Consider the following 144179-nt stretch of genomic DNA (forward strand, 5'->3'; position numbering starts at 1 on the left):
GCTGAGCGTGATTTTTTCCCTTAAGTGCTTTATAAACTCAATCGTATTTCGTATCGTCGCGTTTAAACGTCGCTGTAAAGAGAATGCATAAATATAATAAAAAGGAAAAGAGAAGAAGCTGACGAATGCGTGGGAATTTCGGATACTCGGACATGCCAACGTTTACACTCCTCGAAATAAGGAACGAAATGGAAGATCGTTCTAACACTTCCGCTTTCGTTTTTCTTATCGAAGAAGATGTTTATCCCTGCTTATTTTCTTTTTGCTTTATTTATTGCGTTCAAAAATTCTGCTTTACTTTTCTTTATCCGTCACCATTGTTTTTATATTTATCTGCTTCATTATAAATATTAAATATTTCATTTTCGTCATACCTTATGGAAGCCTTATTATTTTTATTTTATAATTTATACGTTATTGCAAGTTATCGAAGAAGCATTGAATTTCATGTTTGCATGCTTCACGGATACGAAAGTGTTAGAAAACGTATCCCAATACGTGCGAGTGAAGTAAAATGGGATATTATTAAAACTGTTTTTCTGTGATAAATCCAAGGAATCTAGCCAGATCGACGATGGCGTTGCGTCGATAAACAATTTTCTAGCCCCAAAATACGTTTGTACCAATGTCGAGTAAGAAAGCGCGAGGAAGTGTAACGAACGAAAGGTAGAGTATCTGAGCGAATGAATGGAAGATTGCGAAAGAAAGAGGGAATGGCGTGCGAGGAGATGAAAAAAGTGCTAAAAAGATCGACTGCCGAGGGTTGGATAGAGAGAGAGAGAGAGAGAGAGAGAGAGAGAGAGAAGACGAAAAATAAGATCAACTTTCGCGTGCGCGTGAGCGATACAAGTCGAAATCTTCAAACTTACAAAACTCTTTTAGCATCGTAAAGGCAAAGCATACGACCAAGCTCTTAACGATGACTTAGCATAAACGACAAACAAGTAAATATAAATATAAATAAAATATGAATATAAGTATAAATTAAGATATAAATATATACTGCACACACGCGCGCGCACACATACGTACGTGTGTGTGTGTGGGGGCGGGGGGTTAGTTCTAATTCGAGAATGTACGTATAAATATACATAATAAGTATAAATATATACATACATACATACATATAAATAACTACGATGCAAGCTAAGTTAATGAACGGTTAATAACGATAATAACATAGTAATAACGATAACGTTGATAATATTGATCACGATGCTTGAGAACGATATTTGTAACGATAAGTGACACACGATTCGAACAACTTTCTCGATCCCTGTCCCGCAATGTACGAAGCAGTGTACAAAGCAGTGTACGAAGCAGTGTACGAAGCAGTGTACGAAGCAGTGTACAAGAACAGCAGAACGCTGCGAGATGCGATAATAAGTGGTCGGTAATGGAACGAGAATAGTAGGCGCGAACAACGACGTTGATCAGCGTAGTGGAATGAAAGCAGAGATATTTGTACGGAGAGGAAAGACGACGGAACGTCTTGAAAACGGGGATCTGGAAAATGGCATTTGAACGTTTTACGAAAGAACGATGGAACATTTGGATGGAGTGGATGCTGCTAACAAGTCCAAGTAGACGTTAAAATCGGTCAAATTATCAATTTTTCCAATTTATTACATCTTTCTATTTGCATTTCGTGAGATTCAGCTACGCGTGGTTCAGTTTTACGAAACGAGAGTACACGAGGGTGTTAGCGAGCGTTACGAGTTGGGATTAATCGTAAAACGTTTGCTGTTTGCCAGCTATCTAGCTCGGTCAAAGTCAAACATCCATTGGTACTATAAACGCACGAATCCCTGTCCAAAGATCCAAAGATCGAGTTCAATTCGAGGCATGGATTAGCACGAGCTTGCTCCGTCAATCGTTAAAAGCGGTGCTCGAGAATCGTGATTATCCGATAACGACGGGTACAGCTATATTCGACGAGGCGCGTGTAAAATGGTCCGATCGTTATTGGATGAGCATGAAGAGAAGAAAAGAGGGAAAGTGGAAGGAAGAAAAGCGAGTGCGAGTAAAAGAGATGAAACGACGAATGCTAACGAACAAAAGGGACAAAGGAGACAGAAGGAGATAGGAGGAGGATAGAAGGAGATAGAAGGAAAAGGTGAAAAGGGAAAGGCCAAAGACAGCCGTTGAACGGGCAGACGGGTATGACGATGAGACGCGCGAACACGTTGCACGTTAGAGAATATACGAGGCCCGTGATCTCGTTCGGGCTCAATTTGTAATAAACGCGAGACACGTAAAGACACTTCTCGGCTCGTTCGTAGAAACCGCGTTAGCGATTAAAGAAACTACGCAGAGTAACGTGAACTCGCGATCGGATTGTGTATTTCCATCGGTTTTCAGGCAGCAGACACTTGGAAGCGTCATTTATTTGGTCGATCGTGAAAACCAGAGAATCTATATATGATTTCATTATTTGTGTTTATTTGTAATAACGCTAAGCGAACAAAGGATATAACAAACGACGATGATAGGAGGGCGTCGAACGAGATAACACGTAAATACTACGATTAAGAGTTTTTCTACTTATCTATGCATATTATGCATGTGTGTGTGGGTGTGCGTTGTATATATATATATACATATGTATGTATATATACACACATATGTTGTGTCGTGTATATACACATATACATACATATACATATACATATAAACAATATACATGTATAAATATGTACACGTAAAAGATAACGCGTATATGCATTTTACATATATATATATATTTATACGTAAGTACACGGATACGTATATATGTATAAATATATACATACTAAGCGAGTACGAACGAATAATGAAAGCGTATATCGATACTAAATGCCCCGTTGATAATAAATAATCACGAGAAAGAAAAGATATAAAAGAAATAAAAGTTCGTCACTAGACCTCTCGGCTGTTGGACGAGCTGACGAGCTCCGTAGAGTTTCATACTTTTGCAAATAATCGAAATCTCGTCGATACACTATTACACACCGATCTCTCTATGTATAAAATAGACGTATAAATATATTTGAACGGTTTAAGAAGAGAACATTGATGTCGATCCGAGTCTGAATCTTCGTCTGATCAGGCGCCTTTTGCAGCCCACACGGTTCGAACGAATCGAGCGACCATTTAACGCGACGGATGTACGTGCATGTCGATATATTTGTTCGGGTTTGACCAGTCGACGCATTTTCCAGCATCGGTTTCGCGCTGCGAATCGAAACAGCGTGGCGCGGACCGACGTCCGCTCCGTCAAGTCGAGCGATCGACCCTTCCGATTTTTGACTCTTTGAGAAGCACAGGGATTGTTTCGCCAACGCCATACTCGTAGCATATAGTAGGAAAGAAAATGACAAAAAAGAAAGCTGATCGTTTCTCGATTTAAACCTCGTTTCTTCGCTGTAGAATCGCTGCTAAGCATCTCGACACTCCGATTTCCTCTCAAAGGGTTAAACGATCGCGCGACCGTCGCAGTATCGCGTTTGTTCGTCGACGTTATTTCGCTGAAACTTTGTATCCACATGTCGCTCGACTAGACGGTTTCGCGTCACGAGAATACTAAAACATACTATGTACAGAAAAGAGCGTAAATGTATTTTCGAGAGAGAGAGAGAGAGAGAGAGAGAGAGAGAGAGAGAGAGAGAAAGTTTTGCGTAGCTCGTGTCAAGACAAAGGCTGGTATCCTTTCGGAATATCGAGAAGGAGGAGGAGGGTGAACGGTAGTAAAAGAAAGAGCGATAGGAAAGGGGAAAAATCGCGATAAATCATTAAATAGTAACAAGAGTTGCCTTAATATTACACGTTCACAAAACTAGGATACGCGAACGAACAAAAAAAAAAAAGAAAAAAAAAAAAGAAACAAAACAGAGGAGCGGAGATTATAACAGAAGAAATTCGAACAGTCGTATCTTCTGGTCGAACGTCACGACGAACACGCGACGGATACACGGCCGGTCACGAGTGGCGTTTCCTTTCTTTCGACGACATCCGTATTCCATCGATGATTTTCCATACGAACCTCGTCGCCAACGCCTCTCAATTTTCGTCGATTTAACGATAGCGTAGCGTATTTCAACCTGTTCGTCAATCAACTGTAATTTTCTTCCGAATTGACGTTGATCCGTGTACGAAGCAACCGTTTCCGTGTAAACGTTTGGAAACGCGATCGCGACCGGTTCCAATATCGCTTGTAAAGAAAACTTACTGTACGCTGTTGTTCGCGAACGATGTACTTCACGGGAAACATCGAATTACGAAAATCGAAATACTATTTATTCCTCTTGCACGTTCGTTCGATCCACGCTTGTCCATCCATCGTTCGTCCGTTCTACGTCGCGAACCATCATCCTTTATATATCGCGTCAACGTCGCTGGCGAACAATAGCGTATCGACTCGGTGTTGTACGCACGTAAGAAATCAAAAAGGATGTGACAGTGAAAGAGAGGGAGTGAGAGAGAGAGAGAGAGAGAGAACGAGAGAGAGAGAGAGAGCACCATGGGAGGAAACTCGAACAAGAGAATGAAGGAGGAACGAATCGAGAAGAAATTGATGCGGAAAGCGAAGCGAACAATGGCTGGCTGTGTATAATGCGGCGCGCAATGAATCTCGAATGCGTCTATGAAAAAAATGAGTGCGTGAGAGTGGACAGCGTACGATAGCGACGAAAACCTGGCAATGAACGACAGGCTGCGCGACAGCCGGTGCCTGCTCCAACGAACGACAGAACGAACGAACGAACGAACGAACGAACGAAAGTGCGTGCGTGTGTGCCTGCGTGCAAGTGAAAGAGCAAGAATATACGCGAGATCAGAAAAATCTAGCGAGCTCGAGCGACAGAGTACGAAATCTGTAAACGTTTAATAGTCGCGTGTACCATTGTTATAAAAAAACAGACGTTATGTAAAAGAGGAGAGAAAATAAGTAAAAAAAAAAAAAAAACCATTGAAAGCTTTAACTTTGACTAAACTAACTTTAAAAGGGTATATAGCGATATAACGCAGTAATTGTTGCTGCCAGTTGTGTGAATGGCGGACGATTGGCGGATGATTCTGCGCGAAATTATTACCGGCGATCGATAAAAAAAATACGTTCATATATGGTAATATAAAAATATATATATAAATACATGCATATATATGTATATATATATATGTATATATATATGTATATATGTATAGTTTAATCTACCTCGATGTACTACATTCATGTTGACGCACGTGCGAGCGCGCGCGCGCGAGCATCGAAATTCAATTCTTTCTTTCATATTCTTACAATCTCGCGAGTTACATCTCGTTCGCGCAATATCCTGCCAATCTCTGCGTTATTGTAAACTTACTGTATATTACTTATACGTATATACATATACATACACATAAGCGCACGCGCGCGTGTATGTGTGTGTGTATATATATATATACATAGATGTATGCATATGTGAAAATGTAAAGAAACACTTGTTTTTCTCAGAGAATGCAGTCGAGTGCAGATTGTACCTTTATACGTATTTCATTGTTCGCGCGCACCGTTCGCGTCGCGTCGAGAACACGGGCGACGATTAGCCAAAACGAAGAAGCCGTATCACCAATGTTTGTCGACCGGGAACGAGTTCTTTTTTTTCACGATCGAAACGACCCATTTTTATCGATGAGAAAATCGAGCTGACACGTATTTCTTAAGAAGCGCATCCACGACAACGTTCTCACCGTTCACGACTGACGAACGATTTATTCTCGTAGTTTAAAAGAAGCACGCATCAGTTTCGCGTGTTCGTCGTGACGCGAACATTCGTTTGTATCATTTCTCTTCTTTAAATGAAAAATAAGTATTCTATATGTGTGTGAACGTATCTGCCAGTGAGGAACTCTCGTATGTTCGAAAGAAACAAGGAGGAAAAATGAGGAAACAAAAGAGAAAACTAACGAAAGGATAAACTCGATTATTCTTTGAAATTGCGAAAACGAGCGGTTCGGTGTCGGGCATGAATGTGTGAGTGAAAGTGCAAAGAAAGAAAGCGAGCGCAAGAGGAAGAATGAAAACGAAGATGTAAGCATGCATTATTACTTATGTATTATGCAGTAAATGAGGAAAAAGATACCTACCTTATACATACATATATATATATATATATATATATGTATACAAATATATATATATATATATATATATATATAAATATTATATATATATATATATACATAGCTAGTTCAATTTGCAAATTAGTGTGTATCGTCGCTTCGAAATGCCCAATCATTACTCGCCAGAATCCAACAACCCAACAACCAATTTCAAGTTCATTCTTTTTTTAAGGAAAAAACCAATAAAATAATGTGTTAAAATATTTCAAGATACTCGTGTTTTTCACTTAAGCTTAAGACATTACGAAGGCTAATTAAAATTTTCAAAGTTTTTCCACTTTTAACAAGATACGCGATCTCTGCGTTTCCGATGTTTCGAAATTAGCGCAGGTACTTCAGAGAGGGCGCATTCGATTGTTTTTCTCGATCATCTTCTTGTATATTATCTCAGGCTCGACAGATGGCAGCACCAAACGCCTCGTGAAATTCTTTTATACGAAATATAAAGATAAACGCATAGAAACAACAAGATACCTTCCGAACTCGCAGCTTTCGCTTAGTAAAAATGTTTATTTTTTATGAAAACTAAGTAGTATATACTTGTAACCTTCCAAATATAAATTTTTATTCCATTCGTATTTCATTCAACCCTAATCAATTCCCCCGTTAACAAATACTTTTCTCTATAAAAGTTGACGTAAATAATACAAAAAAAGAAAAAAGAACGTAGGGAACTCGTGATAATTCGAAGCATTAAGGAACTAAAAGAATATATAAAAGGTAATATTTTATACGAATAACGTGAAACAGTTGTACAAATCGAACCGATATTACTTTTGAGCGTTTTATTATGTTTACCATGATTTTAATCGATACAATGATTTCTGTGGTATACTGTTGTACATATCGAGACTCGATTTCAACTTCCTTTCCGTTTTTGAAACTTTTAAAAATATTTATTTATTTTCCGAATATATTTAAGAAAGTTGGCGAGAAAAGAAAAAGGAGGAATATCGGTTTCGAAAAAGCGCGACGTTTAAAATGTTCATATTACGAAATTTTAGTAGCTTTATAAAATTGTAAATTCGTTATCGAAATGATCGAGATTTCTTCCCCTTTTATTAATAGAAAACGATTCTCTTCGAAAGTGCTTCGAGAGGAAAGTAAGTTGAAATTTCATCCGACAACGAGAAACATAAATGCAATAACCAGCGTTGGCGTGTGATTCGGTAAATTTTACAGATGACCTTTTCTTTCTCTGGTTATCTTGAACGAAAGTTAGACGATTGAAGGAAAGGATCGAGCGGAGGGGGAGCGGGGAATATGAATATATAGTATCTTATATCGTGTATCCATAAATGTTAAACGTTATTTCTTATTCTTTTTTTTTTTCTTTTACTTCGTCTTATCGATCTCGTATTCGTGACTCGTTTTCATTTCGTTTTATTAAATGTTAGGTAGAGTTTATAAGGAACGCTTGAAGCCGGTCTCGCGGCGAACTTCAGGCGCTCTTTTGTCGTATACTAGCTGTGCCAAACGCACTTGTACTGGTCGCATGATTGGTGAAAAAATTGGCTGAAGATCGACTTTTGAGACGAGGATGTGAAATTTCCTTTTTCCTTACAACTGTCTTGTCTGTGAGTTCTTTGAATAAACAAAGTAACATACTCTAAATTTTAATATATATAATTTTAATAAATAAATAAATAGCAAATCGACGAATCGCGTTAGGTGTAGGAAAGGATATAAATTAAAGGGGAATATTTCTCAATGTTCGATCTTCAGTCGATAGTTTCACCAGCGACATATTATTTAACAACAGAATTTAACCACCTAATCTTCTGCAGGATACTCGTAATTCTCATCTTCGCCTCATCTTCGTTTATACAATAAATGGATATCTTTTTTTCTTCTTTCCTACGTGCTAAGTAATAAATCGTCGGGCCGCAATTCATCACGACAATCAATAGTTAATAAATCCATAAAAATTATCTAGCTGTTGATCGACTTTCTTCTGTCTTCAAAAGGTACGTCCAACGCGTTTTGGGCATAATAATAAATTTCAATAATAATAATAATAATAATAATAATAATAATAATAATAATAATAATAATAATAAAAATCCATGAACCTAATAATAAAATTGAAACGTGATCACCACAATGAGAAGATCACAAATATCAATAATATCAGTAATAATAATAATAACGGCGATAGTAATAGTAATAGTAGCAGTAGAAGTAGTAGTAGTAGTAGTAGTAGTAGTAGTAGTAGTAGTAGTAGTGGTGGTGGTAGTAGTAGTAATAGTGGTAGCACTAGTAATAGTAGCGGTGGTAGTAGCAGCATCAAACGGCTGCGGCAACAGCAGCAACAAAAGCAACGGCGGCAGCAGTAGGAGCAACAGTGATAGTGGTAACACTAATAGTGATAGTAGTAGTAGTAGCAGCAGGAATAGTCGTAGTAGTGGTCATAGTAGCACCAGCAGGATCAGTAGTAATAGTAGTAGTAGTCATGGTAGTAGTAGTAATAGCAGTAACAGGGATAGTCGCAGTGGTAGTACTAGTAATAGTTGTTGTTGTTGTTGTATTACTAGTAGTAGTACTATTAGTAATAGCAGTAGTAGAGTAATAGTAGTACTAGTAGTAGTAGTAGTAGCAGGAGCAGGAACAGTCGTAGTAGTAGTAGTAGCAGGAGCAGGAACAGTCGTAGTAGTAGTAGCAGCAGCAGCAGCAGGGACAGTCATAGTAGTAGTAGTAGCAGCAGGAACAGTCGTAGTAGTAGTAACAGCAGCAGGAACAGTCGTAGTAATAGTAGCAGCAGCAGGAACAGTCGTAGTAGTGGTAGTAGTAGCAGGAACAGTCGTAGTAGTGCTAGTAGTAGCAGCAGCAGGAACAGTCGTAGTAATAGTAGTAGCAGCAGCAGCAGCAGCAGCAGGAACAGTCGTAGGAGTGGTAGTAGCAACAGGAAGAGTCGTGGTAGCAGCAGCAGCAGCAGGAACAGTCGTAGTAGTAGTAGTAGTAGTAGTAGCAGCAGCAGGAATAGTCGTAGTAGCAGTAGGAATAGTCGTAGTAACAGTAGGAATAGTCGTAGTAGCAGTAGGAATAGTCAAAGTAGTAGTAGTATTAGTAGTAGTAGTAGTAATAGTAATAGTAGTAGTAGTAGTAATAATAGTAGTAGTAGTAGTAGTAATAGTAGTAGTAGTAGTAGTAGTAGTAGTAGTAGTAGTAGTAGTAGTAGCTTTGATAGTAATAACAGTAGTGGTGGTGATAATAGTACCAGCAGGATTGGTGGTAGTAGTAGTAGTAGTAGTAGTAGTAGTAGTAGTAGTAGTAGTCATGATGGTGGTGGTAGCAGCAGTAGTAGTAGAATAGTAGTAGTTGTAGTACTTGTAGTAGTTGTACTAGCGGTAGTAGTTGAAATAGTAGTAAGTGTTAGTCGTAGTAGTGATGATTAATTAGAATAATAATAATAATAATAATAATAATAATAATAATAATAATAATAATAATAATAATAATAATAATTATAATAATAATAGTAATAAACAACAGCGACCATGATAATAATAAAATAAATCTCGTTTTACTAATTAGCATCGTCGTTACAATGATGTACTTAGCTATTACACTTTTGCCTATGGACTATTCTCTTTTATATACCTCTATATGTATAGCTACAATATATAATATTTTCATGTTGAAAAATCGTATACATTAGTGTTGTGTCGCGGGACCATTGCTTCGTTTCTATTCTGTTTCCCGATCGTACTTTTTTATCTGCTTGCTCATCACGTTTCTATATGTTCATCCCTTTTTCCGTTCATTGTCTTTTCATTTCGACCATCTTCACTCGATGAGTCTCGCTGAGAGGGAGAAAGGTGGCATCGATGCATAGAAGCGTTCACGCTTGATCTTCGCGAAACAGCGTGGAACAAAAAGACGAAACGATGGAGTGGAAGAAAAAGAGGAGGAGGAAGCAGTTGTCATACAAGTCGAAGAAGTGAGAAAGGTAAAGGACGATAAACCGACTAGGAACGGGTATCTGCCGTTTCTGGCCGCTTCTTTCTTTCTCAAGCACAAACAACCAACCCTTTTGCTTAATCCTATGACGTATATTGCGAATGTTAGGTGAACTTCTCGTAACGCGGTGGTGTGTTGTTCGTTAGCTTTCGATCGTAAACCAAAGCTCGACAACGTATCGTTCGTTGGTCGAATTCTGGTGCGACTTTCTTTTTGCGCGTCGCTTAGGAACGTGAACGCTTCTCGCTTAGAGAATCTGTATTACATAACATTAATAGCTTAATATCGATTTTTAGTTCGTATTACTCGCCGTGTTAACGACGAGCCTCGGATCACAGATAGTGAGGTGATCGGATTGCGCGAGCATTTTCACGATACATCTTATTCATATGCGTTTCTACATCTTAATTTCATTCTCGTAATTGTCTGTTTCGCGCATCTTCTTGCGATTCCTCTAAGTATTTCAAGGCGACAGCTCCTGAAAGCAAACAGTACCGGCCGTGTACGCGAGCGTGATCACACAGTCGCGTGAAAAAGCACTATTAACAATTCCTCGCGATTCGTTTTTCTAGCGTCAAGAAATATCCGATAGTGTCCACTTTTCGAAAGAATTGGAGAAATAAAGCGACAAAGATGATTTCTAACGTTATTGCACCAACTATAATTTATCCGAAATATCTTTTTCCGGCGACTATTCAGATTCATGCACGCATACGGTCGAAGGAAAACTTGGTCGGAACGCAATCTTTACGTTTCTGCCCAGTTCATCGTAGGAATTTACCATCGCAATGATGACATACGGAGTTATTACAGATACGAAAGTATAGAATATATATTTTTATACACATGTATACGTATACACAATACATATGTACCTACGTACGTACGACCAACTAAGGATAGACAGGCGCAATCGTATATTTTAAATGTCGAATCCAGTTGAATAGCGTTTTCTCGCGCCGCTTTCAAAACCTATATTTCCGTTCGACCGGAAGAAGCGCAGTACTACCAATAAAAATCCGACTTCGATTCGTTTCTCTACGCTCCGACGGATTAGCCGATTAGCCGATTAGCAACCATGTAAACGGCCACGTTTTACTTCGCTAGAAAATATACTTTGATTTGCAAAAAGTTGCCTGATCGAAGCCGAATGAACAAGTTTGGTCGAGAAGGGTGGCCGAAAGTTTGGCGCTTCGCGACTACCAATCAAATGGCGAAGTTCGAATTCTGGATTCGACACCTGTGTCTCTGTACGTGTGTCGGCTGTTGAAATCAACGAAACAGAACAAAAGAGATAAAGGAAACAAATTTTAATAAGATCTCGTGCTGAATCGTTGTTTTACAGAGAGAGAGAAAAAAAAAAAAGAAAAAAGAAATGTAGGAAACGGATCGAGTTTTTCGGCTCGCTCATAGATACAATCATGCACACAATTTTTCAACGTAACAAAGTGTACGATACTAAGCTTTGTACAGCGAGGACACCGACAAATCGTCTTCTTATATACTTATGAAACACATGCGCGTACTCAAATTTCAGTAAATAAATAATAATGCTGGAAAATTATTACAATTATCGTGATCTGTTTCTTAAGACAGAAACAGCAAATAGTGTCCTCGCATTCGAACGAAATTGAACAAATCAGCACGCAAACATCGTCAACGTATCGCTATAAAAGTATAATTCGAAGCTAAACTTAAGACTCGGAACTTAAACCATAATCGAACGTAAGAAACATTCGCTAGCATTACACGATACTCGGGATACTGCTGGGATTAGATTTAAAAAGAATTACATCAAAAATCTAGCTGGAAGCTGCTTCACGACGGATCACAAATTTCTATAAATGTCTGTCTCGTCGAGAAATGAAGAAGAAAAGAAAAAAAAGAAAGAAACGATATATATATATTTCTTTGTATACGTCCAAAATATTATTCCCCTAAATCCTTACCCAGCAAAAAATTACGCTACGTATTATAGTGGGAGATATACATAACATGAGGGTAAAAATGATTACAAAGACGAAGTTAAATATTTAAAATCAAATCGTCCGATCAATCGTAGGGTATCGGGATAGGGACGATCATAAGAATAAAAATATCTGTACAAGCTACGTTTATGTACGTATGCGTGTATGTAACGTACGTAAAAAATAAAACAATTAGTTGATTGTATACGCTCTCTCCCTCTCTCTCCTTAGCTAGACGCCTGTACGCTACCGTATTGTCTTAATAGAAGCGAACCTACGTTTTTCTTAAGAGCACATTGCCCTACGGATTCTTATCGTTCGCCGTCCTTTCCACTCTCTCACACTCTCGCACTCTCTCTCTCTCTCTCGCGCTCGCTCGCTCGCTCGCTCTCTCTCTCTCTCTCTCTCTTTCTTTCTTTCTTTCTACCCGCTTTTTCTTTTTTAATTCCTCTTACACGTTTCGCTCTTTAAATCCTCTGTAAATAGGTGACGTGGATGCCCGTGCACAGTCACTCGATAAGGCAAGATTAAGGTATCAAGATCGAAGGGCAGAAGCAAAGAAGTTGCGAACGCGCGTATGAAATTGTTCTTGTTCGATGCCGCGAATCATCGAATAACTAACATTCTCCCATGGTCGTATTTATCTCGAGAAATTGCTAAAAGTTAACTACGGATTAATTCGCGATAGACTAATTAATATCGTCGCATCCTTCGGTGCGTTTGGCCTTCTCTCTTGACGGAAAAAGAGAAAAATGTTTCAAAACCGGAAACTAATGTTATTATTAATCGTAGGAACACCAACGAACATTAATTCCTTGTGTGTGGCTCGGAGGTGCGCGTTATCGCAAATGTGTATACGTATGTTGGTGTATGTGGTTGTGTGCCGACGAGAGCGTGTGCGTGTCGGTAGTGGGTGACGACGTGGTTCCTGGTTGTCCGGTAGCGGTACGTCTGCTCTTTTTTTTTCCTCTTTCTCTGACATACACTCTACTCTATGCTTTTTTCTCTTTTTTCTCTCTCAATTTTGTCGCTGCGTTTTTTTGCATGTATTTTGTTTTATTAGTTTCGTTACCATGCTAGGTCGCTCATCCCAAAAGTAATTTTAGACGCGCGGTCGTTTTTCATTTTCTCGGTCGGAATCAGAATCTGCTGAATCGTGGAGTGGCGGAAATTCCGGCACCGCCTCGCGTTGTTGCATCCATCCGGCCGCGCCAGGCCCACCGGTCAGTGCTTTGCCCTGCGTCATTTTTTTTCGATTTTTTTTTCAATTGATTTTTAGCTCTCTGTCTTTATCCCCTGCAGGTGGCGACAAAATTGCGTGTCATTGGTCACTAAGCATCGCCTTCGTTTCACAACTTTACGCATTTTTTTGTCAGCACAGACAGACGTTTCTCGAATAACCATGATATACAAATTATATGGAATTTTACGAAAGCGCGGGCTATTTGAATTGGCTGCTCGTATCAGGATATCGATTTATCTTCTTGCTTCGCAACATCCTTCTTTTTTTCTTCTCTTTTTTCTCTTTTTTTTTTAACAACTGTAGTTTCTCTTTTCTTTCCTTATTTATTTATTTATTTATTTATTTTTTTATAAAAAGAATACGTTCGACTCCCGTTACGAGCACGAAAGGATTTGCTACATAACACGAAAGATTCTAATGATCGAGATGATGATTGCAGAACAAAGGAACAAACAGCAAAACTAGGAAATCCTTTCACTCTAATTTGCCAATGCAACAAACCGGCGCCTATTCTACTATCTACGCGAAAAATGTATAACTCTGCAAATGAACTAAATATGAAATCTTTGACATCCGCCCTCTTTCACGCTCTCTCATCTCCTTTCGCCTTTTATCTATTCACCCAGAAAACCCCAGCCAATCGTCCCGCAAAAACAAAAAAAAAAAAAAAAGAAGAAAAACAACAACAAAAAAATAATAATAGAATATGTAGAAGTAATGATAAACGCACACACGTACTACTGTGTAAGACCAGTATAAACGTATAAACTGTAATTCTACATGCAGCCATGCATGCCACGAAGATGTCTCTCGAGGAATTATCCATCCGTAAAGAATTCTCTGATCTGCGTAATTCTTTGTATATCGCTTTGTAAGTCAGCGTATGTGTGTCGTGTATTCTTAAACGTGTATGTGTATATGTAACGAATACATTGCAGTGCGATGCGAAACTCTGTAGAAGATATTCTAATTGTAAGATTAAGTATCGAAAGCCATACGAGAGCGACAAGAAACCGCATGGTGCGTTCTTCGAGGATGTATCTGCATAGCACAGATAGTCTATAAGTAGCTGTAGCACGGACAGAGATCGTACTCGTTCGCCTGATCTCGTGCTATTATGCGCAACAAACAGGCGTGGTTGATCGCGTACGAAAAACTGCTAGGGGACGATTCGTTTCGAAAGTAACGCGACAATACGCGTTTACGATATACTTGCAGTCTACCCCGTATTTCTGGGATATCATAAGCTGCCTAGTTTCAAACATCGATTCGTTAATCCCTTCGGAACCATCGTTATCGGTTAAATACAGCGAACTGTTAGCGAAATAAAAAGTAAAAGGCGCGACGAAACGTTCGTTCTTTGATCGACCGTGTTCCACCGATACGATTGGCTCGGATTAATTTACTACTTGCTGCCACCAATTCGGTAACCTACCTATAAACGAGCTACCTCGTGCTTTTCTCGCTCAAACAAGGCCTGCTACAGAAGTTTTATTGCACATTCGGCAAAGTCTAAATCTAGAAACGAGCTCGAAGGCGAGAACGTCGCTGTGAAAACGTCTCAGGCAGAACAACGAACGAACAAAGTTCGATAAAAATTCGTCGCTTTAAAGATATCTCATTTCCAGTTGATTCGTTGATCGTCAGTTCCCGGCTTCGAGCGAGACGACAAAAACGACACGATACGTGAGAAAGGCTCGAAAAATCAAGCGCCAAGAATAATATCAACAAAAAAAAAAAAAAAAAAAAAAAAAAGAGAAAGAAAGAACGCGTATAAATGTATTTATATAATAATTATGAGTATATTGCACTATCTACGAGTCGATGTCTCGATTCTATGCGAATCAGTTTGTTCGAAATTTCGTCTGTCTCTCTTCGAAACTCGTCGTTTCGACCGTTCAAGGGAAAGAGACCTGTGCTTGTTGCAACGAAGGATGATACATCCTGAACGGCTCGTCGATTTCTAATCTCGAACATCGTTCGCGAATCTCTCTCAGACATACTTCACGCATTCCTCCAATCTCTCGTGAAACGCAAGCGGATTCACGCGTTCGCGTAAAGCCAGCACACGTCGAGCTCGATGACGAATCTACGATCGCAATTGGATTTTTCGTTGGCACGGCGCGTCACTGTGAACACAACAGAAAGCACATAAGGCTGAGATCAGTGGACACGCACCAGCCGTGTGGCTTTTTTTTCTTTTAATCTCTCGTTTAATTTAACCAGGTCGCGCGATTCTCGTCTTTTCCTTTCTTTCCGCGATGCTCCTTACTTGCTCTCGCAATTTTTTTTTTTTCTTTCACTCTCTAATTGCGTACTCTTTTTGCGTGAAGTCTGATTCGATGTCTCTCTCACTCTCTGTCGCCTTCTATGAATTTCGTTTCATCTGCGTCAAGAGAGAAAGAAAAAAGATCTAAGTGAATTTAAACGGGACGAATTTGGATTCAGCTTGTGTTCGAGAGCAAACAGCCGACCACCCTAGCAGTCCACCGAACCGTACATCTTCCTCGGAGCAACGAAATTCACTAGTGAAATCGAATAGAGAAACGTATTTCTCGGGGGACTGTAGCAAAATCGCATAAACTGAACTCTAATTCTAGTCAATCGCGAATTGCGTTCCGCGAAGATGGACGGTTCGTCGACGAAATTCGTGTATCAGCCAACTCGTTAGGTGATGGAGAGTAGAAGAGACCAAGGAACAGACGACTGATCAATCGTAACGATATTATTACAGGTGCAAGACCGTGCGAACTGTGCTTGTAACAATGCGCTTGAAAGCGCGCGGCCGTCGGTGCATTTTTGCCAATCGATCCCCCTTTCCGGGTCGCCTTACCTTCTCTCGAGATACAAACTCGCGCCATATCTCGCTGAAATGAAATTTCCCTTTCCGCTATCCCGCGTAAATATACCGCGGATATATATCGTACGATATGTGATCGCGAAATTTACGAACGAATCGCCCAATTAATAAATCGAGTTACGTATGTTCCAAGTTACTTTCTATATAGGAAAAATCGTGAAACGAGTCCGAATATCGAGAGAAGTAAGTTGGTATCTACTGAAACTTTAGATTTCTTTCGAGAGTTCTCCGACACGCTATAGGTGTATAGCGTAAATTATATTTAGCGAGTCTACGTTTAAAATTATCCGTTATCAGTAGATATCTTTCCGACAAGCATACGAAAAGCAGGTGCGATTATCCGACAGTCGATATTACTTGAAAAATACAAAGAAAAAAAAAAGAAAAAAAAAGAAGACAGAGATGTATCAAGCTCGTGATCTTGAAGATTTGTTCCTTTTTTGTCGTTGAGCCAAGAAAATACAGTTGGAAATCGTGCGAACACACGTTAGACACTCCGCACCCCAATTTCTTGTTGCAACAAACACAGTTCTTTGCTTCGTTTTGTTAGATTCGGGGTACCAACCAACAGCGATTAAAAATCGGGGTTATGAAAAAGATCAAATGAAACCACAGATAAAAGTGTAGCAACGGGAAAACGGATTATAGATCGGCCAAACGGGCGTTATGTTAGACAGATCCGACACGATGTGTAAAAAATAGTCTTGGTGCTGATACATTATACATATAATCGTGTGCAAGCAATTGCCTTTTTGTTATGTATGCGATTATGGAAACGTTAGTGCCAGTTGCAGCAGCAAGGGCGTTTTTATCATTGCTACGAGGTCTTTTTTTAGTGTCAATTGCCGGTGAAAGCGCAATTCGAAGCACGTTTATTCTGTACTCTAAACTCTTTGGGTGGATATAACACGTGGGGGGAAAAAAAGAAAATTCAAAGTTGATTTGGATGGATATCGAGTTGGTGGAGAATTCAAAGCGAGATAGAAGAAGCACGAGTGTTCGACTCGAGAAAATTCTTGGACGTTCACGGTAACGAGAAAGAAGTGAAGAATAGGCAAGTTCAGACGTAGCCGAACCAGACGAAGGTAGAAAACGAAACGAGAAGCAGAGGTGATTTGAAAACGCGGCAGCTAGGAGAAAGCATGCATTTTAGTCGCTTCATTTCGAGCGGGTTCTCGCCCCTGGGACTGGAACCATGGCCGAACCGGATGAACCGCGAAATTAATTTTCCTGCGAACTTCTCCGGTTTTCCTGGTCGATTCGAATTTCTGGAAATGCAACGGTAATGAGAAAAATACGAACGGAGAAGATAACGTAAGAGCAGAATAGCTCTCAGTGCGGATCACTTTAAAGACGATACACGTTAACCAAACGATTCCTTTTGCTTTTTCGATTCTCCCTTTTCGATTTATATATATAAATATATATAAATCGATAGAGGAGAGCAACTCTTAAGAGCAGCGCGAATAAACGAGCTATCGCGGGTATTCTCGATATAGGTAATACAGCATAGAATAAAGATGCACTTTTCATTCGATACAGATTTGAACGTCCGGCATCAGAACGTATTTTGAAGCGAGTGAACGATGACGCGGTGCAACATTTGTAACGAAGTACGCACAGACAAACGGCTGGCGTATCGACAAGGGGGATATTTAATCTAGCAATTGAGAATATCTACAAATTTCCGAGCTAGTCGAGCAACCGGCTCGCTCGTTTGTATATGTGCATGAATTTAATTCAACGTCACTCTTTATCACGTGACACCGTCGAAATTGCATGTCAGAAAGATTTACTGGATTCGAAGAACCGGACACAAGCTGTACGATACATTTTGTTCCTTTGTTTTGAAACAACGCGAATACAAGGGGAAACCATAAGGACAGAAATTGCTAACGCATAGTTACTATTTCAAACATCGATCCTTTTATCCTTTGACGCGACTTTATCTTTTTCACTACTGTCCTTCTAAAGGCTGTCACTGGAAACCTAATAAAAGGAGAAACAACAAACGAGATTTAGCGAAATCATGACACTGCCGTTCGTTTACGTGTCAGATACAGAGGAATTTTGGATCTCGGAAGATACAGTCCCGTTGCGTTTCATCGGTCGAATAGAGGCAGCTCGTTAGAAGCAGGGACGCGCACCTACCAAGTCTATTAATATGTGAGGGAGCAACCCTACCTAAAAAGTGACTTAGCAACTCCAATGCATACTAAGCAACCCTTATGCTACTGGCTACTGCTGGCTCCGTGTGCACTCCCTGATACTCTTTCTCCTCCAACCTTCCGCTCCTGCCACCACTATCGGCTTCCTCTAAGACCATCTTTATGGGCCAGCAACAGCATATCCAATCCAGTCCTATATATTCTAACAACACGCACCTACTTGCACCTACAGACGCACGCGCGGTTCTTTACAAGCTATCATAACACGACATTCACGCGCGCTCAACTCCATACAGAGTGTTCGATCGATAATAAAAATCACCAGCCTGTAATTACACTTAATGCGTGTATATATTTAACGTTTACACCTTTTTTATGTTTTTGATTTGCTTGAAACCGAATCACCCTGTATATAAGCACGAGCTCAAATTTTCTTTCACCATCACCAATACCACATTCGCTGCGTTTCCTTTCCGCCTCCTTGCTCTTTCTTTCGTTCCCTCGTTCTCTTCCCCATCCAAACGTCCTTTCTCACAATATGTGTGAATATGCGGTGAGATGCGCATGCGTTTATGAAAGCACAATGCTATGGCTTGAAAATGGATGGAAATCGAGAGCGGTGTTCCGACGTTATTACATCCAAATACGATGATTATTCGTTTAAGATGAAACAAAACGAAACGAAATGGAAACGATAGGAAAAGAAACATTTTGTCGTCTCTTTCCATTCATTCGAGCCACACAGAAGATCCCTCGATATCAGGGTTAAGCGTTATCAAGACTTATCTAACATGCTCAAAGAATGCAAGAGGGCATTGATGAAAGCGAGGCAATGATTGCTGACTACGAGGTAGAAATGAATTTACTTAGAAAGAGAAGTTCTGACGGTTACCTGATGCATAGGATCGTAGCCCATGGAGCCGTCGTTGTACGGCTGCGAGCCGTAGTCGCTACCGTTTATGCCCATCCCGTATCCGGCCATGTCTTGTGGCCCACCGGGTGGCGCCGGCGACATCATCGGCGTCGGGGTGCCTTGACTGGCACCACCCATACTGTACGGCGACGCTCCTGCAAAAGCTGCTGTAGAAACAATCGCGGTGCATACAAAATTCGAGGGTGCGTCTTTTAAGTTCTTCCGCCTCACTGATTAACATCTTCGTTTATCGCAAAAAAAAAGCGTGAGCTCGTTTCTAATTTTGTATCTCGTGTAATCGGTGGCGTCGTCGATGATCATCTTTCCCTCGAATTTCCATTGACTTCTTAATACGACATATATATAACTGCCAATAGGACTAGTTATAGACGCCACCGATTAATTCAATCGACATACGTATCGTGAAATCGTCTTCGACGATTCCGCATCGAACGAACGAATTATCGGATGAAAGCGAAATTTCAACGAATTTCCTATTATTCAGACTACATGTAAAGTATCGATAGGAATATTTGAACGACAACAGAATAACTTGGAAATTAGCTTGGTTACTTCACGATGTAACAGAAGTAATTTTTCCTTCGAAACGCGAAAACATTTCCGCTATCCGAGACGAAGTACTGGGTTCCGCAGTGCTGGCGCCAGTATCGCTGGAATTCCGTTTCTTTAATTACGAGAAGACTGCGGCCCGTTTACCAGGAGCGTGGCTGAGGAAAGACAAATGCATGGAGGGTGTCGAAAGAAACGCGAGAACGCCGGCATCTCATCGCCCTCCTGCACTCGTGTATTCTCCTACGCTCTTCTCATCTTTCGTTCCCTCTTTCTCCGTATAATTGGTAAGTTAAAAATATCTCGCCTTGCCCTCTAAAATAAAGAAACGTCTCGGTTGTTAAGAAAAGTACGCGTAATCGCGACCAGCAAGTTGTGCGAATGCGAAGAATTTCCAGAAGAAACACCCTCGGAATTTTTATTCTAATTTCCTGGAGAATGCGAAAAAGTAAATACGAATGAACCGAGATGACGTGTCGTTATTGGAGGAAATCGTGTCGTGTCGTGTTTGCGAGAGATACGTTAAGACAGTTGCATAATTTAAGATGGTTATACAGCTCCAAGTCGAACGTGTCTTTTTATATAGCGAAGAGAAAAAAAAAGAAAAAGGCTACGAACCCTAGTCGATAATTTCGTTTCCTCCTGAAAGATTTATTAGTCAGCCGGAACAATAACGGTGGCAGAGCCAAGTCGAACAATGAGTAACGAGTAACTGAATCTCACGATAATTTACTCGTGATAATGATGAAACCGCTATGCTACGTAAACTTTTCCTCTACACCAATATCGAGTTTGATATAAAAATGATCGCGACGATGAAAAGAAGATGATGCGAAGAAGTGTTACTGGTGTTGAGTGGAAATCTCACTAAATAATAATCTATCCGTGTATGTAAAAGGAGTTTGCTCTCGAGCAGTTGTCGTTTTCTCAGCAACACTCCGCCAGTATCAACCGTGGCTATTAAAAAGAATCGAATTTTTCAACCGTTTAACTTTCATATTGTAATTTATTGCTCATTTTTATCGATATCCTTAATACGAGCAAGCTATCGAAACGAACTCTTCAAGGAACACCCGTCGCTCTTTTGCGAAGGACGGAACTTACCAGCTGCCTTTTTGGCTGCGTACAAGTTCGCCTCCTCCTGTGCTTTACCTATGTTTTTCTTGTAGCGTATCCTCTTGTTGCCAAACCAATTGGAAACCTACAAATACGACAGAACAACTGTATCAAGGTCGCTAAGCAATCGTATTATTTTAAAAATACCTTAAACTAGTCGGTTATCGTATTTAATAAATCTTCGGCCGATGTTGAAAAATGTTCAATCGGGAATAGTTGTTTCAGTAATTTCCGTTATTTCAAAATAATTATTGACACGCGTGAATTATCGTTACGCGATAGCAACGAGTCGAGGTTACAAGAAATATTTTGATTTACTTTACCTGACTCACGGTGATTCCACACTTTCGTGCGAGCTCTTCTTTCGCTTCTTCACTCGGATACGGATTACTGAGGTGCGAATAAAAGTATTCGTTTAGAATTTCCGACGCTTGTTTGCTGAAATTCCGTCTCTTACGCCTGTAACGTAACAATTGATTTCCTTTTCACAACGGATAACACTCGCCTTTCACCAACTGTACATTACTACACAACATCAGTCCTAATCCATATGATTCGAATCGACGATGGTTTTATTTGACAATAATTAATTCAATCTTAATTATCTCAAAATTTGTGTCTTTATTTTCGGAAAATCTACCGATAGATGAACATTTGTATTTTACGTTCCTTTATAAAAATATTTCTTTCCACTCTTCGTTCTTCTTTCGAACGTACCTATCTGCTACTAAATCGCTTATCGTTATACGTTATTGATGATGTATATAATTCACAGAGAATATATATCGTTGAAAACTGTTGCCGATAACCTCTTGTCCTACACGCTAACAGCCGATTGGTCGAGCCACAATAAACAAGAAGGTCGATCACACGTCGAGCCATTTAGCTGTTCAGTCGTGCGTTCGAGCTGGCGCAAAGTGTACGCGTCTCCTAACACGTATATTTCGGTGCAACGAAAAGAATTGTGAAATAATAAACACGTTTGTGCACAACTAATACTTTTAAGATGTCTGGTAAGTAATTACGATCGATTCGTTAGCGAAGAAAAATGATTTATTATTTGAAAGTGAATAACGTATAAGCAGCAAGTTGTAAATTAATAATTAGTTCAAATTAATAATATTTTGAGAAAACTCGTAGAAAATTAGTAATCTTCAACTGTGTGATATTTTTCGAAATAATGAAACAATAATAGGAAACACAATATCGTTACCATACATTATTACGAGAATCTATCGAATCACTACTTGCAATAGTAACATATTTCTCACTACTTTTTACTGTAATGATAGGTATAAGAGTTGTTTAATTCTTTTACTGAATTGTAACCTAAATGTGTGAACGTAAAAAGAATTACGCGAAAATAAAGCAACAAAACATCGAGGACAGTTGAACCACGAGTCTGACTCGTGTTGTTTACGTTTGTCCCGGCGAATCACGTACCACGAATCAGGCTCGTGCTTATTGTTTTTGACTAAAATATCTTATCACGAATCTCGCTCGTTGTGGTAGGACAAAGAATTAAGACAGTGCCGATGCGTTTAATCAATTCATCGGTGAAAACTGCGACGGAGATTTTAACGTAATAAAAATAAACGAACAACGTTTATGTGACAAACACTCGCCTTGCGTCGAGGAATCGACTCCTCAGAATCATCACCGCCTCGCAGGTAGACTGTTTAAGCTGCATTTGGATGCTGGAGAACTTCTTGTGAATAATCTGAACCATCCTCTCGATCTCCTTCGGCGTGATTGGCCTGGTACGACTTTGTTCCCTCAGTAGATTCATTACGTGGGTTGTGAACTCGTTACACGCCTGGGACAAAATCAAAAAATCATCTCGTTATTAACAAACGCTCAAGGATCGTGTTTCCGCGCTTCAAAACCTAAAATGGATAAAAAAAACGAGGGCAAACGCTCGGTTCAGGTAAGAAGAAACACGCTATGTATCGTCTAAAGGACTTCACGAGTTTTCTTTGGATACAGGAAAAGAAGAAAGAAAGATCGTTTCAACGTCAAAAGTTGGCTTGGAAGATCGCTGACGTTTCGAGGTAAGGACGAAATCGCAAAGGGAAGCGGAGGAAAGCCTTGGAAGAAGCAGGACGAAAGACCGAAAAATGGGAGAGAAGGAGCGAGGATCGAGGGTAAAAAAAAAGCGAGAAGAAAGGCGCGTACGTATAATGCATTATTCCTGGTGGCTGCTCGGTTTAAGGGAAAAAGGACTTTGCTCGATATCAGTATTCGAGACGAGCACGCTACCTTCGGGAGGGAGCGAAGAAAGGACACGGGCGCCTGGTGGAAAGAAAGAGAGAAGGTAAGGTGGTGGGAAAAGGAAAGAGGCAAGGGGAGCGAGCCAGGAGGGGGCGAAGGGTACCGGAGGAGGGTGGATTTTCCTGAGGGAAGGCGTTAGAAGGAAGAGGTTGGCAGGGGAGAAGTCGGACAGGGTGGCTCGCAATTTCGAAATGGATTCCACTCTGCCGCCATACCCTGGTACTCTCCTCGTCTTTCTTCCATCCACCGCGTTTCTCTTCGTTCTCTTCTCTTCCTTTCTGCTCTTCTCTCTTTGCACGAGCGTACCACCACGAGCGACTTGGTGGGGTGGATCAGCTTCGTTCCTGCCTCGCTGTTCACCTAGGACGAGGGGTTTGGGACGATCTCGAGTAGGTGGATTGGATGGAAAACCCACTGAGAATTATGCTCTTCTCTACGTATTTGTGTTTCCTTCAATTTTCAAATTATCGGAACGACGGACCAAAAAGTAATATTTTCTTAAGTAATTTAGCGGGAATTTTTAAATTGACCAGCGAACCGTCAGGTGTTGTTACAGCGCTCTATCGAACAAAGGGCAATTGCGGGGCAAATACCAGTTTCTCTTTAAAGCGAAATATTTGTCGTCCGCTAAGGTAAAATACCACGTGCATATAATTAAAGATCGTAATGAAAACTTGTGCCACAAGTACTATAGATGGCTTATAAAAGGCGAGGTAACGGGCGAAGATGAAGGGAGAAACGAGGTCGTGGGTTCTTGTACAACCGTATCTTGTACAATCAAGACGTGGTAGATAGTTTGAGGGAGGTAAGGGAATCGCGAAACGTCGATATTCATCTCCTGAAATGGCAAAGCCAACAAGTGTCCCGATGACGATCGTTAATTCGTCTCCGTGCAAAATGAGATTTCTCATGGTGGCTCTAATTTTACTGTAGTTCGCTCTATTAATATGCGTGTAATATTTCGCGGATATAGCATCGTGAGGGTTTTGGCTCGCGAACGTTATCGAAATTCCAACCTGCATGCTGCTAAATATACCTGATCGTGGTTACGTCTGCCGCGGTTGTTGTGCGGCTACCGCAATATACGATAGCCTTCCTTTCTTATGTAATCGAATTTAGCAAAGTTTGCAGCAATTTTCATGAACGAATTGCCGCACAAATTGCCCATTATCCTGAATTATGATAACGAAACAAGATGAGAAGAAGAAAAAAAAAGGAAAGAGGAAGAAGAAACGGAAAAACAAAATGGATTGAATTTTACGATATGTTAGAAGAAAACAGTGTGTACGACTTTGCGTAAATTTTGTTCACCGAAGAAAAGACGATGGTTTTAACGCGCAGAAAGCTCGCAGAGAAAAGGTTAAAATCTGTAGGAAGAATCGGGCAAAACAAAGGAGGGCATGCACCAGTAAGATTCATGCCAGACGGTATTTGTTGGCCGTGATCACGCGATCTCGTAAAACTCGATGCGGTTCTATTCTCGTACTTGTCACGCCATTTTGCATAGTCAGGCAGACGTTCACCCTAATGCAGTGACTCGGGCAGCGAGTTTGAATAGTAAATTTCGGTTATGATAAAACTTTTGGCCACGACGATATCAACCGGTAATAACGTTACTTTTAATCGCGGCAATATATTCTACGGCAGAACTCGATACATTGTATTATCCAAGCTCACCAAACTGCACGGCTATCCGAATACCGTTCGGAACAAGGGTATACGTTGTTCCTTTAAATAACAATCGCGAGCTTGCAGGCGATACGAATAGAGCGGCGTGAAAAAAGAGAGAAGTTCTCCCAGAAGTGGATTTTATTTTGCAGCGAATCTCGCTTGACGTTATTCCGAAAAAGGAACGAAAACCGAATTTAACGTCGGACAAAGAGATAAAGGATCGTCTATGTGGTTAAAGCTAATCGCTGGAAGAAAGGCGAAAAACGGAAGTAAAACGAAACCATCGGACTCGATAACGTTTGACTCTTAGAAGAAGGGAGAAAGCAGGATGGGGTTTGAACTTGTTAATGACCAGGCTTATCGATAGAGCGTCAACTACCCCCGGTAACTGCAGTTGCACCGGCGTGTGTGCACGCGAGCGCATACATCTCGAAACGAACCGCGTCCATATTGTTGCGTCTACAAAGAATTTCACACGCGTCCATATACAGGCCGGTGGACCTCGAAGCAAGGGTGTGCGTATTTACTGCGGGGAGACATCAAGACCGCTGACACACGGTGAAATATGGGGTCGAAACGGGTGTGGCAATTAAAGCACGCTCTCACCCCCCCCCTCTCTCTCTCTCTCTCTCTCTCTCTCTCTCTCTGTCTATCTTATTCTCTTTCTCTTCCACACTGAACTCGAGCACGAGTTATTTGGTATTTATGTACGCGCGAATACACGAGCCGAGCCAGTACGAATGACGGGCCACGGTTATTTGCAAAGTATGCAAAAGGGAGAGAAAACACGAGAGGCGTTAAAAAGAATTATGCTTTTATCGTTGATAAGTGAGTGGTGGCGAGAGGGAGAGAGATCATGCGCGTTGCACGCCACCGATGCTTTTCGTTTCAATCGCGCGCATATTAATGAGCTGGAATTGAATGCGTTACAACGAACGTTCCGTGGTACGGTGCTAGCAAATAACGTTGGATTTTCACGATAGAAATAACGAAACTGGAAACCGGATACGAAATAGCTTGGATGAAAAACCAAATCGATATCCCGGTTGATATACGCGGTGATTGAATATTCGTGCGGGCGAATTTAAGGATCTTCGAACGGTCTAATCGATCTCGCAAAGGAATCGAACGTTAACAGGTTATCAGAAAGCTAGAACGTTTTACAAAAGTATTAGGACAGGCTGGTGGTAAAGTTTTACAAGTTCGTCGAATTTCGAGCACGAAACACAATAGCCTGTAGGGAATTTCCTGACATTATAGAGATCCGCAGTTCGTGATACAGCCGTTAACCTGGCCGACACGCGAGATTTTACTTAACACGAGTGAGTCGGTTCATTAGCACGCAAATCGTCGAACAGAGACGAGTCTCGTACTCCGCCGCTACCCTTAAACTGGCCTCTTATCGCTTAGCCCGAAGGTAGAAAAAAATCCCGCGGAAAAACTACACAGTGACCCCTTATATTCGATTACATCGAGCATTCGGAAACACTTTACTTTTTCGAGAATTTAACGACGAGCACAGAAAAAAGAATACCTGAAATTCCAGTAACAGTCTGCGATGTATGGAAGATAAGAGAATGACCATTTACGAACCTGTTCGTACTTCTCCAGCTCCTGGTGGTAAATCTGTCTAATTTGGGCAAGTTTGGCTCTGTAATCCGAATGTTCGATGGCGTTGTCAGGTTGTCCAGGTGGTCCAGCCGCCGCTGCCGCCGCGGCAGAGGCCGCAGCTCCCGCGCCACCACCCTTTTCCGGTCCTGCGACACCCTCCGCGATCAACATATTGTCCAACCTCATTAGCTGCGGATCAGGTGGTTCCTCTTCCTGAGTATTTCGTAAAGATAGAACTGAAACAGTAAAAAATCACCAAAGCTTTGATATAAAATGTATCATACTTGCGTCGATTATGAACGATCGAACGAGCAAAGTTCGATATGAACGTAGAAAGATCGCAGTGGATCTAATTATCAAAATCTTTGACTAGTCCAGAAATATATTAAAAACATCCCCGTGGTTGCAAGCACATCGAAGCGGTGACAATTTTCCTCGACGGACGAGAAGCAACGGCGAACCCCCAGCGCGAGATCGTGTTTCCACGAGAAAAGAGACAGAGCAGGTTGGGAAAAGTCGCGTGCGTTTATCGATCATAAAAGAATCAATTTTACTTCGATGTTCGCTCGTATCTTCATCCCGGTCTCTCGATCCTTTCGTTCCTTTTGTCTTAAGGGCCGATGCACGCAGTGCTTTAAAACGGGGGTGGTTTTCCACGATATAACAGTGGTTTTATCGTACTTTTACGGCGCATGATGGAGCTGGACGACCCATAAAACCACAGAGAGCGAGGCACTTTCTCTTTCCTTTTCTTTCCTTCCGTTGTTCGCCTCGTGTGACAGTTCTTCCAGAAAGATGCATCTTTCGACAGTTTTCACCCCCTTCTTGCTACATAAACCAACACGTGCACGCACGAGTAAGCACGCCGAGGGGATGAACGACAGGCCAGGAAACTCGTGCAAACTGCCGCGAGATATACACTTCCCTACGGAACCGATTATTCTTCCTGTGATTTTAAAAAGTGACGAGTACGTTGTTTGTCGAGCAGGAAAGTTAGCCAAAACAAAGACTCAGGCGTGAAAGTAGCTGTTTCGAGAGAAACTCGCGGGACTAAAAAGGCATGCGAACGTAAACGAAAGGATGAATGTCACTGAACGATTGTGACTAGAATAAACGTCTGTGATAGAAGAAACGAAAGAATTAAAAATATAAAAAGCTATTCAAATAGCTTAACTAAAGTAGGAGTTAAGTAAAATACTACGTTGCGTTTTTGAACGAACGACGCGATGTTTCAACCCTACGTATCCCTCGACTGAGATTTGAAGATTGAATTAATTACATTTGCGGTTATTTGAGCGGCATTTAAATTCGTTAGGACCTTTCTCTCTCTCCCTCTTCCTCTCCTGACTCTATACAGTTCCTGGCTACTGGAAAAAAAGTCTCCAGAGACGAAAGAGAAACGAAGAAGGGTGTGAAAGTTCGCCGGGATTCGTGGGACCGTGAAACGAATGCGCGGAACTAATGCATTTATACGAAGTGTAACAATTAGGTGTGCAGCGCCGGCGAAGGGGTTGAAGTTTCAAATTCCTCCAGGGACTTGACTGAAAGGGCGAAGACACAAAGTCGATCACTGGGGAACCGTTTCTTTGAGAAAGATGTTACTACGGTTACGCGCTGACTCTGTCAGTGCCTTCCCGTTCGTTAATGAATCTCCCTTACACAAGGGAGAATCGTCCTCAAACTTTCCGTTGATTCTCGAGAAAGCTGAATTTGGAATCCATTGGTTTAGCGGTGGCGAGCTAACTTTTTAAGATCGTTACGAAAACTTCTATATATTCGATAACTAAAAAGAACGTTTGCAACGCGATACGGAAGATGTTGCGAACAAGTAGTTGCCAGTTTTCGAGGACGAGTTAGGGGGAGGTTACCAGCAGTCAGCAGGATATCGTTAAAACTTTGCTGCCCGTGGTACGGCGGCCGAGAACTTTTCACGCTACTGTTGGTAATTAAAAATGAAAAACCTTCACCCGCGTCGTTCGCTCAGGTAGCAAAGAAATAAAACGTACGTTTACGGTGATGCTGTAAGGAGGAAGTTGTTCCATTGAAAGTTAAACGATCGTCAGCTATCGGCGGTACTTTCGTTTATTTCATGGGAGGAGAGGTTATCTACCCGGGGTCTATCGAAACTTGCAAAATTTTTCTGATCGAACGCATCTTAGAAAATTTAAATGACTCGTAAAATATGGAAATTATCTCAAGTTACAAAAATAAATACCACGGGAAAGCGTCTTAGAAACGTGGGGCTATATTTTACAGAGCGGAACAAGAGTTTGCGCATCCGTGAAAGAGAAACATGTGCCGAGGCATGCAAAATTAAGCGTTCGACCGAAATTATTTTCGGGTATCGAGCGGGAAGAAAGTAATCGGGGGTGGCTTACGGGCAATAATCTGGCTATTAAGGGGTGTAAGGGGAGGCCCTTGGTACCGAGTCGGCAAGGCGCAGAGACTGCTAACCTCCAGCGGGGGTCCTTACAAGCACGTAAACTCAGTTTTACTAGCAGTTAACATTTTACGACTCAAACGGTCTGCCTGACTCTGTACTCCCTGTTTCTTTCCCAGTCCCGCTCACGCGAGTACGCGTACTTTCCTGTTCCCCTCCTTCTCTGGCTTCCCGTCGGCCGTAGCACACGGATTCGTCACACGGGTTCGGGTGAAACACCGGCTATACAAAGCCGCGACGACGTAACGCTCGTCGTTTTCGAGGGTCGTTAGCGAGCGAACTACATTAATATGACACCCCGTTGAAGATCGAGCTAATTGTCCGACTAATTCGCGTCCTGTTACGCGTCACCACGACCAGGACAAAGTTTGCCTCGTTGAAAAAATCGTCTAGGCTCTGCCTGCTTCGTTCATCAGTCCCGTGACAACGATAACCATGGAATTTTTATGGATTTTCTCTACGTAATAAATCGAACCAACTAACGTTCTTCGTATTGCTCGATCAAAGATAGAGGAACGATCGTATTTTGGTAATTATCTCGCAACGGAATCACGTGGATATATTTGTAGAATAAACGTGTCCGGCCAACGCGATAAATCAGATTGAGCGAACGAGCTGAACGGGGCAGGAGATTCAAGCGAACGGTCCTAAAATATGCAAGGGCTGCGTACACAGGGGCGGAAGAACGAAAGAAGGGAGAAAAGAGAAAATCGAAAATCCCTCGTCGAAACAACCCTTGGGATAATTTAGATTCGCGAAGCGGAGCCGAGTGGTGCGGAGGTATGGCAACAGCCAGAGCTGGCGGTGGAACGCCGCTGGTGTGTATTGATCTAAACGGGAACCCGTGAAAGCAATTAAGATAAGGCACGGTAACAAAGGGTTGTCGGCTGCTACCCGCTTTTCACCGTAGGAAAACAGAAAGAGAGAGGAAAGAGGGAAAGGAAATAGAAAGAGCCCCGCTAGCTTGGTGGAAATAGATACGCGATAGAGAAAGAACACAGGTCGAATCACCAGAGGGTCAAAAAGCATTTCGAACGCGCGTATCGTTCTCGTACCGAGTGAGATTTCCTTTGCTGCCACGGCAACAGGAATATTTCAATTCGTTAAATAATTGTTCGATTCGTTGCCTTTGTCAAAAACACGCGGTGTATCGTGTACAGCGAGTAAAACGGTATCGGCGGGTGTAAACAAACAAAGAAGAAAATCAGTTATGATTAGTTGACGCTAATTTGTATCGTGGCAAAATACATGAACCAAACTCGCAAATTTTACCTTTGCAAACATGGAAGTAATTGTAATTAATAAAGCATGACTGGTGGTGGGAGTATAATCGGAACTTGAATAACGACCCTATCGATTCTATCAGGGTTGGTAACGTGACACGGGGACCGGCGTTTATTTGAAATATGAATTCGTTAGAAAATCTAGGTGGCCAAACAAATACTACCGCAACGCTAATCCGTTCGTCGGTTTTATAGGTTTTGCGTCATACAGGCCGTTAGCATACCCTTGGTATGATGTTTCATATCGTATTATACGCAAAACATACATTTTTTAAAGAATATCCCGTAATCAAACGAATAAAGAATGTGAAGAAATACCGGAAACTGTAAATAAACAGAACCGGTCGTGTAAACCAACAAACTAAAACGCGTACAAAAAATTTACCTACGACGATCGATATATTTTATCGACAGAGCGTTCAGTTTAAAATTTAGCAGACAATTGCGTACCACCGCCGTAGACGATATTTTGGAGCAACATGAAATTATATTCGGAGGGGAGCATTAATACCAAGTAGATTCCACAATCCTGACCCAGTTCAACGGTGCTTCCAGACGTCTGCTCGCATCCGTTGGAATCGATTCCCAAAATCCATTCAATTTTTTCCTCCATCTCTTTTTCTCACCCTCGACCTTCTCGTAGTTCTTATACACAGCATCGCGCGCGAACGATCCCAAATGTAAGACATAGCAGACCGGAAAAAGGTAGAAGAGGAGAAAAGTAAGAAGAGGAAAAGAGAAAAAGGGGCTGGAATGGCTGCTCTTTTAATTCGAGGGTGAATCCGGCCGGCAGGGCTGAGCTTCTACAGGGGTGCGAAGGGAAAAATCCTAGAAGAAGACGACTGCGCGTTACCCCAGAGATCTGATATCGACACCGAACTGTAAGAATATCCGGCCCTCTTCTGATTTACGAAAGAAATCGAGCCAAGAGGTATTCTACCTTGTTGATATCGTGTTTCGCTTCGTTACGGACGCTAGTTCTGCTCGAGTGCTTTCAGAAAGGTAGCATCGTCGCGTGTCAAGCATTATCGTATTGTCAGATCCTGAGAAAGACGATCGTTGCTACAAGTCCTTGAGCCATTTCCTTTGCGTTCTCAAAGGTAGAATCCTCCTTCTTTCCTTACCGTTTACTCTTACTTGCACAAAATATCAAATCGACGCGTCGTCTAGTTATTTCGTATTTTATTTAACGTACTACGATCGCGTGAAAACACATTGAAAAAAAAAAAGATATATATATAATAGTGAAAGGAAAAAAAAGTTAATGCAACGAGGCGTCCAGACGAAACCGGTTTTTAAAAATTGCATACCACCGGCTATATCGCGCGCGATGTTAATATAACGTAGCGCATCCCGCGATACGCAATCTCGAATTCCTCCACGTAATTCGACGACAGAAGAAATGAGGGGAAAAAATAAAAATAAAAAAAGAAAACAGCAACAACGACGAAGAAGTAAGTAAAATATTAATTTTAATCCAGTGTTGTTATAATACTGGGCGTAAACCGAGGAGTGTGTTTCCCAGCATGGAAAAAGCGAACACAGCGACCAAAGTTCCTGACCACATTCTAAATTTCTTTTCACGGATAATAATAACGTTTTGGATAGACGACAGGGTGCGCCGCGTTTCCGGCTGGGACGCGCGTCCGCTCCTCGTTTCCCGTTCCTCGTGAGGCAGAACTTTTCTACGATTTCTTTCGCGCTTTGGCAATTTCGTGCTTCCGTTTCCCAAAAAGAATCCTGTGCGAACGATTTCTCGCGCACGCTCGTTCGTGGCGATGTTTTTCCATCGCCGTCACGGCTCCGTTTCCGCCTCGCTCCGCTTCGTCCCTCTACTCCCCTTTTACCTTCTCCCTTCGTCCCTTTTCCGTCTTTTTCTCATCCAGGCGTCGTTTCCTTTCCGAGTTCCGCGCGTCGAATTCGCTCGACCATATCTTCGATGTGTTCCACTCGTTCTCTCCCTTTGCTGCTTTTATTATTTTCTTCCTTTCTCGCGCCACTTCCGCCGCGGGAACGGGTACTCGTCTCTTTTCCGCTCGCCGCCGCGGCTTTTCCAACCGCCGTAAATCAAATCACTCCGAGAGAAAACGCGGCCAAACCTACAATACGCGCGAAATCCCAGGGTGTACCGGGTGTCCCGAACGACCCTCAATCCCACCTCGGCTTCGTGCCATACTGCGAGTCGAACGATGATCAAGAAATATCTCTAGAATTTCGCTTTTCGATGACCTTTCCACGTAACACGAAGCGTAAAATAGAATATCCGATTGCACATCACGGCTACCTAATTATATTCTACGAACTGGTGAGAAAACAAAAATATCCGAAGAAAACGATCAAAAGTATAAATCTTTGTCGGGACACTGTGAGTTTCTTATTACATGGTATCCTGTAAAATCATGGGGAATATCGTATTACAGCGGAGGTTGACAGTAAACAGAAGGAAAAGCATACAAGAAGCGCGAAACATCCCCTCCAGCGATTGCGAAAGAAAAGAGGGTGGAATCGCCGACGGAGACTGTGGGATCGAATAAAATTTTACGGCCGCGAAATCGTCCAATAATTGTTACGGCTCGCTTTGATCGCGTAAAACACGTCGTAAATGTCGAAAGGGACGACCCCCTGGCCGACAGGAATTACTCTTAACCCCCTTACGGGGGTATTATGCCGCATTACTGGCGATGTTGCGTTTGCGTTTGCACGCTTCCTCGCTTTCTCTCCCACCGTCGTCCGTCGTATCCTTTCGAAAATCTTATCCGTCGGTTCAGGCTCACGGTTCGATTACATCAACACTCCATAAAGTAGCCGAAAGGAGCAATAACCTTCGAGTATTCCGTGGTGCGGCTCGTCTAATGTCAGCGAATCTTACTCGGTCGTTAATTAACTACCGGTGGAAACGACGCATTTACTCGGGCCATTTCGATCTCCGCGATCCTGCACGACCTTTGGCTCCCAGGCATCCAGGATATATTTAGATTTGAATTTCAAAAATGATTTACTCTACGTTACTGTATTATATCTTGACGAATAAATAGATTCGAGAGTTTGTCGTAAAATATACATATATAAAATATATATATATATAATCGAGACTGGGTCCAACTTCAACTTTCCACAGATCGGACTAACGACAGTTACTCTGTCTCTACGAAATCTTATCATCGAAAGTCAACGTCCAAACTTTCTAAACGAAGAACCAGCGGTTCTTTCACCGTTGCGAATAAAGCCGTTCGCGGAGAATGTAGCCGCGAAACGAGCATTGGAAGCGTCGCTTCGCAGAAGTTGAGGCGATGAACTTCGAACTCGACGCTTGCCACATGTTTCTTTTCAGCTAGACTAGGAGTAATCTGCTGGATTTAAAAAAAAACACCGTTAATATATTCAAGCAAAATGATTACACGGTGTAGAAATATCTCAAGCGGGAGTCCGCGGCGCGCTTACGTGGCCTCTGCTCCGCTCGGTTGTCCGTTTCTCTCTCTTATTTCTAGATAGTAGACGCGGCGACTCGAGCAAACATCTCTCGGTGTGTTAGGCCGTAGGGCGTGCGTCTGTGTGCAAGTACACCAAGAGGTCGGGCAAGATCTTTTAATGAAACGCGGATGTTAGAATGGCAGGAATGCTGCAAAATGGTCTAGGCGTGCTATGTACTCTACGTGGAACGTACACAAGCGCGGGATCCGGCTGAGCACGCTCGAGTACGCGTAGACGGCTCGCTCGCGTGTATAGGTACACGCGTGCACACAAAGGTGGCAGAAACATCCACGTAAAGATATATGTATACGTATACGACGAGCGAGCGCTCGGTAGAACGTACATGGCGGCGTCTCGAGGCAAATTAAGCCCCTCGACTCCTCCGCTTCGGCTTCGTTATTGAAGTGGCATTCCTGCTTGGGAACCCTCGACGACTCGTCTCCTGTATACGCCACGACAACGATAACTAGACTTTTTAATAGCTTAATAACGACCGAAGATATTCGCTACGGGTTAACGAGGAACGAGAGAGCCGCGGATCGCGCACGATTCCACCCTGTCTCTTGTTACCACACGACGAAATTTACTTTCTCCGTCGACCATCATCGAACAATGAGCTAAATAATCTTTCTGCCATACGATCTTCTTCCTTTACGACACGAATACATCCGAATCTCCTGTGTCGTCCCACTGGTCTTCTTTCCGACAAAGCTGGTCGCAATTTGCCAATAGCGACGCCTGATGAACGACGACCGAGTCCCCCGCGTCGTCCCGCTGGTCTTCTTTCTAGCTCAGCTACCGATCTTCTCAGCAGCTCCGTGTCATTCTGACCTTTTCAAACGATCTTTTTACTTTCGTACCTTCCACTATTGTTCGCGAGGAATTTCATTAAAAAGACGCGAGTTTCCTTTCGGTACTTAGGCGACGGAAGATTTTCCGTCGAACGAACTGCGATCGAGCGTTGTAGCAGCGACGACGTTAACACAGCTATAACAAACGACAGGAGAATGAAAAGCCAGTTCATTACGCAACGAAGACGAAACAAAGATATAGCGTAACGGAGTAACGGACGAGAAAGATGGCGGGTACGACAAGAACGAATACGCGAGAAAAGAGAAAGAAGAAGTATTAAGAAAATGTTACAAGATTAAAGGAGAACGGGATGCGGGAGAAAAAGGCGGGGAAAGAAGGAACGCGCTAGCGGATCGAGAAAGAAATTCTTATTGCCTGGCAAGTCCGGCTTTTCCGCAATATACAGCACAGGTGTACCGAATGTGTACACCCCATCCCACCGTACGTCGTACACGCTCTCGTCCGTAAGGGTGGAAACAGCTCCGTGCACGCATGGTCAGGACCGTATTCTGTCTAGTGAAACCCATTACTCTTTGCTCTTGTTTCGTTTCTCTCGACCATAATATCCAGCCTTTTTTTTCTTCTTCCTTCTTTTTTTCAATGCGATACAGTAGACGTATCGTTTATAAAAAGAAAAGGTACAAGTTATCGTTTTCCCGGTCGTTATTGCGCTCTTTCTTCGCCAGGTGACTGAAACACGTAATTCACAACGGAAGCTACGTCGAACGTTTACTTCTTTATCCGTATCGATATGATCGAGCAAATGTCCAGTAACGAGGAACCGAGCTTCTAACCTGATGAAATTATAGCCCCGACGACGGAAATAGTTGCGATAGAATAAAAGAGTGAAATTACCAAGAGAATGGCACACGCTTCGTAAGTGGAACGTACAAAAATAGCAATCAATTTATATATTTAAAGCCGTTGTAAAATTCAACGCAAGTCGTAATCGATGAAGCGAAGTTGACAAGAGGCGGCCGTATATACCGGCGAACCTAAAGTCTACGAACCGCGTGATCTATAGTGCCTAATGACTTTATAACCTGGTTTATTTCAACGGCGAGGCAAGCATTCGCGAGAAACCGGTAAACCAGTTTTCGCGGACACCGTTCCACGCTGTGTAAATCATTTGGTCTCGGTAACCTAACTGGAAGACCGAGCACGGGACAGGGGACTACCGACTTCTATCGAAGGGTCACCAAAGCGTAATCTGCTTCCAACGATCAGAAATAGGAAACGAGGGAATAACTTCCGATAGCGATCGTGTAAGTACTCTTCGATAAATTTCGAATCGCCGCGAAACGAAACGAAGACCGTTCTCCTCCGATGACGTTTCCTTCGAAGAGACGGAGACAAAGAGAAAATTTATATTTTCGCGCCGATCTTTCCCAAGAAGAAGAGGAACTAAGGGTTTAATTAGATCGAATAGACGTCCGTCGATTGTAGTAGATACGCGTATCCACCCACAACTGGTTTCTGTCTCGATACCGAATCGTTCGCGACGTCCCATGAATTTCGCATTAAAATCTGCTCGTTTCTCCTAGAAGCGTATATTTGTTATTTCCTGGCTGGAAAAATCCTGCTGAGCCGCGGAGTATTTCCTTTCGAGTTCTCGTTCGGAGACCGGAGAAAGAGAGGGAGAGAATGTTTTCTCCGTCGTTCCTTTTTCAAAGGGTGGGGGCGAACAGCACATCGAGCAGAAGGAGAGAGAGGGCTAGCTGGCTGGTACGCGAGAGGAGGGCGAGAGGCGACAGGGGTAGACCGACGTTCCTGGGGGTGGAGGCGCAAGAGGCAACGTGGCGTATTGATCGAGTGGCTCTCGCGTCGACCACCACCGCTTTCGAGCCACCCGGTATAGGCGAGCGTCTGCGTTCGTGTTCCTAGACGAGGATTCGTGCGTGTGTCGCAACGTCGTTCAAATGCATGCTCGTGCACCACACTGTCGAGCTATTGTTTATGTAGCCACCATAGTCACAGGGTGATTCAAAAATTAGATTTTATCGGATCTCGATTCCCAGACATTTTCACGTACAGCGAGCAAAAGATGTTTGAATCGTACGCGTTGCGAATGTGAAATAACTTATCAACGAAATATATTTACGCTCTGCATCGTGTTTTTATTTGAACAAAGTCGACGATGATATCTTCGAGATTCCGTTTAATCACCGATACGATATCTGTTCTTGTTGTTAACGCATATTTAGTCCCTATCTTTATTCTCAATATCCAAGACGAAATAACCCTTTGGTATTTTAATTACGAAAGATCAACTCGAGAATCGCGACTCTGGCAAAACGTTATTCTGCGAGGCCCCCCATCAACTTCATTCCCAGTACAATCGATCGCGCCTTCGGGAATCGACGATACCTCTCTGAACGTATCTTTGACGTTTGTCAACTCCAGAATCAGCATATACGCTGCTGTATACACGGATATACGTGGATTCAGGCGCGTAACCGCGGTGCACCAAACTATACACCAGCGTGCTTCGTGTGGGGAGGACAAGAGGCAATGGTCAGAAAATAACTCAGTCGCGGCGTTCCCATGTACACGGCCGTACGTGTGCGTATCGAGGTTGCGAACGTTGAAAACACCATGATCTATGGTGTGTGCATCCTACGAATAACGCGGTGATACTTGGCCTGGAAAATCTGCGAAGCGCATTCGCACGATCGAGCAGAGTTTTGCAAATACATCGGCTCGCAAAGTCGCCTTAGCAACGGTGTAACGCGTTTCGATTTAAAGATTTTTAATTATCGAAAGAATCAGTCTCTAGCATTATGATACACGACATACAGAGCGAGGCTCAATTTTGTAATGGAAATGTTATTAGCGATAAAACGTTGACGTTGTAGCGTCTGTAAACTTTATTTGTCTGTAATCGGAGGATCGATTCTATCGAACAGATCGAACACTCTGCAGAGAGGGCTGGAATTTAACGTTGCGCGAAAGTTATCCTAATCGTTGAAAAATTCAAAGATGAATTCAACGAACCAGTTTAGATTCTAACGCATTTCGTTCATTCCCATACGCGTTCTCTCGTTAACTCGAGCAAATAGAGAAATCGGATTACACAGGCAGAACGGTGTGCACGATTTTTACGATAAGTTTTATAACTGGTAAAATCGTAAAATCTGAACTCTTCGGTAGGTTCTGAAATTTTCCACGTAGACGACCAGTATCTGTTTTCGCGGATGGACAGGATACGGAGACTTTGGCGTTTCATTTTCATGCCGGTGGCTCCCGTGGGCGTCATAAACGCACGCCTCGCGTCTGTGCATCACCATTGGAAAAACTACCCTCACCTTTTCGACTCTCGCACCGATTCGGTTTCCAACTAACGAGACGAAACCTCGCCTCTTACGCGTCAAACACCGAAGACCCACGCTAAACGTATCGATGATAAAAACTTTGCCCCGAGGGACAATCTCGTTATCCTCGCCATCTATAAACTATCGCGAAACTTTCCTCTCGAAACTCGTTTCATCCGGCAAGAATTAAAAAGCGACCAAAAGATTGTTGGCTACGAGAGCCCGTCTCGTAACTTTCGCTCAGTTACCAAAGCACATGACGGAAGACCGCTTGAAAAATGTTATCGTAAACGTACATTGTTAACGTTTTATGAAACAAGGTTGCTGGAGGCGGTACACGTCTCTCTTTGCGAATACTTTCCGATTATTGTACGAGTAGGAAGGAAAAACTCGGATAATACGGTCCTTCGTGGAAGCTCTAATGGAGCCATAGAGATCAGGCATGGCTTCTAGAGGGACTAGAGAGGGTAATCCGTCCCTGAGGAAGGGTGGACCGACGCCACTGTCGGCTCAGCTTCATCCCCGCCAGCCGTTCATCGAAGGGGAGGGCAAGGCGCTCGATATCAAATCGTCGAAAAACCATTGTGAAGGTATCGAGGTCGAAACCATTGCTACGAAATACGTTAATCCATGGAATCTCACAGCCGAACAATTTTTCAATTTACCTTGCCCATACCGATTAACCGCGATGGAAACGATAACCTTACCGTCGTTGGTCGGTAGCAACGATCAATTTAATTCTTATCCAATTACTTCCGAACGGTTACCTCGTTGAACAAACCTTTTGCAATTGCGGCCGAAAGGGGCGTGATTACGGCAAAGAGGAAAAATTCGCGTTCGTTGCGAGAAGCGCGTACAGCTACGATATTAAAAATTCGTGTGCTAAGCGAAAAGACGTAGACGAGGATACGTGTCTACACGCACGCAGGTAGAAGCGTCGCGCACGTAAACGCAACCCTCTTTTGCGGTTGCAGAGACATTTTTCTCGTGGCATCCCTGTACATGCATAATGCATGCAGCCAGGATGCCGCAGACTCTTTACGCGTCGAGAATTCGAAATCGTTCGTCGCGAAAATTCTCGCTGTGGGAGAGAGTTCCCGTTGACTCCTGTAACGACTGGCTTTGCCGTCGGATCAACGAAACAACGTATTCGTCGTATCTTTGAATTACCTACGAAACATACTTTTGATACAGATAATAAAACGAAATACATTGCCTTTGACTAAAATTACATGAAATTTTCTACGTTCACGATACTAACGTTCTTCGTCGTTTATCGAAGATTTGTACCGCGCTCGGCGCATTAACCGATATCAAATATTTTCACTTTCTTTTCGCGCAATTTTTATGGAACGTCTATCCTGGCAGATAAAATCAGTGTCTCCTACGATCCTACGTTATGCTATTGTGGTTTTCGCGCGTCGCGATACAAATAGAAAATCAGTCCCGATAGGAGCGAGGAATTAAAGCAGGGCCGTGATATGAGAACGGGGAGCCCCGTACGCTGGAAACGTCATATTCGCGGCTGCCGTTCCTGTACCAGACACACGGGACCTGTTGCTGTCGAGTTTACGGTGTTTTTACGAGCGACGTTACAGCCACCCCTGAGTACGGGGGCTGAACACACCCTCCCCGCAGAAACGATATCCCTCTTCTCATTGCTAGTACCTCTATGTGAAAGCTAGAACTGGAGAAAGGGAGGAATAGAAACCGAAACGACTATCCGTTTATCTCTTCCCTTACGACTTTCTCTCTCCTATTCGATCGAAACGAACGACTGGACGAATAATCACTCAGACGAATCCTCGCTCGACGATGAAGTCAAAATCGCGTGTTAATCAAAGATCGTGCGTAGATTACCAAATACGATACACAATATGCTTCGTATATGGTATATTCTTCGAGTCAACAGCGATATGCAAATTCCGGGGGTACTTTTAGCCTAAATTCGTCTGGTCTCGGGCGATTTGTCGAAGGAGATCAAACTCGCGAGCAATTGAGTCACGTCGACGCGACTCGACGCGACTCGACGGCACGAAATTTCGTTGCGACGGTCTTCTCAAGGCGAGAAAAGTCGAAGGGGAGAGATTCGGTGCGGCTGACTTCCGACGAGACAGTGCCGCGTATATGGAGGGTCGGTAGAAACAAGCGATAAGTTTAGCGAGAGTTGAGAAAGTTTCTGGTCGTTGCCGGCACTGGCTACGAAACTTTCCAACTACCGAGTTTTGTCTCGCGCAATTAGAAGTTCCCTGTATTATTCATAGCTAACGTTGCTCTTCCTCGTTCCACGGTTACTCCTCCTTCCTCTGTCTAAGCTTCTTCTTGCCGTTCCGCTTTCGCCCGATTCTCTTTCGGCATGGCAGCTCGGCACTGGATGTCCCGACCGCTTCTTCGTAACGCGCAAAACTCAAAGACAACCACGAAGAGGCGCAAGTCGCGCACGGTTCATGAATTTTAATGAAATCTCCGGCCAGAGATGGAAGCTCTTTCGTGTTTCTCCCTGTCCTCTCTTCTACACTCCTCTCTCTTTTTCTCTTTTATTCGCGCGAATACACGCGCGCCTGGTGGTGCTTTTCGTCCTGATCTATGCTCTTTACGTGCTGCTCGATATTCGCCGCAACATAGCGCCAGCCCGCCTCCTTTCGCAACTATTCCGCGAGCGTGCGGCTCACAAGCGAACTCGCGAGCTCGTATCCGCTTGTATTCCCATCTCGGGCATTAGTGGAATTCGAAGCATCGAAATTCTAATCGCATCCGCGAACCGCGTATTACCAAAACCTATCAGATATCCATAACGTTAACGAGATAACGTAGGCTCGGCTTACGTCGCAAAACAACCGCGAATATTCGAGAATTAGCGAACCGCAGCGCCAAATATTCTCGATAGGGCGACGGTGTGTGTCTCGGTATCTGGACGATAACTTGGAACGATTGGCTAAACGTCGTGTTCTCGTTCGATCGCACGCGAAACCTCGCAATAACACCGCTCGAACGTTGGCCGATCGATCGATTAATGAGAAAGTAACGTGCACGCGATAGAACGTAGTATTCTAGTCGCGCCGATGTTTCTCTCCTATACACGGTAGCAATTCATCCCGCGATAAAATTATCCTGATACGCTTTTCCAATGAAAGACGTACGACGTTTTGCTCAAGGACGAGCTGTCACTCTCTTGTCATCTTGCGCTGCGACGGAATTGAAATGGAATTAAATTAACGATAACAGTGGCGGCTGTATGTACGGCACGTAATAAAGTACGTGTACGAGCGCGCAGCCTCTACTTGTCGTGCTATAGACTAGAGTAGAAGCTCGGCATCGCGTGTCTTGGATTTTCTCCGCCGAAACAAGACACAATGATACTTATTTCATGTCGAGAAACACGCGGTTATTGTTATTCCCGAGGGTGGAATTCGCCCGTCACCTTGCGCGTCTAATCCCTCGAACTAGGCGTCGAGACGATGCAAGTGCACGATTCTGCTGCAACTACGAAGAAACCGACGACTTCTTTACAATACGCGTTATCCGAATCATTGAGGATTAATTAGAACGAGAACGAATCGGTAATGAGAAAATATGGTTAAAGGAGAAAAGACTGGAGAAAAGAAACCGGCGACCGGTAAAGAGAAACTGATTAGAATTCGAAGAACGAGAAGGCGACGAATCGAAGAAAAAAGGGCAAGGTTATATTCTATCGGGAACGAAAAGGGCCTAACGATCCACGGTACGAGCTTCTCTTCGCCCCATGCAATCTCCATAGAATTACCATACGATTAAGAGAATACCGACCTCCGGTGTACGTACACTGGAGCCAACATTAGCCCTTGAGAGTCTTCCAATTAGCCTCTCGAAAGATCGTTCGTCTCTTGTCTATATAGATCGCGCCAGAGTTACCGTAGAGGACATAAGATGTCGGATATATGCCAGCCAGATAATCAGGATACACCAGGATACGCCAGGATACGCCAGGATACGCCAGGATACAGGATAAGTGGCGTAAAAAGCCAGATGCCAACGCGAAAAGTCGTATTTTTTATAAGAACGAATACGACTTACCTCCGATTGTCTTTTTACATCGTTGTAAGCGTTACAACGTACGTACACGTACAAGTATATCCACGATACGAAGAAATCGAAGGTACGGTCGCTATGGTTGTCGGATTGTCTTATCGAAAAAGGTGAGTCGTAAAGGGGCGTGCTATACCCTTTGGATTAATAATCACCGACAATAGCCAGAATTGCGTACCTAGTGAAAACGCGTGTGGGCCAGGGTGACGTGCACACGCAGGCGCGTGTAAAACACGTGAGAGCACGTACACGCGAGCAGAAAGGAGTATATTGCGTGGCGGACATGGCGGTACTCCCGGTGTGTTCTCCTTCTTTCTTTCCCCGTCTTTCTCTCTGTCTTTCGGTTTACGAGCTTATTTTACTGGATTTTTATGATATAACGTACCCGCACCTAGCTCGAGCCCGAAGTTTATAGGTTTGCGAGATTTTATCGTGGCGTAACGTATGGTTTGTTAAATCGACCCCCTGCGCAACACACGCGTGCCCGCCGATTCATATACAAGCACACTCGGAACACGCACGATGAATTCCGCAAAGGGGCCTCTCGCTGGTAGATATTTATCGCGCGGTACGACGACCCAAGTGGATCGCTTGTTTATTTTTCCAAACCCTTTCGCGTTTTTCGTTTTCCGGCTCGAACGCCAGAACTCTCTAGAACTCTACGACCTCTACGTCGTGCTGAAAATCATCGGACGAAGCTTACGATTAGCAAGGGAAACTTGCGAATAACGATACGTCGATAGCGGAGTTACCGCTTCCTAACGTTTTGCTTGGACGCGATAAAACCGAGTAGTATCGAGTAATTATACCGCGAATTACGTGCCCGTATATTGCCGCGCGAATACTTTTACGCGCTGGCACAATGCGTTAATTGTACATTCAACGACGTATTGCGAGATCGGGATCGCTATCGATCGGATTGCAAAAGGGTGAAGGGAGATACTTTTGCGAGGGCGATGACCATAACGACGACTTCCGGTCAGTAACTCCGCGCAATTAAAGCGACTTAAGTGCAATTCCGTTAACGGGACAGCCAGTGTAACTGTCGTGTACGACTTGACAGCACAATGCCTATTCGCTCTCTTGGATTTTCTTTTGTTCTCTCGGTATCATTACTTGCGTGTACGCGACTCGCTACGTGTCTTCCTCCTACTTTTTCCATCGCGTTTCCCAACGAAATCCAAGCTCACGTACTCGAATCCGTGACGTTTAGCTCGTAAGCGAACATATGGTTGCTCCAAAAATACCAACGATGCAAGGTTATCTCGGAGCCGCGGGTATTTTTGGATTTTCCCTCTTCACCGATGTTCCACTTGTTTTCCGAACAAAAACGTCTGCGTCAAGCCTCGTTAACAAATACGCGTGTATCTTATCTACGACCAAGCATTACGGTAACATTATTGCTTGATAATGCAATAAGCTTTTATCTTCGCCTATAAATATGCGACGTAGTGCAGCGCGAGTAAATGTTTCGTGCAATTTCCTGCATTTACGACCTGTGCCCGAATACTTTCTTTCCTTTTGTTTAACGTACTTCTTTTTCGAGCAAACTGATTATCGCTTAACGAGCCTGCCGATTACGAAACAATCGCTAATTGCAAGTTTAACCTTAAAATCACAATAGCTTCGCTTTCGCTTATACCTGACCTGAAACTGCAATGTAACAAATTTCTCCGATTCTTCGAACAAAGAGAAGCATCGAACAAATACGAAGGCTTTCCCCGTAGCAACAGGAACCATCGCAAACCGTCTTGATAATAAGTAAAAGCTCTCGCCTCGACGTTCATGAGTAAATATACCGAAGCTCGGTGCAACCTTAAAAACTTTTCGTAATAAATCAGTGCACAATACGACAGGCTGGAATCGGACAAATCTCGTTAGTCGAGTCGAAGAAGTTTGTGCCCGAGAGAAAGAGAGAAAGAGAGAAAGAGAGAAAGGGAGAAAGGGAGTGCGAGAGCGAGAGAGCGAGAGAGCAGAAAGGCCGGTTCACCTTGGTTGCTGGAGCCCATCTGCATGCGGGGACTGCGGATGAAGAAGAGGGAGAAGAAAAGGACAAACGAAAGAGAAGAGGAGAAGGAAGAAGAAGAAAAGGAAATCGAAGCTAGGGGAACGACATTCCAACCGGGGTCGGGATGAGAAGCGTCATCTCTTGGAAAACCGACGCTATCTTTCTATATTTCGCCAACTATGGGACCAACGACCAAATCTCGTCGATCGAAACACGACCGATTCTGCCGATTTATTTAGTTCTTCCGCGAGATAATCGATACCTCCATACGTTTTCGAGCAGACAGAAAAATCCGAACGAAACGGACGATGAAACTAATTAGAGAGTCTGTCTGTTCCGCTCGCCGGAAAATTTCTCCGTTCGAATTACAAAACGGATTGCGATCGGATAACAGAAATCGCGCAAACGCGGGAATATTTTAATCCCGATCCGCGATATAACTTCCGTAAATCAGATTACAGGGAATAACGCGTTAAATCATAATGTACGACGCATATTACGTCAAACGAGTAAATTACGTACTATTATTAATTCTTCAAATGCGATGCTTCATTTAGCGGCTGTCTCTGTGACGAAGAACATTACGAATCGTTAATACGAACGTTGATAATCGTAATAGATCGCAACCGTATCGGGATCGAAGAGATCTCATCTTATCTTGGGAAACTTGGAATAAATCTTTCGGCAAATACGGTAGCCGGAAGATTACGAGAATTTTTAGCAGATACACGAGCGTAATAAAGGGAAAAGTGCAAATACAACAAATTTTCGTGCGTAAGAGAAAAAGAGTACTACGCTTAAATCACCATAGCATAGCGTGTAGAATCGCGTGAGACAAACAAATACGCGGAACGTTGCGCAAGCCTTAATTAAAGTGCGCGCTGTCTAATTAACGTACAACATACAGTTTACTCTTATCAGAACACGATGTTCATTAGGAAAATTGTAGAGTGGCCCGTTAAATTACTTTTCGAACCTATCGATAGAATTGAATACGCGTATTGCCAGAGTGTAAGCTTCGCTTGTATCGCGTTAAGAAGTTAACAATTGAACGACTATCTTTTACCATTAAACCGTTCATATGTACGTAAAGGAATGTCTTTATTCGTAGAGAGGAGATTCGCGACCACCGATGAGAAAACTTGAAGACAACTGAGAATTCCTGAAAATTTACACAGTTTCGTCGATCGCAGAGACGTATAATAAGTATTTTGCAGGAACAGTGGCACTCTGGCCCAAAGGTACTCTTGCGAAAACACTTAAACCATGGCTGTGTGAAATAAAACCGAATTACTACTGGAAAGCGTCCAAATTGAATATGGATTTTTAATTGTTACGAGAGAACGCGACCGCGACAGCGTCGTTTCAGAAATACGGAGAATCGAGAGTAACGCGGTGCCGCGCTTCGATGCGACGCAGTCTCCGTGTCGGTTTAATTAAATGACGATAAATCGAAAGAGATAGGGAAAGAGTTGACAGCGAGACAGGGGTGGTAGAGAGAGGCAGAGCTGCATAACCGATTGCAGTCAAGTTGTATTTCCAAACTCGCGTACGTTACGCGCGCTGACAAACAATAAATAAAGTTGACCGCCAATCGGACAACCAAGCTAGCAATCGATAGCGACCGGTCTTTGATTAATTACACGACCACACGCGACGTTCGTAGGAATTAACTATTTGCTATTTTGAAATTTAGCCCGATATAATAGGACGTAGGTAGAATGATTTGTCGTCCAGATTCATCGTTCACATTTCATTTTACGCGATACCTTCGTTCCAATCGTATTACAAATTTGACAAAAGAGTGGAAGTATTTTTTAAAAGGACTTTGCCCTCTCAAAATTACTGTATCTCTCGCGTTGAATTCACGTCGATAGCGGCGAGAATATTTTTAGGTGGCAACGGTATGTGGCATCGACGATTATACCACCGCTGTGAGCAACTATCCGAAGAAAAGATCTCTGAACGTCGAAGAAGAAGAAAAAACGGATTAGAGGTTGGTAGAAAGACAGGTTCGAGAAATCCCGCGGATTTTCAGCTCCCTCCCCTGTTTCCCCCTCCACTCTGTATCTTTCTCTTTCTCTTTTTCTTTCTGCTACCCTTCGGGATCTTCGTACGCCCCATGGGAAATCGGCCTAAACGGAGTCGTCCAAAACAGGTTTTCAAAGATCTCCACGTTTCGAAGAATAGCTATTTCGGATGACCGTGACAAATCGTTACTACGAGACTAAAGCAACAAAACTATGAGTCACGATACCAGATATTCAAATAAACATAAACCATAAAAAATAATATAGTCCATTCTCAGCAGGTCAAAGAGAGAGAGAGAGAGAGAGAAGCCAAGCGTTTGCAGTAGCTGAAAGATAGGGGAAAGATCGAATCGGTCGGCGACTACAATAACAATCGAATGTAACATTGGTAATGTCGGTACAAGCTGGTACGACGTTTATCAGTTGTGGATAAAAGAGTGAGAGAAAAAATATCGAATGGGGAGAAATCTGAGTTGGTACGGTCCTGATCCGAAGTTATCCGAGCTCCGCGAGAGAGCCGATTATATTAAATGGCTGGTAAAACGGTCTGCTTAACATAGCGTTTATCTGCTCCTCTTGGTTTTAGTACTTTTTCACTGCCTCGTCAGCCATTGCCCATAAACTCTACTACAAGCCTTGCCTCTTTTTCTCTCTTCATCCCCTGTCGCTCGCTCTCCGCTACCCCGTACATTTTTCTCTGTACCTTCGTCTGACCTACGCGTACATGCGCAACCATGTGTCTGCGCGAGAACACGCGTGTATACTTAGCAAGACTCATAAAGAATATAGAACCATTAAAACGACTCATCCTCTTGAGTGTGCTCATCATACTTTGACGCCTTTTTTGTTTACATAAATCCTCTTTACGCTCTCGACTCTGTTTCACGTTTTATATCAGCCATCGAAAGAGTTCTTTCACGAATGTAATTAAGAATGGCTATTGAAGCCTGGCCGAAAGTTTTGCCGAACGTTTTTCTAGACAACTGTACTGCTACTACGGGATAATCGCGTAGAACGTAACGTTTGATTCCTATGTCAAAGAAAACATTTGTAAAAAATGCAAACGGCCGATACGTAATCAATAATTACCACAACCTTGAATATTTATTCATGCACCTACAATGCGAAAGAAACATACGTGGCGTCCGTTTCTTCCTCGACGAACGGAACCACGATCCAACGATTTCTACTTCTTCAAATGTTAGGAATAAATCGAGAGATAACCAACCCTGCAGAAATATGATCAACGACCACGTGCTTTTTAACCTATAAAACGGGCATCGTTTCGCAACGAAGAGCAGCATGCCTTTTCCCAATCTTATCAAAGAAACGTATATAACGGGCGCCGTACGTGGAATGTCGTCGATGTCCAACCCTCCACCAGCACAATACCACCCTCGCCGCGAGAAAGAAGAAAACTAGCGAGCCGCTCGAAAAAAAGAGAAACGAGAGAGAAAAATAGAAAAAGAGACAGTATAGAGATATACACATATACTTACAGCGGAACGACGTGAAAGAGGGTGGCTTAGCATGAGGGGCGTGGTGGCCCCACCACCCCCATCAAACGACCAGGCAGAAACTACTTTTGGGGTAGCCGACCCACACACCTCCTTTCTCCAATCCATCCCTCCCCCTCGGTTCCTTCCCATCCCCCGAAGCAGTTCGAGCCAAGCCAGCCACCCCTCGCACCCCAAAAATAATTGCACGTTTCGTGGTCTCTTGATCCGCGCGTAAAAGTAATCCAAACATCGCATAAAAATTATGTTTACGAGTTTCGAATGGGCGCAGGGGTCGACCCTGCAGGGTAGACGACACTGCACTGCACGCCGAAAACATATCAACAGTCTCTCTCCTCTCGCCTAGATAGGGATCTCTTTCTAGGAATTTCTCGGATTGTTTAGAACTCGCATGTGAACCACAGGAGCGACCGCGCGAGTTACGAGGTGATCTTCCGCACTTTTATGGAGTGTTCTCTTATCTTAGTGGCGTACATTTAATCGGAAATTGTTTACCGCGATTTTCGATATACTAATTACTAATATTAGTAATTACTAATATAGAACCGGATTTTCTTGTATTATTTAAAACTACCTGCGAGAGTAACAATAACAGTAATCTTTAAGGTTTATTGGTAAAGCAATATTTATCAACGTTATTTTCTTCCTTGCAAGAAACTAGATCAATTAACAACAACGACAATAAAGATAATAGATAGTAAAACTCACCTGTTTTCTCTTTGATTTCACACAGGACCGAAAACAAGGCTGGCTTCATTCTGTGACAGTTTAATGTATGTTTTCTGAAAAAAAGAATATAAATTATTAATTGCGTGATATAAATTAAATATCGAGTAATTGGCAAAAAATTTATATTGTGCGATATCATTCATTATAAAGAAATACGAGTCTAAAATTAATATAACATTACGTATGCGTGACATAGTTGAACATAATAGTATAAACATTTTGGTAAACTTGTATAATCGTGCAAGTACCAATAGTGCGAAGATAACCGTCTTATCGCGTATTCGGACGCCTATATATAACTTACTGTTGTAGCTTGTCATTACCAGTATATCTACTATATTCGTTACTTAACAGTTTGTACTTAACAGTTACCAAGCTATAAAATGATAAAAAGACATCATAAGAATAATATTTACTCTCTTCGACCGAAATCCTAACATAAAACATTATAAAGCGATGAACATAACCTGCATTTATCGTTATTTGATACGTTTATTACATGCTTTAACAGCTAATAAAAAGATTCCAGAGTAATTGATTTCAATGTAATGTTATAAAGAAACCATTTAAAAAATAAAAGAAGCGTGTCAAATAAGTAAATGAAATACTGCGAGAAAATTGATGAAAGAATTATTAAAGTAATGATGCATCTTAGAAGTATTAAAAAATGGCGGCTGATCGGATCACGAATGGGACCAACCTCGCTTGCGCCTCGTCCAAGCTTTGATCAGTGATGTTCATAATTTGTTGGAGAATTTCACTGATGTCCTGTTTTCTAGCCTCGACGGCTTGATCCGGACCTTGTGTCGCAGTTCCATCCACAGGCCCCATACTACCGTATCCAGTAGTATTTTGGGCCCCTTGACCCTGGTTTCCTCCCATCAAACCAACACCTGATCCGCCGTGTTGCAGCATCCTGCCAGTTTCATCCATCAACCGTAGACTGTAGCACTAAGAATATTATTCGCCTCTTTCCGTCTTTTTCTCTCTTTTTTCTTTTTCTCTTCCCTGTAGCAAGAGTAAATTTCGTTCACACAACACTCGCGGATGTAAGTATATCGTATACCAGGTGTCGCAGAAAAACACGACTGTACAAACAACCGTCCCGCTCTTTCACTTTATGACGACTCCTGTATCTCGAGGAAAATATGTTTCACGCACGTGCTCTATCTCTCTCTCTCACACTCGTGCGACACTTCATATGGAAGCCCGAGCAGGCATGCACTTGCAAAAATAGAATTTTTCATGAATAATGTACCAAATTTCTTGAGAATACGAAGAAATCTATGAGAATGATAGATCCCCGTAATGCGCCGTACGGTTGGCTTAGAGGTTATGCCGCCGTGGCCTTTGTCTCTTACGTATCGTTTGGCGTTTTAACTTGTTCTTGCTCCTCTTTCCCGGTCGCTCTATTGCTCTTTCTCTTTTTCTCTCTTGGTTATTCGTCCGCTTGCTCGCTCTTTCGCTTTTCTTTTTTCTCTTTTCTTGCTGTATCTATCCTTCTCTTTCGATGCCCTTCGGTATCCTTTTTACTTCTATTCCCCCTCTCTCTCTCTCTCTCTCTCTATCTCTCTCTCTTCGTTTCTTTTCTCACTAATATATATTTCCTTGCTGATTCAAGAACATTCACGTTGCGTCTAGTAATCGGTTTCTAATTTGCTATACACACTACAGAGATGATGAAAATGGTGCCTTCGGCAGCTTTAAACTTGACGGATTGTCGGATTTTACGTATACGCGGTTATGTCGACGGTCGGCGTCGCGCCCGGTCCGCACTCTCCTTTCACTCGTTCTTTCCTCTGCTCAGTAAGGATACTCGTACAAGCTGAGGAAAATCGGCGTTCTTCGAGCCATCCGCGCACGGACGTCACACACCAACTCTCCGCCTTACAAGGCAACGCGCGGACCGACCGTTTCTGTCGCTCTTTTCACTCTTCTCGGCCGCGAGCGACTGCTACGCTCCTGAAGCACGCGCGTGTTCGTGCGTTGGTGTGTGCACCGAGCCTTGGTGTGCGTACGTGCATGCGCCAATCGGCGGCCATAATAGCCGCCTCGACCAATCAGAATGGCTGATTCATTTCCTTCTTTCTTCGTTTAAAGCAGTTCATTCGCTCGCTCTCCCATGTTATTGTCCGCGTGCGCATCCACTCTATTTATGATGCGATTTCGCCGCTTCTCCTAATCCCGTTCCCTTAACCTGTATCCGTCAACTTCGAATTTTCCCCAAATTACATAAAGCCACCTCGAAACTGATCCTTCCAGACACTATTTGTTACATCGGAGATAGAAGCTTTCATAAAACAACCTCCTTTACCTTGTATTCCAGGAGGCGCAAACTCCGCCCATTCCTTCAATTTCTTTTCTTTTTTTTTCTGATCACCACTAATGCTCAATCCTAAACGTTTGCGCCATTATTATGTAAAGTTTGACCAAAAAGATTGAACAAAACCAAATATTTGATGGTACTTTTGCCTTGTTGAATGCCGTATAAATAAAACGAAGGTACCTACTTCGTATACTTGGAAAATGTAAATTACGAGGACGGCGTGCGCAAGTCCATCGTACAACATGGCTACATAATCAGCCATTTTTATAACGCGGGAAAACTCGAATGTTCAATTATAATATTTATTTAACGACGGTGAATTAAATTATTTTAAACTGAATATTAGGATGTAAAAGACAAACGTTTCATAATATTATTTGATAAATACATCTAAACACATCAATGTGTATGATTTATTATCTTAACGTTTGAACATATTACATGCTGTTTGTAACGGACATTCTAGCTACATATATTTAGCACTTTTTCCCCCAAGTTTATAAGTTACTCGATATTTCGAATTTCAAGGCTTATAAACGATACGATTGCTTTATTATATTGTGATATATTGATTTATTGGTATTGAAGTGACTTTATTCATTGACACTGATAACATATATTAAGGACTAAAGCAGTTCATTCACATTTATAAACTCTAACGATAAGAAGCGTGTGTTGGCCAACAAAAAATAGGTTACACGTTTAAATATATTATACTTCATTAATTAAAAATTGCTAATTGATTGATTTAAACCATATTTTACATAAATATGGATCATGAAAAGTATTACGACAGAAAATCAGATGGAAGCTATGTTGTACATTTTCTTAATAAAAAAGGATTAAATTTGCAAGAGGTTAATGAAAGGTTTTCTGCTTTTGGCAAAGTTTTATCTGTGGATGATCACGGAAAAGCTAATGCATTATGTTTTATAAGATATGAAACAGTTGAAGATGCGATAAAATGCATTGACGGCTTTAAAAATAACAAATCTATCAAGATTTTGCCACATGTACATAAAGTAAATAATACTAATGGGAAGCGTTTGAGCCGTATCAATACTAGAGGCAAGATATTGCAAAGTAAAAAAAAAAGATCATCTAATCAAGATTCTTCTAGACATTGCTTTGAGAAAAGTAATCTCAATAATAATTTCTCACTAACAAAACAGTTTCAAGACACAGAAACAGACTGCCATTCTAGTTCAAATATATTAAAATCATTATCTAACAATAGCAACTTTAAGAATGATAAAGTAGATGATAAAGACAGCGTTGACCGTGCTTCTCCTAAACAAATATCATCTTCAAAACATATTTCAAGATTTATAGACCTACAGAAAATTATATCAAATAGTTTAATTTCATCAGGAGTTACTAATGGAAATGTAAAAGAATCAAAAAAAATATTTGATGAAACAGAGATTCCAGCTTTGATGCCTATTGATCAAAAATATAGGGTACAAAATGATAAAGTCGTTCCATCATCCACAAAAATTATTCCAGCAAAAGAAGTAATCATAGCTAATATCAATCCAAGTTTAAGTATACATTATATATTACATCTTTTTAACAAGTTTAATCCTATAGCAGCATCATCTATGATGCTAATACCAAAAACTGATATATCATACTGTTATGTTTATTATGAAACATATAATGAAGCATATGCTTCTATGAAAGAATTTGACATGTATCATTTACATGGAAGGAAGCTGATTGTTTTAACAACAGAAGAACTGATGAAAGAGATCTCTTTGTTATAAATATATTAATACTATTGTGCATATATTATACAATAAAGTAAATATGAATGAAACCTTCCACTTTGACACTTTATTTTCCTTTTTTATTGGTTTCTATTTAATAAATATAGTAAAGTTTTAAAATGTAAATATATAAATATTATCTATTATTAACGGTTACTACCAGCGTTTCTTGTAGTATGATACGAATTTTTAAAAAATGTGGAAATAAAAAGAATTCCAGTGTTCATGAGTTTGCGCGTTAGGCTGCAATTTCTAACCTGCGTGCTTTTAAAGCGTTAAAAATGTGTCTGTAGTTTATGATTGTGAGACGTTTACACTCTGGTACTAGCAGTAGTAGGAAGTAAGTACATGTGTGTGTGGTGAAAAACATGCAATTAAAAATGTCAAAACCATTTAATCAAAATGCTGTGAAGCAATTATTGCTGCAAGAAAATGAGTTTATTTCGAATATATTTTCAAAAATGCCATTGCCTATGTCTGAATTAGGTAAGAATATAAAAAGATAACATAACCTTAAAGTACTCATGATTTTTGCAATTATAATAAAAATTGTCATATTATCAGTTTCAGATGACAAGAGTAAATTAGTTACACACAAGAATAAGAATATGCCAAAAGGTATTTATTCCTTGCTATTGTTGTATATTATTTAATTTAGTTTAAAATTTCTATTTTTTATCGTAGATAATATTTTACCAAATTTAAGTGGAAAGAAAAAGAGGGCACAAACATTTGAGGAGTTACATGCTAAATTGGAGGGATTAAAGAATGTTAAACGATTGGGATATAAAGAAAAGCAATTAAAAAAGAATTTGAAAACCAGAATTAAAAAAATGACAAAAAGGAAAGAACGGATAATGCAAAAGAAACAAGTAAAAATAGAGCAAAATGGGAATACTTTGTCTAACATAAAAGAAGAAGATAGCGAAGTACCAAAGGTTCCAAGACCAAAGCCTGTGTTTAATTCAGAAGGCAAAATGGTATTTAGTAAATTTGATTTTTCTGACCTTGGAACAAGAAAAAAGCTGCCTAAAAAGGATGCAAAAAAGATGTTACTAGAGTTGAAACAAAAAAAGGAGAAGTTAAAAGCAATGGAACAATCAGGTGAAAAAGAAAGAGTAGAAGAAATTAAAGAAAAGGATGCATGGCAGTCTGCCCTGGCAAAAGCTGGTGGTGAGAAGGTAATAAAGATATATTTAAATTTGTAAATTTTTTTTATAATTTCAGGAAAAGTAGATTTAGAATAATGGTTTACATGTTGTATAAATGTTATACTTATCGATAGGTGAAAAATGATGTAGATTTACTTAAGCGAACATTAAAAAGGAAAGAAAATAAAAAAAGACAGAGTGCTAAAAAATGGGAATCTAGGTTAGACAATGTACAGAAAGGAATTCGAGAAAAACAAGAAAAACGACAGGATAACATTATGAAGAGAAAGAAAGAGAAAAAGATGCATAAATTAAAAAAAGCGGCTAAAAAGGGAAGGATTATACCCGGATTTTAAGTATAACGTAAAGGATTATAGATAAAAGACATTTAATTCTAACAGAGTTATTTTATATGTTATGCAGTTTTATTCTGCATAATTTAATTAAATTTTTATATTAAGACGAATTCAACATTTGTGTAAATGATATTCATTAATTGAATAATACTCCTTAGGACAAATTTGTATTAACTTATTGTTAATATCAGAATACAAGAGAATTGTTTTCAAACAAATCATTTTTTGTTGTTTATAATTATATTATATACACTCACAAATGTGGAACAATATTTTACATTGACAATGCAAAAATCAATTGTAATGTGTACATATTGTATAAATTTTGTAAAAACTGAACGTAGGTGTTGTATAGACAGTGTTTTATAATCATTTATTTACATATTGTGATATTTGTTTGTACATGGTATTAACAATTTTTTATTTACACTAATGATGTAGGGTTTGTTGCCTCGTTATAAGTTTTTCATGATATAAAAAGCGGCATGTTCATAGAATCTTGTACAATTTGACAGTATAAAATTTAGTCATTAATTTTATATACGAGTGCAAAACTTGCTTGTAAAGATCCACATTCCATATAATGTCCTCAGACTTTGAATTGTTTTGTATCGAAGATCTCCTTACGGTCAGTTTCATTATTGTTCACGATCTCATATACTAAATTGTCATAATACATATATATCTTATAAATCTCTTAATAGATTATGGGTAAGTCGAGTACGAGAGCTTCGATGTAGCCGCCCTCTTCCACTTCCTGCTAGGTATCACCAAGAGCAGAGGATACAGCGTTAGCGTGTGTTAATGCTGTCCATAGAGGGCTATGATCCACGGATAATGGTACCACCGATTTAGATGATCGTGGAGACCTAGATAGAAAGATAAATAATTAGTTTAAATTAATATTCTTTTACAAATACGACATCTGTTATAAATACATAATAGATATTTTCGCAAAGTTGCAAGTTGCAACTCCTAATGATATATCGGTAATGCAGGAATTCTAAGTATTAAGAAAATTTTCTAGAAACAAGTCGATGGAAAAAGAAGCAATCTTTGTTGCGAATGATACATGATTCGTATGAAACCTTTTTCTCATGTTTAATTTAAGGAAATAAGAATGATACTTCAATATGTATTACACGTACAAAAAATAAGAATCTGACCTAGGCGGTACCAAAACTGGATGCTAATCTGGACTACTGAGTTCCAGTGCAGTGCTCTGTTCAGGATCCGATCGTTCTTCAACGACAGTGTCTAGTTCCAGTGATGGAAAAGCTCTAGATCCTCGATCGCTTCGTAACGATACTGTTCTCGTTGGACGATCAATTCCAGCTATCGCACAAAAATATATATGAATATGTATTAATATTTCATAATAATAAAGGTTCTTGATTATATAGAAAATCTTGTCTAACAATTCTGTAAGTGAATTTTTAAATTATCAATAATAAAGATTAATATTGTCTAAATGCATTATAATGTCAAGATTATGTGGTAAAAGTTATTAATTTGATTTGTACAGTTATTAACAAATTGTTGTATACGAAATGCGTTGAGATATACGCTGCATAGGCTTGCATAGCAAACAGTTTAAAGTCATGCGACTAGAACTATGTTAAATACATAAGAAGTAAATACATGCCTTTCGATTAAGATTAAAATGTAGCCAAGCTGCATATATTATTTGCATAAAAATGCTCAACTTTTCTTACTTTCGATTTTCATGATTGCGTTGGAAATCTCAAGCTGCTGAAGTATAATATTCTTAACAAAGTATTATTTAAATACGCTTCAATGTAGCCTGCATGATCAATCTCGCACGAATTGTTTTTATCATTTTTATTCTTGTCCACCCTTCTGGCGGAACTTCAATTAAGTTCTGTAAGTTGTCTTCTAAGTATGCAACGGTAGTAGCGGCGGCGGCGGCGGCGGCAAATGATTATGCATTAAGTAAAAGAAACTATGGTTGTTCTGTGAAATTCTAAAATCTCTAGAGATCAAGTCAAGCAACAATCAGGTTGATAAAAAGCTTTACCTAAATCCTCTTTCGATGCTGCACTTGACGGGATAATAAAATAACAAGTATGTATTTCAGTCTGAAGATTTTTCAAATGTTTAATTTATATTAGGATGCTGCAAATTAATTTTACGATCTAGGTATACAAGAGCAAACATTATCCTTTGTACCATCGTCCGATAACTATGTATTTCCTATTTAATTAAAACCTTCATGCTTGTATAAAGTAAGTAGTAACTAAACCGCCTATTTATCACATTTCAGAGGCTGTAAATCAAGAGTTAGATTGCCATGACTGGTCGCGGTAGTCGTGTACCTTCAGAGTCAGCCACATATCATAGGTATCATACTGCGTCGGTGTTCGACAAACAAAATACGTATGTCGTGTTCCATGAACGTTTTACCATTGTTATGATTGTAAAGTAACATACTTAGAAAAGTTCAACGTTATACTTCCAGGTTAGAATTTAGATAGAGTAAGCAATTGGAGGCTATGAAAAATCAATAGAAACTTATAGGTTTGGTGATTTAGTTTCTCAATACTTTGTAGAAGACTAAACGTTTTTAGTCGTGTAAACACGAATACGATTAAATTCGAAATATCTAAAAATGGGAGTATGAACTCGGATATTCGGGGCAATATTCGATCTGGTTTAATGCTTCTTCCACTCTCTTTGTATACGTTGCACATCCGTGTGTATGAATGCGTGTATATATATACGCCCGATTTATAAAGGTATACGACTATACACGTCTACGTGGCTATATGTAGGAGTCTATTTGAATATACAGATACGAATAAGTATGTATTCAACGTTTCTGGGGAGAAAAGCGACCACGGAGTAGCGGTTGTTAAAGAGGTTAGGGTGCTACACAATGCGAACGTAAATGTTTTGTGACCTTAATCCATTTTCGTTATAAAATTGCTTTCAATGATGTGTACGCTTTAATTCAAAATTTAATTTTACCAGTGGTTTTTAAAATAAGGAGAGGGCAGACTCGATTTTATCGTTGAAACTTACCTAAACGGTGGACAGGACTAAAACGAACGAGACTGAGTGCTCCGTGATCTAGATCACAATTCCTTCTTCGTGCTCGCTCTCTGGCGAGCTTTGCTCTTCTTCTTAAACAACAGATGACCATTAGAGCCAACAATGGAAATCCAAGTATGCATGATACTATTGGGATGATGATACTCTCTGGAGTTACTAAAAAAAAAGCAAAATAATTTGTAATTCAATGGTGAAGATGTATCAGGAAACTGAATATTTTCGTGTAAATTCTATTGGTTTCACTACCAGTCGAGTTACTAGATCTAGCAATAAGTATTTCTAACGAAGCTTTATTATTCTCACGTTTGTTTCTTAAGTTTGTTTTTACGATTAGTATATATTAAGCGAACTAAGCAAATACAGGATGAGGAATAAAATTTATTATTTCGCAAACTCAAGAAGTTTTCGAGTTGAATAACTGTGTTAAATCTTCAAACAAATATGGAGGCAAGAATCCCACTTCTTTTGTTACCGATATAACTTTTTAATAAACATTACACTGTAATAAATACAAAGCAGAACTGACATTTATAATAAATGAATCTTTTAAGAAAGATTGGAACGAGTATTATCAATCTTCTAAACAACAGTCTAGACCCCAAGAAAAGAAAAATGTTTCATTCAACAGGATAGAATAGAAGGGATAGTATAACGGTGTGGTTGTGTAAATATACGTTGAATAATATAGCGATGTAATAAAAATATTTTTTATTATAATCAAGATTATGTTATCTCGTGTAACAATATCATTTTAAATTACAACGTCAAAATAATGCTTTAATGTCACTTTTCCAGTTATGCGTCTAGACGATTTGTAATTGCATTAACCTTTACTCTCTATTACTCTTAGACCCTTGAGATTGGGAAGCAATTACTTGCTTGGTTGCTTCCTTAAGTACAACGAAGATATTCTCTGTCACAGAAGAACTTTAACGAAATATTTTATCCTTTTCCAATTCTTTGAACTTTGCAAAGTTATTAGCTTCTGCGTCAGGAAATCTGATAATTTGAATTGTTTCCTCTTATATAGTTCATGATAATTAAATTTTCGCGTTATCAAAATATGAGTCATATTCCCATGGATTTAGTAAAATTGAATATTATTGTTCGAACGATGCTTGGAACTATTGTTATGAGTATTGCATTAGTTGAGAACGTGCATTACGTTTTATAGAAAATTTATACAAGCGTGTTTTCACCTGTTGGATAAACTAGAATTGTTGGTCTCTTGGATTGTGGAATCGTTGGCATCGTTGGTCGACCCGCTCTCACTTCGATCGACATTTTGCTCTCGATCTGGAACAAGATTAACTCAGGGTTAATCAGGGTAATGGTACAATGAACAAATTTATCGATAACAACGATTACATCTTTTTCGCAAAAATCGTCCATTGTTCAGGTGTTTCTGTTTGTTATGCTTTGTCTCATAGAAATGAAAAATCAAAGTAGCCTCTAGCGTTCCGAGGTCTTTTAATTCCCTCTTTGTTCTTTCTATTTTTTCCAACGAAATGTCGAGGCCGAAGGAAAGACTGCAGCAAAAAGTATCAAATTGCAGTGTTTTGCTTTGAAATTTCTTCCAATACTAATTATACCTGTACACCCTGTTCCTTTATCCATTCCACGAAACAGAAATATACATATTGTGTGCTCCTTGATTTCACTTTAAAAACATTCATCTCAATTTTACCACGCAAAGGTAACAATTATAAACATCCCGTCACGTTGATATACGAAAAATATGTTATTTTTCTAAAATAAATGTAATTTACAATTCTCAAACAAATACCGTTTCGCGACAATCTGTGATATATATTCATTGTGAAAATATAAAAAGTAAACCATCGCTAGTTCTGTAGGATTAATTTAAACGAAGTACCAGTTTATGTGCCATCAAACATCGCGCGATATCTTTATTTACCTATTTCGTTAAAATAATGATTTTCCGCGGTCGTTTAAATTCTACGTACACGTACCAATAGTTGCAATTTCTGCCGCTACGTGACGCACACGCAGCGATTAACCAAAATGGCGAGTGTAAGCGCGGCGTGTATAAAGTAACGGACGGTAATAGGTTTATCTCGATGAGAAGTGATTCTGTCGCGGTAATTTTACGTGTTCGGGTAATATTTTCACTATGACAAATGTTTCCGATCGCGTAAGCTCGCGTGGCGATTGTTTCAGTGAAGTGATCAAACGAAAACACATCCACTCGTTCCCGCCACTTTTAGTGTTTCGAGCTTCGAGGTCTAACGAAAAGCGACATATAATCGAATTTTCGAGGTAAGATATTCACTGTTACGTAAAATAAACGGGCATTTACGTAATTCCTTAAAATTGAAAATAAAACTGAAAATTGCATTCGCTAACGACATATAAAGGCGTACAAGAGTACGTAAACATTGTCTTCGTAGTAGTCGAGAGGAAAAGGCTATTTACTTCGGTTCCTTTATTTTTGTGACGTTCCTCGAGTTGTTCTTTCCTCTCTCCGTGCTCGGAAAAGCAATAACGCGAGCCGTATCGGCGTGAATATCAACATAGACAGAAAGCAAAAGCTCTGTTTTCTGCACAGACTTTTAGAATTTCTTCGTTTTTGTATTCCCTGCGGTATCGCGAATGGACTTAATTCCCATTGGCTCCGATCCACAAAGAGTATAGAGGACCACCATATTGGTCTCAGTCTTTCGACTAGGGACGCGTGAGTACTCCAAAGAAAATGAGCAAGAAATTAAGTTAGATCATTCCTTTTCTCGTATCTCGCTACTAAATTTGGAAATGTGAATTTTCTTATTTTCGATAGATGTATTCGTTCGCTATAGAGATCGCAATAATCAAGTATAGTCGTCCTTGTGTCGCAATTTCGATTTTTTAAAGATACGTATAATACGTATTCCACGAATCTGAATTTTCTTTTATCCTATGAATTCCTCGCGCGTTTAATTAATTCGTTGCAGAGAAAATGGTACTAGACTGGTTGGAGCAAACGAACGAGCTTAATTTCTTTTCTACTGCGTTGGATATAACTCGTTAGCTATCGAAACAACACAGAAGAATGGCTCGTTACTTTTAAGCCGCGTCAGATATCAGGCATTTCCTTTTTGCTTTTAACCTTCGACTGGTTTTTGTCGTACTGACATGTCGAATATTACCCCCATAAATTGCCCTACATATTCGAGTTCGATTGAAAAAGGCTGGCCGGACAGTAGCCCTTTGGAGGGTGAAACTCGATGAAAGGACCCTGTATCTCGTATCTCAAAGGGCCCGTTCCGAAATAGCAAACTATTCAAGAAGGACCACCTCTCCTTTTTTCTGCGATTACTTTATCTATCGAAGGATACCATCGTGAAAATAGCTTGACCTATTTCTTTGGCCAGTTTTTCACGTACATCTATGATTATCATCACGTTTCTTTATCTGCGCCTGCTATATATAGATTAGGATGTTTATAAGACGCGCCCAGGAAACACCGTTTCCGGTTAAATGCTAAATCTGTTCACTTCGGAGGGTATTCGATCGAAATTTTTGGAGCGCCTCCAGAACAAAGATCACGATGTTTCTTCCAGTTCTTCGTTATCTTCCGTTGTAAGACGTTCTGCGGCATACGAAATTTATCCGATGCGGTGTGAAAATTCAAAATGGTAACCAACCGAATTCAGGATTCCGCGGTGTCCTTGCGCGAAAGTAGGTCGTTCAATTTTCAGCGAGGCGCAACTCCAGCTGACGATGTCTTTATGAAAAAAGCAGATGGAACTGTTTCGTAATCGGCAAACTATTCAACTCGATTTCGCGAGTTCTAGGAGTTTCGCAGCGGTGGGCTTAAACGTCGGAGACTCGTCGGGATACTTATCGATCTTCCTCGCCTTCTCTTTGCGGAAAACGATGTTCAAACGCGTAAAAACCGTAGCCATTATAGCCGTGAGAAGTTTCATCCGCATTATCCTCCAATTATCTCTGCCTTATCGTCGTCTTCGCAGCGTGTCGTTCCCTTTTTCGTCTATTTACCAGCCCGTCTTCTAGTACAGTTAATTTAGCAAATCTGTGGCTCACGAGGAAAGCCGGATTCGACTCGAGTCACGTTGGATCAACGTTATTTACATACGTACCTATATGCTACCGTGGAGTATATACGCCGATATACCGCGCATTATTGCCAAATTATTTGGATTTTCTCGTATACGAGCTCGTTATAAAGCGAATAGATTCGTATTAATCATAGACTGGTGAGTGGCCGCTCCAACTACGCTTGAAACTATGTTTTAATGCAGCCCGTACACCGGTGCGCAGTTATTCAGTAGTAATATGCGAACAAGCGAATTTTAGTGAATTTCAAAAGCAAACACGCGCGTGCATGCTTACAATGCAGGATTGTTTCGATTTTCTCCGGACCGTGTAACGCGGCTTGTCGAATAATTCCAAATAATTCAACCGCGATGTTAGCCAAAGGATTACACCGATTTACCGTAATTAGCGGAATGTTATGTAAAAGCTGATACTATTTCATTGATATGCTGCCGCATCGGTATTAAAAGGCGTTACAGACGCGCTAGATTTTCGCTTTATTTTCATTTCAAACGATCATTAGCGCGATTCGTGGCAGACTGGAGATCGGTACGCGGATTACGCTAATTTCACGAGTCGTACTCAACCGTCCACATATTAACACCATTCTTGGGAAATCCGTGCGAGATCTCAGCTCGAGTATCACAGTTTTCCATTGAAGACTGTCTAAGGGGGACGGAGTGGCCAATTGCCATCACTTTTATTCTCGGAGCTTCCATTAATTAAACCTATCGCGATTACACGGTAGATAAGCTGCCTCCGCTACTTTCTCTTCTCATTCCCGCAATTCGATCCCTTTCTTGTTGTTCGCGTACCTGCCTTTATGCCAGGCCAATCTTTCGTTAAATCACAGCAACGCGAAATTTCATCTTTGACCTTTTCAGAGAACTCGGAGGATGAAGTTGGAACGCGTTAGGAACGCGTAACTCGTCATTTAAAGCTTCGCGTCGCGCACCGAGCGGAAGGTCGTTTTGTTAAGCTCCGTCTTCATTGACAAGCGAAGCTTCTAATTAAACTATCGCGTAGAATTTCTACGAGATTTACGGACCACTTTGAGCACTGCAAACATAATTTTGTTTGGTTAAAATGTTATCGATAAAATGTGTCGATAAAGGCTTCGCAGTTGTTACAACAACGTATCGACTAAAATCGACTAAAGTCGCTTTTGATGAAGTTTCGTACACGGTAAAGGAACAAAATGTAATTTGTCCCTTGTTCGGTTATTTTTGACAACTTTCTATATTTACGAAATAACGTTGCAAAAGGAATTTTTTAATAATTATACGATTAAAAAAAATATATTCCCCGTTATAGTATTCGGTTGTCCGAAAAGTTTTATAAGGAAATAATAGACGCACAATGTTTTTTGTTTTATATTAGTTTATCGAATTATGTACGAACATAATAATAGAGATATAACGAAATGTATCATACCTAATTCGATGAAATGATATAAAACAGAAATTGTTGTTCATCTATTATCACCTTATGAAACGAAAGAAACTTTTCGGACAACCTAATAGTTAAAATTGAGCGAATAAATTTCTCCCATAAATGTAAAGAATTTTTTAAAGAAAAAAAAAACAGGATGTCACTGTTTCACCAAGGCAAAAATATTAATAAGACTTAGAAATCGTTGCGGATATTACATTTCGACGTGCACAAAATATCCTTCCTTGTGTATAAATCGTGCGGAATGGTACATTACGAAAACTTGTGCCGAAAGGGTTCTAACATCTGGTATTAGTATACATTGAAATTTTGACACTAGTCAACCGTTCGGTGATATTAATGGAACTTTAATTTCAGCGTTAGTGCTCCCTTTAACCTTTTATCGCCAGATGAAATCCTCTGGAAAAGTCAGGCACGATCAGAGACAAAATACTCTCGCAAAACTAAAAAATAGGACAACGCGGTTTCGAACCGCGAAGGATAGCATAACTTTTGTTGTTAGATATTTCGTTAATTATCGAATATTGAAACATAAAGCAAATATTTATTCTCCTCTTTTCTCTATATTTTTCATACGTTTGTAAAATTTGATCATTTCGTAACACCTGACAATATCCGCTTGTTAATTCCATGAAATTTAACGCCAGAAATTTTATTGATCGAGCACGCGTAAAGCACTCCAACTCTCCGAGCACGAGAAAAATTAATTAACGGCTTGAAGTATTGATTGCATAGTTATAATTGGATAAAGAATGCTGTCGGCAAATTAATCGAATTTCTTGCCCAGTCAAATTTACAGTGTAATTGAAAGATTACGCGGAACAGGCATACAATTGGGTTAAGGTATCCAGAAAATCCTGCTTTCATCAACTCCGTCTACGTAAAAACGGGAAATAAGTAAGCATTTTGACACAAAGAGAAGAAAATTCATTAGTTACGTAATTATAAAATTAATGATGTTTTCAACGCGTTAAACAGAAACTCACTAGATCATCTTTCGCGAAATTGATAACTTGCTTCGTACAACGATCTAAATAATCACGACAGTTTATGGAACGTGATGTAAAACGCGAGAGGGGATTACTTAATCCCAGCTTTTACGAACGAAGTCTAAAACCCGATCGATATTCGGTATCGTGTAGCAAATTGCGTTCTCATTGTGTCGTCGTTGATATCCTTGCGGTTATCTTGTTAATTAAGCATTTTATCAATTATAAAACCTCACCACGCTGATCGAGTAGACGTCGGTCTTTTAGTTAACAGAAATATGCAGATGGAATTACGAAAGATACATGTGTACTCGTATATCGACGGGTTTTCGATCGATTTGAAAAGTTAGCGAGTACGTTGCAGTTAATTGTACAGATAAGTCAATCAGCCTTCGATCAGCAAAACGATTCCAATCGGAGAATTTGGATTATACTCTAACTCGTTTCTCTGGATTTCGCGTCAGTTGAAGCATTGCAACAAGATCGATCGCAGTATGTTTGCAGCGTGTGCGAAAGAACCGTGAAACGTGATACGATATATGCCAGAAGGGACTTGTCTTCGACCTATATTCTTTCTCAGCAAGAAATTTGTCCTTACATCGAGCTTTTGCATTTTCCTTTTTCTTTTTCCCGATACAGTTCAGATAAAACAGTCGCAGATAGCCGGAAAATCTGAATCGATGTATATCGAATAATCGTAGGAATTTCTCATCTACAATTTCTCCACTCGACGCGGCGTATCTTCAATCTGCTTCGATTTCTTGTAAATAAATAGAAAGTCTGGACTAACCCGCCTTTGAATTTTTATTTCGAAACATGCGTAGCGGCATATGCGTCTTAGGACGTTTCGATTCGAAGATGTCTCACGTAGTTGTTTTACCACGGACGATTGACACTGTACGACGCACATAATGTAATAAACAAACTCTGGACAAAGCAATTTCGCTGCTACGTGCAACCCACAACCGGCGACAAGTTCGAACCTTTCGATACTCCCCTCGACCAGCCTAAATAGACGACCATGTTCTCCAGAAGTCAGTCAGTCGAGCGAATAAGTATAACAATTAGTATCAGTACCGCAGTATCGCGCAGTATCTTACAACGGATATCATCAATCGAGCAACGCTTGCGATTAACTTTGTATTCAACATTTTAAGATACCTGTAAATATAGTTAACGAAATCAATTGGTCTCGTTATTAATTTAACCAACAACACGTCGCACAGTCCAGCTCACATGCAATACTCTGTTCAGATCCTAGTTTCTCTGGCCTTGGCGATTATTTCCTTCTGGCAATCGAAACCAGGTGGTGCCTATACCGGTCTAGTAATGACGTTTAGTGGATTTGGTTATCGGAGGTCCTTTGTCTGCTTCTTGTCAGATGCAGATCCAACGATTGTAGTCCTGTAGCCTCGTAGCTTAGGACGACAGTAATGGCGGCGGTGGCCCGAATTTCGTTATGAATACACCTATCTAGCTATATCACTGCGATAAGGTTCTCGCTTTGGCTGCTTAATGAAGACTTTTTGCAGAGGAAATGGCACAATGCAAACGTGCTACGTGCCAACGAACGAACCTTCGAATATCTTACGAGGGCTCTTGTTACTCGTTGAAGCGCGAACGAACCGTCACACTGCTGTCTGTAATTCAACGGACCGCGTGTGCTCTGATTTCTGGTCCGCAATCGGAAATGCATGCTCCCAGGACAGCTCTTCTCTTCCGCTCGACTCACAGATTCGAACGCTTTGATCGGAAATTTACGCGTTTGATTCAATCCTATGGTCGAACCGCGGTTGCTGCGTCGAACGGATAATTTTCAAACGATTCGACGAAATATATTAGAAGCAACTCGATCGATTTAATTAAACGACGTTGGTGTTTTGATAAGAACTTACATCCCCGATGAAAAAAAATACTTGTCGTAGTTCGCTTCTTTGCACGCACCGTTAGTTTATCTCGGTTTTGCTGTCTACATTAAAGGAAGAAAAAATATTTTTCAGTTTGCAGGACTGCGATGTCGATATTTTATGTGTCTATTTTATAGCTATATATTACTTGCCCGTGGTAATGGCATAGCTTCACAGCCTCTGGAGATTCTCGCGTTAGCCAAGGGACGACAAATTTTCAAACTCTTTGCGACTCGAGTCTCTGAAGACGAAAGATTCTGTGCTCGAATTTCTGTCGTGCGAGAAACAACAGAGAATTCCTTATATCTGACTCGCTACAGATTTTAAGCAGAAAGCCACTCTATCTTCTTGCACAGAACATTGCGTGCTCGGTATTTCGAGAACCGTACTCGACCTCTATAAAATACGGTCGACTCGATTTAAAAACATTCGCACGAGTTAGTTCCTTCCGCGCGAGATTTTCTTAATCGCGCGGTAAATGATTCGAGTTATTCGATCGTACACACTTCCATCGACCATCGCTCGAAATATCGAGGAACGGGGAAGCGTTAGGAACTGCGATGGCCTGTGATATTACGCTCGCAAATTGATCGACACGACAAGCCAGCGAACGTCAAAGAGTGCGAAACGAAGTTTTATCGACAGTCCAGTCGATATTTTAGTTTGGTATCCACGTTATGTCATGACGTCGTTCTTGAATCATCGCTTCGTGTTTTTTAACGGGTGCGCTAACATTGGCCGAGACGTTCGGTATTGGCAGAAAATCGACAAAAAAGTAATTGTTTGTATGTCTGTGCGCGCGAAGTCGATGCATTTTCAAGCACGCAAGAACGTAACGATTTATCATGAAAACATCGACTATTTCTTTGTCAGCGATCTCCGTAATATGTTTGTTTAAACGTGTTTCTTCTATTTACGAAAGTTTATATTCTCCGTGGACAAAGAATAAAAGAGATCTCGAACCTGTAAATCTCGGGTGTAAGAGAAATATTTTCATCGACAAATATTTTTCTTCTCTATTGAATCGCAAAGAAATATTACTTGGAATAACGTGTCGCGTCCATTCGGAAGTGAATTACGCCGAATCGCCTCTATGCATAAATCCAGATTTCTGGTCGTAATTGGTAGGTTAGGTACGTTGCTTGAAACTCGAATTTCAGAAGTTTAGTCGGAATATAATCATAGCATGGTCCCTCGGCGTGTCCTAGCTCGTAATACCGACTCATCGCTCATTTATAATTTTAGTTTATCGCTCGAAACACAGTCGGATCTCGTTTCGCAAACTCCGAAAGCGCCAGCTAAAGTCTAAGACACGCTTCTCTTGGCGAGGTTAACGTTCAAACGATTCAGCGTTAGATCCCGTTCAGAATTGTAACGATAGGAGAAAATCTGCTCAAGACCGCTGCAGTCTGGCATTCCTTATTGAAACAAACGTTGGTATCCTAGTGGATCTTTCTTTTTTCGTTACTCTTTTTAACATAGTTTTATACCACTTTTCTCTTCTTCGTTTAAGTTACGTTTAAGTTACGTTTTCCCGAACGTGACTTTTTTCAGTTCGTTGAATCGTCTTCTTCTAATAACAAAATTACGATTTTCATGGTAAAAATGTCTCAAGACGTCGAATCGCAATCTTATAGAAAAAAAGTCTGCACCTATCGATTTTTCGACCGACTAGAAAAACCAGAGTGGCGATAACTTTTACGCGAAGCACGAGCCCAAAGCCTAGACGATATTTCGCCCGGTACATACGCCCAGCTACGAAGCACGTGTACGTACCAGGTGCTCGTATTAAATAGAGAACAAGTACAGCGTGGGCACGTATCGTTGTACGTAAGTACGCGCTATAGGTACCACGTGTGCCGTGGCGTAATTTTCGAAGATCGTCGTAAACCTTGGATCCATTAGTCGATCCCAAAACGTTTGTGCAACGTTGGAGAATTAATGGTTTTAATAGCCACTTCGCCACATCCTTCACGGTTAGTTTGCGTGAATTTTCAGTTTACACTTTCGATCAATCGTTTACCATAATCTATTTAAGTCGATCATCCGTCTATTCTCCGACGAGTTTCATATATCTTCGTTCGTACGTTGAAAACGAAAAGTATTAGATGGAATATTAATCTCGCGTTGGCAAATAGTCGCTCGATCGCGAGATGCTATTAATTTTAAATACGAATAGCTTGCTCATCGTGGTTCCCAGCACGCTGTGCGCTCGTTCCATTAGCACTCGAATGGTTAATTCGACGAATAATCTGGCGAGTGAGCGAGTAATTATCTGCCATTAACGTCTCATTGTTCGAAGATTATACTCAATTATTTAACTTATTTACTGGCCAGTTTTCCTGTCTCTATCGCAATCGCAATATTCGTTTAGATTTTTCCGAATGACAACGTAATTCGCAGCGGATAATAGGTTATTTGATATATTACGATTCCAATCGATACTTAATCTTCGTCGTGTCAAATGAGAGAGAAATACGCGCGTCCCATTCCCCCAATATGTGTCGCGAGCGTTCTTCGCAAATTGTCCAACGAAGAATTAAACGAAGTGCATTGACGCTAATGCGTCGGTACTTTCTGGAAACCCATCTGAGTACAACGACGGTAATATTCTTTCCATTTGGCCGACTCGAAATAAAGTTGCGCGAGGATATATCATTAGGAAAGAATGCGCGTGCCGGAAATATTAAATTCCGACTCGTTCGAGCGAAATTAACTCTAATATCTCGGATAAGGTCTTTGCACTTTTAATTCTGTCTGTCTGTCTGACTGTCTCTCCCTCTCCCTCTCTCTCTCTCTCTCTCTCTGCATCTTTTAATCCCATCGCCTTAAAAGAGTAACCTTATCGGTATTCTTTCTTTCTCAGCACGTATTGAAACTCGTGTAAAAGTAGTAAAAGGATTTCGATATAACCGAGGGATATTGCGATAAACGATACTAGTTCTTCGATGAATTTTTGATTTTTATTCGGAGCCTGGCAAAAACGAGCGCGGTACGGAATATGAAACTTGAAATTGGACAATTGGAAAACGAGAGAGCGTTCTAGGAATAAAATATCTATCGTAGCTCGTGTTTGCAATAACTCCGATTATAACGACGCACTGTTTCAAACGCGTTCGACTAAATGGGCTCTTGGTTCTTTCGTAAGAAAGAAGACCACACACTGGTGATCCACCTGCAAATATTTATGGCCCGCTAGTCACGCCAATGTTCCTTCGTCCGATTAATTGCGATTCATAAATTCTCAGCGAGTTTATTGGAATTTTTCACGGCGAAGATTGCGAAGGTGGAACAGATCGGTGAGAAGTATCGTCGGGACGTAAAATTGGAAATTTGTACGCGTATTCTCGTCACCTTTGCAAATCTTAGATCGAGTAGTTTCGTTCGGAGGCTCGTTAAGAGGTAGACGATTATAAAGTAATTGCGGCAACTTGTTACGGCGCACCATGAATTTCAAGCGTTCTACGGAAAGAGGGAATGGTATCGATAAAAAGGGATAGTAATAATAGGAACCGAGTAGCGGGATCAAATAAGCTTAATGGACTAGTTTTTATGTTCGTTCCAGCGATGAGCATTTGGAGGTTCACGGAAATGCCTGAAGATGTGTCAGCGAATATAAACGTGGCTTAATCGCGTCGCTTCCTTCAACGAGGAGAAGGAATAATTTTTTGCGTTTCTATAAAAATGTTAAATTTATAACGTAACCTTCTCATATATTTGTCTCTCGAGTCGCATTGTCTTTCATCTTTATCGTTACGAAGAACATCGATAAAATTTTATACGTTCATTTCTATTTTCTTCCAATTTACGAGGTTCGTTGCCAATCGTATGTGACCGCGTTGTCGTTGGAAGTTATATGCAGTTCTATGGACTATCGAACTCGAACTAGCTGCAAGATTTCATTCAACGTATCCATTCGCTAAACAATAATCAAGTATGCGAATGATATTCCGACGGAGCCGAGAACAATGCTTGATCAGTTTTCGTAGCGAGTACGCACAAAGAGACGGTGTAGCTTTGTGTTTAAATTATAACGATAAATTTACCGGCAGAAATGCGAAACAGTTTGTCTCGAGAAAGTTAAAGTATGGTGGATGTACGATTCCGTGACAGGGCGTATCTCGTGAATAGAATTCGCGGGCTGTTCAAATAAATTGCTTTTGCCGTTAAACAAACATCTGTCGCATATTTTATGAACGACGTTCGAATCGTTACGAAATTTCACCGAAGGGCACTATTTTTTCTAGTACTTTTTCATTTTTCCACCGCGTTATTCTCTACACAGGATATGGTCGGTATTCCGATTAAATTTTCGTCGTTTGAAATTGTCGCTTTTTCATTTATTTATTTATGTTTTTTATCAGTTTCGAACGAGTCGTGCAGCTCTCGCGTCGACAGACAGAAAACCGTTTTCTCACCTTGTTTTCCGATTCTGGGAAACGCGTAAAAGGCGCGATAACAGAGTTTTCCGACATTCTCTTATTTCAGTGAAATCACTGAAATCGATTGTCGTACGCGTCGCTTCTATAATATATGCAAATTCCAAGTATTTTCTTTTCCCGAAGATTACTCCCGTCCTGTGATATCAACAAAGCGAGATATAGTAAAGAACGGAAGATGAAAAGTAAACAGAAAATGGGAACTAGGCTATCCGGTCGGTCGAACGAAAGAATTTGATCACGGAAAAACGAGACACGTGAAATCCTTCCGAGATAATATTTCTGAGTCTTGTAATAGCTCAGGCATTATGAGAAATGGAGGCGCGAAAGTTGAACGTTTATAAGATAAAGCAGAGATCACGGCTTGAATTCAGAAACACGTTTGACGCGTTGTGAATCACTGATGTGACTCTCCACGAATTTTCGACGAGTAATTTGCATAAAATGTTTAGGGTCATGGTCGGAATAAGAAAATACCCATTTCGGCCACTAACTTTTACAATATCACGATATTTGATTTATTCATTTCTTCTACTTCTAACTTTTTTCCATGCGAATGCTGAAATAGAATTGCCTTTTGCGAAGTGCTTATTCGCCATACAATAGCACTCGCGGTAACACAAGATAAACACGAAATAATTCCATCGAAAAAAGATAACACGTTGTCGATAGCCTCTTTTCACGAACGTATTCCAAGCTGCTCAAACTATTTCAAACACGACGCAGTTGTACAATACATATGACTAATACAGATTTTATCTGCACAGTTAAATATATAATTCGAATTTATATCTGATACATTCCCCACACGGCCGAGTTTAACTTCACATCTATTGTGCGTTGTCTGTGCGATCGATTGATTTCTTCAAATTTATTCTCTCGGTAAAAAAAAAAAAAAAAAAAATGATTTAATAAATTTCACGAAACCCTGCGTGTAATTTATTACGCTCGTAATAAACTTGCGCTTGTCGCACAAATGCGATGTTTATACCGAAATTGGTTGATGTCGTATTTATTAAAGTTTCCAAAGAACGAACATATTACGCTGAGAAAATGAAAGATGGCGTGTACGAAGAAATTACGAGTTTACTTGCCACGTGTCAGAAAACTTCTGCTCTTGTTATATGTTCCACCATTGGCCTAGATAACTTCACTTTCGTCGCTAGGTATTCTTCCTTTATTCGTCTTTGACCTGGCGCGTAGTCGCGCCACATTTTTGGAACCGCAATTATCAGTCTGTGAGATTCCTTTATCAGCGTGTCCTTGGAAAGCTAAACCAACCATTCTTGACGCTTGCAGCTAAATTACTCGGTGAAACCAGTGGAGCGTGATTCGTCGAACGGTGTTCCGAGCGCGTGAAAAGCTCGCGTTTTAAGAATGTTTCTATATGTATAGCCAGAGGCATTTTTTACTATAGTACAGGCCTCAAAAATAATGTACCGTGTTGCCCTTGAATGAGTGGAAGAGGAAGGAAACGAATAGCTACGTACCCGTTAGGACACGTTGTATCGTCTCGTTAGCGCGATTCTGATTTACCGAACGCGGTCCGACGGTTTCGAAAACTGGGTTAACGAGATCATAATATCTGGAAAAAAGGCTCTCGATGCTCCGCCGATTAGCACATTAATAGTCATCAGCTCGGTATGTCTGATTCGATTGATCGAAACTACGTATGTAATCGTCTGGGAGATTAAAGCCTTCGTCGAGGCATTTTCGCGAGGAACACGACGGTCAAATCGAAGGACAAAGATCGGCAGTCAAGCCTTTATCGAATAATCCGAATATTCTGAGAGAAAAACCAAGTGATTTTTTTTAGCCAAGGTTCGTTCTAGACACGGTACGAGGTTCCCAACGAGTTCCGAAGTAGATAACGTCACGGGACGGATTCTCGATCGGAGAGCTTACGGCATGAGATTTGAATAGGCGCGAAGAAATCCATCGAGCGAGGAATAAAAAGGACGTTGAATCGGAACAATGAATCGTTGATATGCGCTCGAATAAATCTATCGGGTTCTATCTTCTTTCCACTGGCGAACTTTGACCTGCAAATACAATAGATCTCGCTCTGACAAATCGAGGAAAAAAAAATGAGAAAGATTCGATGCCTTTTGTATCCCAACGAAGATAATTGGCGCATAAAGACTAACCACATTGATACACTCGCTTCACCCCAGTCAACTTTAGCCGGCTGATTCGCCTTTGATAGTTCTATCTCGATAAGAGTCGGTAAAGACGCGGATCAGAAATGCGTTAATTAATCGATATCGATAGAGGAAGTAGATATGAAACCGAGGTAAATCGCTGTTCCAAGCATTCTATAAAGAAGACAGATAGTTGTCTCTCCTTGTTTTCTCCAGCTTTCCCGTTTTCTCCCGACGAGAAGAACGAACGCTTTTCATTCCGTCTGCAGTTGATCATACCTTTTCAGAGGCGAACCACCGTCTATTATCACTGACTGATGCGCCACGATGATTGTATGAAAAGATAGGCGAACGCGATATCGTATTTTCATCGCGAATCGACCGAACGATGTGATCGATTAGTAGGACATTACCAGGCGACCAATTCATTTCCGCGTGTCCAGCCGATACGAAAAAAGGAAGTCGATGGAAACGAGGAACGATACAGATGGAAAAGACAAAACAGGACGAACAGAAACAGTCGGAACGTTTAGTTTCATCTATCTCGGCGTTCCACAACGGTTCGCTTTTCAGTTGTCTCTCTTTGTCACGTGGAAAAGCCTAGCCGATTCTATTATATCGTACTCGGTCATCGGTCCACGTTGCGCTACTTCCGCTCCCTTCGTTCCCTTTTCTTCTGCTCCACCGTCTCTCTCCGCCTCTTTTTCTCTCTCCGTATCTGCTGTTTCAGTGATATCGTTTATCGGGTGCTGCAAGTGTCCGTGATTTTGATCGCGCCGGTTCTCGTGACCGATTCAGATAGTCGCTATCAGTGCAGTTCGTTTAAAGTAACTAAGAGCTTCCTTAATGGACCGTGTTAAGATTCGCGATCGATATGAACGGTGTCGCTTTACGTGTCATTAACGAGCGAACGCGCCATCTGTAACATCGCGATTTTCGCGTTATACCCAATGGATGCGCCCACGGTAGATATCATTAATTAGGTCTCTTCTATTTGAAATACTATTTACAGATCGTCTCATTCGTGGCGATTCTCGCAGTTGTAAACGGTACTCGCGTCCAAAACCACAAAGCCAAAAAGAGGAGACAGAATCGTTGAAATAGAACACTGTTACCGTAGTCTCGTTAGTCCCTCTCACGATGCTCGAAATAGGGGTTGAAAGCGCCCTTGGGAGAGCAACTGACAGTCTTTCCATCCCCGTTGCTCTGCCTCTTCTGTTTTCTTGCTTTCACTCGAGCATTTTGTAAAGGATATTTCTACCCAGCCGGGTCGTTCTCGAATCCCATCTACGTCAAACGACATTCCGTTTCCTATTTCATGGCGTTACGGGCCAACGCTGGATTATTGCTAGAGTTTGAACGTTGAAGGTTCCAGGCTTTATTCGTTCTATCCGTTGCTTTTTCTTATTTTACGTTCCTATCCGTTGTTCGATATCAAAGGAATAGAAAATAGGGCGGCAGGAAATTTAGAAGCTGTGCGGTTCTCCTGGACTTTTCCAGCAGCTGTAATTAACTGTCTGTACATGTACATATGTATATGCACGTATGTATCGCATTCGATTGTGCGACTTGTACCGAAATGGCAACGAAACACAGGGGATCGGTTTCCGTCTCGAGCGAGGAGACGACAGCTGCGTCTCTATATCGCATCGGTGGAATTAATTAAAATTTATTCGAATCGATTCCTTGGTTAGGCATATTTCTGCCGCGTCTGCGTCGAAACAGCGAATATCGAAGAATGGCTAGAGGCAAGGGAGAAAATACAATTCCCGGTTCTCGTAGTTGGCGAGGCAGTGTTCGTTCAAATTTTTAATTTAACCAGAGCAAACGTGTAGCTACTATACCGCGACGTTGTTGTATTTTTTAGCTTGTTCGGAGTGCTCGTTTCACGTACCAACTAGCTCGTATAAAGACGACCTGAAATTCTGGCACGGATGGTAATACATTCTTGTCGAAGATTTCGTCTCTACGGAAAGGCCACCGCCCTTTCATCCTGAAATATGTAAGAAAGCGTACCAATTTTCTGCTCTGGATACGCGACCGGATCTTAGCAAATGTTCTTTAGCAAAAATTCTCTTCTTTCTTCCCGCATCTTTCACCAACGTGACGCATTATGGATTATCCGTCCGCTCGCGTCGCTTCGTAAACATACATTGGCAGGCGTAATCGTTTTTCGTCAGGAACATATTTTGCGATGTGCTACGCGTGCAAAAATTTCCGAATCCCTTTCTTACTTAGGATACTTAATATTTAATGTTTAATATTTAATATTCTTTTCGCGCTCGAATCTTTGTCATTCGAGGGCTTTCAAGGGTTCAATGAGAATATTCATGAACCTTCTCTGGCGCATTATTTCCTCTTAAATTCTTCAGAATCTAATTTTACTGCAGATCGAAAGACTGAACTTTCCGCTGATCTTATCATTCACGATTCCGTCGATTCAAACAGTTCGCAGAATTAGAATTTGACGTTTCTTATTTAAATCCCTCGGATTTCTTAGATCAAAGTATCGGATGTACCTTGGATTTCGATAAAATTCGTTGTTCTTTATCTTCGAAAACAGAAATCCTGTTCTCCGCATCGATTCCCTCACTTTCGCACTACGTGGTGCGTTATCCTTTTGACAATAGCACATAAATGCAACATTTATTAGCACATAAAAGCAATTTATCCCCCTTTGGAACGAAGGCGAATTTGTAATCTCAGTCGCGATGGAAACTACTCTCCTCTCTCTCTCTCTCTCTCTCTCTCTCCTACTTTCTCGTTTTTATGTAGAGCTTTATTAATAACCGCATTCAGAGAGTAAGTGCTAAAGTCTGTAATTCGTTCACGCTACGCTATTGTTCAGTTTCAATTACAAACCAGAAGAAACAGATGTCTATTTCTTCTTTTCTGCTGTTATTTCTCGAAATATGAAAGTTCGCGGGAAAGAAATGGAACAGAAAATTAATAGGAAGAGAAAACGAACGTTGCGTGTAAGATATTAGAAAGTTGATGCGCACGTGGACTTTTGAAAATTGTAAATTATGGCGCTCGGATGACCCAGAACTAAGCAAGTTTATGCCAATTGCACGTGTTCTCGCGTTTTTCCGGTTTCTATAATTTAGTTCTATCAGCTTATTCGACGTTACAAGGCTTTTCCCCGCGGAAAGTCTTTTTTTTTTTGTTTCATCGAGCTCGATAATCGCAAGATCGTTAAAGGACTAGAGAGTTAGTTATCAAGTTAGAAGGTTTTGGATAAGAGAAATATTCGTTAGAAATTTTGATATTGGGAAAGTGTTTCGTTCGGATAATTTCTAGAATTTACGGATGATGACGAAAGTCGTCGTCTTATCTAAGCGTATTGGATATAATTTCCAAGATGGAGGAACGATTAGATGGTTCTAAAACAGTTATATCGTAATTACTTCGGACTCTTACTAGACTCTATCGGTGTTTGGTGAGTGTTATTGGCGAAAAGCGCATTGCAATTTGAACGAAAGCTTGGTCCGTTGCTGGTCTACTTGTTATCGCGGTTTATTCATTCTCACTTAGTTTGCATTTCACTCGGAACGTGAAATATTTACGTTCCGGTACACGAAAAGTTTCAAAGCGAAATCTGGATTGTAAATGGAAGAAAAATTCAACGCGAACCATTTGAAAATCACGAAAAATATCTTTGCGGGCAAATCGACGAACGGTCGAGTATATTTTCGGCAGCAGCTACGACGACACGCAATCTTTTTTTGCGTTTAGATGATCGTTTCTCTGGACGAGCGAGTAAATAGAAATAAATTACGGAGAAGGAAATGGAACAAACAGAACGATATATTTAGGGAACTGCTCGTCGGTGCGTTACTAATGTTTACGATGCTCGTGATAAATCAAGGTTGAATCAAGGTGTACGTACGTGTTCCGAGGAAATTCGATGGTGCAACGCGTATAATTTGCGGAGAAAGGGAGAATCGAAGGAACAGAAATCAATGTCCTTAGTTTCTTGTTTCGTAGAGACAAAAGCTCGACCACGATGAAACGATATAATAGCAGAGCGCCGCGTGTTTACTGTCGGAAGAAGAAAATAGAAAGGGAAAGCGGAGGAAACTCGAGGCAAACGAACGAATCCGAAATCTTTCGAAAACAAGAACGCTACTAATAAAAGTTAGCGATTTATAATCTTATTGCTACCGTCGCGAGTATAACGCTCGTTAAAGCAGGGCAATTCTTAGAGACAGAAAACACCGAGTGCGATTCCGACTAGTTGTTAGCAATCGGATTCGCCGGTCTGACGAAGTTTTAACAAAGTTTGACCTCCGACGAAACGCGGAAACAAAAACGCGAGCCAAATTAAAGCTCCGACTCGGCTTTCTCGTTTCACCCCTATTCCTACGAAATTTAATCCTACGAAATTTTCCATACGCGTATTCGGTTTAAGGCGCGGTCCGAGTTTTCGCAACTTTCTGGTCGAAATGAGCGTGACGCGATACGGCGATTTGCATAATACGAGGTGACCCTTTGAAAATTCTGCTCGCGGCGAAGCCACGTTTTTCCTTTCTTGGGCAGAAACGATGCCCAAGAGTGTACAGAATCTCTAAATTCGAGAATCGCGCACCGCCACTCGCTAACCTTGTGACCTCGTCTCGGTCAATTTTAGATGGAATTTCACTTAAGTGGAACTCGAAACTTAAAACCATTACGAGTCTCGATAGAAACAGGAAATTACTTTGTGAAACCGTAGCCTGCTTGGCAAAGAATTCTACCATCTCCATTATGGACTAGTGAACGCGAAAGCACGATGGACGTAAAATTATCGATTGACAAGCATCGGTCGGTTCGTGTTTGCCGATTCCTAAGCGATACCCGCTTTTGAATCAACGCTAATGTATATCGAGATGCTGTCGGTGGTCGATTCGCGCAATAATATTCAAACGGTTCTTCTCGCTGCCTACGTATCGATTTCATTCGGCTGGAAAGAACGAGCGCGGTCGAGTTTCAGATAATTAAATCGAATGGACGATGCACGTAGATAGCGCACCGCGTCCCGATCTGTACCTGGTACTCGACCAACTCTTTCCAAGAATATCTCCGACTAGTTGCATCGACCGTTGCATTCTACGCGGTATACGCGTTTCCTTTTCACTCCGGGTCGGCTCGATCGAAGTCGCTCGTGTCCCTTTTAATTTCGAACGCAAACGAAGATAAATAACCCGAATCCTGTTTTAATAAAGCAACCTGCTCATAGTTTCCAGACCCAACGTATCAAAAAATCCGTCTGTACAGCGTTTATTTATTCAGCAGTATCGCTGGAGCGGCAGCGATCGAACAGCCGGCTGATTAACATATTCGCATAAACGGAATTCTTTAGGAAGAAAAAGAAAATATTTACGGAGTATCTTCTATCTGATTCATCTAGGGAGAATATTCGGGAATATCTGTTCGTACAAATAGAATCCTAAAATTAGTACCAGAGCGATCAACATTTCGTTATTTTTTTATCTTTACGCATCGTCTAGTAGCAACTATATTTTGCAGTAACGAGAATGACAATTAATACGCAATTTTTTTTTAGTAGATATTTTGTCTTTAGAGAGAATTCGATCGAACCAGTGGTTCCCTAACATGATACGAGTAGAATTTAATAAAGGTAGAAAGAAGGTTTCGAGCGATTCGTTGATGTAGAGGTGTGGAGGGTGTGTCGATGTAATCAGGTCGCGATATGCCCAACCACGAGGTTCGAAAAAAGCAGACAGAGCCGTGCGTTTTAAAAAGTTGGAACACATTTGGATTATCTGGTTTATTCGCTATGAGAATTCCCCAAAATTAACGCAATATCGATCGCAGTCTCTCGTAACGTTCTCTTCCTAACGACGCCAACGAGTACACTGCAGCAAATAAAACGTCGAAATTAATGCCGTTCGAGCAATAAAAATAAAGTGTACGAAGGCTCGTCGCTAGAAATTCGTGAACGGGCAAATTTCCAGGAAACGGAATAAGTTCGATGGATGTAAAGGTGGATTATGTATATTATCGATAGATCATAGAACAACGGCGAACGGAGAACAAAGCCCGGGTCCCGTATAAAACCCCCGGTGTCGTGAATTACCAGTGAAATTGACTATCGAAAGCCGATACATCAGTATGAAATGCGGGGACCCGAACAGTTGACGCTAAGCTGCGTCGATGAAGTGAAAAGAATATGAAACGATGGTTCCATGCATACGAACGACGCGGCACACGCTAGCTCGCGACGAGCACAATCGATTCGCTAAACTCGAATACCGTATCTTTCGAAAACGTTTGACAGCGGTCCCCCTTGTCCCTTTTTCGCGGCTATTTAACGCGTTTAAGCAATGCTCGTACCTTCGTGTTTTAGCTGGCAGACAATTTATACGGTGTAAACTGGCCGGATTGTGCACGTTTTTTCGATGCTAAATCCTTGGTTGTTCATCGTTCCAGCGATCGAGTTTGGTCCAACTTGGCCGGACTTCTGTTGGCAATGCAGAGATTCGTTCGATTCATTGACCGGTGAATATCTTGAATGAACAGTTGTTTCTCGGCTTGGATAGATCAGCGGTTAATTCGTAGATCAGGCCGAGACGAACGTCTTTAAAGTTCTATATAGGCCGAGTCGCGCGATATTTATTCGGACAGCATTGCGATCTTTGTCTATCGATAAATACGACCGCTAAATTTCTTTCGATGCGTTGCTTGTTGTATTACTGGCAGGAAACGTTTTTCGCTGGTGTTCGTATTTCAAGTTTATCCGGAACTTGGATTTTAGATTCTTCTCGATGACACGTGTTTCTATTTATTCTATTTACTTTTGAATCGATGCGACGTCGTAGGAAGATCGGAAGAGGAGTACATTGCTTGCTTGCTTGTCAACGGCACGATGTACCACGTCAGTGCGTCTGGGAAAGTTGGTCGAACCCTGGGACTTGCGCGATCTCGTTACTTCGAGTCGAGTCACGTTTCGCGTCACGTTTCGCGTCCTGTTCGAAATACTTCACCGCGACCAAATTTCACGTATCGCGCAGGCTGGTCCTATCCATGGACGATTGATCGTGGCTTCCTTCGACCTTCCAGAAAATTTGATACGTTCCGCTCACGATCGAAAACCATCGTACATCGTAGCTTACGCGAACGGTCAAATTGTTTCCGCGAGCATTTCGACGATATTCAAATCGATAGTCGATTATTTTCGGAATATTTATCGTTAATCGGGTCCAAGCGAAATAAGTTTTTGGTATTTCGAAAACACTTATCTGCAAGTTGGGATAGCGACGTCACGCGAAACCTCGTGTCTTTTGACCGATACTGGGCGACTCGTGTTTCGCGTGCTCGATCTGCGACGCCTTTAGGCCAACTGCTCGTGAAAATGCGGCTCTTGCTGCGCGCCACGTTCCCCGCGCCTGCGCCACCACCAATTTCTTCGATACTCTCCTTTACGTGTTTTCGATATCGCGAGCTTCTGATTAATTCATCTTCGTTCAGGTACCTTGATCGACGACTTCCTCGGACTGCAGTTCTTTCCGTTGTTGCAGCCCCTTTCTGCCTCGTTCCACTTTTCCGATAAAGCTTTCCTTTAACTTTGGACCCGTGTAACAATGTAAATCGTCAACGACCGTGCGCTGCACGTACAATCGGCAGTAAAACATAGCAGCGAAAGCGTTAAGATCTTCCGCTTCCGTACCTCGTTAAGCAGTCCTTGCTCCAGTAACTCGTCGAAAATAGGCCTGTTCATATATCATACATAACTTTGCTCCAATTATTTCACGAGGACGGCCTGGTTTCAGCGCGAATTCGCGAAACAGACGTCGGATACAGTTCATCTTGGACGTTTCCACTTTTCAACATACGTACGAACAAATGAAATCACAGAAAGTATGTAAAATTTTCTCCAACATCCTTGGTATCGGTCGGTGATGGATTCGAAACGCGAATAAGAACAAATTGGACGAAATAGGGACGGAAATGGTTGCAAGAGCATGGCATTCTTATTCGTTCTCGGTACTAGCATACGTATATTTCCGGCTGTGCATATCGATACGAATATATCTCCTTTAAAACGAAATATTTTGGAATACGCGCGGCATTTCCCTGTTCTGTGCTGTCCCGGAAATATTTTTACCGAAACGAGGAAAATACAGGTGCGTTCATCTCGCTGAAACTGGATTATTACTTGCACGATCGGAAATACGTTCCATTTCATCAACGATGAATTATTTAGACGAGACCATTAACCGGAATGCCCGTCGAAGCCTTAATTAGCTAGAGACAATAGGTGCGTGCGCATTAACCGGTTGGACGCAGAGAGGTACGCGCGATGATTAACGCACTGTATATCGATTCGGTTAACGAGGCGTCTAGCTCGTACTATTACGTTATCGTTTGTTCATCTTTCGCTTACGTCGCCAACTTAATCCGATGACGTTTGCGTGACAATACTAAAACGGGTACACCTGCAGCAAAGCACGGCCTTCTATGCATACGCGAGCCTGTACGCGAGCTGACACGTGCAACCGCGAAATCACTTGAAACGGACGGGATGCGATAGGGATGCGCTTATACCGTAACATCGTATTCGCCTTGGATATTCACCTCTGACCAATGACCCGAATATAGCGGCTGGCGAAAATATTTAGACATTAACCGTACCAAACTTTTATATCTATGTACTTATTGTATACCTATATCGTATCTGTATATGTACGTGTACATGCATGCATATGTATATCGTTTCAATAGAACGTGCATGAAACGCGTAACTTTTGAAAATCGAGTTGAGAATAACGAGTAGAATTACGAGTAGATTAAATGGAGCAGTAGTTGAGAATAACATAAATTCGATGATCGAAACATCGAAAGTTTGCGAAACTTTCCAGCCACGAACGTTACACGTATGCGAATAATTGAGAGAACAATGAAAAATTAACCGGGTCGAAGTTGCACACAACTTGTTACCGCCTCTAACGAGCGAGTATAAAATATTCGATCCTAAATTACCGATCATATCGTCCGATTCGTTATCCGCAACTGATTAACGACATGCAACGTTCCATTAATAATCTTCGTTAACGCATTAAATCGTTATTCGTTGCACGGTATTTGCTCGATTAAAACGATGGTCGAGAAGTCGGCCGAAAACCGACGCGCATTTCGAATTCGATTTAGACGATGCACTTTAGAAGCTACACAGGATATATACGTAAATTGGATTGTCAATGGAGGGATGCTCGTACTTGTATTAGCATTAGACTCTGGTTGCTGTCGGGCCGACTATGCCGATTAACCGTATCTATTTGCTCGACTACAAATACGAAATACAGCCCTGCCTGATTTGCATTCGATTCCATTAACGAACTAGTTATCCGACCGAGGATCCTCGTAAATTTTTACTCTTCTCGTCTCATTTCTTTCCAACCTTCGATTCCAGTTATCGGATATTGCTATTTCGGAGATGAAAATTCGCTTCTAAAATCACTTGGAAATTTGACTGCCTCGAAAATCATATTCCACGATATTCGATTTCCGAACGTTCCGGCTCGTAAAAGTTCCATTGATTTTTTTGGTAATCGTTATTAAACGCGGAACGAGAAAAGGCGCGTGGAAGACAGTTTGCGGAATTTCGGTTTGGCTCGAGTCGCGAGCATGTCATTTCGATTTCTGACTACCGTTTGATGGCTACAGTTTCGCGATAAATCGTAAACCGTACTAGACAACTCTGATCTTGGATTCTCTGGATTCTACGCGACTGGAATGGAACTAGAATTTCCTGGAAAATACGTCGCGATCTTTGCTCGAAGATTTTTCGACACTGCGCTGTAAATAGTTTAATAATGGTGTCGAAATAGCGGAATCGCGAAGTGAATCAAAGTATCGCCAAAGAGGAAGTGAAAAATGAAAAAGTGAAAGGGAAAGTAGTGAGATTTATAAGCAGGTTTGAAGAATACGCAGAAAGAGAAGGCAAACGTCATGGCATTGATATACGCGACAGATGATGCAAGTGCGAGACAGTCGGTCGCGTTGCGATAATCGCGTGAAATGGACGTTATACGGCCGTAATTGACGGGACGTTAATTGCATTACTAATCGTGTGCTTCCGAGCACGTAGCACCACGCAAAGATCGAACACGCGTGCACGAGTACCAGGCCAGAATTACTCCGTGCGCTGTTTACATATTTCCCTTCGTGCTCGTTTCTGCCCGCATATATTTATTTGCTTTTTCCGTTACGTTTTTACGCTAAAGGATGAAAAAAAGGTAAGCTTACTTTTTGCAGCCGTGTGGCGAAACACAGCGAATGTTGGTTCACGAGTAAACTAGAAACACTTTTTTACGATTAATCTTTTACTCTAAATATCAATTACGCTTCAGTGATTTTTAATTTAGCCGTTGGCAGCAGAAGAGATTCGGCGCGCTTTGCATAATATTTTTCTTTTTTCTAACAGTTATAACGCCTACGTGACGACAGTTTTTCTTTTCTTTTTGCGGTAAACAGGCGTGTATCGAGTTAATATCTAAGAAAGAATGACGTGAAAAACGTACTCGTTTTTCAACTGCTTTTTGTAATTTAACGAAGCAACGCGACTTTAAATGAATCACGTCCGACTAACATTAAATTTCGTCCAAGCGTGAAACAGCGTCAGAGATCGCGCAAATATCGATTTATCTTTTCTTCGATCTAAGTTTAACGCGCTTTTCTATTTCTGTCGCTGTGCCGCACACACAGACGATATATTCGTCGCTCGGAAAATACTAGTACGTTTAAAACGAAACTAGTACGCTTTTTACAATTTTTTGTACAAACATTTTCTTTCGTTATCGACACTCGCGAACAGGTGTGCTATTGATCTTAGTTATTTAAAGTTCGGTCTTAAGCTACAATTGCTTCGCCGCCTTTATCGTTTTCCAATTTCTTCTGCTTTCGTTGAACTGGACTAGCGGTGGCTGGGAACGGCTTCTGATCGTTTCTTCTTTCGATCTTCGCTCGATTTCCAACTTTCGTCCAAGTCTCCTTACTGCATCAATTGTAAATATTCTCGTGGCACATGATCGCGATCAACGGTAGAAACGCTATTGGAATCGTATAAAATAATACGCGAGAGGCCTATTGTATCGGCGATACGAAGAATCTCTCTCACGCTCATGACACGAACGAAGAGCGAGACAAGATGAACGCCCGCTTTTTCTGCGAAATTACGAATTTAATACGCCTTTGATCGCCTGTATTCTACGGAAGACGCATTTGCCTTTGATTTATACTTTACGACAGTCATAAGCGTCTATGCAAACATATTCCTATTAAGTACGACGAAATCGCATTGATTTCGCATCGTCTAAATCGTCAAAGCAGCGTATTGTATCACTGTCGTGAAAAATAGATGCACGAAAGCGGCTTTTATCTTTGTCCCGAAAATATCCGCCAGAAAGTCGGGGATTCTTTCCTCTTCCGCTGGAGAGCTACGATTAAATCCTGAGGAACAAGGAAGTCGATAGCAGGTTTTTTAATAACGAGCCTATTGCGAGAAAGATCGAAACGTCCATTACCTAGCGTCGATCGCGCGATACGCTACGTTCGGTCTTTCTCTATCTTATCCTCTTCTTCGATATGAAAGCGATCTTGAGCAGATTGACGATGGGCGCCTCGAACGCGATGGAAATGCAGAACGACATCAAGTAGGAGGCGACCAGATTGCCAAAGTACAAGATCAGCTGGAAAACCATATGAAAAGTGAGCATCTTGGGAAAGTGCGAAGGTAAAAATAGTTGTTTAAGTCTGATTCACGGACTAGAAGTCGTTCCGATTCGAACCATCTGACACTTTGAAATTCATCTAAGCAGGCATTGTCGTCGTTTGGACCCGAAGAGATCTGGTTCGTTCTACGTAGACTTACCACGATATTATTGTGAAGGTGAAGCGGGCCATCCATCTGGGATACAGTGACCATCATGATGACAGGATGCACCAAGTACGCGCAGTAAGTCAACCTCGATAGCGGATATATCAGTCTGAGCGACAGCAGACTGTCGATCATTCTAGCGTACCCGGTGCAGCATTGAATCACGATGAAGGATACACCAATCGCCCAGGCGGTGTGTCCTAAGGCGGCGTACACGGAACTCACCGGCACGGTTAAGTTTCCGGGATATAGACCGTAAACTACCGAGAACATTATGGCAGTAGATAATACCCAGCCGATTACTCGTACGATCTGCAACAGTGGCGTTTAAGCTCGCTCGCTCGCTCGCTCGATCTCGTTTCGGTTACGAGTATCAGCTGACAACCAAATAATTTATCAGAGATTAACTGGAACAGGTTTTCTTAATTTTAAACTCGTCGGGATATCTGCCACGTTGGTCCACGAAGGGGAATTTACGTTTCACTTTCTGAGATCAAACGGAGCATTTTATCTTATTAAGGTGCCGGATTAAGCTACTTACCAGAGGCAATTTCAATTTGCAATTCGTTCTGAACAAAATGTAACCGGTGATGATGCCAACGAAGTAAGGCCCAGCTCTCAGCCAAGGTTTATCGTACAGCTCGTCGAAAAGCGCAAACGGTTCTTGGATTCTAACCGGGGGAGAAACAAAAAGACAGAATGAAGATTTACGCGGCGGAGATAGCCGGCAAATGGGGTATAAGTGGAAAGTACGGGGCTCGCTAAGTTATTATAATTAGCGAGTAATCGCGTTATAACCGTTCGCAAAGCTAGAAATCTGACGTTTAATTATAACGGGTCAAAATTTAAAGCGGTGGTGTTTCATTTATAAATCGAGTACCGTTAAATCCAGTCTAAACGACACGCGACGAAAAGGAGAAAAAGAGGGGACGACGGGATTTCACTGTTGAACAGAGGTAAACCGGAACGTATTTGCATACGTGCAATCGACAAGTTTTTAACATTTAACGAATTAATTACCTGGCGATGTAATCGTTGGAATAGGCGACGGAGAAGGTGGTAAACCACGAAGAGGCGATCAATAGCAAAATCACGACGGTGATGACCTTCAGGTATTTGATAGATAGAAGAAGCAAAAGTATTCCGAGAACGTAGAACTGTGTGTCGTTCGCCATATACCAGCTCCACAGCATACACTGGAAAGTTGTTAATCAAGTATTCATAGGATAATCGCGCGAAGGTTCAACGTACTGAGAATGGGTCATACTATCGGCGAGTGTCGGAAAAGAAATATTTGGTCCACGGAAAATCTATAGCCGAGAAAAACTTGATAGCTAATGGATCAAACGTCGTACTAGCGGATTGTTCGATCAAGTAGAACCGTTTTCACGATCTTTTCCTTTGGTTTGACGGTGGCAGCTCGTAATTTCTCGCTACAGGTCTTTGAAATCTGAGAAAGCAAACGGTTGGCTGTTTAACCAATGATTAACCCACTCTTTCTCATGGACGATGAAATTAATTCTAGAACGGTTAGACACTCCGCGCGTTGTCCCGGCACTTTGGAACTTTCTCCCGAACGATAGAATTAATTATCGGAAAACGATCGAGACGCTGACACCTTCCCGTCCCGTAATCTCCGCGACTCGTACTTCCTCCTTGAAATTTTGCCGCATCCTCCTCTCGCTATGCATCGTCGTTCTTTCATTTAATTGTATTTGCGTTCGGGTTAAGCGCTACGTCAATATTAATCAACGAGGCTGTTAATTCGCTAACGAGTCTATTAATTTTCTAAATGGTAGAAAAGTTGATCCAATATCCTTACCATCTCGGTACGAGGGTAGAGCGAGTTAAGGTACAATGCGTTTCTCCACCAAAACTTTTCGCATGTCAAATGGTCGACGATCACTGGCGAGAACACCGTCCTTGACAGCGCATACTTGATGGCGATCTCGTTTATTCCCAGAACGAAGAGATACGCCGGTGTCAATCTTGGTAAAAGAAAACGGAAACAGATCGGTATGCGAATTTGCTTGACCGAGATTCGACAGTCGTTTATTGGAAGAGATTTCTCCTTATTTGAAATTTGTATGCTCGATCAAATCTTGTATCGGATTTTATCGTGGAATTTTTTCGCTATCCACTTTGAATAGAACCACGTGCGACACTTTTACAATTTTAATCCGTTCTGTTTTTGTATCGTAGAATAGTTCGATCTTTTTTACCTTATAAATCTGTAGAGGATCATGATGATAAATTTGGTGAAACATGTCTTCCAGAAAATGCCCTTGTCATTTTTCAAGCTACCGGAAGACCGATAGAAGAGGATCGTAACTAACAAGCCACTGAAACAGTCGCATTCGTATGGATTGGGCGATCGATTATCTCGTAACGAGGGTACTTGTCACCGGATGTCTCTTACCTGATGAAGAAAAATGTGTCTACGGAGAAGGTGGCGTTGCTGATAGTTTGGAACATAAAATTCCGCTCTGTCACCGAACGCAGGGTTTTATTCTCTGTAAGGCGATAGAGAAAGTCATCTCATCTTGAAATTATCAGAGAAAATTCGGGTTAACACGCTATACAGAGACGAAGAAAATTCGATTACGGTGAACCAGCAGACCGGTATACATATTTCGTTACATCGCAATAAGTTGCACAGAGAAATTAATCGGATCTATATTAATAAACAATTTTTCCAACCGTGAAAGCTACTCTAAATTCTAATTGCCTGTAATCTTTTTCCATCGAAGCTCATCTATCGTCGATTAGGATGATTCTCGGTGTTCTTAATAGCGACGTCGCGATTACGACAATTATTATTTTCACGAACGACTAACAGCAATGTTTCTCGTACTCGTAAATTATAGCGATCAGAAAATCACTCGAGATCTACTAAAACATCGTCGCCCAAAATGGTCCAAACGGACGTTCACCGATGTTACTCGAACATGGTGATGTTGTTTCTGAAAAGGGAGGATTACTTTACCAGCGATGGAGAAGACTTGAAGATAAGTGTGCACCATGACCACCCATCCCAGCGAGAACACTCTGAGCCCATGTAGACAAGTCAGGCTATCTCTCGCGGCAGGTTCGGTGCTAACAATCTTGCTGCCGTTCGCGATAGGATCGAAAGCTGTTAGACACGTTAGCCAGAAGCCTGAAAAGAAATCGACGAGAAAGAAAACTGTTAGAGGATCAAAAGATTATTAGCGAGTAACACGAACCGCCGAGCATGCGTCACCTTTCTTGCTCTCCTTTTCAGAACGATCAGGCGATTCTTTTTGCAAGTTCTTCCCCTTTTCGATCAGCTCCTCCCCATTTTCTTGGATCACTTCGCCATCTTGGTTTAGATTTTTGTTGGAAAAATTGCTCAGTCTCTCGTTGTTATTCGATACGCTGGATGATTCCACATCCTTGACATTCGGTTGTACTCGTGTTCTGTACTCGTACATAGTCGCACAGATCATCAGAAATAGTATCGCGCCTGCGACTCCTCTGAAAAACCAGCCGGAAATATATTTCGCGAACGTAACGTGCAAAAGAGGATGAATTAAAGAAACGTATCTTTAGAGGATGATTCGAGAAAACTAATTGCAACGTTACCTCCATAAGCTGTCTCTTTCGCGATGATAATTTTAATGGAGCAATCTTTTTATCGGACAAATTTACATTTCTTCGACAGGTTGGAATTATATCGAGGAGATTACAGCGAAGCGTTAAAGCGTATATTAAAATGTAAAATTGATAGTAGTACCGCTAAACCGCTCTTAAATCACGAAGGGATATAGGAAATTTGCCGTGGCATATTCGTTTTCCGTCTCCTGCTCCTTTTTCCACAACATTTCGCTGCTCGTTTTAAAACGCGATTAACCTACGCTGATACCCCTGTAAACAGTTGCCTCCATTATACGTATAAATAATGTAGTATCGTGGATAAATGGCCTAAGAAATATCGGGTGAATCATAAACAATATTGCGAGAAAGCCGAAGTGCCGACAGACTCATCAGTGTGTCGTGGATCCTTCGGTAGAACAGTTACGCGGAAAAAGGCTTATGAGACCATGGCCATGGATTAGCCCTTTCGCTTCGAGCGCAGCATATAGGCAGCGACCACGAGACGACGAAGTGCTATTTGTAGTCGATAGTATATTTTTTCGTTATCGGCAGAACATTTTCTGCTGATTTTATTGACATATTGGACTAATCATTTCTTAAAGTTGCTCGTTATTGAAACGATCGTATACTGTTTCATGCTAAAGGATCTATTAAATCCATTGACAGTGAAACAATATTTCATATACGGTTCTTACAAGAATTATTGTTATTTAAGACTTGGGAAAACGTATATACAGCAATCACGCACACTGTGCGTATTTCTGGCGCGCGTTTCCGTTCAGTGACAGTACTTCGGCGAATTGGACCACCGAAGCGAAAGGGTTAAGGGAGAAAGACGAATTAACAGTTAATAGTTAGTTGAGAAATCAGAGTGTTGTCAGCGTCGTCAGAGAGTGTTGTCAACGTTGTCGAGGAGGATGGTCCGCTTGAGAGAGAGAGCGTTGGAACGGTGGTGACGGCGGTTGTAAATGAACTATTTAGTTGTCTTAGTCATGGCACATTAATGTATTTAGTTCACGTTAAATAACCATCGTTTCCTGTTTAATCCATTCCAAATAAATAAGAAAATCCTACAATAATAATTCAGGTTTACGAACAGCTAATCGCTCGTATTTCTTAGGAAGTAGAACTGGGCATTAAACGAATTACGAATTGTACGGTTAAGCATATTTAGCCGCAATAATTTTTATCATATCCATCGATCAATTTGAAACGTGAGGTAATCTAAACGAGCATGACCAAACATGAACACTGCGAATGCAATTAACATCTCTATAAAGTAATTACGTTACGTCTATCCTCGATAGCGATGTTACTGCTATTAAACGTACGAACGGTTTTACATTATCGAAAATTTATGACACAAGTTCCAATGCGAATTGATAATAAATTTAGATTTTAAAGATCAAATAAATTTTTTTCAAAATTAAAATAATAGACGACCAAGGAGCGAATTAACCAGGTCGCCGATAAATATTTATAACGCGGTTACATGATACGTAACGGTAGATTTCTCGCAGGATTTTTAAAGGTCGCCACATAGCAAATATTTCTAAGCATCGATAGAAGCCAAGTACATCGATACAGACGAAAGAAAACCAATAAAGTTTGGGAGATTTATGTATAGCGCGTGTTCCAGATTTCCGGAACGCTTCCCACAAAATCGAACCACCTGCGGAATCATTACCCGTCAACGGCGACTTTACGTCGGTCATAAAGATTCGTAACGACTCAATCACTCTAACTGGGAATTGGTCGTTTCGAGGTTTATTTCGTAGTTCGTGATTCATTGAAGAATTACTTTTGAATATATGGTAGAACATTGATCGTCGGAACGATTAACGGTACGATCGATCATCGGATCATCGGTTAAAAGAAAATTGTAACGGGGGAACGAGAATAAAACTTGAAAGAACTTGCCACATTTTTATTCGAAGGCTTCTGTTACTGCTTGATACAGAAACGTTTCATTTTATACGACAGCGAAATGTACGATAATTAATTTGGATAATTAACGTTCCGTTATACTAGGAAAAATGCGATGAAGCGCAATCAGGTTCACCGTGCAATATCGACTTCGTGACTTTCTTTCCTTGCTTAACCTTTTTAATCGACGTGCAATGACGCTTCGCGGAAAACATTCTTTCCATCAAGCGTTCCTCCTCCCGGGGGAAAGTGAACAGTAAATAATGCTCGTCTTTCTCTTTCTCATTTTTTCCAGTTAATGTAGCGAGCTATGGCAGAGAACAAAGAAATCGATACTCGAGGGATCGACTCACGGTACAACTAGGAACAGAAGGCGAAGTATGCCAGAACCGGGTAATCGTAAGTAAAGTATTTCGTTTTGTCAAAGTTGGAGGAAGAAAGAAAGCTTATTCCGCTTGACGCGGGACAAACGACAAAAAGTTCGTCATTTTTCTACGTTAATAGGCCCTTAAACGCGAATCACGATGCGCTGGGGGAGAAGAAAACGGGGGACAAGTTTTTCCTTCGGCTTTAAGGGGACTCTCTCGTCGTCATTTTATATTACGACGAGAAGCAGCGGTATAAAACTTGCCAGATTTAAATTATGCCGTGACTCATTTTCATTTCTCCTATTTATTTCGAGATTTTTCTGGAGTCACGAGGTAGTTTGTTCGCATGTCCGATGAAAGGTCATCGAAGGAAAATCGAGGAAAAAAAAGAAGAGTAGAATTACCGTGAAAGTTGGTAAAGCAGTTTCATCCTCGTGTCCGAAAAGCATCGAAACCGGCTGGAAACTTTCGGTTAATGCGTTACTTATATAGGATCGTTTCTAGGTCGAAGATTAGGTACTTTTACCAAGCTTCCAGAACCTTTATCCGAATCTCTCGGGGACGTAACCGTAACGCGACGGTAAAAATTTTCAATTTATCCAGAAATTGAACCGTGCAACGTCTTTATCCCTCGAGAAAACTGGCTACTCCGAGTCGAATCGAAGGTCCAATATGACATCTCCTTGACAACACGATGCTTGAGAATCCTAAGGATAATAAGCGCAATTTGATTTCGTCCGTCATGATTCCCTACGTACTATGTTCGTCATACTTTGTATCCCACGAATAAGATTTCGTTCCGCACGGCGTTATCTCAGTACTCCGTTCGTACTTTTCCTTTCTCGACCGTTAATACATGCAAATGAAGAATTGTGGCAATACAGTTTTTTGTTGTTGGACAGCGTGCAGAACTTTTCATCTAATTTTATTCATAAATGTAAATTATCTAAGAACGCGCGCAGCAGTGATTCGCTTATTCATCGAGTCGGCCCTTATTATGCGTCGTTTCTTGCATTTTCGTGTAATTAAATCCGGACGATTATGCGTGCATTTTCATTGCAGATTCGCTGGCTCCTTTGCATAACGAGTGTATATGTTATTCGATGGTACGTTAGAGCGAAGTTAGCGGTATTAACGCGATAAAACTTCACCATTCCGTAATCGTATTTCGATACCCTTTATGTAATTTCTGCTGAAACGATCGTTCGATCCGGCAAACAGCTTTCAAAATCGATCCAGGTGGAGCAATTCTAACCTTAATGTGAGAAAACCGGTGGCCGTGGTACCCTCTTCTGGACGTTGAACGATTAAAATCGGTCGCGAATCGGTAGAGAGACGCGCGTCGAATCAATTCCGCCTTCGAGTGGAATGCACACAATAGCGAATCTACTTTCTCGTGTCGACGCTTTCAGCCTTTCTATGATCTTGCGTAATACATTCAAGGCACACGTGCAACCGTGCACACCTGCCGATACGCGTTCTAACACGAATTTCCCATCAAATCGATCACCGGAAGAAGCGAAACTCTAGAATGTATCTATTTAGAAGTCGGACAGGGTGTCCAATTCGAGAGCTTTGATCTCATTTGATGCGATGTAAACACGGGCTTGGAATCGCTCTCACGTTCATTAAACTGCAAATGCAATGCTCATTGCATAATTGCTGTAAACCGGTTCATCGCTAATATAAATACGTGCTTCATCGAGAGAGGGAGAGAGTGTAAAAAGATCATCGTAAATGGACGATTAAAACCTATATACTTGCGCAATCTGCAAAGCAACGAAATTGCCAATACATCGATGCAAATACCGATGGTATTTGCAACAATCGTGTAGTTTGTTCAAAACACTTTCTTCGAACGTGGATACGTCGAAACGTACGTACATTTTTGCAACGACTAAGCTATAAATAAACAGGTCGCAATCTTTTGATTCGGAATATCGAGGAAATCGATCAATTCGAACAATTCTACGAGAAGTTGGTAAGAAAGAGGATCGTAACCCTGACCTTAGACGAAAGCTGAAAGATCTAGCGGCTGTTGTGGATGGAGCTTAATAATCTCGAGGTGCACGATCTTATCTAAACGGCGATCGTTTTAAGGCCATAAGATTGTAACTTGCCTTGGAACTTGGACGCGCTACTTGTTGTATTATAGTTAACAGGTATATATGCATCGCGTGCAAGGACGCGTCGAGGTGCGAATTCCTATTTATAGTTGCAGCAGGTTAACACTGACGTAATTTGCAGTTAGAAGAAAATTACAAGTTTGAAGGTAGTGAACCCTTTGCAAGCATCTTGCTGCTGGTTCTGTTCATCGAGCGGCGAACCAAGTACAGCCGAACAATTCGAATATTTATGACCCAAGTTTTTCGATTAAGATCGGACTTTTACTATTTTTAGCGGAAGTAGAGCGACGCGGCGAGCTTTCTCCGGTATTTACGTGATCGTCGATCTTTCGTTCATTTTGCATAGTTTCTCGTTTTACCGAGAGCGACTTAAGTCGTTGGCACGCGATAAAGGCGCTCTCCCTCTCTCGGCATCTATCAAAGTTCATCGTGGCGAATCAAGCCGCTGTTCGAAACTCGCGAAAAATTCTGTACAAAGTAACGAGGTATTCGACGGTCGGATGTATACGACGTTGCTTTGTATTCGTTGTGATTTACGCAGAGTAATTCCTCTTAGCACGATCGTTTGAAGAAGAATTTTCAGGCAAGGACACGAGCTCGTTTCCATCTTCGATCCAACAACGATCCTCGAATGCATTTAGAGATTCGCATCGATTACCAATCTCTCGCTTTCTCCCGCTCTTTCCTCCGGTGACATAACGTTGTTTATCGAGATTTAATTGGCCCGGTACAAGGACGCGGCGATAAAATCGCTACGAGATATCATCTCAGATCCGAAGGCAAGTTTCTCCAGGAAAAATCGGCGGATGACGTTCGAAAGTTAAATGTCTTTTGGTACAACTTTCGAGTTGAGTTGTTAAAGTAGCAACGCGGCCGCGTTGCATAATTCGCGATCCGACGGCTTTGCAAAAACCGTTCTGGCGTCGCCACGGACACGGTGAATATGAATCTAAGTTGTGCAAGTACCCAACCAACGATCTGCGTGCAGCGTATTTTTCGTATTTTTCTTTTGTTCGGGCTGTCATTGATGCGATCGTTGTTCTATGGCGCTTTCGTGTAACAGTGACACGACTCGCGTAATATTCCATCGAGGCGTGTTCGATCTTTTCTTTCAATTTGTCGTAACTACTCAAAAGTAGAACGGATGTAGCAACATATTTTTTCCAAGAAATCTACTTTTTCAGAAAATTGTCGAGTTGTGCGAAAGGGAATGTCGCGATAGACTGGATCGGTGCGAGCGTTTTCGCGTCGCGTTCTAAAAAAGTTTTGCAGCGATGGTTTACGCGGAGATCGTAATTCCACTCCAGAAAAAAGTACAGAAAGAGTATCGCGCGCGTAGACGAACGAGCTTGCGTACATGCGCCGTGATGGATCATTAAGCGTGCTATCGTACGGACAATAAACCTGTGATATAGGCTCGCTGTAACTAGACGAATTTACAACGTCGTACAATTAAAAATACTACCACCTACCCTAATGCCTTGGACGCTGCTTTTAGGAACAAGAAAGTTAACGAGCTATCGGATTATACGCGTGCAGGATGAAAAACCGTCGAGCTCGCTTTTCTTCGTATATCGCTTAAAAATAGGCACTTGTAACCGACGATTAAGAGAACTTAATTTTGTTTTGTTTCTTCGCGCGAATTCCCTTTTACACGAGCGGAGACACGCGTCTAATCGGACAACGAGGAAAAGTTTTTCTTATATAAGCTAATACATTAGAACATATCGTAATGTTACTGCAAGTTAGCTAGCCATCTCGACACATAGTTACGTGAACGCGTGTGTAAGTTATTCGTGCTAAGTTATCGAAGTGAATGTAACCATTGCGCAAATTCCGGTCGTGTAACTGAAGAAATCGCGGCAAAAAAAAAAAAATATATTTCTACGCGTTGTTAGGTCTTCAATGGAATTTCGTAATTACCGTAATTTCGTTGAGACGTCAGTCACTGATTGCGTTGCACCGAGCATGCTCGTATTTCGAATTCTGAAATTTCGTAATTTGACCACGAAAAGTTAAACCGCAGAAACTCGTGGTTAGCTAATGGCTTGAAATACGTGGAACGAGCTTTGCAAATGCAACCGGGTCTTAAAAATTGTCTTGTCGGAGTTTAACTGCGGCTAAACCGCGCGACTGATCTTTTACGAGTATTTAAATACATACGTATATCCTCATCGCGTAGTTGCTTCATACGCGGAAACGTTCGAATATTTTTTACGTAAGTAAATAGACACGAATTCGCGTAAGAGCGTCATGCATAGAAATTCTCGTTGATCAAAGATACTTGTCCCGTAATATCTCGCGATATCTTGTTCCACGCGATTACGCCGTCTCTCCGACTTCTCAGCGACTTTTATCCGTCGTTCGAAGTTTCTTTCGACCTTTGCAATTATTTTCTCGTGACCAAAAGCTGATATAAGAAAATGCGTTGGTTTCTTCGAGCTGGCAATCTAGTGGAACGAAGCCGATAAACGCGACAGCCTCGCAAACGAAAAAATAATTGAGATCGCGCGATAGATTATCGGATGGTGGATTTCGGTGGAAAATTTGATCGGTCGACTTACGATTTACGCAGGCGACGGCGAAAGAAAAGTTCTTGCATTACTTACGAGAGAACGTACGACTTGGGATCGCGCCAAGGGTTGTAATTGCTCGAAGGCACAGATTTCACCGCAACGATGTGGATCTTCGGGCCGGTCGATCGATAAGTCGAGTTACCTTCTCGTTCGACTCGATCGGCGTTCGCTCTTAGCATCGAGGTCAGGGATGCTTGGTCGCACGTAGCTGGCAGGCAAAGACCCAAAAATACTTGTCTTGTCTGAAAACAAATTGGTTCTAGTTCGATCTACGATGTGGCTCGACAAGGATGAAATTACGTCGCCGAGATACGAAGAAACAGGAAAAGAACTATCGAGGCGTCTTAATTAAATTTCAGACGCTGAATCGCAAGATAAATCAGAGCAGGAAGATTCAATTTCAAGATTAATTAAACTTTTATGCGCTTGTATTTCGCTCGGTTTACTTTGCGCCATGATTCTCAAACTGCCTCAAAGTTCGACGGGCTTTTAAAATTCAATTTCTTTCTAGGTTTTCTCCCTTCGTTGCTCGATCTGTTTCTGCTACCCGTTTTTCCAGCGCGATCATGCCACCCACCGCACGTCTGACGGGAAAGTCACGAAACGATTTTGAACCTGTCCAACGTATAGCCGAATCTGCTATACTCGCGATAATCTTCCCATGTAGAAACTCTTCGGTATCGGTCGCGTTGTAAACGATTTCTAGGAACTACCTTAGTGGACACCGTGAAAGATCAACTATCGACTACTCTGTTACAGGAGAAGTCGTTGATTTTCGCCACGCGAGAACTTCCCGCGTCTTAGATTTCCCACGTGCTACTCTTTAGCTCGGCTTCTCGATCTTCGAGTAGCATTCCAAGAACGATATCCACCTTGCAGCGTTTCTATCCTGATTAGCTTGATTCTCGCGCCAGACGCGTCGTAACAAGGAAGGAAAATAACTACGAAGCACGGGGTTGTTTCCCTAGAATCGCGAAATACGGAGCGCCGTGTAATCTGATTAAGCTAAATGATGCAACTCGGATTCTTGGTAGCGACAAAGTTCTTCAAGTATTTACGCTACTATCAAAACGCTAATAATCGTCAGGTTGTCGCAGTAGTTGCGTTAATTTTCTCTCTTGCCGTATAAATAATTCGCTTTATTAATCTCGTCGCGCGGGCAAAGACGACGCAGTCGGCGGATTCTTCGACTCGTAAATATTAACAGAGGCTAAACAATCGTTTGCGATTAATTATTCGTCGATTAATTCCGTTCGGAGAATAAACGTTCCGTATGTTTGCCGAAGCCCGTTTCTTGGAACTATGCGTTTAATTAATCCGTCTAATAATTTATTCGCTATCAGAGCTATCGCGCTATTCGACTTACGAAGGCTGGTTAAAGGATGGTTTAATTAAACGACTTAGGAATACCTTTGTGCAAAACGATAATTCTCCGCGAATTTATCCGACGAAGACAAGAGTCAACGATGGAAAGGTTGAAACGATCGGGAAGAAGGAAGCAGGGGTACTTACCGAGAATTCGAGTTCCTTGGGCAACGTCAAGTACATCCTCGCTACGTGAAATTTCAACGCATAGGGCGGAGTATCGTCGAGTTCCTGGCGAATACTTCCTCTGGTGGCGTTTAGCTCTTTGCAGAGGGTGCTCGAACCAAGCCAGAAACCGTTCCCGAAATGGAATTGCGATGAATAACGGCCACTGGCGTCCGACACTGCGAAGAAAGAAGCACGTTGAGGAATCAAACGCGATAAAGAAAGCGTTCTTCTGGAAAAGCGAGGAAGATAACCGCGCGTCGCAAATACCGTCGTTTCTCTGCAACGAATCTCCGTCTCGAATAGGTTCAGGAATTGCCTGGTGAAAGATAAGATTTCAAAGTCGAAAGAACAATAGCGACCAAGAGATTTCAAAAGGTTTTTTCTATCGTGAAAAGACATGCCGCGCTCGGAGAAGATCCTTTTCCTTCTCCTTTGTTTTCATTCGTTTTGCTCGAGACTCGCGCGAAAAGCTCGGCATTCTAGTTTCCGAGGGTTGGATTATACGACCACGCCTGAAAGGTTCATTGTCAGTTACGTAAAGCCAGATTGTGACCGCAGTAGCGGAGAAAGTACAGTCGACTGCCATTACGAGAAAACACGACTCACTGGCGACAACGCGCGTTTAAGCGGACGTAATTTCGCGTGAATCTTGGATCGTCGAGATATTAGAGGTAAACGATAAAATCGACGAGATGGAATCTCGCGTGCAACAGTTGGGATGCTTCTTGAGAAAAGGATTCTAGCAAGCGGGAATTTCATTGGACATTTTACTTCCAATTTTGTAATGTTAGCTACGTTCGAATTGACAATTAGAATGGCTTTCAAAGAACTTTGTTCTTTCTATATTCATGTAATAAATACAATTCTCGTAAAACCGTTCAAATATTTGACTAGAAACTACATTCATATTTACTACGTCTATATTTACTGGGTTCTTTTTCAGGAAGCTACTCAATTATGCTTTGTTCGCCGAGTGCACAGACGATTAACGGTTTGTGTCGGAAAAAGGAGGATCGGTGAACAGTCTCGAGCTTTCGAAACACTGCGGTGACGGGTCGTGTCGGTCTGTTTCAACGTACGAGCAAAGTAATCTGCAACATTATCGTCTGACGTAACAGCTTGTGCGCGTTCAATAAGGATTTGTCAAAGAAGTAATTTCTGGAAAATCAGCGTTCACCGGTTACTCCTCGGGGGCTACGTTCGCTCACCGAGTTTGAAACGAGTATTCCGTAATTTCTTAGCGTCGTTGCGAGCTTTTAACCGTTGCCTGTATTTGCACGACTACGCTAAAATCCAATTTTTAACTGGAGCGTCGAAACACGTACAATACGCGCACAACGCGTCCGTTTTATAAGGCTCGTTGATTCCGCGAATCCCCTCGTGCGAGTTATGAGTTTGTTAATTTTTAATATCGATATTTTTCACGGTATTGTCAAATGTCAAACGTAGAACTCGCACGATATAGTACCTGCCTTTTATATTATACGTTCGATGGGCCACCGCCTACGCGCGATATTTTACGCGTTCGAAACAAAGATAGGAATTATCAGTATGAACGAAGTATTTGGGATATCGTTACGTTGGTCGGAAATCATCGTATTTTGTTTATTTACAATTTCCGCGATGTCTGTACACCGTAGGCAGAGAAAATTGCTGCATATTTGAATCGAAATATAAATTATAAAACGATGGTGTAATATCGTTGGAGAAACGAATCGTTCAATAAATTATTCCGTAATAGAGAGAATCTCTTGAACGTAGCATGTTGTACGAATATCTGATAAAAGGAACTTGCAATAGGAGCGATCTTCGCAGTCTGTTTTGAACGCTTTATAAAATTTGCCGAGCTTAGAAAAAGTATTTAATATTGCGAGTCGAATCGTAAAGCCATTGAAAGAGTATTTCGACAACAAACAAAACAACAATAAAAATGAAAAATGAATAATAATGTAATGTAATAAATAAATAAATATAATAAATATAACAAGTATAATAAAATAAAAAATACAATAATAATATCAAAAATGAAAAATTTAACAGTAGAGAGATAAATGAATCGCTGCATGAATAAATGGAACAGAATAACAGAAATTTCAATAAAATCCGAATTATTTCTTTCCTTCCAAAAAACAAAAAACGACAGATCAGCTTAGTAGATTAAAAGCACAAAACTCGTAAGTCATTGGAACAGGTTCGTTAATTAAATCAGTGCCGATAAAAAAACATAGCGATCGTATGGTTATACGGCGGATCTCTCGTGTTTCTCCGTTCCTGGACGACCAGCATGTCGCAACGAATGCGATGAATCTCCGCGGAAAGGGGTCGAACAGTGTCAGAGAGCGTTTACGTCCTGTTGGAAAGTGAATCTGCCTGTACGAGTGCGAGAAAGATAACGTCGTATGCGGTTTGTCGGCGATCGAATCGGCGAATTGACCGACTGTTTCGCCATAATCCGATCTCTGCTTATTGCCGGAAGCAATCGCGAATCTGGAAAATCATGCGATTCTATTGGATTCGCGTAATCCAGACCACCGATCGGTTCATCGAATGATCCTCCGCGCGTCTTTCTCTCTTTCTACCAACCAGTAATGATCGCACGACCTCAATCGTGATGGAATTTGGACTCTGAGGTAGAAAAGTACCATTTTCAGACTGCTTTAAGACGAATCCTATCGTTTTAAGATCTTTGTATCGATGTTCGAAGCAAAGTAACGATCGTCGAAAAAAAATGCGTCTGATTGTAAATTAGGAACTCGAGACTTTCAGATTGAAAGTCGCCATAAATTTTGCTAATTCTAGCATTCGTCGAGGAATATTCAAAGATACGAGCCACGATTCAGCGATCGTGCATTAAGTGCGTTTGATAAGGAACCGCGATGATCGAGATAAGCGATCATTGCGAAACGACCGGTGTACGGAATTCACGTATAAATCAAATTATATAAAGCGTTAGCTGTTCCGCGGTATAGAAAGCAAATCTATTCGTAATGCACGTTATACCGTTATCGGGCGAATGCCACGGTTTATGGAAATAAATCAATTAGGTAATGCTGGACGGCGTCGAGTGGCATTAATTTAGCGAAACAGAAACTTTCGATTCACCTGATTCGGACTCACTCTGGGTCAGAATTAATGGAAAGGGAATATTTCGAATTTCGAACTTTCTTCGACGAGTTTATCAGTGATCGAAACGACCACCCACCCTGACGTTGGCTTCGTGACGCGGCAGAAGCGGGAAACTTTACAACTACGAGGTGTTGGTTCGTTTCCATTGCGATTTACGATAATAACTTTGCGTTCCTAGCTCGAGACCTAAATTTCGCAGTAGCTTGGCTCGGAACATCGTAATAGACTGCCCATTCAACTCGGCTTTTTGCATCGTCCCGAGCCGCAAGAATTCTCCGATTGCTTTATCCACGGTGGAATAAGGTCGAAAATTCGTTTAACGATAAAGCGTTCGTTCCGCTGCTATTAGAGGAACGTGACAAAAGCCTTGCGAAAATCAAGCGGTAAATTGCTGTTTCACGTAGTAATAACGCATTTAGCAATCGGGTCTGCCAACGACACGCCGCTCGGAAACACAGCGAAACACGACTTTCTCTGAACGCTCGTTATTAATTGCGGACAACGCGCGAGTACCAAAGTATCAGTTCCAGAAATGTTCGACACATACTAAAACGCAAACGTCGCAACGTGGCAAGTGCGATCGTTAATCGCGTGACACGACGGTGGATCTCCGCGAGGCGGGAAACGACCCGAGCGTTGTCCGCTGGTTTCTCGATCGTTTACCGATCCTTTTCCAGCGAGCTTGTTCTACTCACTCTTGGCGGCCCACAGCTTTCCATCCTTGAGAGACTCGAGAAACAATTCTAGTTCGTTCCTGCAGTCGTGCCCGAGTTTGCCAGGTACTCTAGACCACTTGAGGGGATCGTAAAGATCCACCAGCCATTGGATACTGTTCGCCGTTTTCTGCAACTTTTCTTTCATGAAATCGATATCCAGATCTTCGTGTTCCTCCTGCTTCTCGTCGAACAACTTCAGATACTTCTTCCAATCAAGTTCCGGATTGTTTTTGCTGAATTCAATTAACGGGCCGCGTTTATCTTTCGACGTTTGCTTCTCCACCTCGTAATCGGTGCTGTTCAAATTTGTCACCCTGGCCGTTATCGACGACGCGTCTTGAGGCCTGCCGATTCGCAGAATGTTGGACTCGTTCCTGGAAACTGGACTCGCGTCTACGACGCAGTTTAGCACGAATAAAAAGCAGCCAATGTAAAGCGACATTTTCGGGGCGATTTTACGAAACGGCCCAATTATCTCGTATTTTGTATCGCGTTTTCCAATACGGATCGACGCTGCACTTCTCTCTCGGTTCCTAAACATGTCGTCGGTTTCTTTCGTCGAAATTTCCACACGTCATATTAAGTTAGGACAGTGACTGAACTTGCCTCGATGGGCAATCTTCGTTTCTCGATTGCTCAGCTGTTCAAATCATCGAGCATGTTTAAGGACGCGGAAGGTCGATCGTGACAGGAATGCAACCGGGTTATCCCAGACAGTTTACGATCGTAGAACGAGACTCACTTTCGTTTCTCACTAACCACCGGTTCGACTCTATTTCCAATGCGAATTGCCGCTTAGCGTAACAACGATCGAGTAACGACACGGAATTACCGGATAAATCGTGCGAATAGAGCCCGAATTCGTTTATTTCTTCTCGAGATATTAGACACGAGTGAAAAAATCGAGTCTCGAGGGGGCAAAGTTAGACGCACACACGAGACTAAGGATCACGCACTGAATGAAGCGAATCGAGTTAGCAGTCACGTTTACCTGGCGACTTGGGGCCCCCCTTTCTCTTCGCGATATACTTTACCGTGGTAAACACATTTCCTTCTTCGGCCCTCCGACAACAGTCGCCGACAAATGGCGTTCTGTCTCTTTCCAAAAAACCCCTTCGTAAATCCCGACGATCCTGCTATCAGGATTCTCTCAATATTTAGGAAATCCTTGCGCCTTCTTCTTCGTTTCATGGCTCGATTCGTTCGACTTTACTATACTACATTTCGATACAAAATACTACTTTCATTCTGTAAAAAATTATACTTAGTAGTTGTGCTAAGTATGAACGCTGCTCGATGTGATTATCAAATAAATTACCTTTAGACAGGTCTTTGCAGCATATGGAAACGTCATAATTCATAGATACTTTGCACGAACGTAAACCGTTTTTTCGTTCGTAAACGGTGTTTGGTGAAAGCGATGAATATTACGTTGATTACTCGAGTTATAGTTTCTAGAGTGGCTCGTTATCGTTGCCTCGGTGAACTAACGCTTACCATTAGAATGCACGTTTCTTTTTTTCCCATCTGTCGTTCTTTCGTCCAAACGCTTATTACTTTCGCAAGGTCGAACGTACATCTTCTTTAGAAATTTACATATAAAGAAGTACATGGCTCGTAAATCTTCACTTTTGCGTCGCAGTGAATCGTATAGTGGGAATATGCGAAAGATGTTAGAGTATTTCCTTCCTTTTTTTGTTTTATTTTGTAATATATTTCGTCACTGACGAAATCATCTTTGCGAATCCATGTAAAGACTAAAATACCACGTATAATAAGGTAGAAAGATAGAAAAGACAGGACAGAAATAAAGGGGCGCGTTTTTCGCTGCAACGGCGGTCTTCCTTTTTTTTCTTCTTTCGTAGAATATTCGGCGTAAAAACGCGCAATTTCTTCGAAAAAACGAGATGCGAAGCTGGTGACAAATTTTTGCGAAAACCTCGTAACGTTTAAAATAAAAGCAAAGAAGGGGAAGCGCGGAAATTTGCGCGAGAGTTCATCGAATCAGCGAGCCATCCGTTTTCTTTCGACTTTTGCACGAAGTGTTCGAATTAAATCCCACGGGTGCCTGAAAGAGAAGCGTTTAAACGAAGTTCACGTTTCTAACTTTTAGATCTTCTTCGTGAAATTGCATCTTCCACTTGCGCCCAAAGCCCGAGACGCGGCAAAGGGTTTGATGAAATCTCGTTCCGCGATAATAGAGAAGCTTCTCGTTGCGCAGCTCCTCGAAATAAGATTTTACAAACGAGGTTTTAAAAGAAACTTTCACCCAAAGTGAAACTGCTTCTTCGTTCCCTCGAAATATTTGCCTTTTCATCGAGTAACTTGCCAAGTGCTTCGTCATTGTCAACCCCGCGTACAACAACGCGAGACCCTTCGATCCCGTTCTTTAACGTTCGTTAGGTCATCGACGACACGGCTGTTGCATATTTTCACTTTTATTTGACATTTACGTAATGCTAGCGCCGGTAAAGCCGCCGCGAGAGACTTTCGATCGCGGCTCTCACTCGTGAGCTCGATTCTCGTTCGCGTTACGAAGCATCGAAGGTTTCTCCAAATTTCTCGATCGCTCCCTCTTCCGACGATTTCCCGGAATCATCGGGGTTCGGCTGGTTCCACGGCACGGAAACTGCCTCTCGAGGAGATCCGGTTGTCTGTTACGCAACAGAGCTTTCTACGCTCTCGGTAACGACTCGCAACCGGTCCCCTCGTAGGAAGCGGGAGCTGGGTCTCGGAGCCGCCGCTTTAGCGACTTGGAACCGGCGAGAAAGCAATTTACCATCGATTCGAATTCGTGTTATCGCTACGCGGGGCAACGCCGCTACCCGGGACTACCGCAACAATCGCTTTTTTTTTTTTAAAGTCGATTAACCTTTGACGATTTCGATCGAGCATTTTTGCAAAATTGGATTCCCGCCAATTGGAATTTAGACTACAGTGTTTAGCAATATACAAAGTTTTAGAAAGCATCGCAAAATAGATGGGTTTACACGCGAAAGGCATCGGAACAAATGAAACGCGTTTGAGAAACACGAGCTCATGTATCGAATGACGTGGTATTTTTCTGGCGAATTCTTTTATTCGGACAAAAACGATGCCCGACGTGAAAAGCGTAAAAAGCGAAAAATCGCGTGCGAGCAACGGTAAATGGTATTTCGCTGGAGTGTCGCACGGCACGTAAAATATTTTTTGGTAAATATTGTATTTACATACGTTAAGTATGTAAAAAAAGAATATCAAACATCTTCTCGACGAGAGTTTCTTTAAAAAGCAAATATTAGGGAAACGTACGAAAGGACTGATTAGTAGACAATACGCGCGAAAGACGCGTGGATGTAATTGCGTTTGCAAATACCATGTATCGCGGAAGTGAAAGGTCCAAGTATTGGTACAAAATTCTATTACGATTTCCAAGTACGTTTTTGCATACGGTGAATTTATCTCACGCATAAATTCAGGTAGCGAACTGCATTTCCTGCAGATGGTACATCGCGCCGTTCTGAAATATCGATCGTGTGAAAAATTATAGGCAAAAACGATATTCGCACAAACAAAATACGTACGTCAATTTTTAAATAAAAATTTTCGAATTTATACACATTTAGTTTCTGGCTACTAGTTTGTAATCTTATCATTCCTATATTCGTCGTAGGAAATCGTAGGGGGCGTAAGAAACATTCTGATTTTTTTCGAGTCGATGATCCTATTGTGTTCTCCATCGGTAACGTCGGTACCATCGCTACAATGGTAAAAAGAATCGAGCCTTCGAGCGATATAAAAATGTAGACACAGACACATCATATTATTTTATAACAAAGTTTAATTTGTAGCGTACGATCGTTTTGGAACTAAATTCCATTTTGCAATTAGATTTTCTTTTCATATCTATCAAATTCTAAATATAGAAGCATTCTATGATATTTCTGACGCATTTTGAAAGCGTTGCATCGAGTCAGGATGGCCGAGCGGTCTAAGGCGCTGCGTTCAGGTCGCAGTCCACTCTGTGGGCGTGGGTTCGAATCCCACTTCTGACAAGTTTCTTTTTTCTTTCCACCTCAACATTTCTATCAAATCGTATATTTTTTAATCTCTTAAATCCACGTAAGAATTGCTGCACGCTCGATGAAACGAAAGCTAAATGAGAAAAGAAAACAAACTGATGGAACGGTCGCTGTCGAAGTGCAAAAAATCTTATCGCGTGCAAATATTATCGCGTTACCAGTTCAAGTATCGTACTTGTATTTACGATTTTAATGTTTGCGATAATGAGTAGCGACGAAGATAACTGTTTCATGGCGCAAACAGTTAAACAAGCAGGGAAGAGGAGAAAATCGGCTCCCGAGAGAGGAAGTACCATTCACCGTTTGATCGATGACGTGCAAATTCGAATCGCATCGTTGCGAATTTGTAGCTATAGTCGCGGACTTTGGTACAAGATAAATACGAGGATACTCGCAAATTCTTAAGCGCAATCCATGTTGCACGACCGAGACGCGAGACCGAGAGGAGCGTCGATAGGATAAACAAGTCATTGACTAGCACAGTCGTAACATTCGAGACAGCGAAAGAGACAAAGACGAGAAGGAAGCGAGCCTTGTCTCTCGTTTTGTTCGTAGATATCGAGAATTGGTCGTGCGATTCGATTTGCACACAAAGCGTAGAAAATATCACGCCATTTCGAAAAGGAAATCGCGATACGTTCGACTTAGCGGTTTAAGCGTGTCAATTAATTTTGATAGAGAGATCAGAGTTCCCAGTTATTCATTTATTCGTCGATCCTTAGCTTACGTAACAGTTACAATCATAGAACACGATCGTGAGTAGATAAAATGCAAAAGAGATTCCGCATAAAGGTAACATGGGAACTGAAAACGTTAATTCATTCATCGAACTCACTTGCGTTAATAATGTTACGTGAATGGAATGAAATTCGTCGTAAAGATTTCGGCGATAATCTTGGAATGGAAAGAGTCTCGTTTTAAATCAGTCGGAGATGCGTGTAAATCGAAAGGCGATAAATTTTCAGGTTCCCTATGCCATTCCCTATGCCCTATGCCAGGTTAACTATGCCATTAGAGACGCTTTATCATAGACAATACCATAACGTTACCAGAGTGATTTAAATCGTCGTATTCCGATTGCAATTTGATCGGCGTTCTCTCGACCCCGTGGATATTTTTTCGTAACGTCGAACGTACGATTACCAAGCGGGACGACAGGCGACATATGGTCGTACACATTCGTGGAAGTTACGTCGCGGAGCCCGCATTGCGCGTCTCGTGGAAACTCGTTACACCAGGCTCCGTATAAACAACTGGATTTGTAGCTAACGACGCTCGGCACCGCGATGCAGCTCGACGATTAAGATTGATGCGCCGTGTTTCTATGCACGGATTGTTTACACGCTGCAGGCGCATGATTTCGCAGGTTTCGCACCATCTGGCGCACAAGTAGCGGTGTACCGTCGCGACGAACTTCCTCCCGCGACCGCGAGGACCCACTTTCCAGATATCGCAAATACACGTTCAACGAGGCATCGATAAACGATGCGTGGTCGCCTAATTGCCCGTAATCGCTTGGAATTGCCGAAAATGTTTCCCCACTCCAACATGCTAATACCCAGAACTATCATCAGGAAATACAACGATTACGAGCGATCCAGTAACAGATCGAAACCGAAATCCCATTAAACGTTACATCGACGCCTAGGTTGCACTTAGGCGAGCAGTTCGCGGTCCGCTTCTTGGTGCATCGTTTAAGGAGAAGCGTGTTTTACGCGTCAAACGCCTACAATGTCATTCCGATAAATAGAACGTTAGAACGATGAATATACGGGTCTTTGTAAGTGTATGGGTTTTAGCTTGACGCGAATATGGTAGCAGGAAATTCTTTAGAATTGGCCATGACCCGTTTTGCTACTCGCTACGCGACGGAGGCAACGAAACGGTATCGGTGGCGATCGAATGTAATTAAATGGCACGTCGGTTCGCGTGCCGAGGACCATCTGGCGCTTGCTACCAGCGGAATATGCGAACGCGCGCGAGCATAGCGGTCCATGGGTCGCGTGTTCCGCAGCATCGAGCTCGCTCTTTCGGTACCGAGATTCCGTTTTCAGGGGACCTACTTTCAGCGGATACCTTCGCGCGGTCGATGAAACATCGCGTCGTTCGATTAAATTCCACGTTCGCGGCTGGACGAATCGAGGAGGCTAACCTCCGCTAATCTCGCACGCCGAACGATCCTTTGAATAAATTTCAATCTTCTTGCGTCGCAGGTTTACAGCCGCGATTTGTCTCGCAACGAAAACCAGGTACCGTTCCCACGAAGCAAACGTGTAACGAGCAAACGCACGGATATTAAATTATATTTGCGGCGACATCGAATCGGAATGCAACTGCAACGATGATCAAGCGCGGCGAAAAATGCCATTAGATTAGGGATAATTTCGAAGAATTCGAAGGATGCGTGGTTTCGTTGCGAATTTTCAATTTTTCAGAACAATAGAAAGTCCGGTGAAGCGCTCGGGCGATAAATCATCCACCCATGAGGTTTAACCAGGTTGGCTCCTAAGGCGGTTCGCCTGAAAGATAATCCTGCTGCTTGGAAACGTGCTGGAATCTCGATAAGCCGCACCGAGACGAGCCTCTCGTGTACGTTCACGGGTGATTGTTAAAAACATTTTTTCAAGATGGCCAGCGATAACCGGCGGATAGTTGCACGAATCAACGCTTAACCCTCGATTTTTTCACGCCGGTTCCTAAGGGTCCGGCGAAACTTCGCGTCAGCTTTAAACACCGCTGTCGAAGCGTAACATCGAAAGCGTGACCGCGTTGTTCGGTCTAATACCGTCTGTACCCTACCCCTTTTCGATTAATCTCGTCGCGTAATAAATACGTATTACGACGAAACGAGCGTTCGACTTATTTTCGTACGAAAACATCTCCGTTGTTTAACGTCGATCGTAGTTCCGCTCGGAATCGGGCGATCGTTCGACGATGTAATCGTGACACGGTGACTGAAATCTCGCGAAACCAACACCCAAGGCAGTGGAACACGCAGCTATCGCGGCATCCTCGCTGGAAATAACCACGCCACGGCCACGGCAACTTGGTCGATTCTTCGATATTCTTGGCGAGTCTCGCGTCCTCGTTCGCGGGCGTGCAGCGATAGCCCATGGGTTAAGGATAAAAGGCAAGATATTATCTGGCCCACGAAAACGCAAACGGAATTTTCAACGACACGGCTAACTACGATGTTGCAGGTATAGGCGTTGTATAATGACAGGGACTTAACTGGATAGGCGATAACTGGAAGAAGGAAAGAATTACAGGCTGCGGATATCTCGCAAATACCAACCGTGAACTCTCAGCTGCGATTCGATGCATCGGCGGCCGCTTCTTTCCGAGAACTTTGCGATTTCGACGCGTTTAAAGGCAATGGGAACCTCGTTCGGCTAATTTCGACGAGGAAACGATCGCGATGCGTTTCACGGGGAAAATATTAAACGTTTCTAGAGATAGACACGGTCCGTGGATGGTCGAAATAGCTGGCCGATATCCTGGTGACCCGATTGACCGTTTTGCAACGCATGACCGCCTATGCAGAATATTAATTATCGCGTATTCAGCGGCAGCACGCCGTGTCGGCGAATCGTATTGACACGGCGGAAGTAGGTCCACCGGCGATGAATGCCACGCTAAACGTCATCGCGATGGCGACACGAATAATTTGGCGCGATAATCGTCCGGCTAAAGAGCCGCGAACAGTGGTTAAGAACGCGGGGCAAGAAAGCATCCAGGGAATACCGACGAATGTACCGTTTACGAGAACGGAACGGAACGGACGCGATAATAGGGAGCGAACGAGCGTCGAGATACCCGACAGGGTTCTGAAAGAGAGCTTTGCGTCGTTCGATCGTATTCGAAGAAACGTTAATTGCATGACAGTGCGGGAATCGTGGCTGCGTCGTTGGCGCGGCTGAACGGTGCAAGGTGCTCGAGCCATGCGCCTGGAAATCTGCTTAGCTCACGCATTTAGTCTTCTCTCTAGTCGTCTCGGGCTAAAACGTTTTCGCGTATTATCGACGAATTATCGAATTATCGAAGCAGCAAGCTGCAAACAACGGTCGATTCGAGGCTGTCTCGCGAGTGGCTAAATTAAATCGCGCGAAGAGGATCGCGCGATCGGAAGTCGATACGTCGAGGATCGATCAGCGACGCGCCATTGTTGATTTACGAAGAACGAAACTAGGGTATCGTCGACCAGAGTATGCGTCACCAAAGTGATAATGGAATCGAAACTACATATTCGATCGAAGATACATATGGCACGCGGTGCAACGCACGCGGGCGCCAAGACGTATAAAGTATTCATCGCGTCGATCGGTCGTTTAGCTCGGACGAGCGTCATTAACCCGAATAATCTTCTCTCGTATCCGTTTTTGCCGCGTCGCGAAAGCGGTCGAGCCGATAATGAGTTCATCGACGATTACGGCAGCGGTACGACGCGGTTCGCGTGCAAATACGCTTATGTCACCAAGTTGGCGGCCAGCAGGTTAGTCGTTTCCGAACCATCTTTATTTCGGTCATCCTACTCTCCTCTCACCTTCTTCTCCTCTTTCTTCGATCTGTTTCGTCGTCCACGTTGCTCGCACTTACGTTTACGACTGGTTCCGCAGCCGAGATCTTGAACTTGACTGGAGTCGAGAGCCCTGAACGAGGCAGCCTTGCCGATCGTTACCGTTACTCGTCATATCAAGCGAATTCCCGCGCGGTCGAAACTAATTACGAGAGTTTTCCGCGTCGGCATCGTCGCCAGATCGAATCGCCAAGACCATAGACCGGCCATTGCGCGACCCTTCCAGCGGATTCTTTATCGCGCGTGGGAAACCGCGAATAACGAGATTCTCAATCGTCGGTTTGGAAAAGCTCGCGTCTTCTTCTCTGCCGCGCAATTTCAGTTGCGCGCTATACAAGCCATTCTCCAGACTAATAACGAGAATTAATTGGTCGTGCATACATCGCTGGGGTTAACGATCTGTACTCCCCTCCAACCTGATCTCCGCTTCCTCTGTCGTTCCTTCGGTTCTTTATTTAGATACCGTTCGTTAATCACGCGTGGTTAATTCTTATTACCTCGTAACCACGTCCGAACGAAAATACATCGGAATAGATAGCCGCCATACAACGTTCCAATGTTTGCAGTCTGACGCGTGTATTTCTAGTATCGCGTTCTACTAAGGCGTTATCCTCCGATTGAAATAAGTCTAGCGCGACGAAGGAGGTCAGTGGAGTGGATCGCAGGAAGAAGAGAACAGACGCGGAAAATAGAGTTTTGAGCGCGACGAACGAGCTGATATCCACTCGATACCAAAGCTGTCTCTGAACGAACGTTCCGCGCAGATAGCAATGGCGATAGATTTATTTCGCGGAACGTCGAAACCATCGTTGCAAATCTCTACCGATCGTAGATCAACGGACCAGCTACAAGTTCGACGATATCGCGTGCGTTGGTCGTTTGTCCGACCGTTTTAATCGTCGTTCGTTTAACGCCTAACGTTGATCGAATCTCCCACGTTTGTCGCCTGATCCATCACCCGAGATACTCGTCTCTTTGCAGTCGATAAACGCGGACAAATTGTTATTGTAAACTAATAAAGAGAAATTGCGTGGATAACGGTATCGACGCGAAGCACTCGTTGAAACGAAATTTAATTAAACGGTAAATTAGAAGATAGTTCGCGGGATCGATCCACGCGTGATTTCCATTTTGACGAACGCTTTACGAGTAAATTAATCCGATCGCCGGTTAATTTCACGGTCTTTTCGACGGACGATCGCCTTCGCGAAAGGTTAGCCACGATGAGCCTGTCCGATCATTTCGTTGCTACGCACAACCTACCGTTGCGCGCAAACTCTATTATCTGGCAAATTGCTGCGGCGCGTTCCAGACGATTCGAGGGACGGTGGCGCGCCAAACGCTTTTTCAATTATCGAATCGATTTCGCCAAGCCTCGTTCGTTATTTGCTAAGCGTTATTTCACTCTCGATCTCATCGTGCAGGCGGACATTTAGAACCAGTTGGTAAAGTTTAAAACAAATTCGACGATTGTCTACGCTACGATGTCTGGCTGCATAGAGAAAATACGGTTCTAAATCACGGTAAACCTGTTGTTCGATGTACTCGAAGCTTTACGAATTTGCGAGCTGCTCGTAAAGCGAAACGATCGATTCGATGGAGCTATAATCGCGCAGGAAGGGACGATGTCCCAATAACGCGGACGAAACACACTCGATCCACGAAGATCAAACGAGCGAGCCGGTCGTAACCGCGATCGTTTCGATAAAAACGTCAGCTCGAGCACCCTATCTAAATATACAGCGGCGATAAACGTCCGTCGTAACGAAAACAGCATCCTGCCGACAACTCGTGGCGAGTCACGTGAAATTCCAGTTCTAATTCTCCCATGATCTTCGATCTCGACGATCCTCGATACGCGTTCCACTGTTCTCACGCCGGTCGTTTTCTTGCCCTCTCCCCCCCCCCCCTCCTCGTCTCCGAGATGATAAAACTGGAATTCGTGGGAGGACGAAGGCTGGGTGCTAGCAGGCAGACAAACAGAAAGCGGGAAACGCGGAAATCGCGCCGCAAAATCTTGCGTTCGTCGGCTCCAAACGACTGGCCCATATTCCACCGACTTTCCAACCGACGTACAGTTATCTGGACGCGGTTTCTACGCACCGTTCTTTCAGCCGATACCCGAGATTCTTCGAATCTCGTAAAATCGACGGACAACTGTGGCAACGGTTTCGTGCCTCTGTTCTTTCCTTCGTGTCTACTCGACTCCCTCATGGGCGCGGTGGTATTCAGATTCCTGCGTCTTCTTCGTTTTACAGACGATCCGATGAAATCTATTTTCATAGGTCTTCGTGACTTTTCCGTAAAGCATCGAACCACCGTAATTTCTAACCAGCACACGAGGCGATTATATCAGAATTTCCAAGTAAAGATACGGGTGGTCGAACGCGGACAAGCATTCCGTGGAACCTTGGCTTCGTATAGAATTTGAAGTTCGCGGATCGAAAGTGCGCAGACCGCCTCGATGTTCCGTTAGTCGAATATCACCGACGTGGAGCTCATCTTTCAATTTCATAGACGACCAAGTCGCGGTACCGTGCCAGCTACGATTGCCAGCAACGAAAGTCAAAAGGCATCCGCTACGTTTCGTGGCACGACGGCGTGTCCCTTGATTCGCGATCCAGCATTTCAAGCAGCTTGCATAAGCATCGTAATTTCTTCGCACGGGACAAACAGAATCCCGTAACAAGCGACATTTCTGAGAAAGCGTTGCTCGCTGAGGTGGCCGAACGCAGCTGACGCGTAACCTGTTACGCACGCCCATCACGACCCGTGCACGCGTACATATTCTGCAAATTTCCGAGTGTTCGTTTCCCATCAGCGGCTATTCTAATTGTTAGGCCGCGACACGTTCCGTGTCACCGGTATTTCAGCTTCGTCCACCGTTCGTCCTCGTCCATCGCGGTCGATACTCGATGCACGAGAATTTTACATTCGACGTGCCAACGAACATTCGGCTTCGTGCGAACGACCAGTCGTTGTTACCGTCTCTCATAGTCTCACAGTCTCATAGTCGCGTATCGTTTTTACGTATACCGTTGCCGCTGTTCGCGGTCTGACGATGCGTTTCCTCTGCTTGAAGATATGCGTGCGCGATCGAGAGAGAGAGAAGCCAAGGTTCTCGAGCAGAGGAATGCCGAGAAATCATACGATTTCGTGCTTTCGACGTCGATAAGCCGAAGACCGATGATCGTCGACACACCTAGTTGAGATTTCCGATGCAATCGCGGCACAACAGGAACGCGAGAAACGCGCGCGTACAGGCAACAACTATTTCAACCGTATGACACTAACTAAGCGAACGGAGTAGGCGTTCGTCCGACAGACTCGAGATTACTGAATGACTTCCGTAAGTTTCGAAGTAACGGACCCTCTACCTTGGACATTTTAACCCTTGAATGCGTATTCTTGCCAGCTAGAAAAGCGAGAACTGCGTTTTCCACGGTTTAACCGGCAATTCGCGCTTAGTTCGAACGACAGTCGAGAAGATATAAGCACAGGGGACGTTAAATCGCGGTCGGTACCCTTCGTAGAAAGCGAGAGCGGAACCGACGACAAAGTAGCCGAGCATTCGGAAATCTTAATTAAGCGTATCGGGGAAACAGCGGTAAAAAGACGGGCCTCGTAAGAGCCTTTACAACTGGCGATATCATTTCCACTTGCCACCAGCTATACGGTCAGCCACGAACCAGTACAGTTAACTCCAAGACCGGAGACTTGAAATATTGCGCGGCTTTTTTGCTGCCGTTCGCGCGAGAAACTAATGGATTGTACGGTGGCTGCGCACCGAGGGCGCGCCACCGACTTCCATTCGAATGCGCGTTTAAGCGTCGTTACCGGCAAAGCCGGTCGTTATTCGTGTAACGCGTAGCTCGAGTAACCAATATTCCGCTCCCTCCTTCCTTATAAGCTTCGGTTAAAAATCGTTCGATTCCCCTCTATCGTCGTTTTCCTTTCTTTTTTCCATCGGCGGTCTCCTTTCGACCAGTGACTCTTTCGGATAACTCGAGGCGACGAATAGCAAGTCCCCGTTCCGATTGCGGCGTGATACGCGAATAAGACGGAGAAACAGCGGAATAAAGAGCAGCAGTCCGTTATTTAAAACATCGCGGAATGACCTTGCGGGTCGCGCAACTCGGAGCTCGCACATTCAATTTCCGGAAAAATGTCGCCTCGACTGTGTTTAACCCTGGATCGTGGTACATTCAGAAGTGGCAGAGGATTGTGAAACGATCGCAAATTAAGTTACGCCGCAAGTATTCGAAGTTAATTTGAGTTCGGTCGTACATCGATCGAGTACGTGATTAGTTTCTAAAATGTACGCGCATCATGCTCGTAAACTTGGCAAATAGTTTCTTTCAACGAGATAGGATCGACCAGATACATAAATAATAATTTGACCTTTGGCATTCGCCTAAATCTAACGTAAGCGCAGGTTACGTCGCTTCCTGGCATCAGACTCGAGCTTCTTCGTAGTTACCTATAAAACGTTCGCCATAACTAATACCACGGTGAATTTTAATGCTTCGTAGGTTAGACTATGTAGCTACCGATCTATTGCCGCGACTCCGCCAGAGAACGGACACGTTCGACTCTTCCGCTCTGAGAAAAACACTTGTTAGATAGCCCTTAAAAGCCTCTTGTTAGATTAGTCCTGTAAATCGCAGGAAGTCTACTAACGTTTTCCATTCAGCTTCGGTTAACGAGCATCGCTGACCGTTTTTGTCATTTGATAACGGGGCAAAACGATGCGGTTTGACACGCGGCTTTCCACCCACTCCTTTACGCTCGATGTCGATGGCTCGTGTCTCGCAACGAAGATGCCTCGGTCGACTACAGCACGGGTCAGCGCCGCGTGCCTCGCACACACGAAGACTCACGCGACAAGAACGCCGTGTTCTCTCGTTTGTATCGACGATGTCGAGAACATCTTCCGAAAATGTACCTTAACCAGGAAGTCGTATCCTTTATGTGGAAGATCAGGATGTAATAATGGTATCTTCGGGTCGAACGCGTAACAGGCTCGCGTAGAATCACGTTTACGACGAATAGGGTAATAATAACCGTGGATCGGGATCGTAAAATTCTTGGCTGTTGCTTTTATCGCTGATACGCAAGAGTCGAATACTCATCTGTGACCTTGCTGACTGAACCTATACTATGCACGAACGTAAATCGAATTGGCTTTAATGGATCAGGCCTAACTCCATCTTATACGCATTTTCGACTGTAGCTTGTTATTAGGCAAAGTGCTCGCATCTACCGATCGTATGGTCCGACGAATAACGCGACTCCATCTCCCGTATTGTCCCGCTAGTCCTCTTTTCAGCTTTGTGCGCGTGCTAACGCGTTCAAGAGAAAAGTGTACGTGCTTAAAAAACTAACATGATCGATGAGGTACGGTATAACGATTTCTTGATTACATCGAAGGTTGGCAGAATACATTGATAGATGCTGCGTTAATAATCATACGATTAATTGCAACGAGGTAGCCAAACACTGTATCGCGAGATTCTGAATACCTAGAACTTTGTAGCGCCGTAAATTTCTCGCTGCAACGTTAACTTTTTTCTCCGTAATTCGGCAACTGTCTATCGAACCACAGAATAGCTTTATATTCAACGTACATAGGATGTCGCGAGGTTTTCTTGTATTTTTCAATCTGGCGAGCCTAAGATTGGGCAATGTGAGTCGATAGTTACGTGGCTTCGAAAAAAAAAGCAAGATTTTCTCTTCATCGTCAAAGAGGATGGTCCATTCCTACGTGAAGCCAATACAATGTCCAGAGCAGATCGCCGCGATAATTCTGAACAGCCGTTCCACTGTAATTACGATTTCGATGTTCAGTCCGATATTCGGTCGACGAAGGCTGGACAAAGTCGAAAGCCTTGGACAACGAATCGAATGTGCCTGCGATAGGTTCGCGACGATACGGCCACCCAGGAAGACAAAAGGACGAACACACGGGGTCGAGAGAAAAACCTGCTGAGACGCGTAGCGCGATTCCTGCATAGTACACACCCACGCACGCGGCCGCGCGTTGCGTCGTCCCGATTACATCGTGGCTTCACGGACCGACTACGATCGCGTAACCATGCGTCGAGTCGATTAACCTGCCGGTTAGAATCGCGCGAGCGAGCAATAGCTCCGTTTCTATAACGCGATTCGTCGCGTGGGATCCATCGAGCAGGGTGCTCGCCTCGCGCGTACGCGTCTTGGGAAATTGTACGTTGCGCACGCTACTAGGATGCGCGTAGACAGGAGTGCAGGTTTGACGTATCATTGGTAATAAATTCTACCTTGGCTTCCTATAATTAATACAAAATAAACAATTTCTTTTAATTGGATTTCGATGTGTGAGAAGCTGGTGTCCTGTTTTTCGAATCTGTAGTAGCGATATCATGTACTCGATAGATGTAATATTTCTTCCTTACGTGTATAATTAAATTATAATAAAATTCTTATCGATTCTAACGGCCCAACAATCCTGCTACGGAATTGACAAATATCTACTTACGATTCGCGACAGTGGTGTTTCTTCTGTTACGAACAACTTTGCGACTTTACGTCTCTTCAAAGACGCTCGCGATTCTTTAGAAACATCGACCGCGTGTCTTCGTTCTCAAAGGTGTCTTCGCCGATGAATGTTCGTGAAGCGACGTAACTGTCGTAGATGAAGATTTTTTGATTTTGAAAGAAAAAATACGCGGATGAGTAACGAGCGAGTAAGGCAGCTGTCGGAACGATGAGAATCGTCGAGCAAAGGCAATATTTTTCTCGTGGCGTAGAAACCTGCTTCACGCAGAGAACAACCGTTAGAGCACAACTATATGCATATTTTCAGGAAGCGTTCCGCGAAGTATCTAGAAAACGCGTGGAAGATTACGCGAGAGGAGCAAGAAAACTGTCGCAGTCGTGTCAAACGTGTTACGAGCTGGTGTCAGGACGACTCGAGATGTCAGGATACGTCGTCGTATCGGAAAATGCGCGATTAATTCCAAGCTGACAGTAATTAAAGACAATGATTACAGCTTAACGGCACTGAAAACGTTCGGTGTATGACGTTCCATTACTTCGCGGAGAATTCCAGCCACTGCTAACGATTCTTTGTTTAATATCATAAGACGGATGTGCGATTGCATCAAGCTCCGCTTTACTGTTAACCGACCTAGAAAAGAACGGTCGCTCGTTCGAAAGTTCGCTGCCTTCCAATTACATTTTGAACCAAGTTTTTGATTAATCGACGCGCCGAACTTGGAGATATAGTAACGCGTTGATCGACGAAACGCGAGCATCCGTTTCCCTCCGCTTCTTCCTTCTGCCATTATCTTCGAGCATGGGAAATGTAATGCCCCGTGATACGACCTCGCGCTACAGCATGACCCGTTGTTATTTCCGTGAACATTGTGTGGAAGCGACGAACCATGCCGAAGAAACAGGACCACGGCCACGGAGGTCGTCCCTAAATACCTGAATTTCGCATCCCGCTTCCACCTCTTTCACTTAATCACCGAATTATGTAAAATGAATCAGGCGTGTACGCAAATACGGTTTCGCGTATGGTAATTGTTAAACGCGTATCCCGACTCGAGAAGCGGGAAACCTGTTTCGACTGTGAATAATGAAGGCAAAAAGCACGACCAAGTTTAATGAAAATATAATGAGGTTTTCGACGTACGAGCGTAATTCCATTAAATTCGCCGAACGAAAGAGACCCGAGGTATGTAGCTTCGTTAATCAAGTTTCTCGGTACACGTGCCGTTACGAGTGGCAAGACAAATTGAAAGGAAAAACCGTGCGTCCAGTTTCATTACGCGTTTTACCGCGCCGTATTATCGAGGAAAAACGCCTACTCGCCGCTTCTTGCCGGATATTAATTTTCTTTCGAACGAGTCGAATCGTTGTACGCACAATGACACAATTACCACGCGTCGATGCATAACTGTACGAGTTGTTCGAACGATGTTCTTCGAGTACGATCGGTCTCGTTGGTACGAGGCGTAGAGAAGAACCGAGATAAAACGCAAAGACCTCGCGTCTCGAGTTAATTAGCGAGACACCTTCCGTTCGTACGGCGCGTCGACGGAGCACGCGGCCCTCGTGAAAACGAGAAGCGACGACCCTAGGTCGCCATTCCGTACGTCATTAACGCAGACGTTCGCGCGCTTGCAACGCGCCTACACGCTACACCCTCCACTTGACGTGGGATCGTGCGATCGAGTCTAGTTAATTGCCACTCGGAATGCTATCTTGCGAAATTGCTCGCTTCCATGCATTCCTTTCAAGGACGGAAAAACATCGGAACTCACGAGCAGCGAATCGAGGGAGTCGAAGACCCTACGCGCCTCGAGCTTCCACTTTTTTCCCGAGCTTACGGCGCTGTTCCAACTCCGAAGATTACAAAGCAAGTAGCAACAGATCGTATCTATTGCCGTAAATATACCACGACCGTGAAATCAACGTAAAGGTGGTCGATACGAGCTGGCAGATTGCAGCGTTATTTGCAAAATCGTCGGGCGCCGCGATTACTTTAAATCACGTCATAAACCGTGCAGTTGCGATTTACGTCCTCCGACGCGTTTTACCGAAGCGCAAAGTGTATCCTTGCTCTTGATACGCGGAGAATACCAGAAGACTCAAACGCACGGTGTTGCTAAATCGGTCAATCTCTCTTTTCTTCTTCGGAACCTTCGTTCGTTGCATCAGAGTCGTGCGAAGCCAGGCCGCAAAAATCACCTTCCTCGCCGTACAAGGTCTGCCTGTGCAGCTAGAAACGTAACTACGAATAGCACGACCGACCACGCGTGCCTTTGGAGGAACAGTTGCGGGATCGATTTTTATACCGTTTGGACGCTCGCTGGATCGAGAAAAGATTCGCAAGACGTTGAACAAAAAGCCGATAAATCACTCTCGCTGCTTCGAGAACAAAAGCTCCTACGAATCGTTCCATTTCTTTTATTTTTTTTTTTTCCTTCAATCCCACTTGCCGCGTCGAGGGAGCGTACGCGCCGCAGCAGCTGGCAGGATAATTGCCGATTAGAGTAAGAAACCGCTTTCGAATCAAGCCGAAGGGTTGGGTGATTTCGAGTAAATTCCCGTCTGCTAGTAGGCAAAAAATTGTTAATTTAAGAAACGTCTGTGGCGACTAATTTATCGATGAAGACCGTTGGCGAGACGAGTTGTCGTTAATCATGACGAAAGAGGCAGAAGTAATTTTACACGATCGCGATTTACACGATTTCGAAGAACCGGTAAAAGTAAATAAGTAATAAGTGGATGTAGAATAGGTAGATAAGTGGACAACGTCCAACACCTGTTGTCAAGGCACAAGTCTCTCAAGAATCGGACTTGGAGCCTCTTCGACAGTGACGGTACTGTTACTTCGACCAAGATCCACATCCTTTAAGGTCACCTACTCCTAACTGGACCTGGCGTTCATTATCGGATGTTGAACGGCAATTCGAATGCAAACGTTCGATGATATGGTCCTTTGGATATCGAATGCGACGAAATTACATGCGCAGTCTCGAGGATGGGCATCGATTTCCGGTGATAAAAGGACCCTTCCATATTCAGCAAACACTCCGTATTTGTCGATCGATTCTTTCCTTTTTTAACAGGTACGTTGAATCGTGAGAGGGAATGGAGCTTGGAGAAGGAATTATAATAATTAACGAACAGAAGAGGAGGACTCGTTCGAAGAATTGGTCCAAAGATACCGTGACTGTTATCGATTTGTCTTCCAGTCGAGAAAAACCAAGACATCCGCCGCGTTCTCTTTTTCTTCCTGCCTCTTCTTCGTCCTGCTGCGTCTCAACGTTCGTTGCATCGAGCTTCGCACACGACGCCAAACCGCTGCCAAACGATCGAATGTGCGACGAATCATCAAATTTCGCTTAACCGACGCTTGACTCGGAAAACCTTCATTCGCAATATCGAAAAAATATTAATTTACTCGAGTGTTTGTATATAGAGAGCAAAAATGATTCGAAACTTGGAAAGTTGGAGAAGGCGAGGCGAAGATCGCGTTCTCGAAAGTCAAGGCCATTCGCGGGTCGCGGAAGGTTGCGTCATTAGCTGGCTTATTAGAAGCTATGCCTCATATACGGATTTTTCGTAGAATTTTTCCTGGAAATCCGTTCGTTCAATTTGCAATTACGCAAATGATGCAGCCGTTCGATTTAAATATGCTTTACATGAATTACATCGCATCTCACGAATCACCTTCCTGCATCAGTTTTCGTTACGGTCTTTGCGTCGAAGAAATTCCTGTTTCGCCAACCTCCCCTAATTGCCGACAATTTCGCTAATTAAGCTAATCGAAGCTGCGGTAGCGTGAATAGCAGCTAACACGGGTTACAATGAGTTCTTGCTCCGTGAAAATACGCGACGTAATTTCAATATTTGGACGTGGTTCGCTTCGCGTACCAACAAACTCTCGCCAAGATGTCGGATATTTGCATCGAACGGACGATGATTCTCGTTGAGGATGCTCAACGAGATAGAATGTATTAAGGATATTGTAAGCGCTGCGATTCTTCCTTCCAAATCGCTTCATTTTTCCAACGCCTTTAAGCGAAGTACGAATTATTCGTTCCCCTCGATTCAACTTGTTCGCTCCGCGTTAACACCGCGTTCGGATTGAGCAAATGGATTTTCATGCGATGCACCCGATCGCGCGGTTACCTGAAAGTTCGTCGATCAACGCGGATCGATCGGACGAAGAATCGCGCGATTAATCATCGGAGCGTCGTTTTATCGTAACCGAGGCAGTTGCGATTAACGACGATCGTTAATCAGTCGGATCGTATCCTTTTCTCTCGTGGCAGAGACACACGAGACGATGTTCCACGTGCGTCTGTGGGTGTCGTGGGTGTATTCGTAGAAAACGCGGTATGGATAACCGCGACTGGTGAGCGAAGCGAACGGTTAAAGAAGAAGGGAGAGATCATAAATCTGTATAATTGACAGGTCCCGGAGAAAATGTTCATGCTCCATAGATGCTCGAACAGATAGCTCGCTAATAACGCCGCGCGAGATGTACGAGCATATATAATAGCCGGAGAAAAAATTCGTACGCCAACTTAGTATAATACGAAATCGTAGGACGCGCAGTGGCTTTGGGCTTCCCTTAAAGAAACCGCTGTCACAACGAACGATTCCCTTCGCGGCTGTATCGCCGACCATCTCAGCTTTCGCGTTTCTCCGAAAGAACTTGGGCGTCGTTTTCGAGAATGCCAGAATACAAGTTGGCCGTGAATCGATAAATAATTAAACGATCCAGCTACGCGATACGAGATTCGCGTAGCTGGTCAATTACGTCCACGCGAATAAACCAAGTCGGCCCGCGCATGTCGAGATACCTCGGCAACTCCAGCTGCGAACACGCGTTACACAGTGTTGCTGTATGCCTCGTAAACGAACGAAATTGACAGGGCAGCGTGGCGCGGTGATGCTTGAAAATTATCGTCAGCTCGTGCAACGCGCGCAGATACGACGATCGGAACGACGAAGGATAATTTAATTTTAGATCAAAGATCCATGGGATTGTGCGGAAGGAAACCGAGAGTCTCGGCGCGTACGCGTTACTCTCGGCCGGAAAAGAACACCCCTGAAATTATGTACCTGTCCATTAGGCGGACACTTAACTCGGTCCTGTGTGCATACGCATAATTTTCCACGCAACACGCTCCCCTTCCTCGGCGGCATTCGCGCCCCGTTCGCGGTTACCCAACTAAGAGGCTAATAATTTCATTCAAGATCGGGTATAAACCCGTCCGAGGGAATAGGATGCGGTCGTTGCCTCGTTTCAGCGAATTCTCCGCGTCAGCTGCTACAGGTTGCTCCAGCGAGCCAGTAGATTTGTGGGAGAAAAACATCGTGCAAAGCTGTAGAATATGTTGCGCGCCCGTATCTCGAGCAAAGTACAAATGTTGCAGAGTACTCCCGGCGGATCGGAAGGGAAACAGGCTACCGAATAGCCTACGATACATGCACGTTCCATCGTGGACGCGTCTTTTCTTGCTATTTCAATAAGCGCGAGCGCGCCGGATCGAATTTCTCGGATTGCTCGATCTGCGGTGCAAACGGAGAAATCAGCCTCGATTTAACGTCGGTAATCGACCGGAATAAGCGAAGAAACGTGAATCGCTGGTGGTTAGCGCCACGAGCGCGCGATCCTGTACACCTTACAGACGATTTCGGATCGGCCGAGGCATCCACGAAAACGTAAATTTGCTGTGACACTAGCGACGAGGGCCGCGTGCAGCGAGTTCGTCGACAAGGATCGGGTAAGCCGGGCGATGATCGCGATGAAGGATCGCCTCGACGCGGCGTCGGATACAGCTTCCTCGAACTACTTCGCGTGTAACGCTAACGAACGTGTAATTACGCGCCCGACATTTCCACCTTTTTTCTCCTACTTCTCCTCGCCATATAATAAACATATCCGGCAGGACGGAGGGATGAAATCTGTCTGGTGAACGCGTCGTAATCGCGTCATCGAGTTCCGAAGTCACATCGTCGAGGAAAGCGGAGAACGCAGGCGAAAGTATCGGAGACGAGACGAGTAGCTGTTGCCAGGATGTCGACGATTACGGTAACCAGGTAATTGAATCGCGTCGATCGCAAGATCACCTGCATAGAATGCAGTCGACGTAAATTCGCGACGGAACGTGCTCGAAACACGAGGATGAACGAGCTGGAAAGAATCAATTAGATTGACGCGGTTCGATGGATCAACGAATTGCCTTTAGGCCGAGTACTAGACATCTTCGCGAGACTAATAATTCATTGTTCGAACGTCGATTATGCTTCTCCGGGGGGGTTTATTTACGATCGAGAAGATGCAACTCGTCGACGAGACTGACCCATTAAAAGCGTCTACGGCTTTAAGGGCCTGCTACGAGCGGGATAATTCGTTCGAATCGCCCAGAGAATAGCACCGATGGCGCCGTTCCCCTTGTAATCGCATCTCGATCGACCGACAGCTTCCTGTGCCTGCGGTTCTCCGCTCGAACCTTCGCAGCGTGGTAACGCGGTAAAAGTCGACATCGACGAGAGGGCACGTTCCGCTCGTTCGCTCGGAAATTTCCAATTTTTCTCGTAACAGAGAACGGAGGCTGGCTGCCGGGGTAATTATGAGACATTTGACGCCGAGCATCACGGACATTTGCAGCGGAAACGTAGCATTACCGTCACGGTTATAGCTTCCCTCGAGACTTTGGCGAGTATTTCTCAGTTCGTCTACCTTGAATGACGAATCAATTCTGAAAAGCAGAAGAACTGGAGGCGTAGATCGACGATCGAAAGTATCGAATATACGCTCGAGGAAACGTCGAACGACGAACGCTATTGTAATTTCGAGTAAAGATGTTGGTAGAATCGAAGAGGAAAAGCGAACGAGTGGACGAGTAAACAACGACGAGTCGAGATCGTTGCGTAAATTCATCGAAGCACGTGCACGCGTGGTTACTGCACGTTTGCAATAAACTATGCACGTACAGTTTGTCGGATTGCTTTCATTGGTTTCGCCGACTCGACAAAGTAGGACAGGTCGAAAGCGTGAAATTGGAAAAGTATTAGCATCGACGTGTAAATAGCGCTGTCACAGAAACACCGATAATAGGAAACGACAAAAAGGCGTGCCACGAAATCCATCTTCTCGCTCGATCTCGTTTATTTATCTCTTACCTTTAATTTAGCGTAACGAGCACTCTTCTTTGACGAGTAACGAGATCTCCATTATCATTTGCGATTTTAATGGGAGAGCAGAGCGTGCGAGCAACGCTCGAACATCTGCGATTTATACGATGTCGTTGTTCGTGTTTCCAGCCTCGGTTTCTTTGGTCTAGCGTTGGCGCGATTAACGCCGGTCGTTAACGTTTCGTGTTCGACTGGGAATACCGATTGCTCGCGCGGCTCTATCGGGCCTGGACTCGCAGTGACCGTTACCTTGGGTCGGCCTTAGTCGATTTATCGAGGCCGGCGAAATCAGACGTTCGGTATCGGATTCAGGTCCCGTTCGGTGAAACGCTCGATCGAGTTTGTTTCGATTTGTCGAAGGCGATCGCGTGGTACGTGTAACGTCCTTGAACGTGCACGCGAGAATTACCACACGTCGAGCGGAGAAAATTCCTAAGAAATTCAACGATGAATTCGAGAAAAACATCGTCGATTCTTTCGATTCTAAGATGGTAAATTAAGGCGAGGTTGAACGCGATCGGAAGAAACATTAACCGGTCGTTGGTAGGATATAGAAATCCGCAATTATTAATCGGGCGGTTTTGCCGGGACGCATTAGCCAGGAATTTCGCTGTTAATCGGGGGAAAAAGATAATCGAGTCGCGTTAAAACCGATAACCGCGCCGTACCCGTCAAGTATTTTATGATATACATATGTTCACGACAGGGGAAAATAAATGGCGGATCACGGGGCAAGATGGCAAGCTATGAATTACGTAATTATCGCGAATAACACGGATCACATCCGGCAGCAAGAAACCGCGCTCTAACGAAGGAAACGAAAGAAAGATCCAGTTTGATAGTATGTGGTATCTGTCGTTACCACTGGTTGTAATATCGAGAAACGGTAAAATTAACCACAAATATGCATTGCGCTATCCATAGTTACGCGTATGCATACCGCTTTACGATCACGAGCGTGAATCTCATTTACTCTCGTTCGAAAACGTTCAAACCTTCTTATCAGCGAGAGACGTGGAAACGCATTTACCAATTTATACCATTTTATCAATTTTATTTTAAAAGGAAACCAAATGGACACTGTGATTACACGATTCTCGATCTCGAGTAAACAAAGACGTTAGTCTGGTGAGAAACGAGGACACGGTCAGTGACCAAACACAAGAGAAGAAAAAGCCCTAGCCAAAGATATCGCGGCGTAATACCATTCCCAAGGAGAACGCTACACGACTTCACGAACGGTGAACACATGGACCGAACCAGAATCGTAAGCAATCTCCGGGTTCCGAGTTCTCCGGGCCGAAATAACTCGAAATTAATCGGTCGTGACCGGTAGCCCGAAGAAAGAAGAGAGGTAGGATGGAAAACGTGTCCGCGTCGGAAGCTCGTTCGTTCGTCTGTCGACGTAGCTTTTATCCGGTGACAAAAAACCGGTAGGAAATGCGTTCCGCGTGCTGGGTAATATCTCTGGGTCTGGTAGGTGGGACCAATTGCAACCGGCAAACCTAATCGCAGCCTGGTCGCAATCGACAAAACGATCGGTAAAACTATACGTATCCAACTGGCCATCGGGAGAGTCGACGAGCTCTCTCGAAGGTTGTTATGTGGAACGGCGTTGATCGCGGTACAGTTACCTTAACGCCATCGAGCACATCCTTGCGGATTCTTTAACAGAACAGGCATGCGAACAGTTTGTCGTTTTATTACAGCTTCTTAACGAAACGGGAATAAATCGGCGAATCCGCGGGCTCTTGCTCCATTATCGTAAGGAGGTCTTCTTCGATCGCACGTATTATCGATCTTATCATCTCTTACCTCTTATCTGTTTTCCCGATAGTTTGATTTACGTCGTTTCCTCCAATTTTCCGTAATTCCGATACGGAACGATCGACTTTGCCGATTTCAATAGCCTTGGTATATGGTGTCAAGGTCAATGTACCGAGTAATCTCATTTACGTAGACAGCGTCGGTTTTTGCTTTTCCAGGTATTGGCGGACGTCAAACCTGACTGGATATGATAATCGGCGAATTTTTTCAGGCGACATCGGACGTTTATTAAAATACCACGTTGTTCGCGTGGCAAGAAGAAAGACGTAACAGTAACTCTCGATCAATTTGAGTCGTCTTTTCTTGCCATCTCTGTACAGGTCTTCGTCCCAATAATACGCGTAACAAACGAAGGTGCTGGAAGAAAAAAGGCTGACGAAGAAGCGCGACGACAGTCGGCGGTATCTTAGCCCAGACCGCACACAGCAATCTTCGAGATGATATTTCAATTACAGCGGACGCCGCGAGTCGAACGGAAGTTGCGAGGATGGGAGTAAAATTAAAGATGATTCGCCTGGTTGGAACATTATGTTCGACGCGTTCAATTCCAAATTGTTCGCGCAATTTCTATCGAAGAAGGTTCTCCGATGGCTTGATCGGATTCGTAGTTAAGAAAATACACGGTCGCTCGAGTTTCGTCGTTTTGGCGTGGCGTTTCACGTGGAAGGGACGTATCGCGGAATACGTCTGCTGTCGAGATGGTACTCGTCGAAGTTAAAATTAGCACGGGTGGTCGGAGAAATGGAAGCGAACGTAATGGAGCACTCAGGAGTAAGCGAATGAAATTTGCAAACGATTCGGTCGTAATCGCTTTCGAAATTGTAGACGGCAGATGCGAGTTGGAATTAACACAGGAAGCGTATCTTACGAAGAATGTACAACGGTTCTAGAGTAATTATCGTTGTTGCACAGCGTACCCGTAAGCTATGGGAATCGAAAGGAAATTACTGGCGAGCGAGACGGAAGATTCCAAAATCGAGAACACGTCGGTTCGAATACGCGTGACATTCGATATCGATGGTTCGTCTTCCATTCAAAATCGTGATTTAACGATCACAGTGAACGTGGTGGTCGCCGTTGATGCGTCAAGCTGGAAAAAGCTACTCGGAACCGACGAACTTCAGCGCTCCAATTCGATACGATCTTCGTGCTTGAACGATGATTGGCCGCATTCCGTGCAGCGTGCCGTTTTTGCGGCAAATAAGTCTACAATGCGAGACGTCGGCGACAAATTTGCGGAGAAACAACTACGAGGCGTGAAGCTGTACGTAAAACACGGCGAAAGAACGACTCTCGATGGGAAAAACGAAGACGCTACCCGATGAAAAACGGATCTAAAATTCGCAGGATTTATCTCCCATAGTAACCGTGAAATTCTTCAATTATGTACGCGATTTACAGCCGGGCAATTTACCCCCGGTGCATCGTCGATGCTCGTTTTTCCAACCTCTTTTTTCTCTGCTCTCCTACCACAAAACCAACGTAGCTTCTTTCTGTTGGTTTTGCGATTGTCTTGGTCGTCACGCAACTTTTACCCGCTACGCCATGAAGCATAGAACTGGTGTCTCTTCTCCGCCACATCCCTCTGCAATCGAGTAAAAGTATCGTTCTATGTCGAACGAGACGTCGGCTTAAACGTCTCGTTTTACCGCGCACAACCATATCTTCCTGAATCTCCGTTGGACGTTAATTTCCTATAATTATACCGGTTGTGACTCTGCCACGAAAAACAAGAGTTCGGCCATTAAACCTAGCTGCGTCTCGCGCCCATCTCGACAATCTATTAGTCGCATCTACATCCGTGGAACAGGGCCGATAAGCACACGACAGTGTCCTCGACTAGTTACGCAGAAATCGAGCCGCGTATCTTGATCCACGAAGCTCCTGATGTACCAAAGAGAAGCGAGAAAACCGAGAGAAGCTTTGGAGATACCAACGGTAAATCCTGCCCACGAGCAACGCGCCGCTACGATCCACAGAGGTGACAACGAATAGATAGACTCGAACGCTTCGACCAGATGAATCGAGCACGATCTAAGAAGCGGCGCTCGGATCTCGAGCCTCGAGAGAGCCTTCTACCGTCACGTTCGACCGTGATTAATTAAGCGTCAGCGGATCCGGTGTAGCTGCAGAATGTCCTCGTGGCTCAACGCGAGGACAAAAATCGTCGTGCCGAGTCCTCGGGGTCGCTCGCTCCAAGATAACCAGCGCCCACGCGCTTTCTATCGAAACGTCCGATAAGATGGCAAACGAGATGTCATTTTTCTCACTGAACGCGGAAAGGGAGGAAGAAGCGGTTATAGAATTTTAATAGGCACGGAAATTGATTCGTATCGGTGTGGAATTTTTCCGAAAAACCCGAAAGCGGCTCGTTCCACCGATTTAACGAGATACGAGTGACAAGGTAACGGCTTGCAGCTTGCACATAAGCGGGTTTACATCTTCCCACTTGTACTTGCAGTCTTGTTCCTCTTCTTCGATCCCTCTTACCCATCGTATGTTGTACGTCTATGCGATAATAGTCGTGTGCGAGTTCAGAAAGGTCGACAGGTGATACTTTATAAATCGCCAACGATTAATTCGCGTGGCATACGCGACCCGAATACGTACGAGCCAATCCGAAATCGCGTGACCAACAGACAGGTCTATTAAGAAATAGACCTTGTCGATCACATGCTCAAATATTTTTTCCTCGTTTCGTTGATGAGACGTCGTGCGATCTAGAATATCGCTTCGGTCGTTGATTATCGTCGATTCAACTATACGTAAATATTGGACGCGTAATATTCCAACGACGCGAGAGGTTGGAAACATGGAATTTGCTACGTTTCCACGAAGGGAAGCGAGTTTTCTAACCGATGTAAAGCGGTTTTTGCACGAGCACGTGCGTATAGTATTACGTTTCGAGGAAACGAACCCATCGATGCCGCCTCTCTTCGACGTGGGGCCATTTCCTCGGCCAATGGAAAGGATGTTCGATTTCATGGATTCTTTCTACGCTAACCTACTCGCGGAGCGATTATATTTTTCGAGAACCGTATTTAAAAGGCAATAATCGAGGAGCGATTGTCGGTTAATGTTTAGAACCTGCGAACCGCCCGCTCTTTGCCATTCCGACAGCAATTTAAAACAGTCGTTATCAAGATCGGCACAACGTACGGTTGCCGGTTAAATTCTATTTCCAGTGACGGATAATCCATTTCTGTCGCAGCCCGTGAATTTACAGTTGTGGAGAAGGAATGCAGCAAATTTTAAGAACTTTCCAACAATGTGCCGTTCAACCAGGCAGTCAGGATCGTAAAGTTCGTGCAGGCTCGTCAGCGAGTTCATTAACGAGGTTTCACTGCGCCCGAAAACGCCGCGCGAGCAGATTTCAAATATATATATACATGTCTCGTAAGAAATATCTTCGCACACGTAAGAAACGCGTAGCGGTATCTTTCGCTGGTTCGGCTGATTTTTGGGTCAAGAATTTTTGGTGATTCGTCAGATTCTTGCAGGTTTCGTTGTAAATTATTACAGTGTTCCGCGACACGAAGACATTAACACGGTAAACATGCTTCCGAAAGAATTGCCGGTAACCCGGAGCCATCATCCACCACGTTCCGTCATCCGCCACGATGGCGGCAAATCACGAACGCCGGAGGACGAGCCGCGCTACGATACAAGCTGCGGAAATCACTCAGCGACGAAAACGAAGAAATCCCAATCTCCGCAGATCTTATTAGCGAGTACCGTTGCCGGTGCTGCGCGTCACGGGAAATCGGCAGAAAATATATACGCGCAGGGGAGGCAGGCAACGCTTAAGGTCGTTTACACCGAGTCGCGAGGGAGGGGCAGTTGCCTGACTAGGAGAGATCGTTTCTCCATTAAATGGAAGCGGCCGACCTCAGGCCCGATAATGCCGCATGCAGTCGCCAGGATCTGCGATTTACAGCCAGTTATTCGATCGTTAGCGGATCGTCGAGGGAGCGCCGACAAACGCGCGCTCGCAACCACGAAACTCTAATAGTTTTCGGAAAAACGATCGACTACCGATGAAACCTTCTTCGTATTTTTCTTTACGACGGCAGAATTCACCGATGAAATGGTTCTACGAAGATGATTCGAATAGAACGCGACTGGTAAAAGGTTATTTACACCGTGGTGGATAAGAAACGGCGTCGGTCGGACCGCGGGATCGGCACGTCATCGAAAGAAAGCATCCCGCGTTGCGTTGAAAACCGCGAGGGCGTGCGACCGTGGGCCAATTATTCAGATCCTTCGTGATTACGAAACAATCGAGCGATGCCGGTACAAAACCGACGACTAAGCGGCGAGCAAACCACGCGGAAACTTTCCGTGCGAAACTTGCAAATTTCTTTTCGTCTCCCTGCCTCGCCGCTTCTCTCAAACGCTGCCCTTGATAGCTGGCAAAAGTATAGTTCGCGCGTCTCTATCGAATAAAATAAAATAAGATATTGCTCGAGGTACGCGTAATTATACGCCGCTGTTTCGCTCTTTTTATAAATGAAATTAGCCATTGAAACAGCGGCAGACGATTCGAGAGTCATTCTGTTTGATATATTGTGATGCAGGATAGTATTCACTTAGGCATTCGCCGCGAGAATAACGCACACACGGCGGTCAATAGTTTTACCATCTGGCTTCAAGTTGGAACAATGGAAGGAGAGAACGTTCTCATAGCTCGGTGCCACGGTCAAAGCAATTAGCATCTAATATACCTCGAACTTCATTAGCGACGTGTTCCTCTCGCGGTTCTCGAGCTCTTTGCGATCGACCTCCGACCGGATGAAATCTTCGACCAAGTTCAAAGAGCCTACCGTCTTGCGTAATAAGAGAGAAACGCAGCGAAGAATAAAGGAAAGTTGGAAAAGCATGGAAAATCATCGGCGATATGGAAGAGACGCTCGAGCTGTGACGCGCGCGAGAACGAAGAGGAAAGTACCGTAACCGCGCTCGGCCGGGAGGACGCGTGGCTCCTATCCGCGCATTGTCCGCGAGCGTGTGCAGCTCGCGGCTCGAGCGGCTTCAAACCGGGCCCTGTTCCCTCAATTAATAAAAGTACTGCAAAAAAACGGGACCGTAGTTGTAATTAAAACGCGATACGGAAGACGGTGTTCTGCCGGGACGGTCTCTCGACCGAGTTGAGAGGAAGAAAGAGACGACACGGGGAGAAGAAGCGTTGGACACCGGTCACGCTTCGTGCCGATTTAACTTGTCCTCGGTCAGAGCGAGAGAATCGGCCCGTCCGAGCGAAACAGACGATCTACACGCGGAAATCAGCTACGATGCTGAACGTGTTCGAGGATCACTGCCGCCAATGTCCTTTGGAGAGTTCGACCACCAAAGAAGGTGAAAATTCCTCCTCCAGCAACGTATTCTGATCTATTCGCATGGTAATTACAGCTATAGACTTCTCGGCGAGATTGCTGCGAAGACGATGATCGTAACTCTGAATTCTTGCCGCGAGGGATATCGGCGTACGGATTCAGCGAAACGGAAGGAACGCCTTTGCTTTCCCCTCGATGAAACAGCAGCCGTTTTCCGCAACGATCGAACCGTGCCTCGTTTAATTACCGTAATCCGAAACGCGGTAATTGGCGCGGTAATTATACAGCGAGATTAGCTTAGCACGCGGCGACTATCGAGAGAAGGGGCGGCGAGGTCGATCGGTGCTCGAACACGGTGGACACGCGGAAGCGCGAACAAGAGGAAGGAGGAAAAGCGTGTGGCGACAGAGGAAGAGACGCAAGGGCGTAGAGAGCAGGAAAAGAGCACGTGGAGGAGCACGGAGAGCGAACGGAGGTAACGAGGCAGCGAGCCGGGGCGCACGAGTGAACCGGATGGCGAACGGACTTTTTGACCGAGTAAATACTCGCGTGACACTGGAGCACGACGGTGTACCGTTTTTTCCGTGGCGACCCCGTCGTTTCGCTTACCATTCGCGAATAATAACATGGAATAAAAGTTGGCGACGCGGCGCGCGTCGTCTCGTAGGCTAGTTCGTTCTTTCTCGCGCCACTGACGGGATAATCGACCGGAACAGAGGACTCTTTATTATTATCGTTATTGCAAACGGAACGTGTACACAGCCGGCGGAGAATAGAGTCGGATAATGAAGCGAATTACCAGCTGGGAATCATTGTTGCACGAGGGTAACGACTGCCAGCGGTTCCGAGCGAAACCACCATAAGAACGCGTATAAATCTTCCAACGTGGATGCGAATAATCTTCGTTTCAATAGCGAAACACGCGCGATTCTTTTCGGTCGCGTATCGCGCCTGATTTCGCTTAATACGGCGTAAATAAACGATTTTCTCATTCTCCGTGTCGATTTCAAACGTTGTTAGACGTTGAGATTCGATCGTGTCGCTAACAGCGATCGAGGCACTTTCGCAGGGGATCTTCGTGGCTGAATTCGAAGGAGAATAAGGATCGAAGCGGCTCGTGCGCTCCACGTTCCTGACCGCAATCGACGATCGGCTTCCTTTGTATGCCAAGGAATATCAGAAGCTCGGTATTCCATTGTTCCTGTCCACGAATCGATCGATCGGGCAAAATGTACGTTTTCCTGCTCGGCCGTTCCATCGGCGGAATGATAAAGTCATTCAAGGAGGCGAAAAGAGAAGGGCACGCGCGGAATAATTACGACGCTTAGATACGTTACATTATCGTTACTAGCGAGCGGTCGAAGCAAACCGGTACACGCGGCAATTTATACGACCAGCCGGAAGATTTATGTGACACGAGAAACGTGTAATATCGCGAGGCGCGAATACGCGCCAACTATAGTTTTTTCCGCGGAACGAACGCGAACGCGATCAGGCCGATCGATCATACAGAGAGACAGAGAGAGAGAGAATGGAATGGAATAGAATGGAATCGTGGAATGGCCAGCACGTTTTTCGTAAAGTACGCGGGCTGACTGGTAGCTACGCTGATCGATCGGTGTGGATCGATCCATGAACCGAGCTGGCATTTCCAGATATTCTCAGGATAGTTACGTCTATATTTAAACGCGGAAATAAAAGCGAACGTTTCCGCGGTAATGCGTACTGCGCTCGCTCGATTCGTTCCAACATACTTGTGAACCGGCGATCCTCTCTTTTTCGATGCTGAAAGTGAATGAAATACACACCGCGCCGTAGTTAAAGCAACTGTAATGAGTAGAGTCGATATTAAAATCCGCGATACCGTTAGTCGATGGCTCGTACACGGGCAAAAATGGCTCGCGTTACGACCGATAACGAATCTTCGAATCAGGTTCTTCCATCGTCCTTCCGGCTACGTAATGATTCTACGAGTACGGTTAAAGCACGGTTAGGGTGAAAAAGACGAAAGAGCGAGAATTACGGAGCGGTCCAGGACGAGTGATAGAGGCGGAAAAATGATCGGACGATGAAGGAACGAGGGGACGGGACTCTCTCGTGGACCGATGCAACGTGTCGAGCGTGACACAGGCTCGACCGGATTCCATGCCGGTATTTTCCTCGGCGCTTCTTACGGTGTTCGTTCGTGCGTGAACCGTGCCTCGCTCGGTAATATGTAAGAGGATCGGCCGTTTTATTATTACTCGCGAGAAACGGAGGATAGAGCGGAACGCGCGCGCCGCGCAGCCAAGTCCGACGAAGATAAGGGGCCGGCAACCCCTCTTCTGCAAACGGGACGCGGCGTGCAGGGAAAAAGATCGCGAGCGATGAAACACGAGGAGCAAAACTATCGAACGGTTAAGAAGTTTCGAGCATCTTGAACGAGCCTGCCGAGAGTTTGCGCAAATAACGTGTCGTAAAAAACGAGAGACGCGAGACGGTCGCGATGCAGGAAGTCGGAGGCGGTTCCTATAACGCCGTTCTCCCCGCTGTTCTAGAGCGATCTTAGAAGCGCCAACCCATTAAACTAACCGTACATCGCGTCGTTGCTGTTGTATGTTTTCTTTGGTAATGCGACCATCTCTCTCGTCCTTCCTCAAACCAACGGCCATTTAACTACCGAGTCGGCAATCTGGCTCTGATAAAAAACACGAATACTGTCGAGAGAAATTCTATTTTTGAAACGTTTCTTTCGCATTCCGCCACCCCCCCAGAACGTCGCATTACCGGTAGCAATTTGCGTTCCCGCACCGTCATCGTTCCACTCTTCGTTCCAAGCGTCCACGAGCAAATATAACCTACCTGCACGATGATAGAATAGGCGAGAAACGAGGAAGGAAAGAAACGAGAAAGATGAAGACGAAGAAGAAAGGTCGAGGGGGAGACGACGTTCCGATTTTCACAGACCTGTTACTCTCGTTCTTTTCAAGGGGGAAGGCTACGTGGAGAGACCAGTTTGTTGCACGGGTTTCTGTAACCCAAGGTCCTTGCGTCTCTCGATCGACCTTGGACGACCTTGAACAGACCGACGACCGGTGCCTGTTGCTACTCGCCTTTCGATTCCCGCATTCGACCGTGGCTTATCCCGTAATCGGCCGCGGAAAATATCCGTCGCACGCCAGTCACTCGTTGTTGCAGCAACGAGTATCTTATCAGGAATGAAATCGCGCGAGTACGAACGAATCGACTCGCTTTCCCGTTTCGCCGTTTCCACGCTTGGAGTGCGCCGCCTGGTTTCCACGTGGTTCTCCCCGCGACTTTTCAAACGCGAGGAAAATTCCGACGCTGGAATTCAGGAAGGATCATCGGCAATGCTCTTCCAGATCGAATCCATATTTCAAGGAATAAATGTACTCGGTATACCCAGAGATTAAGGAAATTTCTTGGTCGGACTAATCGAGCTACGCGATACTTAAAAGCGTTGCCGTGTCGTCGCGTCAGCGGAAATTGACGACGTTGAGCAAAAGGACAGAGACGACTAAAAAGCGCTTAGGCTCGGATTAGCTGCTTGGGGGAAGATTTAGAATCGAAATGCTTCTCCGTTGGCTCTTAAGGTTGGCGTGGAAGAGGGCGGGAGAGGAAATTGGCGGCTGTTTGCGAAACGAGCGGTATCTTATTTTTCCTGCTGCCAAATCGTCTCTCTATTCAGCGAAACGATTAGGTAATCGAAGGCCACCTAAGCGCTGAATTGCGTACGCCGAAAGTCACGCGGTTCTCGTTACCTCGTTGCGACACGGCTCGTCGTATGCGTTGTATCATTATGGTTCCGTTATCGGCTGAAAGTGGCGAGGAAAATTGCCGGCTTCCACGAGCTTTGTGTGCGTCCTCGCTGCCAACGTACGTACGCCCCGGGCTCCTAATCGTTCCTCATGTACCATCGTGAGATACAAGTTCCTGAAAATCCCGACACGACCTCCCGAACATGAATTCCCTCGACGATACCAACGAAACATTACCACCAGATAAAAAACATCGGACAAGTCGAAGTCGATACACGAAAGCCGCGTAATTATCGGTTACGCGTTGAAAGGCTAGATTTCAGGGACGATTCCGACCGGCTGGCTCTCCGAGGGCTAGAAAGTTGTCGCGAGCGTTCGCCACTGCGTTTCGTTTCCTGCGCGAAACGCTCGCTCGAATCAAAGGCTAATGAAGGTGCACGACTCGTCGAGCGTTCCTCGCGGCTCAGTATCGAGTATCGAATGGCCGCGAGAAACTGAATAAGATGGTACTTGGACCGGTCGATGAACATATTCGCTTGGGAAAATTGCAGCCATTTCAACGGAGTCGGTATTGCTGGCTAACTTATCGCCCGCAGTTTCTATGGAATTAGCGTAACGTATATGCGCGGTTATCGCGGACGATTTCTTCCAATCGATCGTTTCAATTATCGTTTCTTGCCTTTTCTTTACTCCACTGTGCTGTAACCGCGTTGCGCGTCTATTTTCGACGATTCTAAGCAAAGGTAACCGATCCGTGTATCCTGCTTCACTACGTTAATCGATTTGTTTTCACAGCGATAAACACGCTCGATCGAGAGAGCAACGACGATCAATCTGCCTGCTTGTCGGCCAAAGCCATTACTCGTCCATCATCGATCGATCAAAGTCTCGTGTAATTCCTGATTCTTATCCGGCTTAAAAAGTTATCCGCCAACGACGTCTTTCGATCTTCCTGACTCTGTTTATTTTCGATCTTCCGTATAAACTGGTCGCGGACCTCTTCTCCGATCTCAGGTCACTCGAAACGACATTGAGTCTGGCCGCGCGTAACAAGTGCTCCGGTGTGCGTGCACGCACTCGAGCCTTGTATTCCAGACCTAACCTCAACTAACGCGACATCCTCGAACCGTGTCGTCCCGTTCGCGATACGCCTGACGTGGACCGACCGGTGGTGACATCCGAGACTCACCGTAGCTTCCTCCTCTTTACAGTTTCCTCATTCCATCGCGAACCAGCTTCCCTCTCTTCTCTCGCTCTTGCTTCGCCTCTTTGACTACCCGCTTCCCTCGATCTGCCATCTTTTTTCCTCCTCCTCTCGTTCGTCTTTTTTCTGCTGCTTCTATAGCAAACGTTTCCTCTTCTGCGGGCTGCGACGGAGAGAACGATGCGGTTAAGACGAATCGTTCGTCATACCGCGGTTCGAATAACGCGTCACCGCAATCTCGGCTCGCCGTGGCCACGGAAAATTTGCATTTACTTGGAAACGAGTTACTCCGTACCTCTTCCGTCCTGCGATTGCGAAATAGAAGAAGATTCAGCGTCGCAGATGCTGTAAATATCGCGCAGCGTGAAAAATCTCCCTCTAGAAGCGGAATTCGAGAGACAAGAGTAGACAAGGTACGTTCGTTTCCGCCGATGCTGTCCAGATGCTATAAGAGGAACGCGCGCCTAGCCTTTGAATAATCGCGTGCTAGACAGATACGGATCGAACGCGATACTCCTCTCGTTTTTCTTCGACAACTTTAATCCTCGCGTTTCCCGACAGGATACGTTCGCAACACGCGCAACATTTTTCCGCTGCCTCTTCTGCTTTCCCTCCCCGTTCTTGCTTCTATCGTGATATACATGTACGAACCAACGATTGCCGGACGTTGAGAGAATTGTAAGGGACGCCGATATCCCGATTCAACTGTTCTCACTATCGATTCAGGAAGGAGACCGTACTTGCGGGATGTTGTTTCGAATGGATTCTCCGTATCTTTCGATATATATCTTTCGACATATATTTCGTCGAACTTGTTGGACAAGCTTGGCTGTAAAAATTGGTAAGACGAATAAACGTAGTAACTTAAACGGGTCTTAGACTAAGGACAAGTAATGATTTTAGTTTAACAAGCAATACTCAATACATCGAACTGATTACAATATCGTCGCGCGTCTTATTATCATACTCGGCTCTCAACTACCCGATTCATACTCTCCGGCTCCTCCACTCACACTCTCTGCGGCTTCTGCATTCACTCTCTCTCCGACTTCTCAACTGACTCTGTACGACTTCTCAACTAATATCCCCTGAGCTAGCATCCCTTTGTCTTTTCTTAGCCCCACCATGCATGTGTCCCGCGAACGCCCGTGGCCAGGGCACGTAGGTCTTTTCTACGAAACTATACACTCGAAGGACCGACGACACATTGATGGAACCGACGGCGCCTCGGCTTGTTTATGGTTAACTTGACGTTTTTCTTAGGCCCTTTTCTACGATGCTACATAAATGTAAATGTTAAGTAAAATATTTATATCGGAGAAGAGACAGAGAGTTAACTGGAGAAATCGAGTTTGCCGATGACTCGAGCCAATTAGTCTTGAGCGTGGAACAGTGGGTAGCATCGAGGATTCCGTTCACGTGCCTGTCCTACGAAAGCACGTCGTTCCAATTTAAAGACTGAAAGTTTTACCGAGGCGAAGAGAATAACAAAACGATCAACTATAATTCTCGAGAGGAAAATTAACGGACTTGGAGCTAGTAAAACTCAAACGGGAAATTTGTTGGAGTGTCGCGAGTTAGTAACGAAAATAATTTTACGAGGGTAAAGAGAATGATAAATTCTGCGATTAATTATTACAAGACGATAAACCCGTAGGCAAAAAAGCAACGAAATAATGAGAAACAAGAAAAATTGTTACGATTCGAACTAGGAAATCATTTGCAACATCGTCGCGTGTTTTTACTGAAAAGATCGAAACTTCCTTCGAATCGTACGAGATGTCGATAAAAGTTAACGCATGCAGCTTGTGACAGAATTCTTTGCTCGCACCGATGTTGGATGAACCCGTGAAACTGGCAGCCCGTTATATCACGCAGGCGTAATTTTCTCGGTGAAACAACGAGGCAGAACGCGTACAGGGTTAACAACGTGAAAAAGGATGAAAGCGAAGGGACAGAGAGGAGAGAAGAATAAAAAAGAAATTTGATGAACGGACAGTCGATGAACAGGCAAATAGAATCGACGTTCACGGCACTCTTGTCCGGTCGACGTGTACTACTCGTTCGAGTCGACGAGCGGGAAATAAACGCGGAGAAACTGATGAGAAGAAGGATGGGAGAAAAGGAAGCGAACGAAGACTGGAAAAGACGGCTATGCGGATTGTTAAATAGTTCGCGGCCGAACGAATCGTTCGAGACTCGTTAAACGTGGTAAAGAAAATACAAGCGTGACCGCACTCGTAAAAACGGAGCAGAAAGGACTATTTTCGATTCACTACGCGGACAAATAGCTGCACGCAACGAGTTTCCTCCCTTTGTTCATTTTTCCCGCTTGTCAACGATGACTTTCCGACTACGCTTCTGATCGAGAATTACCGGTCGCCGGATACTTGTTGCTTTTTGCGTGATTTGGATACTCATAGGAAACGTGCTTACTTGTTCGAAGGAAATAGACGGATGAGCTTCTAAACACGGTTTACAGGCTCGATACCTTTCATCCGGCGCGCTAGCTGGTTAACCTTCGAGGCCGACCCGTGTCTGACCAAACGGTGACAATCTACTTTCCGCGTAAGAGGTCTCGTAATGCTTGGATAATATGACGCTACACTGCCGAGTTTGTTGTTTCTCCCTTCTTACTTCCGAGCGTACAACAGTAAACATCTTGCGACGACTGTGTCTTCTTCTTCTTTTACCGTAGCAAGAAGCAGAAACACTGGTTTGGTATCTGGTAAAAAGGGCGATGCTTCAACGACTTTGTAAAATTTGTAAGTTCCATCGTGGCTGGATCTGTGACTACAACAGGTTACCATCGTAAACCATCGTGTTACAGATCAATGCGGCGTTTACTTTCCAAACGACCGCTTCGTATCTACGGGATAGTCTGTGAAAGATACTTCCATCGAACTGTTCTTAGACTTTCACGTTGAAGCAGTCGACTGCTCTTCGAAATGTACCTTTCCTCTTATTTTTTTCGTACTCACTAGGATTCGATGAAGATATTTTTGGATTCCCTGGATATCGGTATCAGTTGTTCGTAAAACTAGCTACATAGGCAAAAAACTAAATAACAAGTTTACATCCCCTCGTGGAATAAAACCAAGTGGATCTACCACTCTTAATTAACTTCTTCCATTAAAATGGTCCTTAAAAGCCCTGCCGAGTATCCTGAATCCGCTGAGTTTTTGCGAAACATTCTAGGAAGTTTATGGCAAAAATTCCGAAGGGAACTGGCTTCTGTTGTTTTCGAGATGGCACGAACAGCGGAGCAGAACGAAGCGGAGCGAAGCAGAGGACTCGCAGGGAGGAAAAACAGCCGAACGAGAGAAGAGGATGATCGTGGATGCACGTGGGCTCCGACACGGCCGCAAAGAGCCGGCAAAAAGGCGCGACGGAGAGGGCACGGTTGGTTGGTGGCACATAATGCAACCGCATCGAGCACGATTCGAGTGGCTACGCCGATAATGGCCGTTGCCAAGGGGGAATAGCCGAGCAACAGTGTGAGCATTTCGTGCGGAAATCGATTACGCAGATTTCGCGACGATACAAAAAGAAACGGAACGCTGCGCTAGTCCGCGCTGCATCGCGGCGTGAAAATGCGCTCTGGAATCCAACCTGCTGCCCGCCACGTGACGTTCCACCGGCTGCCAATTTCGTCTCGCTTCGAAATATCGCGCGCGAGAATTGTACCGTTCGACAACGTGATTTGAATTTGGGCGCGACTAAACTGCGACACACGACTATTACCGATTAGAGGATTAACCCGATTTTCCTCGATAAGTGTGTTTACCCTAGAAAAGCTCCATTTCGATGTACACATAGCGAAAGCGTTTGCACATTTGTTAGAGAAAATCTTCGTAAATATATTGTCTTCGTTGTACGAATCTCTTTGAAATTTTACCAAACCTGTGACTTAACGACGCTATCGTAATTATATCGATAAAATTTGAAATCGAAAAGATTATAAAATGCAAACGTATATTCATCGTGCTTTTTTAATAATCCAGTTTCTTTCCTGTGTAATCCATTCGGTGTTCGTGACAATATGTACAACACTATATACGAAGATAGACTAACGTAGACGAATAATACCGATATGTATCGAAGGGTATAACGAAAGCTAAGAAAACCGTGTTCACCTTTCTTCTTCGCGATGATTCTGGACCCATAGTCGCGAATCTGGACGAGATAACGCGGGTTTTTCCAACTGACACACATCTACGTATCTCGAGCAGCCTGTCTAGTAAAGCCTGGAACTTGTCGAGAATATCTGTTTACGGGTAATAGAAATATTCGGAGTAAAAAGAGAGGTAAGGTAATACAAGTGGTACGAATTAATTTTATTAGGGGAGAAAACATTCGACGTCGGCGAACGACAAAGAGACTCAGCCAGAACATGTTCACCGTATCGCGTTACGACGTTGTACGCGTTTCTTCCTTAACGCCGAACGTTCGGTATCGTGCGAACGACACCCGCAACGGTAATTGCTCGGACGCGGCATGATTCCGTCGTAAACGTTAATAATCGCGGAACAAATGGAAAGCGATAGGCAAGTAAACGCGCGAGGCTGAAAGCGGCAGGACGCGCGAAGCAAAAAGCTAGGCATTTACGAGCCATCACCACGGAAGACGGTAACGCTCTTCTTGTCGCTCCGAGGTGCCTCCGGTTTTTGCGCCTCACGGGGCAGCCGTAAAACGAAAGGTCGTTCGCGAACAAGCGATAAAGCCGCACGAGGAAGTCGATCGGTAATTACGGTATCGATTAATTTTTTTAATCGCGTCTCTGCCACGGATTTAATTGATAACCTAACAGGTTTTGTCCAGATTTCTTTCGAACGAAAGCGACAAGACGGCCAGAGAAACCGAGCCACGATTTTCTGCAACTCTGGGATACCAACAACGAGTCGACTGACCGATCGTTCGTTAAAGCGAATCGTCGCGGAGGGTAAATGTCGTGAATTTATACCCCGCTGCGATTACCCTTCTCCAATGGAGCGTCATAAAGGATAGCTTGCTCGAACGGAACGCGGATTCGCGTCGTACAACCGATTCAATAGACCAGACGATGCATACCTTCTGTGACTTCCGGCCTCTGTACAGCACGGTGCAATCGGGTTGTAACCGCGTAGCGCGGACATCCTTGAATCGCATTCAGCGTCTTCTAATTACAGGTCCGCGTTATAAATCACGCTGCAATGCGAACCAATAACGGTTTCGGCCACGACGACGAGTCACGTTTGCACAGGATGCAACGAATTGCACCCGAGGCTAAGATTTTATACTTCGGATCTACCGTCTCATCCCACGACGTCCGTCAAACTGGATCTTGATCGGAAGACCGGTGTCTATTTGCGAGTACGTACAGCTCTAAATTTGACTAAATCGTAAGCATTCGATTACGATCCAACGCGCCATTGCGAGCTCGAAGAGAAGGAAACGTATTAGCTAAAAGTTGGAGTATATCGTTGGTCGGCAGCCAGCCGCTGTGCCGGCTCCATAGGATATCATGCTCCCTTTGAATCGAGCGTTAGAATGGGCCGAGGGAGAGACGTTGGAGAGGAATAGCTCCTTTCGAAGCGTACACGGAGGCGGATAAGCGATTCGACGTAGCCTACAAAGCACCTAACTCGACTTCCGGGCTGCTGGTAGACGCGTGCAAAGGGCTGCCTCGGCCTTTTACGCTGCTTCGCCGCGCCTTGTATGGGAAAACTCCAGCGAGAATCATTTTCATGTCCGGCTTGTGCGGGGAAACGATCCTTGCTCGTTTTCAAACGGATATATCGATTATCTTGCCGAATGTCGCTGAATCGAGCAAACTGAGATTCGAAGCAAACGTTATTCCTTTCGTGGACGACTTTGCCAAGTTGGATTCGAAGAAAATTCTTCCGCGGTAATGATTCGTTGAGAAACGACGAAAGTACCTCTTGCCGCTTATTCTATCGCGAATTCGACGTTTATTTGGAATAGTCCGGTTCACGGACTTAGTCACGGTATTAGGGAAGATCGCGAAGCCAGATAGAAATAAAGCATATTCCGGGCACGAGAACAAGAGATACGATAGAACTCGATTTATACAAACTTTGTCGGAAGACAAACGGTTTATATAATTGGTGCTCGTACGGTAAAAAGTCGTTGCTACTTGCTGACAGTGTTTAATTCACGACCTCGCTACATCGTGACCGAACTCTACCGTATTCCGTTTTATCGAGCCCTGAAATGCGACAGCAAAGCGCAGCACGACTGGTTCTGGCGTTTCACGGCGATCAATCTGATCGTCGAAGCGTTCCCGTTTGCGAGCTGGCAGCTCGCGACGACTCTCATCCGCGCGTACCTATAAATAGACCCGTTCTGACTGAACGCGTGACCTTGACGAGAAATCGCCGATAGATCGAGCGGAATCGAGGCAGCGAAAAAGAAGGCCAAGAAACCGAGAGGAAGCACGGAAGAGAAGCAAAGAGAGAAACGAGAGCATCCCTATCGAGCATGTTATTACATATTCGTACGAACTGATCAGCAAGTACCATGAACGGAAATAACGCGAGGAGCTGCTGCTCGTGCGTGTTATCCTTTTTGGAAGCTTCGAGAGCTAAACTCGAGCGTTCCGACGTCGAACCGACGAGGCGGTCGGTTTGTTGGTCTGGGCGAGGCTGCCTACGGCTAGATCGCTCGAGTGTGAGAACGAAGGTGCGCGACGACGGAAGTCTCCGAGGAGGAGAACACACCGGCCTGATAGCAGTAACGAAGCTGGATAAGCGAGCCTTTGAGCCGTGTTTATCGCATCCTGAGGAAAAATAGAAATGGAGTGAAACGGTAGGCGAACGAAGCGATACGAGCGAAGAAACGAGCGCGGAACGACCGGTGTAGACGAAGAGTTGCCTAGCGCTGCAGCGAATTTACAGGTCGAATGGGAACTCGAAGAGAAGCTGTCGGACAGCGTTTCGTTCGGAGGTTGCGATTAACGATGACCTTGGGTAGTAAACTACGATCTAATGAGTAATAACAGTAATTAGCATCGGTGACGAGTGTTGAAGGAGATTAACGGATGAGCAGCTTTGGTCGGAGGAAATCGCGTACCAGGGAAGATAGGCACGAACGGACTCCTCTACGATCGTGGCTGCTCGTTGTTTGCGAGGACGGCGGCAACGGCGTCGTGCCGGCACTTCGCGAGTCCTTGACCGACCCTGAACCTCGAGGAAGAGTGGAAAGCCGGCTAGTACCTGATTGGCTGCCGCGCGCCACACTCGATGCCTCTCGAACCGGCCAACTAAAATATAGTGATTACGAGAGAAGCTGGTGTGGGAGGAGGCGGCGTAGGAGGAGGCTAGGTTCCACGAGAACGCCGCGGAAGAGCCAAGAAACGACCGAGCCGACGGCCGATCGAAAGGAACATCTTCCGACGCTGTTCCTACTCGAATACGATAATCCTTGTTATTTCCAACCGCTATCGTTTCCATTTATTTATTACGTTTCGCGTACTTTGTTGCTTCTTGCCTCGTTCGGAAACAATTAGAATCGTAGTACGATCTCGTTCACCTTTGACGCTCCTGTTTATCGATCGATCGTCGTACCATCGATCGACTCCTTTGTTCGCCACCTCCGACAAACATGGCGTTTCCTCGCGAATCCGGAGAAGAATGGGCAATTAAAGTAACGCGATAAAGAATAATCATAAGAACAGCACGACCGACGTCGGATCACGGAACCGACTATAGCGGGATAACGTAACGTAAATTAAAAGTAGCAGAGAACGACCTTTCTCCTCTTTTCGACTTCCTCTTTGTACACGGTGCCACGCATCTCTCACCGGGAGATTCCCGTTGCGGGAGCCTCTTTCGTCTCCTTCTCTCGGTAATTTCGGTGATGATCCCTAGTTTTCTAACGGTACCACGAGAATCGAGTCAAATCGGCCAACCGGTAGCCACCCGAAAATCACTCGACGACGTACCGTCGATAATTTCGTCCCAATTCGAACGAAACCGAACGAAGCTCCGCGTGACTACGCCGAGAGATGGGGGAACATTATTCTCGATCATCCAAGCGTTGCTCGAAATACCGGCGAATCCATCATCGAAACAGCGAAATAAGAAGATACGAACGAAGCGTCTGTACGATGGTTTCCAAGTCATCCGACAGAATTGTCATTCTTCGTCCATCGATTGATAAAGACGCGCTGGAATTCGCTCTCATCCTCCTTGGAAAAATCACCTAAAGCGATTTATACCATGGAACGAATCGTGCCTCTACAACGACAAAAAAGAAGTTTCTCTTCCCTTAATCCCCGATTATCCACGGTGTTCGGGACAATGCTCCGATCCGGTTATTATTCCTTCGCCGTACGCGCTGCTCGATTCCGTCCAGCTCTAAGAAACCATCCGAACGGATGCCATTATATCGATCCGATTAATTATGGGAAAGAGCTAGGTACGCCGGCACGTAACGCGCTTCGTATGAAATATTGCAGCGTAATCAGTCGCGCTTCCGACCCCGCTTCGCGCAAATCTATTTGCACGCGTAACGATGATTGAGACGCACAAAGCACCAGAGGTTAGAGCCGTGGCATTTTTTCGACGAGAGAAGGAGGTGCGGAACGAGCAATGGCATTAACCGATCTCGTTTGTACCAGTTGGTAAACGCAACCTCTCAAGGCCTCGCAATATACGCGCTTTTTCGATTCAACGAGCCTCAACTACTTACGTCCAAGCACCGCGAATCAACGATCTACCAAGCGATGCTTGCTTTTTATAGTTTTCGCACCAACCGCCGTTGGCTCCGCTACTCTCTTTCTCTCTTCTTCTCTCTTCTTCTCTCTTTTTCTCGTCCCGTCGATTCGTCTCAGAGGTAAAGCTCGGAAATCGTAATCGAGTGGCATCCATCGCAAACGATCGCAAACGATCGCAAACGAAGCCGCGCTCATGCCCGAGGAAAGGTAAACGAGACGAGGAAAAGAAAGGAGTTAAACGGCGGGAACGGAAGGAAAGATGGGTGAAATCGCAGGGGGCGGGATAATTAAGAGGTTAACCCGCGGTGACCTCGTCGACACGGCGATTCTCCATATCTGCAAACGCGTGGTACTTAGTTAGACGGCGTTTTCTCGGGCGAACGCGAGGACTCGAAGGAGCTCGTAAAGCATCGAACGGCGGGGCCACAGTCCGAACCCGTATGCCCGATCATCGTCGTGGAATAACTTCGCACGACCCACGGCGAATCGTATACACGCCCGCGTGCAACGATGGATGAACGGATAGACAGATAAATAGATACTTTATTACAGGCTGTAAGAACCGTAAGACCAATCCGCCGCGGGATGGATCGATGCGAACCCTCTACCACTGGGACAGCGAATGGATGTTCGAAATTAAAGGTACGGGCGAGTGCGCGTGACAGATGAATGCCTAGATAAATGAGCTGATTTTATCCGACGGAGATTCGACCGGCGGCGCGATGGACACTTTGACCCGGCCACCGGACAGAACAGAACTTCCTGCGATTCAGGAGCGTTTAATTGGAAATCTATCTAGCCGCCGCGACGTGTTACGTCCACGGTACGACTATAAGTCCACCGGAGGAAAGATTCGACCGGTCCGACGCCGACAAAGAGAAATCGTCGAGAGACGAGCTGGACGAGGAAAAAATTAGGCGAAAAATGCGCGGACACGGTACCGAGGATCGCGGTCTAGCAAGGCATAAAAGTCTACAGTTAACCAACGGTGACTAGCTGGGACAGAGGAAGGGTCATTTGCATGGTGGCCACGTGGTCGCAAACTCGACGTATGCAAGTTAGATCAACGAGCATAAAACGCTACAGTTAGGCACTTAGGCTGACCAGCGGCGCTGATTTCGGCTGATTGTTTTCCACGGTTCTCTTCATGGTACGCTGATCACGCTGTCACCGGGCAAACCTGTTCCGCAGACATGTCGTTGTTTGTTCTTAATCACGGACAATGCCGAGACCGTATCACTCGCCAACGTCTAGGCGTTGCTTAGACCGTGGTCTCCAAAGCAG

At 43.5% G+C, this 144179-nt stretch overlaps 5 protein-coding genes and 1 non-coding gene across 15 annotated transcripts; 3 read left to right on the forward strand and 3 right to left on the reverse strand.

Moving 5' to 3' along the window:
- Positions 1-9636: 9636 nt before the first annotated feature.
- LOC100647014 (homeobox protein extradenticle) lies at positions 9637-50726 on the reverse strand. Of its 7 annotated transcripts, none has more exons than XM_012320799.3 (8): positions 48895-50725; positions 48174-48247; positions 26471-26724; positions 22561-22751; positions 21259-21394; positions 20924-21020; positions 19229-19404; positions 9637-13302 (listed from the first exon to the last, which is right to left on the reverse strand). In XM_012320799.3, exons 1-8 carry the CDS (start codon positions 49125-49127, stop codon positions 13168-13170), a joined length of 1296 nt encoding a protein of 431 aa, XP_012176189.1. In that variant the 5' UTR covers positions 49128-50725; the 3' UTR covers positions 9637-13167. The 7 variants fall into 7 exon arrangements, with proteins under 7 accessions (XP_012176189.1, XP_048260299.1, XP_012176188.1 ...); XM_048404342.1 differs by having other exon boundaries at positions 9637-10576; positions 19229-19416; XM_012320798.3 differs by having other exon boundaries at positions 19229-19416.
- Positions 50727-50979: 253 nt separating this feature from the next.
- On the forward strand, positions 50980-52339 carry LOC105667144. The gene has a single exon (XM_048404343.1). It carries the CDS (start codon positions 51291-51293, stop codon positions 52284-52286), a length of 996 nt encoding a protein of 331 aa, XP_048260300.1. The 5' UTR covers positions 50980-51290; the 3' UTR covers positions 52287-52339.
- A 203-nt stretch (positions 52340-52542) lies between these two features.
- On the forward strand, positions 52543-54665 carry LOC100648238 (surfeit locus protein 6 homolog). Its single transcript, XM_012320796.3, has 4 exons — positions 52543-52775; positions 52854-52907; positions 52974-53470; positions 53575-54665. The coding sequence occupies exons 1-4, from the start codon at positions 52658-52660 to the stop codon at positions 53794-53796; spliced, it is 891 nt and encodes a 296-aa protein (XP_012176186.1). The 5' UTR covers positions 52543-52657; the 3' UTR covers positions 53797-54665.
- LOC100648354 lies at positions 54144-79189 on the reverse strand. 4 transcript variants are annotated; one of them, XM_048404345.1, is made up of 6 exons: positions 78189-79189; positions 58068-58164; positions 56839-57024; positions 55835-55852; positions 54945-55131; positions 54144-54665 (listed from the first exon to the last, which is right to left on the reverse strand). In XM_048404345.1, exons 2-5 carry the CDS (start codon positions 58150-58152, stop codon positions 54986-54988), a joined length of 435 nt encoding a protein of 144 aa, XP_048260302.1. In that variant the 5' UTR covers positions 58153-58164; positions 78189-79189; the 3' UTR covers positions 54144-54665; positions 54945-54985. The 4 variants fall into 4 exon arrangements, with proteins under 4 accessions (XP_048260302.1, XP_048260301.1, XP_048260303.1 ...); XM_048404344.1 differs by having other exon boundaries at positions 54963-55131; positions 78189-79184; XM_048404346.1 differs by lacking the exon at positions 78189-79189 and adding an exon at positions 70806-74525 and having other exon boundaries at positions 54963-55131.
- On the reverse strand, positions 78255-101772 carry LOC100646896 (nose resistant to fluoxetine protein 6). Its single transcript, XM_048404341.1, has 14 exons — positions 101035-101772; positions 99696-100964; positions 95854-96050; positions 94375-94583; positions 86972-87225; positions 86717-86887; positions 86150-86243; positions 85953-86072; positions 85553-85718; positions 84751-84926; positions 84272-84401; positions 83725-84042; positions 83378-83542; positions 78255-83303 (listed from the first exon to the last, which is right to left on the reverse strand). The coding sequence occupies exons 2-13, from the start codon at positions 100255-100257 to the stop codon at positions 83417-83419; spliced, it is 2523 nt and encodes an 840-aa protein (XP_048260298.1). The 5' UTR covers positions 100258-100964; positions 101035-101772; the 3' UTR covers positions 78255-83303; positions 83378-83416.
- Positions 101773-103667: 1895 nt separating this feature from the next.
- Positions 103668-103750, forward strand: TRNAL-CAG. Its single transcript has one exon. It is a non-coding gene; the product is annotated as a tRNA-Leu (tRNA).
- Positions 103751-144179: the final 40429 nt, after the last annotated feature.

Source organism: Bombus terrestris, chromosome 3 (genome assembly GCF_910591885.1).
Source record: "Bombus terrestris chromosome 3, iyBomTerr1.2, whole genome shotgun sequence".
Taxonomy (NCBI): Eukaryota; Metazoa; Arthropoda; class Insecta; order Hymenoptera; family Apidae; genus Bombus; species Bombus terrestris.

Bases quoted from the DNA above. Each gene is read 5' to 3' on its own strand.
- LOC100647014 (XM_012320798.3), bottom strand. From the start codon at position 49,127: ATGGATGAAACTGGCAGGATGCTGCAACACGGCGGATCAGGTGTTGGT. The intron at 22,752-26,470 runs GTTCGTAAATGG...ATTTTGTCCCAG, and splicing joins AGCTGGAGAAGTACGAACAG to GCGTGTAACGAGTTCACAAC. The intron at 13,303-19,228 runs GTAACCGTCAGA...AAAATGACGCAG, and splicing joins GCTACGATCCTATGCATCAG to GGCAAAGCACTGACCGGTGG.
- LOC105667144 (XM_048404343.1), top strand. From the start codon at position 51,291: ATGGATCATGAAAAGTATTACGACAGAAAATCAGATGGAAGCTATGTT.
- LOC100648238 (XM_012320796.3), top strand. From the start codon at position 52,658: ATGCAATTAAAAATGTCAAAACCATTTAATCAAAATGCTGTGAAGCAA. The intron at 52,776-52,853 runs GTAAGAATATAA...TCATATTATCAG, and splicing joins ATTGCCTATGTCTGAATTAG to TTTCAGATGACAAGAGTAAA. The intron at 52,908-52,973 runs GTATTTATTCCT...TTTTTATCGTAG, and splicing joins GAATAAGAATATGCCAAAAG to ATAATATTTTACCAAATTTA.
- LOC100648354 (XM_048404345.1), bottom strand. From the start codon at position 58,152: ATGTCGATCGAAGTGAGAGCGGGTCGACCAACGATGCCAACGATTCCA. The intron at 57,025-58,067 runs GTGAAAACACGC...CTTTTTTTTTAG, and splicing joins AATTCTAGTTTATCCAACAG to TAACTCCAGAGAGTATCATC.
- LOC100646896 (XM_048404341.1), bottom strand. From the start codon at position 100,257: ATGTTTAGGAACCGAGAGAGAAGTGCAGCGTCGATCCGTATTGGAAAA. The intron at 85,719-85,952 runs GTAAAAAAGATC...TCTTTTACCAAG, and splicing joins ATCCTCTACAGATTTATAAG to ATTGACACCGGCGTATCTCT. The intron at 84,043-84,271 runs GTAAGTAGCTTA...CCACTGTTGCAG, and splicing joins GCAAATTGAAATTGCCTCTG to ATCGTACGAGTAATCGGCTG.